Raw genomic sequence first — 144,179 nt, forward strand, 5'->3', positions numbered from 1 at the left:
AGCTGAATAAATATTCTTACATTAGCTTATGGCCCATTAGTATTCTGACAGTGATTATTTTTACTTAAATGTGTCTGCCTCTGAATAAATGGGGAAAGAGTGGAATGATAGCAGGCTTCAAGACGAAATAGACATTCTGCTCAGTAAACCAGGGTTTCTGGCATGGAGCTAGGATTGTGGGTGAAATTGAAATTACACAGAGATTTATTCAAAATGATTTCCCTGCAAAATGATCTACTGAGGCCCTAAACTTACGATTTTCAAACCTTGTTGTGCATCAGAGCCAGGGGCCAACTATAAAGATGCCAGGGTTCTTCCCTAGGTATTCTCAATCAGAATCTCTAGGGATGCGACTCAGGAAACTATATTTTTAACAGTTTTCAAGTATTCACTAACCAGTTTGGAGAATCCTGTTCTAAATGTTCAACAGTCTTATTCTCAGATACCAACGATGATTCAAGTATAAATTAAGCTAGCAGAACAAAATCCACCACCAGAGATAGCTATGTGGACGAGGGCTCAGCAAACGATGGGCCGTAGGCCAAATTCAGCCCACTTCTTTGTGTAGCTCAAGCTTTATGGGAACATAGTCACGCCCATTTGTTTATGAATCATCTATAATTGCTTTTTTGCAGCAAAGCAAAGTTGAGTAGTTGTGACAGAGACTACGGGGCCTGAAAAATCTAAAATATTTACTCTTTGACCCTTATAGAAAAAGTTTGCTGACCCCTGAGGAAAATAGACTCCAGGGATTGAAGAACTGGAAAAGTAGATAAACTAGGGGATTGGCCGGTAAAGCAGTTGACTGTTGACAAATTGTCAGCTCCCTTCCCTGGATTCTAAACTCAGATTTCCCATATAGTAGCAGGCCTTAACCTTCCTGAACTCAGCTTTCTTTACCCGTAAAAACGAGGAATGGAATAAATAAAATTAAAGGACAGGTATTATTATGGTCTTCCTACAAGGCATAAGGAAGAATGAATACAGCATAGCTTGGCCCTCTGGTTGTGCAAAGATGATCTCTAAGCTCTAATCTATCTTTACTTTAAAAAGCTCTCTGGCATCATTATTAAGATTGTAGGTTCTGTTTGGGGTCACATCTAGGACACTGTTTAAAATCTTCTTCACTATCACTTACCAGCAATGTGGCCTTGAGCAAATTCTTTGTGCTTTTTAAGCTTTTCCAGAAAATGGAGAAAGTATTTGCCCTAAGGTGTCATTAAAAAAAAAAAAAAGCATTGCGGTGGAGTCAATTCTGACCCTAAAAAACCCAGTGCCGTCGATGACCCTAGCAACCCTATAAGACAGAGCAGAACTGCCCCATAGGGTTTCCAAAGAGCAGCTGGTGGATTCAAATTGCCAACCTTTTGGTTAGCAGCCAAGCTCTTAACCACTGCGCCACCAGGGCTCCAAGGTATCATGATGAGGGTGGTGAGGTTAAATTAGGCAATGCAGGTAAAATGCTTAACATAGTGCAGGTCTATAATAAATGGTTACTACTAGTACAATAAAACCTGTGAAAGCCGGAACCTGTGTGTGACAGAAACCTGTCAGAGAAGGCGTTCTAGGGCAAAATCATCACAAAGTCATCGGAAAGCAAAAAGAAAGGTTTTACCCAGCATATATTCAAAGGGGATATTCAAAGAGGCAAAAGTAAGAAATGGACAAGCATGCTTCCAGAGCCATGTCTGTCCTAGTCCAAGAAATAATACAGAATCATCAGTATTTATTAGCACCAAAAATGGAAACAATCATTGAAAGCGTCACCTTTTCACAGATTGGTTAAAACCTGCCAAATCGCTGTGAATCTACATTTTGAATTGTCTTTCTTAATAATCATTGGTACAGGTTTCAGGAGAATCTCCGTTGGTCCAACAAATCTTACTATTCACTAAATGATAACAGAAAGAGGTAAGAGTGGAAAGTATGTGAGTCTTTTATGCTCTGTTTATAATTTGTTTATGTGGAAGTTTCCCTAAAAGAAGTTTTCCAAGATTGTCCTAGATATTGTCTTTATACCTTAGGGCCCAGGTGATGTTTCCTTTTGAGTCCTTGTGAGTCCTGTTCCAGCTGGGTCACATTCTTTACTCAGGGACAGGGAATGATGGCACCAACGTTATTTCCTAAATCAAAAGAAAACTCAAAAGTTTTCTACTAGTAGAAAGCGATAGAAAAGTGGTAAGGCTGAACCCTTTCAAAGGTGGAAAACTTGCGAGACCTGGAAAAACAAAGCAGTCCCTCGGAGTTCCGGCTATCAACAGAAACACCGTTGGTTGGCGCTGGACAATTCTTCGGGCAAAACTTTCCAGAGCACTGGAAGCCCTGGTGGCACACTGGTTAAGTGCTACGGCTGCTAACCAAAACGTCGACGGTTCAGATCCACCAGGCACTCCTTGGAAACTCTATGGGGCAGTTCTACCCTGTCCTATAGGGTCGCTATGAGTTGGAATCGACTCGACGGCAGTGGGTTTGGTTTCCAGAGCATTTAGTATCCCTGACCATCCCCTGAACACTAATTGTCAAAAATGTCCCCCAGGTCAATGGGAAAACCAAAACTGCCCCAAATATTTTCGGACATGGGGAGAGAAGTGCTTTTGCCCCCTGGCTGAGAACAACAGACAGTAAGCTCCTCAAGGCCTTGTTTATTTTCCCAGTCCAACAACGTGCCTAGCACATAGGTAGCTACATATATATTCTTCAAATAAATGAAAGAAGGAGAATGAGTGAACATGACAGTAAATATGCTTGCTGTTATGGATTGAATTGTGTCCCCTAAAAATATTTGTTGTAAATCCTAACTGATATGCCTGTGGTTATAATCTCATTTGGGAATGTGTTGTCTTTGTTATGTTAACGAGGCAGGATTAGTGTAGGGTCAATCTCTTTTGAGATATAAAAGAGGTTGAGCAAGCAGAGATGGGGAAAGAGAAATATCAAGCCACCTGAAGACTGACCAGGAGCAGAAGCTGAGAAGAGAAGAGGACCTTCTCCATGGGCCGACAGAGAGTAAGCCTTCCCCTAGAGCCTGCACCCTGAATTTGAACTTCTAGCCTCCTAAACTGTGAGAAAATAAATTTCCGTTTGTTAAACCCATCCACTTGTAATATTTCTGTTATAGCAACGCTAGATAACTAAGACACTTGCAATGTCACCACTGTAGATGCATACCTTTCGTTGTAGATGGTTCTATCCGATTGCTAGTGCAAATAGTTTTGAGAGGAAATACTTTCAGCTGCTATTAGCTAACATTAGGGTGGTTCAATAACAATTGTGGCAAAAAAAAAAAAAAAACCTTGAGGAGTAGTTTACAGGATAGAATGGGGATAGAATAGTGATCAAGTATAAAATAGAAAATGTAAAGCTTTGTACAATCCTGAATTGTTTCTTTGCATAAGTCTGTGTATTGAATTAAGAAGGTATCTCTTACCCACCTCCAACTTCATTTTAAAAGCTATTAAAACCACAAGTTCCTTTTGATCCACCACCATCTTTCTCCTTTTTCTTATAGTAGTAATCCACATTTCATACTTCTCTTTCCTCAATAATTATTTTCTGCCTGAGATAAGTAATCAGAAATTCTCTTTTTTCCTGCCTAGTTTTTTTGAATTAGCTAACTTCTTCTATTTTCATCAAAGCTCCTTCTCCAGCAACTTCAAATACTTTTTCCTCAACCTTACTCCAAAAATATTCTCAAGATCCATTCTTTGGTTTTTTTTCCCAACTCTCTCAAAGCACTTTTTCTGGAGAATATATCTTTCCCGTGGCCTCAATGATGACAAGTTAATTTTATCTCATTATTTAGCATCAAAATCTCCAAACTCACAAAGTTTAATTCTGTAAAAATATTCCATAAAGAACTGACCATTTATAAAAATGAGTCTCTACTCAAATAGCCCTCCTTATTTAACACAATTGTCTGCTTGTCCATCAGAACAAGTAAGTCAGTCATTCACTGGTTATCACATGTAAGCATCTAACAGCACCATGAAATGCAAGGGCAGCCCTACTGCAGAGTGAAATTGCACATCTTACGAAAGATGCAGGATCCCATGAGCTCAGAGTACTGCTGCAACACTAGCAAGGCTACTCACGCATGAGAATCTAGAAGAGTTACTCCAGTTAACAAATAAAGAAGTTAAATTGACAAGGATGGTGGCACAAAAGTGACTTCAAATGAAAATCATTTGAGTATCGAAAACTTAGGAGAGGTCCTTGGGGGGAAAAAAAAATGAAACCCCCAAATATTTTTAGAAAATATTTATAATTCTGCTGTAAAAGCAAAACAGCACAAAGACTCTCATAATAGGCTAATACAGAAATTTGCCAGGTATATTTCAACAACAAAAATTATCCTTTGTTCATTCTAAGAATTAATGACTAGTTGAAATTGCAATATAAATTGTTTTAAATACATGATAAAGTATTATTTTTAGTTTCCTTTTTCAAAATAAATCCCAATTTACTCAGTTTTTTTCTTTTTTTTTTTTTCCTTATTTGCTGTTACACAGTGGTCTTGCTTTGTATGGATTTATTTAAATCCTTTTTCTAATATATATTTACTTTGAATAATAAAGACTGCTTTCAATTATGTCCTCTCTGCAGATAAATTCCAACTCTCTACCTTTGGACCTGAGCAATCTAAGTTTTTCAAATGCCTCAGGGCATTTTTACTTAAAACGTTTCTCTGATAACTCGAATCACCGTAAAAAGGCAAATCTGTCAGTGCCCCTCTGAAAATTGCTTTCTGTTTTCACAACGTCATACATTCCACACAACTCTAATGAAAATGCAGGTGTCATTCCGCCAACTTTTATTTGCTCACCCTTCATTTAATCAGTCTCCAGACCTTGCTGACCTTTCCTTTAAAATGTGTCTTTCATCTGCTCCTTCTTTTCTATTACTTCAGCATCTCCATCAGTGCTGGTCCTTCTCACTCATGTCTGGATGACCACAAAAATCTTATTCGTTTTTTCTCCTATTTTAATTCTACATGAATAACACCTCCCAGATGAATTTTGATAAGATACAGTTCTGCAGCAGTCAAAATATTTTACACACCTCCCTGAAACATGACTTTTTTTTTTCCCATTTCTTAGCCTTTGCATCATTCTTTCTCTGTTGAATTTGCTCCTCTGTGTCTTGTATCTCTCAAATTCCTACCCAAGTCCAGAACTTTTAAGTCTTTATTGATGAGCTCAGGCCTACGTGCTCTCTCCCCAGGAGTACATTTCGCCGGCATCCATTAGAAGAGCTTTATCCCTACGAGTTCCATGAACACAAATGCTCGCTGTTTAGAGCTTGAAGATCCAGAAGCAGGAGACTTGGATGCTTCTTAATTGAGTAATCTTGAGTAAGGCTCTCCGTTGGGTATAATTTTCGGAACAGTTACTATTTACCCAGTTCCAACCATATGCTAAGCATTTTGTTTATTACTAATAGCCATCATTTACTGAGTAATTCTTAGGTGGTGGTGGCTGTTAGCTGCTGTCAAGCTGGCTCTGACTCAGGGTGATAGAACGAAATGTTGCCTGGTCCTGTGCCATCTTCATGATCATGGTATGTTTGAACCCAATTCTAAGGTGCCAGGTCCTAAATACCTTACATGAAGGAATTCACACAGAATCCCTGTAAGGTCGGTAGTCTTAGTAGCCCAATTTTTCAGATGAGAAAGGTAAAGCAGAGAGAAAATTTATGACTTAAATTACAGCTAATAAGTGGCAGAGCCAGGATTCCAACCCAGACCGCTTGGCACCTGTATCTATTCTCTTAACCACCACCCTGTCCTATATCGGAGTGTGCCACTTAATCCTACAAGACGTGTTATTTTCCACACTTTGAAATGAGAAGAATGAAACTCAGGGAGGTTAGGAATTATCTTAGATCACAGATGTTGTAAGTGGTTAATTCTTGATTTTATACCCAGGTCTGCCTGACTCTACTAACCATTACTTTTATTATACTTGTCTTCTTGAGATTAATAGGACTACTTCAAAAGGTTATTGTGGGAATTAAATAGGACCCTGTATGTGAAAGCATTCTATAAATGCGAATACAGTAGACTAAACATTGGGCTGAGCTTCCTGTGGACACATTCCTGTGCTGCCACCAGGCCTATAAGCTGTGGGCAAATGGTCTCCAAACTTTAATCACATGCTCATTTTGGTTTAAAAACTGTAGTAACTTGTGTGTAAATTAAATATATGCATTACTGTATGACTAAATCTTGATTCTATTACTTTTTTAGCTAGGTGGCCTTATTCTACCTCCTTAGTTTATCTGTGCTTCAGCTTCCTAATTTATTAAATAGTGGTACTACTACATATCTCATTGGGTTGTCGTGAGAGTTTTAATTAATATATGTAAAGCATTTAAAAAAATGACTGATACACGACGGCACTGGATCTGGGGTTTGGGTACACAATTAAAGGTATAAAAGTGTCAGATAGTAGTAGTACTCTCTACTATGGAAACCCTGGTGGCATAGTGGTTAAGTGCTATGGCTGCTAAGCAAGAGGTCAGCAGTTCGAATCCGTCAGGCGCTCCTTGGAAACTCTATGGGGTGGTTCTACTCTGTCCTATAGGGTCGCTATGAGTTGGAATCGACGGCACTGGGTTTGATTTTTTTTTTGGTTTACTCTCTACTGTACAACATACACAAAAATAAAATTTAAGGAGCATGAGATAAATATGAGTTAAATAACTGATATATATACACACACACACATATATATGTATATGTGTGTGTGTATATATATATATATAGTTGTTGTTGTTGTGTGCTGTAGTCGATTCCAACTCACAGCAACCCTATAGGACAGAGTAGAACTGCCCCATAAGGTTTCCAAGGAGTGGCTGGTGGATTCGAACTGCTGATCAGATAGATAGATAGACAGACAGACAGATAGAGCGATCTATATCTCTCTCTATATATGTACACATATCTGTATCTATTTGGAAACCCTGATGGCATAGTGGTTAAGAGCTATGGCTGCTAACCAAAAGGCCGGCCGTTCAAATACACCAGGTGCTCCCTGGAAACCCTATGGGGCAGTTCTACTCTGTTCTATAGGGTCGCTATGAGTCAGAATCGACTTGATGGCAACGGGTTTTGTTTTGATTTGTTTTTATATCTATCTGGAAACCCCAGTAGTGTAGTGGTTAAGTGCTATGGCTGCTAACCAAAAGGTCAGCAGTTTGAATCCACCAAGCGCTCCTTGGAAACTCTACGGGGCAGTTCTACTCTGTCCTATAGGGTTGCTATGAGTCGGAATCGACTCGACAGCAGTAGGTTTGGTTTTTTGGTTATATATATGGATACATATATACATACATATAATTACTGCTTAAATAGATTGCTGGTATGAAATTGTTTTGTTTTAACTGAAAATATTAATAATATCATTTATTTTCATGACAGAAATATGACAATGTGCTTCATTGTTTTTGAAAGTATGGCTACAACATTTTGTGATAAAATGATTTGATGGTCCAGTTCTAAATTTATTTTGATGATTTATTTTAACAAATGTCATAGTTTAAAAAGTCTGTTTCACAAAGATACAGAGGTCTATATGGAAAAAATGTTTCCATATATGAGTTATCATATTAGCTTTAATTATTAAACCCTGCCCCTACTTTTGTTTCATCCATCAGTAATTCTAAGATTTATGTTGATATTTTACTAATGTATTTCCATCTGCTATAATGTCACTCATTTTTTGCAATTTAATGACAAGTATTTAATATTTACATATTTTTTACAAATGGTTTCAAAACCTACTGAAACTCTTTGGACGGTTTAAAAAAGATTAGAAAATTCTATTTCAAAGCCTTATTATTATTGAAATGTATGTGTTTTATAGGTAACACACATCAGTCAGTCTCAGAAACACAATCACATAATGATGGATGTATTTTCAAACATACATTTTCAGAAGTCTTTTTCCATAGCATGAGTTTCGCTCAAGAAGATGTTATTTTCTAATTATTGTCAAAACCACTGATGCTACTTCAAAGGGACTAATTAATTGTGTATATTTTGTCAGAAAATATCTTCTACATGGCACAGGACTGGGCAATGTTTTGTTCTGTGATACATACGGTCACCATGAGTCATAGACAACTGCGTAGTAACTAACAATAACAAGATAGCATATCACCAATAGCCATTGTATTATCCCACAAAGTGGCTGACAGAGTCCAAACCAGGAAGGGGACATGCTCTTCTTTTATTTTCTTGTCATTGTCTTGGGCTTGAATTATTAGTATCATGTTAACCTGAAGTTTATTTGCAGGAAACATTTCAAGTCATGGATACATTTTGAGAGGGGTTTTGTTGTGGTAAGGTGCTGTTGGGCTGGTTCTGACTCATAGTGACCTTCTGTACAACAGAACAAAACACTGCCTTGTCCTGCACCATCCTCACAATTGTTATGTTTGAGCCCACTGTTGCAGCTACTGTGTCAATCCATCTCATTGAGGGTCTTCCTCTTTTTCAGTGACCCTCCACTTTACCAAGCACGATGTCCTTCTCCAGGGACTGATCTCTCCTGATAACATGTTCAAAGTATGTGAGATGTAATCTCCCCTTCTTGCTTCTATAGAGCATGCTGGATGTACTTCTTCCAAGACAGATTTGTTCATTCTTTTGACAGTCCATGGTATAGTCAATATTCCTTGCCAACACCACAATTTAAAGGTGTCAAGTCTTCTTTGGTTTCCCTTTTTCATCGTCCAGCTTTCACATACATATGAGGCAATTGAAAACACCATGGCTTGGGTCAGGTGCACCTTAGTCTGTTAAAACCAGGTAATGCAGTATATCAATACATTTCTCCAAGGACATGTAAACTGCAATATGTCACAATAAGTTCAGAGCAAATGAATGAATGAAGGCGCCATCAGCAACCTCTGTGTTGCAGAACTCCCATTTTTCTTACTGGATCCTTGCATACCATGCACGATACAGAACCATCCAATTGATCAAGTGATGAAGCCAGTCTCAATCCCTACATTAAATATTGGTAAAGTTAAGTGTATCTCTATTTTTAAGAAAAAATATAAATAGAAAGAGAAGTTATATTTTCTTCAGGCACCTCTAATATTTTCTTCTTGCACACCCTTAGAATGTATACACCTTTAAAGACCACAGCACTAAGCTGTCTCATGCCAACAGTGCCTCCAAGTGGTCAACAGGGAATAGCAAGATGCTCTTTTTTTCTCCATACTTCCAATTCTTCCCATTAAGGAGATTCAAGCCGTCACAGTTTTCCTCTTCATTCTGTCCTTCACTGTCTTCTTAATTCTACTTCAGTCAATTAACACAGAGACGTATCCTTTTAAACACCATTTTTCTATTGTTTCACTCTTATATGCTCTATGAATGTTCCTCTTCTCTACTCCTTTTTTCCTGTGAGCTAAAAAATGACTCCAATCATAGCTTATAAGCATAAAGATATCATACACCTGCCATCAAGAAGAGAGAAACTATCCATTCTTTACTAGAATAAAACATAGTACCAGTATACTCAACTTCAAAGGCCTTTGCAAATTTTTAGATGTCTCCTTCAGAATTTCTATTTTTCACAGAAATTTCTTTTCGCATCTTGGTCCTCTCCTAATTGTACTGTTGACCTCAAGCATTACTTTCAAGAGACATGTTTCAAACTTTTTCTTATTCAATTTTAATACTTTTCTGTTTTAGGAGGCTCCAGTTCCTGATAAGATGGAGTACTGCATTTTTACACAAATAACGCAGGCCTTATATGTTTGTTAGCCAACTGTTCCCTCCTCCCGCAAGGTATGTTTTAAGTGCACTATGATAATATTTTTTACAACAACATGTAAAAAAAAAACTTGGCTTAGTGGCGCTTATGAAAATACCTAGTGGGGGGCAGGGAGCAGTGAGCGAACAAACACACATTATTTGCATAAAAATATGGTAAGCACGTTTAAATAGTATTGACAAGATTGGGGAAGACCAGAATATGAAGTACCACCAAACCAGCAGTGAGTTTTCCATTTTCCATTCTCTATGAGTCAGAATTAACTTGATGGCAATGGGTTTGTTTGTTTTGGTTTGATGTTCCCAGGCCTGAGCACAATGCAGCCTAAAAAGCTAGAAATGGGCAACAGCACAAACAGAGAGCTTCAGGAAAAGCCCTCTAGATCTGGTTCAAGGAGTGAAAAGACAACTCTAACATTTGGAGAGAGTGCAGAAACCCCCAATTGTTTGTTATTTTTCTTCTCTCTGGTTTTCTCATAGCCCAGTCCCCAAGAAACCCCTGGTTTGCTGTATAAGTCCTAATGAGAGACCACTGGTGGAGGACAGGGGACCCTCCTCTCTGATTGGTGAAGCTGTAATTCCAAAAATGGGATAACCGAAGTCCCAGCGCTCAAGCTGAAGAACCAAAAAGGAAAACCCAGGGAATTAAAAAGAAAAAAATCCAGCGGGATGGTAGAGAGGGAGGAAATTAGGAATGCAATGCCATAAAATTGTTTTTAAATTCTTAGGTTCACCCCCAACCTATGCATGCATGAATTTGATCCTAGAAGAATTTGAGAACTGAACATATAAACAGACCATTGCCCTGGTTGCAGAGTGACCACTGGGTGGTGCAAACATGTGACAAATCCGAGAACTGCAAAACCTTCAAAAACTGAACTGACATTGGAACTGTAGCTCACAGAAGGCAGGTTGGAACTTGTAGCCTCAGCCTAAGCAGATCAACTAACCACTAAAACAAAACAATCAGTGTTTTCAATAGGTTTATATAATAGTCTCATAACATAACATCCAAAATGTGCAGAATATACTCCAGAGTCTCAGCATATAAACAACCAGGAAAACCTCAATTTTTGTAGGAAAAGACAAATAACAGACTTCAAGATGACACATACATTAGAATTATCTGACAAAGACTTAAAGAAGCTATGATACGAATGCTCTAATAAGCAGTCACAAATATTCTTGAAAGAACTGGAAAAATAACAGGATAAATCCAAAGAAATTCACAGGAGCATATCAAAATCCAGCTGCTAAAAAGTAGGGACAAAGAAACAACCTTGAAGGGGGAAAAAAAAGCAGCCAGATAGAAATGACACATTGCCTTTAAAGAAAATCCAAATCCCTTTGAGACGATTCTGACTCATAGTGACCCTATAGTACAGAGTAGAACTGCTCCATGAGGTTTCCAAGATGTGGCTGGTGGATTTGAACCACCAACCTTTTGGTTAGCAACTGAACATTTAACCAGTGCACCACCAGGGCTCCACAGGGGAACAATAATTGAACGATGGAAGATTTCTCACCAGAAACCACAGAAGTAAGAAAGAAACGGAGTTCTTAGACATGACATCTAAAGCAGAACCCATAAAAGAAAAGTATAATTTGGACTTCATCAGAATTTAAAACTTCTGCTCTGTAAGAGACACTATTAAGAAATTGAAAAGGCAAACTATAGACTAAGAAAATATACTTTCATATTACATATCTGACAATGGATTTACATCCAGAATATATATATAAAGGCTCTCTAAACTCAGCAAGAAGGAAACAAAAATATCCAACTAAAAAATGGGTAGAAGACTTAAACAGACAGTTCCCTAAAGAAGATACAAGGATAATAAAAATAAGCATATGAAAAGCTGCCCAACATAATTAGCCATGAAAAACCTAAAACCAAATCCACTGCTGTCAAGTTGATTCTGACTCATAGCAACCCTATAGGACGGAGTAGAACTGCCCCCATAGGTTTTCCAAGGCTGTAAATCTTTATGGAGACAGACTGCCACATCATTCTCCCAGGGACCAGCTGGTGGGTTCAAACTGCTGACCTTTTGTTTAGCAGCGGAGCACTTTAACCACTGCACCCCCAGGGCTCCTTTAATTAGCCATTAAAGAAGCACAAACTACACACCTATTAAAATGATTAAAATAAAAAATACTGGTAATACCAAGTGCTGGAGAGAATGCAAACCAACTAGGGCTCTTACACATTGCTGGTAGGAATGCAAAATGGTACAGTCACCCTGGAAAATACCTCGGAAGTTTTTTATAAAATTAAGCACAAACATATCGTGTTACCAGCAATTCCACTTCTGGGTATTTACCCTTGCAAAATGAAAACTTATTGTTAAGGATTGAATTATGTCCCCCAAAAATACGTGTTGCAAATCCTAACCGGTATACCTATGGTTACAGTCCCATTTGGGAATGGGTTTTCTCTGTTAAGATAATGAGATAGTACTAGTGTGGGGTGGGTCTTAAGTCAATCTCTTTTGAGATGTAAAAGAGCAGAGTAAGCAAGCAAGAAAGTACCCAAAAAAGCAAGAAAGTACAGAGGGGAAGAAATACCAAGCAGGATCTCCAAGGAATTTAGGAAGAGTAGCTGAAAAGAGGCAAGAAGCTTTCCCCACAGCAGACAGAGAGAGACCCTTCTATTAGAGCTGGCACCCTGATTTTGGACTTCCAGCTTCCTAAACTGTGTGAAAATAAATATTTGTTCATCAAGGTCACTCACATGTCGTATTTCTTTTATAGCAGCACTAGGTAACTAAGGTATTTATCTTCCCAAAAAATATGTACATGAATGTTTATAATAATGGCTTAGTGGTTAAGTGTTTGGCTGCTAACTAAAAGGTCAGCAGTTTGAATCCCCCAGCTGCTTCTTGGAAACCCTATGGGGCAGTTCTACTCTGTCCTATGGGGTCATTAGGAGTTGGAATTCACTCGATGGCAATGGGTTGGTTTGGTTTATCCCTAATTGCTAAAAACAACCCAAATGTTCTTCAACAGGCCAGTGGATAAACAAACCATGGTCATTCATACAATAGGATACCTCTCAGCATTAAAGAGGAATAGACTGTTGATACACACGACTTGGATGGCTCTCAAGGGAACTACGCTGAGTAAAAGAAAACGCCAATCTTGAAAGATTCCACTTTTATCTCCAAGCGACAAAATCAAAGTGGTGGATAACGTGTCAGTGGCGGTCAGTGGTGAGGGGTAGGGAGTTGTGGCTATAAAAGGGCATCATGAGGTGGTTTCTTGGAGTGCTGGAACTGTTGAACCTTCTGATTGTGGGAGTAGTTACACAAATGTACACGTGCATTAAAATCTATAGAACTGCATACCCCAAAAAAGTCAATTTTACTGTATGATAATTTAAGAAAACATCAATAAATGGAAAAAAAAATGTTATTCTCTTCTATTTAATTATTCTTTTGGTGACATTGTTAGTTATCCAAATATTTTCATTGCCAGATATTACATTGTTAGAGAAATGAGTCTTTGGCAACTAGCCTGGAAACCTAAATACCGCTTATGACAATATTTTCATGGAAAAAAAAAATGTATCCTGAGTTCCTATCATTATTTGACTAGGAAGGATAAGCTAGATCAGGAAGTCAAAGACGCAAGATTAGGGCCAAGCTAAGACTAACATGCGGATGGGCAAAGAGAGCTGTGTGTGAAAGTTAGTTACAGAAATGGGTCCAAACAAAGTGAGTGGGTATGTGTCCTTCCAAGAAGAAAGGAAAGGAAAAACTTAAGAAGAGAAAAACATCAGGTTTGATGGAGAGTTTGAGCTTTAAATTAATGCTGATTTACCTGAAAGAGACTGAAGAGACTGTTTCAAAAAGGAAGAGACTGATCTTTTCAGTCAATAAACTTTAGTTTGACCATCCTACCACACCCCTCAGTATCTGTAGTTAAAGGGTACTAGATCCAGATGAAATACATTCTAGAAAGAACCTGTTTTATTTTGTACATATCTGACTGGTAGAGAATAAATTACAACCACAGATATACCAATACACATTTCTCTACCTCTCGCAAATATATTACTGTTGTAATCATAAAAAAAGTGAACAATTATGAAGAGCCTGTCATGGTTTCAAAATAGATACATAAATTGACACTTCTCCCTTCAAAAGATGGGGTCTCTAAATCCCTTCATCTTGAATGTTAGCTGGACTTAGTGACCTGCTTTCAATACATAGAACGTAGCAGGAGTGATGTTATGTGGTTATGTGTTGTTTTCTCTCTGTCTCTCCTCTCTCTCTGTCTCCTCTCTCTATCCCTCCTTCCCTCAGATTGCCCTGTCTTGGGGAAGACAGTTGCAGTGCCATCAGGACATTAAGGCAGCCCTGTGGAGAGCCCCAAGTAGAGAGGAACCAAAGGTTTCCATCAACGGCCAGCCCCAATGTGGATGGGCCATGTGGGAGGACTACTTTCAACATGGATCCTTTAGCCCCAGTCGAGCTTTCAGATGACTGAAGGTGCAGCCAACATCTTTTTGCAACCTCATAAGTGACACTAAACTAGCCTAGCCAAGCTGCTGCTGAGTTCCTGACCCACAGAAACTATGGGGGATAATCAATGATTCTTGCTCCTTTAAGCCACTAAATTACACACTATTAGATAGCTAATATGGACCCTACATGCAGCTGACTTCACATTTGTTCTTATTTAATTCTCATAACGTAGAACATCTCATTTTACAGACGAGCAACATGCTGTCCAGAATGATTAAAGAATGTACCAGATAGTCACAGAATTGGTACAGTCAGGCTTGGATTCCAAACCCAAGACATGCCATATAGGTCATGTGACTGGTGTCAGGCACCAGGATGCAGTCATGGAAACTGGTAGGTGGAAGTACTAAACAAGAGCAGCTATTGAACGGGAGAAGGAAAGCTTCATTGCGGTCAGCTAGAAGAATCAGAAAGAGATTCAGTAGCAAATTAATTAGCAATTCTGCAGATCAGGTCAGACTTGAGGCAATGAGAAAATCAAAACTATGTGAGAAAAAGGTAGAACTTTGGAATTGTTTATATTCTTTTAATCTCAAATGAGAGGGGAGCCAAGAACATGGTAGCAATCAGACAAAGTGGAAGAAGAGTCTTGGTCAAAGCTATCCTGAACATTTTCTATTCCTAGTTGCCCTGAGAATAGAACCCCACATTGTGGTAATGATGTTAAAACAAGAAAAGCCGCATGCAAATGAAGTAAACAATGGTTTTAATGGTGCTGATGCTCTCATTTGTCCAATTAGTTCCTTCTTCCCAGTAGGCCTGGGTAGAAATTCAGAGGACTTTCGCCACGGAGAAAAGAATGATACCATAAAAGATCATGGAGAATATGGTTCATGTACTTGGGCTTGGGTACCCAGGAAGATCTTCTAGGTATCACTGATCTGTTTCTTTTTCCCGTCACCCTGGTGGGAGTTAGTGTTAATAGATCTTGCAATTTGTCTTGCCTCGTACATTCTTCCATTATTGCTGAAGGGAAATCGATAAATCAGGACCCCATCCTGCTCAGATGCACACTCCCTCCTGGCCCAATGTAAGGGGTTAGAGCACTACAGGTACCTTGCTGCTTGGGCAGCTCTGCCTGTTTTGGCCATTTATGCAGATACTTAGGCTTCCCAGAGAGGGAGCAGGGCCCAGAGTCAATAGAAGTAGGTGAAAGGAGCAATGACCCCCATCCCAGTTAATTCACACTTACACATATCCATCTACACTCCTATGACAGTTCTTTCTTTACTTCCTCATAAAGCTCCTAATTCCCATGGTACCACACTTAATCTAAGAGATAAGAGTTTGAAGCCTTGGCTAGGAGTTTGAAGCCTTGGCTTAGCAAGACTCTGCCATTCACCAAGTGTGTGACCTTTCCAAGTTGTCCACCTGCACACCTGAGCAGTGACCTTCAAATGAGTGTCCCTCAAACTTGAGACAAGCTCATGGGTCATTTGGGCTTTGGTGAGGCATTCACAATGCGCAGAGCTTCCATCCACATGGAGACACCTACTGCTTATATAGGCTCTGGGTCCAAAGTAGATCTTCTAGCTCCCATCATTAGATCTGCAACTTATCCTTCAGGAAAGAGGACTGGGCAAAGGCAACATCCATCAATTCCTATTTGGAGGGCAATCTGGCAGTGGTACATATCACTCCTGATCACACAATATCATCCACATCTCAGTTACATGGTCACACCCAGCAACCAAGGAGGCTGAGAAATGAGGTCTCTAGCTGGATGGCCAAATGTCTGGCTAAAAATCAGGAGTTCTGTTTTTAAAGGTAAAAGTGGAGAATGGGTATTGGTGGAAACTGTCTGATGCACACACCATACTATTTATTTTGTTATACTGTGAACTTTTTCCTGTGCTGTATCTTTGAAAACATTATTTTAGCACGTACATAGTTTTTGACCATGTAGTTGTATAATAATTTGTATCATCATTTCCTACACTTGGACATGTAAAACGTTCACTTCATCACCTTATACATAATGTTGCAAAGAAGAAACATACTAATTTGATAGACTTCTCTGATTGTCTCCTTAGGGGTAACATCCTAAAAGACCTCTCTGAGGCACCATGACCCAGGTCTTTGATACAAGGACCAAATTAGACTTCCCAAGTGCTGCTCCAGGTCCTCTTGGACAGAAGTGGAGCTTCCATTGTCTGAATGCATTCTACCCCTCCCTCCACCTGCCTTGCTTTGGCCACCTCTCCTTCCAGACCTAGGGCTGGGTACCAGCAGCAAGGCACATGGAGAGAATTTGTTTGTAGCCAGAGGTTTCATTATTGAATATTTTCAGGGGGTTTGCTTTGAGGGTTTGCCTTGAAAATTGAATCCCATGCATCTCCGGCCTGTGGGTGTGTACTATTTTATGGGTACTCGTGAGTTATATTTGCATACTGCTTTACAGTTTGTGGGATATTTGTTGTGGATTGAATTGTTTCCAAAAAAAAAAAAAGTGTTGTAAATCCTAAACCCCTACACTTGTAGATGTAATTCCATTTGGGCATAGTACTTTCTTTGTTATGTTAATAAGACCATACCAGATTAGGTGTGTTTTAAACCAATCACCCTTCAGAAATAAAAACAGCAGATTAGACACAAAGAAGGGAGCACAAATAGAGAAAGATTGATGCCATATGGAGATCACCAAGGAGCCAAAGAAGAGAAGCTGAAAGAGATAAGGATTTTCCCCTAGAGTTGAGAAAGCCTTCCCTGGAACCAAGGCCCTGGGTTCAGAATTCTAGCCTCCTAAACTGTGAGGAAATTAATTTCTGTTTATAAAAGCCACCCACTTGTGGTATTTCTGTTTTAGCAGCACTAAAAGACTAAGTCAATATTCACCCACATGTGACCTCATGGACTGGCTCCAACACTGATTTTTCTGAAACACAAATCTCATCCTACCACCTTCATGGCATCTCAGATTAAAGTCCAAATTCCTTAACATGACTTTATAAATCTCCATGACTACCATATTAGCTTTTACTGCAGAACAAACCTCCCCAAAACTCAGTGGCTTAAAACAACAATGATTTATTTAGCTCATGATTCTATAGGTCACCAGTTTGGACTGGACCCAGTTGAACATTTCTGCTACACTCAACTAGGCTCCATTCTTGCATCCACAATCAACTACAGGTCTGCTAGACTGCTCTGCTTCTGCGGGATAGCTGGTGGTGGTGTGAGGTGACCAGGGAACTGGGCCAAGAGTCTCTCATCATCCAGCAGGTTTCCATGGAGGATTCTTCTTTGCCTTTTTCCTGTCTTCTGATGATCGCCAGCAATCCTTGGTATTCCTTGGCTTGCAGCTGCATCATTCCAATTTTGCTTTCAAGTGGCCTTCTCCCTGGTGCCTATCTCTGTGTTTCTTCACCTTTTTATAAGTAAATCATACATATTGGATTTGTTGTTGTTGTTAGGTGCCATCAAGTCAGTTCTGACTCATAGCAACCCTACGTACAACAGAACGAAACACTGCCCAGTCCCGCACCATCTTCACAATTGTTGTTAAGCCTGAGCCCATTGTTGCAGCCACTATGTCAATCCATCTCGTTGAGGGTGTTCCTCTTTTTTGCTGACACTCTAGTTTTCCAGGCATGATGTCTTTCTCCAGGGATTGGTCCCTGCTGATAACATGTCCAAAATATGGATTAAGGCGCATCTGTTTACTCCATTCCACCACTCGTTTGTCAGTTTGTCAGTTTGTCATACTGCGGCGGCTTTCGTGTTGCTGTGATGCTGGAAGCTAGCAGCAGTATTTCAAATGCCAGCGGTTATCCACAGTAGAAAGGTTTCAGTGGGGATTCCAAACAAAGACAGACTGGGAAGAAGGACTTGGTGACCTACTTCTAAAATAACTGGCCCGAGAAAACCTTATGAATAGCAGTAGAACATTGTCTGATATAGTGCTGGAAGATGAGCCCCTCAGGTTGGAAGGCACTCAAAATAATGACTGGGGAAGAGCTGCCTTCTCAAAGTAGAGTTGACCTTAGTGACATGGATGGAGTAAAGCTTTTGGGACCTACATTTGCTGATGTGGCACAACTCAAAATGAGAAGAAACAGCTGCAAACATCCATTAGTAACTGGAACATGGAATGTGTGAAGTATGAATCTAGGAAAATTGGAAGTTGTCAAAAATGAAATGGAATGCTTGAAGATCGATATCCTAGGCATTTGTGAGCTGCCAGAAGAATGAACAAACCCGTCTAGGAAGAAGTGCAGTCAAAACGCTCCTTAGAAGAAAGGATGGTAAGACTTTGTCTTACGTACTTTGGACATGTTATCAGGAAGGATTATTCCCTGAAGAAGGGCATAATGCTTGGTAGAGGGTCAGTGAAAAGAAGAAGACTCAGAACAAGATGGACTGACACAGTGGTTGCAACAATGGGCTCAAACAAAGCAACAATCGTGAGGATGGTGCAGGACTGGGCACTGTTTCATTCTGCTGTACATAGGGGTTGCTGTGAGTCAGAACCTACTCTATGGCACCTAACAACAACAACAACAACATTTACTCCATTTTAGACCCTATTTCCAAGTAAGGTCACATTCACAAGTACTGGGGGTTAGAACTTCAATCTATCTATTTGGGGGACACGATTCAACCCAAAACACCTGGTATGCCCCTCCCGCTCTTCACCTAACCAGCTCCAACTGGTTCCTCCTGTGATTTCTCTTCCTCCAGGAAGTCTTCCCTTACCTCTAGACAGAGCTACGTGCTCCCCCTCTGTACTTTCTGTGCCTCCTTTTATCATAGCCCTTTCTGTGCTTTGTTATAAATGTCTGTTTCCCTACTCAGTTACCCCATATGACTAGGAGGTATTTCAGAGCTAGGATTTGTTTCTAGTACTTGTGCCATATACCATATACCAAGAGCACAACAGTTTTTGTTTGTCAGCCGACTAACTGCATGTGAATGAAAGAGAATTGAAGTAGGAAAGCCGTTTGCAAATCAACTTGCGTCAGACACACCAGAATGATGGAATCTTCCACTTGGAAGGGATCTTGGATGTTTTCTCATCTCTAGAAAAATCCTTGGGATAACAGCATTAAAAATTGCTTCTCCATTCTTTGCAGGCACAGCCATGTTGTTGTGTGCCGTTGAGTTGACTCCAACTCATAGCAACACTATGGGACAGAGTAGAACTGCCTCATAGGGTTTCTAAGGAAGCAGACCACCGCATCTTTCTCCTGCTCAGTGGCTGGTGGGTTCGGACTGCTGATCTTTTAGCTAGCACCCAAGCGCTTACCCACTGCACCACCAGAGTTCGTAGGCACAGTCATCAGGTTGGGAAATTCACCCCCTCATCATAGCTTGTTCCATTGCTGAACGGTTTTCAGGCTTAGAAATCTCTCTATTGAATCAAACTCAAATCTTCCTCCCTCTGAAGCTTCAAAGATAAAGTTTAATCTCTCTCTCACATGTCAGGCCTCCTCAGCCCAGATCTTGCAACCATCCCTCTTGGCATGTTTCCCACAGCCATTACCATCCTGGTGACCCTGCTCTAGGACAGCCTGTGTCTCTGTCACTCTTGGAAAATGACGTCCAGAACTGGACAGACCATTCTCACTGCGATGGGTAGCTGAGTGTCTAGGTGAGCCAGGGGTCAGGTCTGTGATGGCAGCTGTGAAGCTTAGAGTGCTGGGAATTGTATCTCCCCCTGAAATGGCACATAGCCAAGAGCCAAAACATTAGGGCGGTGTTTCTAAACAGTGTACTTAACTCTACACAACCACCGGTGTAAAGAAAACCCCAACTTAGTCTTTTTTTTCCTGTTTTGATTATTCATATCTTTATAGTTGCTGTGGTTACACAATAGTTAAGCGCTTGGCTACTAACTGAAAGTTTGGCTGTTGGAACCCACACAGTGGCTCTGTGGGAGAAAGACCTGGCGATGTGCTCCCATAAAGATTACAGACAAGAAAACCCTATGGGGCAGTTCTACTCTGTCACATGGGGTTGCTATGAGTCGAAATAGACTTGACAGCACCTAACAACAACAACATCATGATGAAGGCCTCCAAAAGTTCCTATTTGCCAGATTTCAAATAGCTCTGATAAAAAGGAGCAAGAGATGTTGAGGAGTGTTTCATTGTGAAGAGGCTATAAGCTTCGGAATGAAGCAAGTGTGAACTGGACAACAGTAGTTTCAAAATACATTAGGTATGTACATCAGGAAGGGGACTTAACCTTCCTAGGCTGTCCTTAAATCTGCTGCAGTGTTAAAAAGCCAAGATGTCACCTTGGGGACTAAGGTGTGCCTGACCCAAGTCATGGCATTTTCAATCAACTCACATGGCATTTTCAATCAACCTGGACCACGAATAAGGAAGACCAAAGAAGAATCAACGCCTTTGAGTTGTGGTGTTGGCAAAGAATATTGACTATACCATGGACTGCCAAAAGAATAAACAAATTTGTCTTGGAAAAAAAGACAGCCAGAGTATTCCTTAGAAGCAAAAATGCAAAGACTTTATCTCTCTTACTTTGGACATGTTATCATGAGGGACCAGTCCCTGGAGAAGGACATCATGCTTGGTAAAGTAGAGGGTCACTGAAAAAGAAGAAGACCCTCAATGAGATGGATTGACACAGTGGCTGCAACAATGGGCTCAAACATAGCAGCGATTGTGAGGATGGCACAGGACCGAGCGGTGTTTTGTTCTGTTGTACACAGGGTCGGTATGAGTCAGAATTAACTTGATGGCACCTAACAATAGGCAGTCCTCGTTCTCATCACCTTCCCCAGCTACTGTGAAGAGCACATGTGTGTTATCGGAGCTCATATTTGCTTAGAGCTTGTCATGTGTCAGGCAGAGCACTTATACATGATATGCATTTTCTTATGCCCCTACCTGGATGAAGAAGGTCCTATTATTATGCTTATTTTATACAAGAGGAAATGGAGGCTCAGAATGTTATAATCATTTGCCCAAAGTCACAGAGCTAGTAAGTGGCGCTGAGCTGTAAACCCAGGTCTCTCTGGCTCCAAACCATGGGCACACTGTGAACACACGACCCGAGCTAATACCTGCAGCGTGCCCTAAAGGGCAGGAAAATGGGTGGTGCCCTAAAAGGCAGGAAAATGGGTGGCTCTTTTCCCTAAATGGTGACTGATGTTAGCTATTATCTCTCTGGAGCCACAGGACTCACACAAGCCCCCACGCACAACCAGGCTCAGTACAAGCCTCAATCTCCTGGGGTTTGGCAGTGGTGGCCAATTTTGCTGCTATACTGGCACACTTTCCCAGAGAAATATCAGAAAACAGGAAAGAAAACCCACCCTAATGTTGTTTGCTAATAGCCTTAACTTGGTAATAAATAAAGACTGCAAATGGGAAGAAAATGCATAAAATGAAAATAAGCTGAGTGAATCATGGTTCCTAGTATGTACAGTATATAAATATTCATGCTAAATTACCCTTTCCTCTAACTCCATGGTTCTCCTGTGTGCACTTAGGGCTGAGTGGTTTCTGTAGGCCTTAGTTACCGATCCACTCGCGTGAGACTTTGTGAGAGAATGAGGGGTAACTAAGGACTATTAGCACAGGCCTGAATAATGCCTAATCCCACTGGAAGCCCCAGAAGCTCAAGCACCTCTCTGCATTTGGCAAAGGAACAGGAATTCATCTCTTGGTCTTTCGTAGTCAACAGAAAGTGAGCCGAGGGAAAAAAGAGGGGAGAAAAGCCTTAATCTTAGCAACAGCGGGATCTGGTACTTTAGCTGCAGAGCTTAACGGCAAAAACAAAAAGCCTTGTTGCAAAGTTCGAATCAAGGTAACCAGTTTCTGAAAGACTCTATTGTGTGAGTGAGGAGATGGACTGCCTAGGCAGGGAGTGATGAGGGCCAGAGCAGGGAGTCGCCCTGTTTTCCTGCCTGGCAGGAGGACCAGTTCCTTCCTGTGAGGAGAAACGAGGTGCTAAGGGCTGGTACAGGCTGTCACCACAGCAGAGGGGAGGGCCCATAAAGAGAGGTGAGCATGCCTCAGAGGCTCAGCCTGGCTCAGGGGCCAGCATTCCTTCTCAGGTCCTGCTCTGGCCTCCCCGTGACCTTGGGGTTAAACTGCAGTCAAGTCCAACGGCCATGATAACATTTATCTCACTCATCTGTACAACCTCTAGCTGCTTCCCCTAAAAGGCAACATTCTAAATGGGAGCTATTGGAATTTCCTTCCAGTGACACAGAGAGATATGTTGGAATCTTATGCCCCAAGCTTATCCCAGCTTATCCCCACCTAGAAAAGGAAGCAGACAGCAAGTGGTTAGTGTATGTGTATGTGTATGTGTGCTTATACCATGTTAGGTCATTTTCTGCATGCAAAAAGGACCTTTTTATATATAAAAGGGCAATGGCTTTAACGTGTTAAACTGGCTTTTTCCTATGACTCCTGGACGCCAGTTCATGACGTCACCATTTCCTTCAAATAAGGATATGGCTGTTAATGGAAAGGTCAGAGGCTTGAACCTAGCCACCCCACAGGAAAAAGATGTGGCAGTCTGCTTCCATAAAGATTTACAGTTTTGGAAACCCTATGGGGCAGTTCTACTCCATCCTATAGGGTTGCTATGAGTTGAAACTGACTTGATGGCAATGGGTTTGGTTCTTTAGTACATAAAGTTAACATTTTCTAGGTAGAGCTTTGGGTTTTTATTCCAATTAATTCAATACCAGTTGCCATTGAGTTGATTCCAACTCATATAGACCCCTTGTGTTTCCGAGTAGAACTACTCCGTAGCATTTTTGGTTAATAGTCAAGTGCTTCGTAACGATTGTGAGGGCGGTACAGGACTGGGCAGTATTTCGTTTTACTGTACAGAGTGTTCTGTGAGTCAGAACCAACTCGATGGCACCTAACAACAACAGTCAAGTGTTTAGCCATTTGTGCCACCCAGGGAGCCCTAATTTATTTAATAGGCACTTACTAAGTATATACTTTGGGGCAGCTATTAAACTCAGAACTAGTAACACCCACCCAGCTGAGTGTAGAGGTGAAGACGTGGACTCTGTAGTCAGGCTGAATTCAAACCCTGGCTCTTCCACCTGCACCTCTGAGTCTTTAGTTAGAAAGCTTGAACTCTTTTTGCCTCAGTTTCTTTTTCCAAGAAGCAGGGGTAACAAGGCCTCATAGTATGGATATAAGGATTAAATGAGATAGCATATATGCTTCCTAGTAACACAGTGTCTGGCTCACAGGCACTCTATGTCAGTGTTTGCTGTTATTATCAGATGTCAGATGCTACCACTGAGAATCACACCCCAATAGGGAACCTGTGGGCAGACCATGGCATCGAGGTGTGATGAGGTCTTTAATAGCATGTGGATAGAGTTCTGTGGAAGGATAGGCACGAGGGAAGTAGGAGGGAGGACCTGGCAGGGACAGGGGCCTGAGAAGGCAACTTTCCAGATAGAAAGAAGAACAAATGGAAGGGGATGGGGACCTGCCTGACATTTAAGGAAGAGGTGTCGATCCATGGCACTTGAGGGTAGGAAAATTGGGAAGTATTTATACTTTCTGTTGGTGTTGCTTCTGTAAATTAGTTAATCGTTCTAAACAACCCCTGGTTTATTATTATTGGTACATTTATGGATACTTAAAATAATATAAAATATCATAAATAACAATAAAAAAAATTTTTTAAGTGATTTCAAAGAGAGAGAACCATTTCCTAAGCACCCACAGGCTCTTTTCATACACAATTGACTTTTATTTACTCCACATAACCCTACAACAAAGATATTCTTATCCCACCTTAACATACAAAGAAACTGAGACATAGAGAGTGGTCCTAACTCAGTCAGGTTCACTGCATCAGTAAGAGGGGGAGCTAGGATGCAGACCCCACCTTGACTGGTGAACTCTAAGGCTGTGCTTATCCCATTTGCCATGCTGCCTCCCACTGAAGTCTTTTGGCTCTGAGTGCCCTGCCCTGTCCCCTCCTGCCAGTGTCCTCCATGGCCCTCACCTTGAGGACCATGGTGGCATCCACCAGAAGAGTCTCTCTTCCTCCCATCATGCCCTTCCTGGCCTTTCCTCCCTTCCAAGCCACACAACCCCTCACCCAGACAGTAGATGATAGGCAGTGGTCTGATAAGCCTCCTTCTTCATCCAAAATAATTGACCTGTTTCCTATATTTTTCTTAAATCTGTAAGTAAGGCTGGAAATTTACAGAAAACCAGGTAGTGTGATTTGTTTATGCACACACAGAATGTTAAGGGAAGGAAGGATCCGGCAGTTGTTGCTAGGTGCCATTGAGTTGGTGCCAATCCATAGCGACCCTGTGTACAACTAATGAAACACTGCCCAGTCCTCTGCTATCCTCATAATTGTTGCTATGTTTGAGTCCACTGTTTCAGCTACTGTGTCAACCCCTCTCCAGGGACTGGTCCCTCCTGATAACATGTCCAACGTACCTGAGACAAAGTCTCACCATCTTTGCTTCCAAGGAGCAGTCTGGCTGTACTTCTTCCAAGACAGATTAGTTCTTTCTTTAGGCAGTCCATGATATATTCAATGTTCTTTACCAAACCATAATTCAAAGGCATCAATTCTTCTTCGGTCTTCCTTATTCACTGTCCAGCTTTCACATGCACATGAGGCAATTGAAAATACCATGGCTCAGGCCCAGGTAAAATGTCTGTTAATACCAGCATCAGGGACTGGCCTGTTTCTACAGTTCGTGATGGTGACGATCTGTGGTGACGGACACTCACGTCCTTTTCATTCCTATACATCCTGCACATGCTGCATCTTGGCAAGCCCTATTTCCTGCCCCTCCAATAACGCAAAGAACCCTATTATCCCTAGAACTGTTACTCTAGTAAGTTGTAGCTTAAGTGAAATGTTCTTCTTAATAGCATGGTCACACGCTAATGGAAGTGGTGAAGAAAGGATGGTAGGAGCACAGGAATTGCGAAGGGTTAGAAGAAGCATTTTGGGACTCGTCAGAGTAAGAGAAACACAGCCTAATTTTCTTTACATACCAAAGAAGCAAACTCTTCATCACTTCAGCTTGTGTGGGGTAGCATGTACAAGAAAAAAAAAAAAATCAGACATACTGCTGTCGAGTCGATTCTGACTCATAGGCACCATAGAGGACAGAGTACAACTGCCCCATAGGGTTTCCAAGGCTGTTAATCTTTACAGAAGCAGACTGCTGCATCTTTCTCCTGTGGACCAACTGGTGGGTCCAAAGCACTGACCTCTTTTGATTGGTAGCCGAGCACTTTAACCCCTGTGCCACCAGGGCTCCTCACACCATATATACCCCACTGATATTCCACTTAAGGCCTGTTTCATGCCCTTAGCACTAAAACATTGGCCACTCTTTCACACTTGGTCTGGAAAAGAGCAATACTAGTAGTCATAGCTGTTGTTGTTGGGTGCTGTCTGGAGTCAATTTCAACCCAAAGCAACCGCACATGGCAGAACAGAACTGCCCCACAGGATTTTCTTGGCTATAATCTTTACAGAAGCAGTTTACCAGGTCTTTCTCCCACAGAGCCCCTGGGTAGGTTCAAATCACCAGCTGTTTGATTAGCAGCCAAACACTTAACTGTCATTAAATATTAAATGTCAGGCACTCTGCTAAGCCCTAAACGTCATTATATCATTTAATCAGCTCAAAAATCAAACTGTTGTCGAGTTGATTCCAACTCATAGCCTCCCTATAGGACAAAGCAGAACTATGCTATAGGGTTTCCAAGGAGTGGTTGGTGGACTTGAACTACCAACCTTTTGGTTAGTAGCCAAGCTCTTAACCCCTGTGCCACCAGGGCTCCAATCAGCTCAAGCATGCTGCCAATTACTTTGTGTTGAATATCTTCCATCTGTCTTCTACAGCCATTCCCACCTTTTCCACTTTGGGAGGCTGTCCTGGCAGGCTGGTCTGTAGGGATTATATCACCTGCTCCCATGCCCTCTAGCTTCTCCTTGGGTTTGGCCAAAAAGGAGCCTTAGGAAAGCAGGATTTGGGGGAGGAGAGTAAGGTCAGATTCCCTCTTTATAAGGTTATTTCTGGAAGACTAAGTCATGTTTTTTCTGAAAGATTCCTTTTCTAAGCAATTCTTCCCCCCTTCTGGGTTTCTATAAGTTTGCTTTCCCTCTTTCCTACTGCCCTTAGGGTGGTTGTAGCACTGCTGCTACTAACACTGGGTCACCTCACTAGCCTTCGTGGTTTCCTAAGCCATTTTCACACTTTTATAATTTTCCCCTCTGTAAATAAGCTCTCTTTGAATGATCCTGAGTGTGGCATCTATTTCCTGCTGGGATCTTGATACATGGGCACTATTATTATACTCATTTTACATATGAGACAGGGAGCTAAAGCAATTTGTGCAAGACCCCACAGCTAGGCAGTGGCTGAGCTGGAATTCAAAGCCAGATCTGTCTCAATGCAGGGCCAGGCTCTTAATTGCTGTACTGTAGCAGAGATAAGCCATTCTGGCCAATGTAAGCAAGTCGGAAAGCCTGGGACTTGCAACCCTGGGAGCCTCCTCGTGGACTTGTGTAGTGGGCATGACTACCTAGCACAGGTGGTTTGCCTGTGATGCTCACCTGTCTACCTCTTCATCAGGCAGAGGGTTTATGCAAATGAAAGGAGGCTGAAAAATGATCATCTTCATGGAGCCAACTGAGTTGTCCCCTCCTCCTGAAGTCAGCCTGTGTTATCCAGGCAGAAAACATCTGCTGGTTCAAGGAGGCTGTGTGCAGAGAGGCATATATATAGAAAATAGTGTCTAGGGCAGTTAGTTTTAAATTGCCGAATGATCTCTCACATCTAGTGATGGGAACTGCAATGGTAATAGAAATTGGTTATTGGTGCCCTACTTCAAGTGGTGCCCAAGGAACATGCCATTCTTGCCATACCCTAGATACATCTATGGGGCTGTCAGATCTTGCCCACATTCAAACCTAGTTGGATATCCACATTCCAGCACACCAAGGGCCTTTCTCTATTGCCCTAGCTGAACTAAGTTGTTGTTGGTTGCCGTCAAGTCAATTCCAACTCATGGACATCACATGTGTGCAGAGAAGACCTGGTACGTAGGGATTTCAAGGCTGTGATTTTTCAGAAGCTAATCGCCAGGCCTGTCTTCCAAGGTGTCTCTGGGTGGGTTTGAAACAACAGCCTTTTGACTAGTAGACCAGATCTTAACTGTTTGTATCACTCAGGGTCCATAAGAACTGAAGGACAGGAAGTGAGGCAGTGCCTTATTTGAAACAGCAAAACAAATCAGAACAGGTCATGGTTGATTCCTTATTCCAAAAGGGAAGAAAAAAAAAAAAAAAACACACCTAATTCATTCACTAGACACTGGGGGAGTAAGTGGAGGGAAATAAATAATGACGCCACTCGGCTCTGAGCAGGGGCCGACCTCTCTCTGCACAGTGGTTCCTGTCTTCCACCTCCGGAGACTGACTGATCTTTATTTAATGCAGCTGCTCTGAAGCTCCCTCCACAGAGGGAGAGCCTTCTAATCTCAGGCCCCAGACTCATGTGGAGAGAATGTTTTGGCTACAATATTAACTTATATACATTCCCGTTAATGATTTTAGGAGTTCTGGTGGCACAACAATTAAGCACTCGACTGCTAACCAAAAGGTTGCCAATTCCAAACCACCCAGAAATTCTGCAGGGGAAAGACCTGGCAATCTGTTCCCATAAAGATTACAGCCTAGGAAACCCTATGGGGCAGCTCTACTCTGTCAAATGGGGTTGCTACGAGTCAAAATCAACTTGACAGCACCTAACAACAATAGACGATTTTAGTATAAAATAGGAAATGATTTTACTATTGCCCCAGCTCCCACCCTGACCCCTAGGCACCATAAGTGTGCTTTGAATAGTTTGAACTTGCTCCTGGCTCTGTATCCCAACATTGAGACCCACCTCAGGCCTACAGTGACCTTTTAGAAATCCAGGGGTCCCCTTGTGGCTTATAAACCTCAGCAAAATTGCCTAATTAAACTTTTGTCATTGTAAGCTGCCATCAAGTTGCCCCTCCCCCCCCCCCCCCCCCCCGACTCACAGAGACCCACATACAACCAAACAAAATGCTGCCTGGTCCAGTCGAGCCATTGTGATCCTTAGGGTTCTGATTGGCTGATTTTCAGAAGTAGATCATCGGGTCTTTTTTCCCAGTCTGTCTTAGCCTGGAAGCACCACTGAAACCTGTTGAGCATCACAGCAACACGCAAACCTCCACTGACAGACGGGTGGTGGCTAGGCATAAGATACACTGACCGGGAATCGAACACGGATAGCTGACACACGAATGCCCCCATGATCAAACTTGGCTGTCCTAGTTTTTGCTTTTCCATTGCATTAGACGAGAAATAGCTTGGGCCAAACATCTCCCATGAATTCCCCCATCAAGGACGAGCAGTATTAGGAGGCTTAGGGGTAGGCAGGAGGCAAAGGAAAGGGGAGTGTGAAATTTGAACAGGGAATATGTGAAGTCTGACTATTTCCATATTCCAACGTCAAAGCCAAGACTCCTCAGCAATCCCGCTGATCAACACACTCTAATTGCCAACAAAGAATCCGAGAAGAACTCAACAATCCCTTGAAGGCAAACCAGAACCTGCAAACTAGAAGTAGTGACACCACAATTACTGGCAGATGCTGGCCGGGGCTGAAGGGGTGCCTGGGAGATGCTTCTGGGCACCAAACGAGTCAGGGGCTGGCCTGTGGATTAATGAGGTGCTTCTGAGTTTAGTTGTGTCTACGAGAGTTTCTGAAAGAAGCCCCAGCTGAGGCCCCTGGGAAGAGGAGTGGAAAGGCCTTTCTCCAGCAGCAGGGCCCCAAGAAGCAATAGTGCATCGCCATGGCTACCTCACAGCGCCTGCCTCAAAGCCTTTCAGGAATCTCTGCTATTTGCGGAAACTGGGTAGCGTTCCCCAAAGGCTGGCATTCCTACACTCTCTGTGTATCCTCAGCGCCTGCCTCTTTCCATTCTCTTGCTCCAGTTAAAAGGCCAGTGCGGGCTGGTACACTCCGCTCACACTGGGGGGCCTCAAGGCGCTCAGCTAGAACGGCTCCATCAGAGGCCGCCCCAGCAGAGGCAAACCCAGAGCTGTCTTTTGCCACGAATCCCATATATTCACAGATTACAATGTCGAACGTCATTAGCGTACTCTTAAATTCCTAATGGGACTGGGGGAGAAAGCAGACCTTCACTGATGTGACCGATGTGCCAATTAAGGCCTCAAGTCTTCCTTCCTTTGCTTTTCTGTGCTCTGTTTTCCCCACACAATCCCAGGGGGAGGCGAGTGACAAGACAATGTAACGGCTATTGTGTATTTGCCACAAAGAACACTCAGAAACTTTTGTTTCTGGCCAGCAGTGGATGCTAGTCTGCATTTTTTCAAAGACAATGAGGGAAATGTGTGGAATTGGTTTAATAAGGGAATAGTTTCGAAATGATAGAAACTAAAGGTATACTAGCTAGAATTCTTATTAAAAATAGACCCACCTCTCAAAAAAAACAAACAAAAAACCTCCAGAGAGGCAGTCTGTGAGGTTTTGTGTTCAAATGCTCCCAATGCTATCTTTTCATACACATCCATTTGTCTTTTCTTGCCAGTTGGTCTCCCTTAAGAAGCCCTGGTGGCACAATGGTTAAGCATTCGACTGCTAACCAAAAGATTGGTGGTTCTAACCCACTCAGAGGCTCTTTGGGAGAAAGACCTGGTGACCTACTTCCATAAAGATTACATCCTGGAAAGCCCTATGGGGCAGTTCTGTTAACATGGGGTCGCTATGTGTCAAAATTGACTCCATGGCACTTAATAACAACAAGGCAAACCCACTGCCGTCGAGTCGATTCTGACTCATATCGCCCCTATAGGACAGAGTAGAACTGCCACATAGGGTTTCCAAGGAGCAGCTGGTGGATTCGAACTGCCAACCTTTTGGTTAGCAGTTCTTAACCACTGTGCCACCAGGGCCCCAAAACAACAACAACATGTCTCCCTTATTCCAGAAGAGACACCACCTCAGTTTTAGAGTTCTGTCTCCTAAACTGCTCCTTCAGCAATTCCTGTCCAAACAAGAAGTTCTAGTGGGAACTGCAATAATGGTATACCGAACTGCTTAGCCTCAGGGTGGGCATCTGACCCATAATAGACCAATCAGACTTCTCTGGGATTTTCAGAATAGAACTGAAGGAAAAAAGACACTTTTTTTTTTTTTTAGTGAGAAGCTGGGAAAATGACTCCCAAAGCTGAGGGCGAGTGGTTCCAGTCCCAGGCAATGAGGTGGGTCTAAAGGAATGAAGATTACACGCAGAGAAAATCAAAGACATGATAGGAAGAGCCTTGTGGGCACTGAAGTCCTTGGTTTTAGTTCTCTGTGGTAGATCATTACAGTAATGGCCCCCAATAAATCTTGTCTCCTTGTATAAACAACTTTGTATAGTCCTTCCCACACTGAGTCTGGACACAGCCATGTGACTTGCTTTGGCCAATGGGATATCAGTAAATGTGATGCAAGCAGAGGCTTGAAAAGTACTTATGCACTGGAACTTATCCTCTCTCTTGCTGCTTTAGAAGTCAGCCACCATATGAAGAAGCCAAGACTAGCCTGCTGGAGATACATGGCCCAGCCAACAGCCAACACCAACTGCCAGACATACGAGTGAAATCATCATAGACCATCTGGCCTCAGTTGAGCCTTATGAAGGACACCAGAAGAGACCAGCAGAAGAAACACCAAGCTGAGCCCAGCCCAAAGTTGTGACCCACAGTGTTATGAGCAAACAAAGTATTGGTTGTTTTAATCCACTGTTTTGGAGTGGCTCATTATTCAATAATACATAGCTCTCTGAAACCTTTCTGCCACCATGTGAAAAGAGTGACTATAGGCAAAAAAAAACATGTAGAGAAAAAGCCTATCTGTCCCAACCATCCAAGCTGTCCCAGAAATGCAGCTGAGATTACAGATGCAACACTATGTCAAGACGACGCTATTCGGAGCCAAACTGAGTTTTCTAGATGAGCCCACCTCAAGCTGCCAACCCACAAATTCATGAACAAATAACTTACGTCACTTAGTTTTGGGATGGCTTGTTATGTAGCAAAAGCTAACTCACATGACTTCCTAGAGAATACCCCATTCTCCTATGTCATGCCCAAGCTGCTTTCTGTGGCAAGATTATTAAGTGCATTCTTAGTATCAAACAGGTTATCCTGAGACTAAGTAATTCATTCTCTCTTGACTACAAAACCCTGATTGTGTGTAAGGAGGCAATGCACCCAGCTAAATACTCACGCTACCCTCTTCTTTGGCAGGTAGGTATGGTTATGTGACACAGCTGAAGCTATAAAGAAGAACATAAACAATTGATGAGGTGTAGTACATCTCTTCCATTTTCCACTCCCTTTCTGACTAGAACACAGATGTGATGACTGGAGACACAGCAGCCATTTTGAGACTATGAGTAGGAAAAAAAAAGAATCACAGAAATGTCAGGCCTGACATTGTTGAGATGCCAGGGATCATATAACTCTAGAAATGCTGTTATACAAGAAAAACAAAATCTTGTTTAAGCCACTTGTTTAAAGGAGGTTTCTGTTATTTAATGCAGCCAAATACAATCAGAGAAATGAATTGGGTTTCTACCACTTGGGGCCAGAAGAGTCCTAGCCTTTTGTTTGATGAGTCCTGTGGTCACCTCTGCACTCCATACCTTAAGGTACACCAAGCTCCTTTCTCTCTAGCCCATGTGTGACACAAACTTATTTCCCTCTTTTACCTCAAAATACGAGACAGGTGGAGGTTTTTAAAATATACTTTACAAAAACTCAAAGAAAAACATAAGGGAGACAATTACAAGAAACATAAACAGCATAAAATTGCCCAGTTCTCATCCCATTTGACCCTAAGATCTCCAAATAAGCCTATGAGCCCCCACTCTAATCTCTTTCCCTTAAGACATTGGTTCTCAAAGTGTAGTCCCCAAACCAGCAGAATCAGCATCATCTGAGAACTTGCTAGAGATGCAAATTATTGGATCCACCCCAAATCTATTTAATCAGAAACTCTGGAGTAGGGCTGGCAATACGTGTTTTAACAAGTTCTCCAGAGGATGCCAAGGTTTGAGAGCCACTATCCTAAGACAGTCACCCTGGTGGCACAGGTGTTAAAAGCTCGGCTGCTAACCACAAGGTCTGCACTTTGAATCCACCAGCCGCTCTACTCTGTCCTATAGGGTCGCTATGAGTAGGACTTGACTTGACGGCAACAGGTTTTTGGTTTATCCTAATTATTGTTGATGTCAGATGGATTCTGGCTGAAAGCAGAATATATCAGAAAGATGCTTACCTGTGTTTTGACTATGTCAAGGCATTTGACTGTGTGAATTGTAACATATTATGGACAACATTGCAAAGAATGGAAATTCCGGAACACTTTATTGTGCTCATGAGGAACCTGTACATAGACCAAGAGGCAGTTGTTCAGACAGAACAAGGGGATATTGCGTGGTTTAAAGTTAGAAAAGGTGTGTGTCAGGGTTGTATCCTTTCACCATACCTTATTCAATCTGTATGCTGAGAAAATAATCCAAGAAGCTGAACTCCATGAAGAAGAACAGGATTGGAGGAAGACTCATTAACAACCTGTGTCATGTAGATGACACAACCTTGCTTGCACAAAGTGAAGAGGATTTGAAGCACTTACCGATGAAGATCAAAGACCACAGCCTTCAGTATGGATTATACCTCAACATAAAAAAAAAAAAAAAAAAGAAAACAAAAATCCTCACACGTGGACCAATAAGCAACATCATGATAAATGGAGAGGCAGAGCCAAGATGGCGGAATAGACAGACACTTCCAGCGAGCCCTCTTTACAACAAAGACCCGAAAAAACAAATGAAACGAGTATATTTGTGACAAGCTGGGAGCCCTGAGCATCAAAGGCAAGCTTAGACAAAGAACTGAGGGACAGGGTGAGGAAGAGGCCGTTCAGAAGTGGAGAGGAGTTACCGGACCTGCGAGGAGCCCTCAGGCACCATTTCTAGAGCGGTAGCAGCAGCTGGCTGGTACTACTATTTGGCCGCAGTTTCCTCAGGGACAAGCACCCAGCCACACAGCCTACTACTCACACCTCCTGAACCTGAGGAGAAGGGCACTCTCGACAAAAGCTAAGTACATGCATATATTTTACCACGCCCCACCCACCCCCAAGTGAGCTTCAGCATCTGAATCCCTAGGCCTGAGATAGACCCTGGTGAGCACCTGGAGCCATCCTCCCAGCCTTGGGGAAGGAAAAAATTTGCAACTGGAGGGAAAAGATAATTTGCTAGCTCCATTAACCAGAGGAGCTCAGGACAGAAGTGGCTCCTGTCCAGGCATAAACCATCCGTGAACCTTGAGCACCTTTCCCTTATGCATGGACCTTTGTGGGCCTATTTTGGAGGAAAAGGCCCTTGTTGGCAAACTCCAACCATTTCAGCTGGGTGGTGGAGAGGTGGGTGTTTGACGTTTGACACTGCTGTACCTATTAAACAATGTCCTCACCTACCCACATCAGAGACCTAAGGACTGGTAGCTCCCCTCAGGTCACCCAGCCACCCACGACAGGGGTCCAAAGATAACTGGTACCTCCCAGTATTTAAAACCAAAAACGTTTGGCACCCATGGTACCTCTGCAGAACCCACCCCCCAGCACGCTCTAGGGAAGAGAGGTGTGTTTTCCTCAGAGACACTTGGGGGTCGGTTCTAAGCCCCCTGCCTTGTTCAGAGCATGACCCCCTGCTGCAATCAGATACTGGTATATACGCCAATCACCCCGCCCCTCTAAGACTGTAGGACAGACCCTGTACCACACACTTGATGATCAGCTACCTGGACACATGAGCTGAATTCATACAAGAAAATTGAATGGACTCCTAGACTGATATACCTAATAACAGCTCTAGCCAGCTGGGGACAGAACACCAAAGCTCCAAAGGCGAAAATAAGCTAGCTCACTCAAGCAACCCATAGGGGTATACCAAAACAAAACAAAGGAAGCAGCTACGACACAGTAAGCAAGCATAAACTAATACAATAACTTATAGATGGCTCGGAGACAACAGTCAATATCAAGTCATATAAAGAAACAGACCATGATCACCTCAGCAGGCTCTCAAAACAAAGAATCCAGGGATCTTCTAGATGAAAGTGCATTCCTGGAATTACCAGATGCAGAATACAAAAGTTTAATATACAGAAACCTTCAAGATATCAGGAAGGAAATGAGGCAATATGCAGAACAAGCCAAGGAACACACAGATAAAACAGGTGAAGAAATTAGAAAGATTATTCAGAAACATAATGAAAAGCTTAATAAGCTGGAAAAATCCACAGACAGCAATCAGAAATTCAGAAGATTAACAATAAAATTACAGAACTAGACAACTCAATAGAAAGTCAGAGGAACAGAATTGAGCAATTAGAAGCTAGAATTTCTGCACTCGAAGATAAATCACTTGGCACTAATGTATTTGAAGAAAAATCAGATAATAGAATTAAAAAAAATGAAGAAACCTTAAGAATCATGTGGGACTCTATCAAGAGAAATAATCTACGATTGACTGAAGTACCAAAACAGGGAGGGATAACAGAAAATATAGAGAAAATTGTTGCAGATTGGTAGGCAGAAAACTTCCCTAGTATTGCGAAAGATGAGAAGATATCTATCCAAGACGCTCATCGAATTCCACATAAGGTAGATGTTAAAAGAAAGTCACCAAGACATATTAAAATCAAACTTGCCAAAACCAAAGATAAAGAGAGAATTATAAGAGCAGTGAGGGATAAACAAAAAGTCACCTACAAAGGACAGCCAATAAGAATAAGCTCAGCCTACTCGGCAGAAACCATGCAGGCAAGAAGGCAATGGGATGACATATTTAAAAAATTGAAGGAAAAAAATTCCCTGCCAAGAATCATATATCCAGCAAAATTGTCTCTTAAATATGAAGGTGAAATTAGGACATTTCCAGATAAACACAAGTTGAGGGAATTCATAAAAACCAAACCAAAACTACAAGAAATACTAAAGGGAGTTCTTTGGTTAGAAAATCAATAATATCAGGTATCAACCCAAGACTAGAACACTGGGCAGAGCAACCGGAAGTCAACCCAGACAGGGAAATTCAAAAAAACAAAGCAAGATTACAAAAAAAAAAAAAAAAAAAAAAAAACCCAAAACAGGGTAACAGCGTTGTTATTATAAAAAAAAAGACAACATTAAAATAATAAAGAGGGACTAAGAAACGTAATCATACACCTTCCAACTGGAGAGGAAGATACGGCAATACAAAGAAATAAAAGTTAGTTTTAGATTTAGAAAAATCGGGGTAAATAATAAGGTAACCACAAAGGAGACAAACTATCCTACTCATCAAAATAAAATACAAGGGAAAAATACAGACTTAGCAGAAACAAAATCAACAACAACAAATATGAGGAAAGGACAATATATAAAGAAAATCTACTCAGCACATAAAATCAAGTGGGAAAAAGAAACTGTCAACACACAAAAAAAGACATCAAGATGGTAGCACTAAATTCATACCTATCCACAATCACCCTGAATGTAAATGGACTAAATGCACCAATAAAGAGACAGAGAGTGGCAGAATGGATGAAAAAATAAGATCTGCCTATGTGCTGCCTACAAGAGGCACACCTTAGACTTAGAGATGCAAACAAACTAAAACTCAAAGGATTGAAAAAAATATATCAACCAAACAACAATCAAAAAAGAGCAGGAGTGCCAATATTAATTTCTGACAAAATAGACTTTCAAGTTAAATCCATCAGAAAGGATAAGGAAGGACACTATGTAATGATTAAAGGGACAATACACCAAGAAGATATAACCATATTAAATATTCATGCACCCAATGACAGGGCTGCAAGATACATAAAACAAACTCTATCACCACTGAAAAGTGAGATAGACAGCTCCACAAATAGTAGGAGACTTCAACAGACCACTTTTGGTGAAGGACAGGACATCCAGAAAGAAGCTCAATAAAAACATGGACGATCTCAATGCCACAATCAACCAACTTGACCTCGTAGACATATACAGAACACTCCACCCAACAGCAGCCAACTATACTTTCTTTTCTAGTGCACATGGAACATTCTCTAGAATAGACCACATATTAGGTCATAAAGCAAGCCTTAGCAGAATCCAAAACATTGAAATATTACAAAGCATCTTCTCTGACCATAAGGCCATAAAAGTGGGAATCAATAACAGGAAAAGCAGGGAAAAGAAATCAAACACTTGGAAACTGAACAATACCCTGCTCAAAAAAAGACTGGATTATAGAAGACATTAAGGATGGAATAAAGAAATTCAGAGAATCCAATTAGAATGAAAACGCGTCCTATCAGAACCTTTAGGACACAGCAAAAGCTGTGCTCAGAAGCCAATTTATATCAATAAATGCACACATCCAAAAAGAAGAAAGGGCCAAAATCAAAGAATTATCCCTACAGCTTGAGCAAATAGAAAGAGAACAACAAAAGAAACCTACAGGCACCAGAAGAAAACAAATAATAAAAATCAGAGCTGAACTAAATGAAATAGAAAACAGAAAATTGAAAGAATTAACAAGAACAAAACCTGGTTTTTTGAAAAAATCAACAAAATTGATAAACCACTGGCCAAACAGACAAAAGAAAAACAGGAAAGGAAGCAAATAACCTGAATAAGAAATGAGAGGGGCAATATTACAACAGACCCAACTGAAATTAGAAGAATCATATAAGATTACTAGGAAAAACTATACTCAAACAGATTTGAAAACCTAGAAGAAATGAATGAATTCCTAGAAACACACTACCTACCTAAACTAACACAAACAGAGGTAGAACAACTAAATAGACCCATAACAAAAGAAGAGACTGAAAAGGTAATCAAAAAACTCCCAACAAAAAAAATGCCCTGGTCTGGACGGCTTCATTGCAGAGTTCTACCAAACTTTCAGAGAAGAGTTAACATCACTCCTACTAAAGGTATTTCAGAGCATAGAAAAGGACGGAATACTACCAAACTCATTCTATGAAGCCACCATATCCCTGACACCAAAACCAGGTAAAGATACCACAAAAAAAGAAAATTATAGACCTATATCCCTCATGAATGTAGATGCAAAAATCCTCAACAAAATTCTAGCCAATAGAATTCAACAACGTATCAAAAAAATAATTCACCATGACCAAGTGGGATTCATACCAGGTATGCAGGGATGGTTCAACATTAGAAAAACAATTGATGTAATCCACCACATAAATAAAACAAAAGACAAGAATCACATGATTTTATCAATTGATGCAGAAAAGGCATTTGACAAAGTTCAACACTCATTCATGATAAAAACTCTCAGCAAAATAGGAATAGAAGGAAAGTTCCTCAACATAATAAAGGGCATTTATACAAAACCGACAGCCAACATCACCCTAAATGGAGAGAGCTTGAAAACATTCCCATTGACATCAGGAACCAGACAAGGATGCCCTTTATCACCACTCTTATTCAACATTGTGTTGGAGGTCCTAGCTAGAGCAATTAGGCTAGATAAAGAAATAAAGCGCATCCAGACTGGCATGGAAGAAGTCAAAGCATCTCTATTTGCAGATGACATGATCTTATACACAGAAAACCCTAAGGAATCCTCCAGAAAACTACTGAAACTAATAGAAGACTTCAGCAGAGTATCGGGATACAAGATAAACATACAAAAATCAGTTGGATTCCTCTACACCAACAAAAAGAACATTGAAGAGGAATCACCAAATCAATGCCATTTACAGTAGCCCCCAAGAAGATAAAATACTTAGGAATAAATCTTACCAGAGATGTAAAAGACTTATACAAAAGAAAACTACAGCACACTTCTGCAAGAAACCAAAAGAGACTTACATAAGTGGAAAAACATATCTTGCTCTTGGATAGGAAGCCTTAACATTACAAAAATGTCCATTCTACCAAAACCGATCTATACATTTAATGCAATTCTGGTCCAAATCCCAACAACATTCTTTAATGAGTTGGAGAAACAAATCACCAACTTCATATGGAAGGGAAAGAGGCCCCGGATAAATAAGGCATTACTGAAAAAGAAGAACAAAGTGGGAGGCCTTACTTTACCTGATTTTAGAACCTATTATACCGCCACAGTAGTCAAAACAGCCTGGTACTGGTACAACAACAGACACAAGAACCAATGGAACAGAATTGAGGGTCCAGACATAAACCCATCCACATATGAGCAGTTGATATTTGACAAAGGCCCCAAAACAGTTAAATGGGGAAAAGACAGTCTTTTTACAAAGGGTGCTGGCATAACTGGATATCTATCTGCAAAAAAAAGAAACAAGACCCATACCTCACTCCATGCACAAAAACTAACTCAAAATGGATCAAAGACCTAAATATCAAATCTAAAATGATAAAGATCATGGAAGAAAAAATAGGGACAACATTAGGAGCCCTAATACATGGGATAAACAGTATACAAAACATTACAAAGAATGTAGAAGAAAAACTAGATAACTGGGAGCTCCTAAAAATCAAACACCTATGCTCATCCACAGACTTCACCAAAAGACTAAAAAGACTACCTACAGAGTGGGAAAAAGTTTTTAGCTATGACATTTCTGATCAGCGTCTGATCTCTACAATCTACATGATACTGCAAAAACTCAACTGCAAAAAGACAAATAACCCAATTAAAAAATGTGCAAAAGATATGAATAGACACTTCACTAAAGAGGACGTTCAGGTAGCTAACAGATATATGAGGAAATGTTCATGATCATTAGCCATTAGAGAAATGCAGATCAAAACTACAATGAGATTTCATCTCACTCCAACAAGGCTGGCATTAATCCAAAAAACACAAAATAATAAATGTTGGGGAGGCTGTGGAGAGACTGGAACACTTCTACACTGCTGGTGGGAATGTCAAATGGTACAACCACTTTGGAAATCTATTTGGCACTTCCTTTAAAAGCTAGGAATAGAACTACCATACGATTCAGCAATCCCACTTCCTGGAATATATCCTAGAGAAATAAGAGCCTTGACACGAACAGATATATGCACACCCATGTTTACTGCAGCACTGTTTACAATAGCAAAAAGATGGAAGCAACCAAGGTGCCCATCAATGGATGAATGGATAAATAAGTTATGGTATATTCACACAATGGAATGCTACTCATCGATAAAGAACTGTGAGGAATCTGTGAAACATTTCATAACATGGAGGAACCTGGAAGGCATTATGCTGAGTGAAATTCGTCAGTTGCGAAAGGACAAATACTGTATAAGACCACTATTATAAGAACTTGAGAAATAGTTTAAACTGAGAAGAAAACATTCTTTTGTGGTTAAGAGGGGAGGGACGGAGAGAGGGTGGGAGAGGGGTGTTCACTAATTAGTTGGTAGATAAGAACTACTTTAGGTAAAGGGCAAGACAGCACTCAATACAGGGGAGGTCAGCACAATTGGACTAAACCAAAACCAAAGAAGTTTCCTGAATAAACTGAATGCTTCAAAGGCCAGTGTAGCAGGGGCAGGGGTCTGGGGAGTATGGTTTCAGGAGACATCTAAGTCAATTGGCATAATAAAATCTATTAAGAAAACATTCTGCACTGCGCTTTGAAGAGTGGCATCTGGGGTCTTAAACACTAGCAAGCAGTCATCTGAGATGTATCAATTGGTCTCTACCCACCTGGATCAAAGGAGAATGAAGAACAACAAGGACACAAGGTGATTACAAGCCCAAGAGACAGAAAGGCCCACATGAACCAGAGACTACATCATCCTGAGACCAGAAGTAGATGATGCCCGGCTACAACCAATGACTGCCCTGACAGAGAACGCAACAGAGAACCCCTGAGGGAGCAGGAGAGCAGTGGGATGCAGACCCCAAATTCTCATAAGACCAGACTTAATGGTCTGACTGAGACTAGAAGGACCCTGGTGGTCATGGTCCCCAGACCTTCTGTTGGCCCAGGACAGGAACCATTCCCAAAGCCAACTCTTCAGACAGGGATTGGACTGGACAATGGATTGGAGAGGGATACTGGTGAGGAGTGAGCTTCTTGGATCAGGTGGACACTTGAGACTATGTTGGCATCTCCTGCCTAGAGGGGAGATGAGAGGGTGGAGGGGGTTAGAAGCTAGCAAAATGGACACAAAAATAGAGAGTGGAGGGAGAGAGCGGGCTGTCTCATTAGGGGGAAAGTGGGAGTGTGTAGCAAGGTGTATATGGGTTTTAGTGTGAGAGTCTGACTTGATTTGTAAACTTTCACTTAAAGCACAATAAAAATTATTTTAAAAAATCATGATAAATGGAGAAAAGACTGAAGTTGTGAAGGATTTCATTTTAATTGGATTCACAACCAACATCCATTGAAGCAGCAGTCAAAAAATCAAAAGATCATTAGCCATTAGAGAAATGCAAATTAAAACTACGATGAGATTCCATCTCACACCAGCAAGGCTGGCATTAATCCAAAAAACACAAAATAATAAATGTTGGAGAGGCTGCGGAGAGATTGGAACTCTCATACACTGCTGGTGGGAATGTAAAATGGTACAACCACTTTGGAAATCTATCTGGCGTTATCTTAAACAGTTAGAAATAGAACTACCATACAACCCAGAAATCCCACTCCTCGGAATATACCCTAGAGATACAAGAGCCTTCATACAAACAGATATATGCACACCCATGTTTCTTGCAGCTCTGTTTACAATAGCAAAAAGTTGGAAGCAACCAAGGTGTCCATCAACAGATGAATGGGTAAATAAATTGTGGTATATTCACACAATGGAATACTACGCATCGATAAAGAACAGTGACGAATCTCTGAAACATTTCATAACATGGAGGAACCTGGAAGGCATTATGCTGAGCGAAATGAGTCAGAGGCAAAAGGACAAATATTGTATAAGACCACTATTATAAGATCTTGAGAAATAGTAAACCTGAGAAGAACACATACTTTTGTGGTTACGAGGGGGGGAGGGGGGGAGGGAGGGAGGGTGGGAGAGGGTTTTTTTATTGATTAATCAGTAGATAAGAACTGCTTTAGGTGAAGGGAAAGACAACACTCAATACATGGAAGGTCAGCTCAACTGGACTGGACCAAAAGCAAAAAAGTTTCCAGGATAAAATGAATGTTTCAAAGGTCAGCGGAGCAAGTGCGGGGGTCTGGGGAACATGGTTTGCGGGGACTTCTAAGTCAATTGGCAAAATAATTCTATTATGAAATCATTCTGCATCCCACTTTGAAATGTGGCATCTGGGGTCTTAAATGCTAACAAGCGGCCATCTAAGATGCATCAATTGGTCTCAACCCACCTGGAGCAAAGGAAAATGAAGAACACCAAGGCCACACGACAACTAAGAGCCCAAGAGACAGAAAGGGCCACATGAACCAGAGACCTACATCATCCTGAGACCAGAAGAACTAGTTGGTGCCCGGCCACAATCGATGACTGCCCTGACAGGGAGCACAGCAGAGGACCCCTGAGGGAGCAGGAGATCAGTGGGATACAGACCCCAAATTCTCATAAAAAGACCAAACTTAATGGTCTGACTGAGACTAGAGGAATCCCGGCGGCCATGCTCCCCAGACCTTCTGTTGGCACAGGACAGGAACCATCCCCGAAGACAACTCATCAGACATGAAAGGGACTGGTCAGCGGGTGGGAGAGAGACGCTGATGAAGAGTGAGCTAATTATATCAGGTGGACACTTGAAATTGTGTTGGCAACTCTTGTCTGGAGGGGGGATGGGAGGATAAAGAGAGAGGGAAGCCGGCAAAATTGTCAAGAAAGGAGAGACTGAAAGGGCTGACTCAAGAGGGGGAGAGCAAGTGGGAGTAGGGAGTGAGATGTATGTAAACTTATATGTGACAGACTGATTGGATTTGTAAACGTTCACTTGAAGCTTAATAAAAGTTATTAAAAAAAAATCAAAAGACAAGTTGCATTGGGCAAATTTGCTGCAAAAGACTTCTTTAAAATGTGCAAAAGTAAAGATGTCACCTTGAAGACTAAGGCGCGCCTGATCCAAGCTATGGTATTTTCAATCTCATCATATGCGTGTGAAAACTGGACAATGAATAAGGAAGACCGAAGAAGAACTGATGCCTTTGAATTGCGGTATTGGCTAAGAATACTGAATATACTATGCCAAAAGAATGAACAAATCTGTTTTGGAATAAGTACGTCCAGAATGCTCCTTGGAAGCAAGGATGGCGAGATTACATCTCACATAGTTTGGACATGTTATCAGGAGGGATCAATCCCTGGAGAAGGACATAATCCTTGGTAAAGCAGAGGGTCAGCAAAAAAGAGGAAGACCCTCAACAAGATGGATTGACACAGTGGCTGCAACAATGGGCTCAAGCATAACAATGATTGTGAGGATGCCACAGTACTGGGTAGTGTTTTGTTGCATTCTACATGGGGTCTCTATGGGTCGGAACCGACTCAATCGCACCTAACAACAACAACAACAACATGGTAATTATTTGCCAACTCCTGATGGGTAGAGACAATCAAGCCCTCATTCTGTTTCTTCCAGGCAGTGTCGGGTAATAAATAGAGCCTGGATGTTGCAGTTCAAGAGAACCTGGTATCATATTCTGACTCTGCCATATCAGCCATGATATCTTGGGCTAGCCGATTAACCTTGAACTCCTTGGAATCTTAATTGCCTATTGGTAAAATGAAATATTATTTGATAGGGCTGTTTGAAAGATTAAAGAAGATAAGACCTGCGAAGTTCCTACAAAGTGTCTGGCCCAATGCTGTTACTAAACTAAAGTTTGCATTTCAGCTCTGTGGTCACCGGTCACTGCAATGAATGTCTGGAATACGCAGCCACCTTATTTTTTAAAATAAAAAATAAGTTCCCTAAATCCATTTCAAACCTCCCAATACTCTTAGATACTTCCACTTCAGCCAGGTGTTTAGACAAAGAGTCCAGCTTCCTTCATAACTGATTTGCCAGGATTATCAACACCTGTCCATTCTCAGTGGTTGAGATAACCTTTCCTGGTTTAGATGGAGGAACTGTCCACCTCTGGATTATTTCCATCCTCCTCACCCCCACAGGTCTTCCCCCAGGCTACTTCTTTCCGTTGAACTGTAAGACAACACTTTACCATTCCATAAGTACACTAGAAATAGATCACATTCTGATATAATCTTTTGCTCAGAGGGACCAATTCAGAAACATCCAAGTGTGCATCGGATGCCTGATATCATTTTCGTTTTTTTTTTTAAGTTTGTTATTTTAAATAGGGACTGGTTTTTTTTTTTTTTTATATCCATGATTAAATATTCAACTATTATAAAAGAGGATGTTATATAAAGTTATTTTTATGGTTCTTGGATCCTCACAGAGGCAATCACTCTTACTAGCTTTTTTGGTAACTTCTAGAAATATGGAAAAAGGCGTGAATAGACGTGTGTGTGTGTAAAAAAATATCTGCTTCTGAAAGGTCACAGCTTTGAAAACTCTATGGAACAGTTCTCTGCACACATGGAGTTGCCATGAGTTGGAATCGACTCCACAGGCAACTGCAGTGCAGTGAATTCCTTAATATGGCCCTTTTAGCCATAGTCTTTGGGACCCCCACAAAATGATCGGGTGGGACTATGCAATTAAGGTGCTTGGGGCCAACAAAGGATTGGACAGCATTGCTAACAACACAAATAACGTGCATGGCAACTTATAGAGGTGGAACCATGTAAATAAAGTGTATGAAACCCTAATGAGGGAATTGGTCAGTTTTTCCATCCCACTAGGCTTAAAGGAGAGCTAGTTCTAGAGCAAAAGGGGACCTCATGGCCATCATGAAAGAAGAGCTGGGAGTGGAGTGTGTCCTTTGACTCTGGGGTCCCTGTGCTGAAACTCTCCCAGAACTGGTAGATGGAGAGAGAGAGAGAGCTGTGATACCAGAGAGACAATGAGAGATGGTGAGAAGTGGCAGCAGAACCAAGAGACTGGCAGGAGATGTAGCGGTGGGTGCCCACCCACAGAGCAAGAGAGCTAAGTGCCTTTAGGCCGAGGCTTACTGGTGGAGTACAGTGCCTCTGGGCACTTATCAGCAGAGCTAAAAAAGCTTTGTAATACTTGCCTGAGCATAGCAGAGGCAAGGCCTTCCCAAGAGGCCTGAAGGCCCAAGGGCTAGAGGAAGGCCTGCCTACAACTGAGCTAAGAAGAGGCCGTTCTGATGGAAGAGCTGTATCCTGAGCACTCCTGAACCTGAATTGTAATGTGTTACTTCCCTAATAAACTCCATAACTGTGCATATGGTCTGTGAGCTCTGTGTGGCCATTGTAATGAATTACCAAACCCAGCAGAGAAGTAGAGAGTGCCATAGGAGGGACGGCTGGTGTCAGAATTGGTAAAAAGGTTGGAAAGAGGAGATATGTCCGACCTCTGCTTCCTGGGAATCAGCCTTGGGCTGTTGATCTTGTTTCTCCTTCCCGCTTGTGAAGTTAGAGGCAGTAGAGGCGGCCCTCATGCCTTCTTACAGCAACGAAACTCTCATTCTTTGTGTCCTACAAAGTGTGATACGCACACTGTCTGTACCAAGAAAATGGAAACCAGTGGGACAGAGGGAGACTAAAAAAAAAAAAAAAATAGGGACCTAAAAAAAAAAAAACCATTGCCTTCAAGTCGATTCCGACTCATAGCGACCCTATAGTACAGAGTAGAACTACCCCATAGGGTTCCCAAGGAGTGGCTGGCTGGTTCGAACTGCCGACCTTTTGGTTAGCAGCTGAGCAGTTAACCATTGCACCACCAGCAAAGTCCTCTGTAAAGGACGCCTGAGGATGCTGGTGACATTGTTTGCTATACAAAAATCTTACTCTGTATCTGTGGTTACACACGATGGACACTCTTTTGATGTCAGTATCCATGTGTCTGGGTATGTGTGTGCCTCACTCTGTGCCTGAGTATGTCACACGTATCTTTAGGGATCAATCTGTTTATCACACCGGTCTGGCTGCTCATCATTTCTAGGATCAGGCTTCTAGCTGAATTGCCTCTGGAAGGACCTTGTGCTAATGCCTGGCTCCCTCTTCGCTTCTCTGGTGCCTAAGTCTGTGTACCGACCTCCCACTTTTGGGGACTCACCTTTGGCTTGGCTCAAGTCTTAAAGCCCAGTCTCCCTGGCTGGATACCTCCTGCACTTCTAACACCCACCAACAAGTAGCCTTTGGGATCTTGGCCCAGGTCCTTCCCCTATTTTACAGCTGGGAAAAACACTGGCCCCAGGCATAGGTTCAGGGAAACTTCACAAGGAACATAGGCCACAATATGTCCTGGAATTGGGACTCTAGCATTAGCTTGGGCAAAATGGGGCTGACTCTCTAACAGTCCTGGGTTTGAATCCTGTATTCACCGCAAAGGAGCTGTGTTCTTGTAGAGTTTCTTACTTCTGAAGCCTCAGTTTCAGTGTCTGTCAAGTGGACATAATAATACTTGCATTGTACAATATTTACAATTATGAAGAATTATGCAGAATGCCTAGTAGTATATTTTATAGGATAAAGATAATTTTCCAAATTTTAAGTTGCATTTCTATATTTCTCCAAGAGGCTTACCCTCAGGGTTCTGGTTTTCTGTCTTATTTCTGCAAACCTTACTACCACACATAGAGCAGGCTTACGCACAAGGCAGAAAAAGATTATCAAGACGACGTTTTCCTCCAGAGGCTGAAGGTGCAGGGGAAGGGGCAGACATAAGCCAGCTCCAGTAGCACAACGGGCACTTCCTTCCAGGAAGGTGTGGTGAGAAATGCGTAACTACCTGCCCTTGATAATGTAAGGGCAAAGTCAAGGCCAGGATAGGTGCGACTTCTGGGCCAAAGCCAAGGCCAGGATAGGTGCGACTTCTGGGCCAAAGCCAAGTATTGGCTGAAACGGGGAACTTACCTTCCTTGGCATATTTCCTTGATCAGGCTCAGGAACCAGGGAGTTACTGGACACCACCCTAGCTTCTCTTTGGGATTTTCCAAAGACCATAGCCAGTGCTGTAACTATTTCTATTTCTGAACATGCAGATGCACAGAACACAAAATTTCCCCTCCTCTGCACCCAGGCATGTCCTTCCACCTTTTTAACACTCGGACCGCAGCATGACAACTGGATGAATTCTCCAAGAAATAAGGCCCTGAAGACAGCTTGTCAAGCAAACACTTGGCAGCAGGGCAGGGAATCTTTTCTGACTTGTGCAGATAGGGGCTTACAACACAGCATGAAATTTGTTTACCCTTATCTTAGCACACGAGAACAAATTGCCCAGCCCTTGTTATAAATCCAGCAGCCCTGCATCTGTGGGTAAGTTTCCACGTAAATCTCTGACAAACTTCTCCTTGGCTGTTTACTTTTGTTTGCTTCTTTTTCCTGGCCCCAGGCTCACCGGATCATTAGGCTCACTGGAGGACACACCTGCTTTCATCTGCAGAGACAATGGGAGAAAGGGGAAAGTGACCAGTGTCGCTGCTGCCAGTGAAATCCCACCATCCAGGGTGTGCGTCTTCTCGCCCAGCTGAAGTGCGGTGGTTCCATCTGCCAGCAGGATCCAAGGAGCCACTGGGAGATCTTTTCTCAGCAGCCTGGAAAACAGAATTTATCATTTTTCAGGGCCTCTTGTAGACTCGCCCTTTTCAGGATGATTAATTCGAATCCATGATCCTAAGTTGAGGAAGTAGACCGTCCAAGTGGGTTTTAAATGGCACAGCACCAGGAAACGTTTCATTCTGTTATACTTAAGGTCGCCATGAGTTGGAGCCAAATCTATGGCAACTAACAACAAGTCCCAGTGCCAAATGGTATAGTTCAGCAGGGGAAAAGGAAACCCACCATAAAACTAACAGATAAGTTAACCATCAAAGTAAACAACCTTAACCCGGGTACCTAGGCCTCTATGACAACAAAGATGACTGAGGTAAAATACAAAAACGACATGAACAACAACAAAAGCTATGAAGCCCTCATGCTGTGCCAAGTGTAGAGTGCAGTCATCTGATTTTAGCCCTCTAACTGCATGTACTCACAGTAGCCCAGGAAGAAGGTTCTTGGTGAAGCAAAATGTGGCCCTTAAAAAAGTTTTTGTTTTTCCTCCTCCTTCTCTAAGTGGGACATGCTTCACCCTGAGCAGGTAACACTAAGGTTTCAAACAGGGCACTTAGAACTTAGCACATACTGATTTCAGGAACAGACTGATAGAAGATGGTACCATTGGGAAAAAAGAACTTGAATTTTTATATAAGGATAAAACCAAAACCCAAACCCATTGAGTCCATTGCAACTCATGGCAACCCCATGTGTTACAGAGTAGAATTGCTCCATAGGGTTTTCTTGGCTGTTACCTTTATGAGGAAACCCTGGTGTGTAGTGGTTAAGAGCTACAGCTGCTAACCAAAAGGTCAGCAGTTTGAATCCACCAGGCACTCCTTGGAAACTCTATGGGGCAGTTCTACTCTGTTCTATAGGGTCGCTATGAGTCAGAACTGACACAGCAGCACATAACAAGAACAGCAATCTTTATGAAAGCAGACCACCAGGCCCAGCAGACATCTGGGCAGGTTCGAAACACCAACTTTTAGGTTAGCTGTTACTGGTTGATGAGCCGGTTCTGACTCATGGCAACCTAGGGAACTGAAGCACAGAGAGGTTAAGTGATTTGCCCAAGATCACATAGATGTAAGGGATAGAGCTGGCATAAAACAGGTGGTCAGACTTTGAACCTATGCTTCAAATCAGTGCTCTCCAAGCATTAATGTGCACACTAATCAGCTGGTGATCTCGTTAAAATGCAGATTCTGATTCAGCATGTTGGGGGCGAGGCCTGCAATCCTGCACTTCCAGCAAGCCCCCAGATGAAGCCTATGTTGCCAGTCCGAGAACCACGCTCGGCTCAGTCTAATCCCCACACTACTTAGTGTGTATTCCAACACCACTGTGACCTGTCCATAGGGAAGCAACTACAGAAATTGGGAGTAAGCCTCTAGAAATTTTATAACAAATTGACAGGGTTATTTTATATCCATTGAATCTAAAAACAGTTCAAAACAATTTTTTTTACTTCATTCTTCTAATAATTTATATTTACGATAATTTGCAAAAGTATCAGTCCATAAAACATTGGAGATTATAAATAAACCCAAAAGATCTTCCCTGTTGATAAGTTGAAAATCACTCCTCTACATCAGCACAAGGAGCCCTGGTGGTGCGATGGTTAAGCACTTGGCTGTTAACCAAAAGGCTGGTAGTTCGAACCCACTCAGGAGAAAAAAACAAAAAACCAAACCTGTTGCTGTTGAGATGATTCCCATTGAACTGTCCCACAGGGTTTCCAGGGAGTGGCTGGTGGATTAGGACTGCCGACCTTTTGGTTAGCAGCCAAATGCTTAACCACTGTACCACCAGGGCCTGTATATTTTATAAGCAGCAGCTTCTCTGATGACTTCATTGGGAGAAAACCGAGGAAACCAAAAATCCAAACCCGTTGCCATGGAGTCAGTTCTGACTCATAGCGACCCTATAGGACAGAGTAGAACTGCCCCGTAGAGTTTCCAAGGAGCGCCTGGTGGATTCAGACTGCCAACCTTTTTGGTTAGCAGCCGTAGCTCTTAACCACTACACCACCAGAGTTTCCACATTGTGAGAAGAGTGGGCTAAATGATGTAGTCTCAGGGCTATTTCTTAATTATAAAACTGTCCTCTTGATAGAGCAATTACAGCCTAGTAAACTCTATGGGACAGTTCTACTCTGTCACATGGGATCCCTGTGAGTCGAAAATGGACTCTGCAGCACCCAAAAGCAACAACACACCACCGCCAAGTGCTGGCTCCGTGACAGTGGAGGCAATCCAGGGTGTACTTGTGTACCTTCTCACCTCAACTCCCTTTCATATAGGTTCCATTTTTTTATGGTTTTAAGGGAGTTCCTGCTTATCTGCCCCAAGGAATGTAGACCATTCACAAACCACCCCGAGTAAGAGCCTTGAAGTTAGTTCAAACCTGGCTGTGAATTCTGGTTCATCACTCCCCAGTTCTGGAACCTGGGCCGAGTCATTTAACCTCTCCGAGGTTCCATTTCCCCATCTGTAGAAGGGTGATAAAACCCACCCACTGTGTGATAACAAGGATAAAATGACGCAACATTTGTAAAGTGCTTGGCACAACACCTGGAACAATCACCGGTAATCAGTAAAGAATGGACAGAATTATTATACGGAAAAGAAAAATTGCAAGAAAGAAATTCATATCGAACATTCATTGACCCCATGAGCAATTTAGAGAACTAGCTGCAGACAGTCTCCTAAGCACTGGGAAGGCAAGATGCTGACCTTCTATCCAAAAAATTAAATTAACTGCCTTTTCAACTCAGAAGAGCCGGAGCCCAATTTCTCACAAAGTCTACACCTACAGTTAAATTACAGCCCTAACCGATCCTCAGAGTCATGCCCCAAGGCACTGCAAGATGCCTCACCATCAAGCAAAAATGTGACCGTTTTCATTCTGTTCCAGAAACTGAGACAGGTGAGTGAACTAACAGGGCTTAGAAATATTTTCAATAACAATGCCTGCAACAAGGTGGGTTTTATTTAACCTTCAATTAAACAGAAATCCAGTTAAGCAGAGCCCTTCAAGGCTGGAATATCCCTAGCTAATCCCTGTTTCATTCTCCTTGTAAATTGTTTACATAACAACCCAGGAGGCAGGAGCCCCTGGCACTTTGGACAAGGGAAAGAAAAGGGCTGAGAACTGCACTGGTAAGCTTGAGCTATTCCCTGTCAATTTGGGTAGGAATTTGTAAATCCCTAAAGCCCTTTCGATTTGATTCTTCAAGTTGATTCTGACTCATAGAGACCCTATAGGACAGGGTAGAGCTGTCCCATACGGTTTCCAAGGCTGTAATCTTTATGGAAGCAGGCTGCTACATCTTTCTTTCTCGGAGCTGCTGGTAGGTTTGAACCACTGACCTATTGGTTAGCAGCCGAGCACTTAAAACATTGTGCCACCAGGGCTCCTAGGCCAGGGAAATGTGCCTGATAGGAAGGGGATCATTTCTGAACTTGCCAAAATGGAGATATCCTTATGCCCAGGTAGTTGTGTCTAAGTGCCTGGAGGGATATAGTGATTTGATGCAACACTCAAATCCAATTTATCTTAGTTGGCAGGTCCCCAAATTTCTAAAGACTCAGTTCCTTCCACTGTAATACATTCATTTGTTATATTAGGGCTCCCAGGTTGTTTCTTTTTTCCTCTCCCTAATCTATTCTTGGAGCCCTGATGACACAGTAGTTAAGAGCTACCACTGCTAACCAGAAGGTTGGCACTTCCAATCCACCAGCCACTCCTTGGAAATCCTATGCATCGGTTCTACTCTGTCCTATAGGGTTGCTATGAGTCAGAATTGACTTGAAGGCAATCGGGTACAGGGCTATCCTGCTATCTACTGCCGAAAAAATCAGCCACTGAAAACCCTATGGAGCAGCTCTACTTTAAAACACATAGGGCCGCCATGACTCAGAATTTACTGGACCAGCAACTGGTTTGGGTTTGGGTTTGGGCTATCCTTGTATGGAAGGTCCCTGGGCAGTGTAAGCGGTTTGCATTTCCGTCATCCCTGGGTGGTGCAGAGGGTTAAGTGTTTGACTACTGGTCTGAAGGCTGGCAGTTCGAACCCTTCCCAGAAACTCCTGGGAGGACAGGTCTGATGATCTGCTTCTGAAAGTCCACAGCCTTGAAAACCGTATGGAGCACGGTTCTATTCTGCAAGCATGGGGTTGTCATGAGTCAGAATAAACTCAACAGCCACTAACAAGAACTAACCTAAAGGTTGGCTTTTCCAACCCACCCAGAGGTCTGCCGGGCCTGGCAGCCTGCTTTCATTAAGATTATAGCCAAGAAAAACCTATGGTGCAGCTTCACTCTGGAACACATGGGGTTTCCATGAGCTGAAAAGGACTTGATAGCAATGGCTTTGGTTTTTGGTTTTATTCTTACATAGAAAATTCAAGTTATTTTTTCCCAGTGGTACCATCTTCTATCCATCAGACATCAGGATATTATTGCTGATGTCAGATGGATCTTGGCTGAAAGCAGAGAACACCAGAAAGATGTTTACCAGTGTTTTATTGACTACACAAAGGCATTCGACTATGTGGTCATAACAAATTATGAATAACATTGTGAAGAACGGGAATTCCAGAACACTTAATTGTGCTCATGAGGAACCTGTACATAGACCAAGAGGCAGTTCTTCAAAAAGAGCAAAGGGATACTGCATAGTTTAAAATCAGGAAAGGTGTGTGTCAGGGTTGTATCCTTTCACCATGCTTATTCAATCTGTATGCTGAGCAAATAATCCAAGAAGCTGAACTATATGAAGAAAAATGTGGCCTCAGGATTGGTGGAAGACTCATTAACAACCTGTGCTATGCAGATGACACAAGCTTGCTTGCTGAAAGTTAAAAGGACTTGAAGCTCTTGCTGATGAAAATCAAAGACCACAGCCTTCAGTATGGATTGCACCTCAACATAAAGATAACAAAAATCCTCACAACTGGACCAATAAGCAACATCATGATAAATGGAGAAAAGATTGATGTTGTCAAGGATTTCACTTTACCTGGATCCACAATCAATATCCATGGAAAACAGCAGTCAAGAAATCAAATGATGAATTGCATTGGACAAATCTGCCACAAAAAACCTCTTTAAAGTGTTAAAAAGCAAAGATGTCACTTTGAGGACTAAGGTGTGCCTGACCCAAGCAATGGTATTTTCAATCATATGCATGCAAAAGCTGGACAATGAATAAGAAAGATCGAAGAAGAATTGATGCCTTTCAATTACAGTGTTGGCAAAGAATATTGAATATTTCATGGACTGCCAGAAGAACGAACAAGTCTGTCTTGGAAGAAATACAACCAGAGTGGCCCTTGGAAGCAAGGTTGGCAACACTTCGTCTCATGTACTTTGGACATGTTATCAGGAGGGACCAGTCCCTGGAGAAGGATGTTATGCTTGGTAAAGTAGTGGGTCAGTGAAAAAGAGGAAGACTTTCAATGAGATGGATCGACACAGTGGCTGCAACAATGGGCCAAAACACAGCTATTGTGAGGATGGCGCAGGACTGGGCAGTATTTTGTTCTGTTGTACAGAGGGTTGCTATGATTCAGAGCCTACTCACCGGCACCTACCAACACCACCACCATCTTCTATCGATCTGTTTCTGAAATCAGTGTGTGCTAAGTTCCAAGTGCCCCACTTGAAACCCTTGAGTTAGGTGCTCAGGGTGAATCATGTCCCACTTAGAGGAGAAAACCCACTGCCATAAAGTAGATTCTGACTTACAGCGACCTCATAGGGTTTCCAAGGCTGTAAATCTCTATGGAAGCTGACTGCCACATCTTTCCCCTGCAGAGCAGCTGGTGGTTTCAGTTAGCAGTCAGTCGTTTTAACCATTGTGCCACCAGGGCCCTCTTAGAGGAGAAGGAAGAGGAAAAACAAAAACCTTTTCCGGGGCCACATTTTGCCCCACCAAGAAGCTTCTTCCTGTTGTTGTTTGCCATATTATCATCGAAACAAACAGTGGCTGGAATGTGGAAGGCGTTATACACAGGGAGCCTGGAGTCAGACCTGCCTGGATTTACACCCTCTTAGGCCACTGCCACCTTTGTGATGGGGGCAGTCACTTCAGGTGTTTCACATCATAGTACCTGCTCCATGAGGTTGCGAGGAGGGTTAACCAGGTAATGATTACAAGCAGTTACAATAGTACCTGGCACAGAAAAAGCCCCCAATAATCATTAGCTGCCGCTACCTCAGAGATAGGCCTCATCCTTTTCTCATTTATAGCTTTACCCAGAGCAGTTATACCCATGACCCGAACCCATTGCTGTTGAGTCGATTCCCACTCATAGTGACCTACGGGACAGAGGAGAACTGCCCCACAGGGCTTCCAAGGAGGAGCTGATAGATTCAAACTGTCCATCTTTTGGTTAGCAGCCAACTTCTTAACCATTATGCCACCAAGGCTCCAGAGTGGTTATTAAAAAAAAAAAAAACCCATTGCCATTGAGTCAATTCCAACTCATAGTGACCCTATAGGCAGAGTAGAATTGCCCCATAGAGTTTCCAAGGTGTGCTTGGTGGATTAGAACCGCCAGCTTTTGGTTAGAAGCCACTGTTAACCACTATACCAGGTTGGTTATAGCCATTCCAATTTGCAAACACTAAGTAAACATGACTGGAGCCCTGGTGGTGCAGTGGTTAAGCATTTGGCTGCTAACCAAAAGGTTGGCAGTTCAAAACCACCAGCCACTCCTTGAAAACCATATGGGGCAGTTCTACTCTGTCCTGTAGGGTCGCTATGAATCAGAATCAACTGGACGGCAATAGGTTGTGTTGTCATGAGGCATATGTGATGAGATATTTTGGAAACCCTGGTGGCTCAGTGGCTAAAAGCCACGGCTGCTAACCAAAAGGTTGGCAGTTCAAATCCACCAGGCACTCCTTGGAAACCCTATGGGGCAGTTCTACTCTGTCCTGTAGGGTCGCTATGAGTTGGAATCAACTCAACAGCAACGGGTTTGGTTTTTTTGGTTTAAGTAAACATGGCTTATATACTTATACTTTTGGTTCTTTCTCTAAATATCCCTTATCTAGCATCCCTAACTGCTTTTCTGGCCCTTGAGACAAAGGCCTAATTCAATACACTTATAAATCCATTACTTAAAAATGCTTAGTGAATGCCTACTAATTGCTGGTCATGATAGAGACCCAGAGACCCTAGAGGGCAGGGATCGTGTTTTAGTCCTCCTTGTACTGCAAGTGGCAGGATATGCAGGATAAAGTAGGTGTCCAATAACAAAAAGAGGTATTGGAATCCTAACCCCTATACCTATGTATAAGGAGCCCTGGTAACACAATGGTTAAGCACTCGGCGGCTAACCAAAAGATCAGTGCTTTGAAGCCACCAGCTGCTCCATGGGAGAAAAGATCTGGCGATCTGCTCCCATTAAGATTACAGCCTAGAAAACCTTATGGGGAAGTTCAAATATGACATTTAGGGATACTGTGAGTTCAGAAACCCTGGTGGGGTAATGGTTAAGTGTTACAGCTGCTAACCAAAATGTCAGCAGTTGGAATCCACCAGGCACTCTTTGGAAACTCTATGGGTTAGTTCTACTCTGTCCTATAGGGTCACTATGAGTCGGAATGGTTTTTTTTTTTTTTTTTTGGTATGAGTCAGAATAGACTCAAGGGCACAGAACAATGCCTGTGGGTATAATCCTGTTTGGAAATAGGACTTTCTTGCTACCTTAATAAGGCCGTATCAGTACAGGGTGTGCCCTAAATCCAAACACTTCTGAGATGTAAAAAGAGCAAATTAGACTCAGAAGCAACCACATACTGGGGAAGACAGATACCATGTGAGGATCACCAAGAACCAAGGAACACCTGGGGCTACTGACGAGGCAGAAAGCAATATGATCAAGATTTGGTCTTTTAGCCTCCAGGAATATGAGAAAATAAATTTCTGTTCTTTAAAGCTACTCCCTTGTGGTCTCTGTGTTACAGCAGCACTAAGAAACCAAGACACAAAGTAGTGTTAGATCAAAGGTAGTCCTCGCCATACAAAGACAAAGCTGTCCCTCCTGTCCTTTAGTCCTTCACCCGTAAAATTCATTCCAATAATTCACTCAACAACCTGGCCAATACACCCCCAATGCAAAGAACCAACAAAATTCTTTCTTGATGTTTGTCTTTTATAAAACCAAAACCAAACCCATTGCTGTCGAGTCAGTTCTGACTCATAACAATCATACAGGACAAAGTAGAACTGCCCCAAAGGGTTTCCAAGATTGTAAATCTTTACCGAAGCAGACCACCACATCTTTTTCCCTTGGAGCAGCTAGTAGGTTTGAACTGCCAACCTTTCGGTTAGCAGTGGGGTGCTTAACCACTGCGCCACCAGAGTCCCTTGTTCTTCTTTATAGGTCCTGGTTATTTTCCTCTACTCTACGTCTATTATATCTGTAATAGTTTTTTTTTTTTTTTTCCTATTTCTTCTCCTTGACCCTCATTTATAAGTTTCCTTTATCGGCTTCCTCCTGGTTCCACTTGCCGCCTTCAGTTTTTCTGAAACTGAGTATACGCTTGAAACTCAAAATCATTTTTTGAAGACGTGGTTCCCTCGACCCTCTAGAATGAGAATGTCAGGCTAATCCAAAGAAGCATTCATTTACAAAGCACTTATTTGTTGAGTATCTCCTGTGTGAGTAGTATTACACTAGATAACTGGGGTGTTAAGGATTGAATTGTGTCTCCCAAAAATATGTGTATAAATTTGGCTAGGCCATGATTCCCAGTATTATGTGATTGGCTACCATTTTGTCATCTAATGTGATTCTCCTGTGTTGTAAATTCTATCTCTGTGATGTTAATGAGATGGGATTAGTGGCCGTTATGTTAATGGGGCAGAAGTCAATCTACAAGATTAGATTCCCTTTTAAGCCAATCTCTTTGGAGATGTAGAAGAGAGAAGCCAGCAGAGAGACTTGGGGACCTCATACCACTAAGAAAGAAGCACTGGGAGCATAGCATGACCTGTGAACCCAGGGTCCCTGTGCTGAGAAGCTCCTCAACCAGGGGAAGATTGATGACAAGGATCTTCACCAAGTGCCAAAGAGAGAGAAAACCTTCCCCTGGAGCACACATACAAACACAAGGTACCCTGAATTCTAGCCTTCTAAACTGTGAGAAAATAAATTTCTCTTTGTTAAAGCCATCCACTTGTGGCACTGCTGTTATAGCAGCGCTAGGTAACTAGGACACTGGGTGTAACAATGACACATCAAAAGCCAACTCTCCTGGAGAGATAGGCAAAGCAAGTAGGTGGGCAGATAAAATCCCCATTGTGATAAGAGTTATGTAGGAAACAAACAGGGGCTGAGGAAGAGTGGGGTGGATGACAAGCTAGCCAGCAAAGGCTCCTTTAAGGATGTAATTTGAGCATAAAGGATGAAAACGTTTTAGCTTTGTGAAGAGTAGGATGAAAAACATTCCAGGCCCAGGGAACAGTCATGAGCTGGGGCAATCATGAGCTTGGTGTATACAAGAAACCAAGGACTGGTGTGGTTGGGAAATTGTGAGCAACTGGAAAACCGGCAGGTGATGAGGTCAGAAGGTGGAGAAGAGACAGGCTCGTGAATGCCTTCTCATCTACAGACGGTACAAAGAGGAACGTGGGGTATGAAGACAATGGGATTCCACCATGTAGATTACTGTCTGGGCAAGGCGTGTAGCTGGCGGTTTCCACCGTTCCTGTGGCACTGCCTTATGTCTGAAATTTAGCTCTGCAACATACTGGTTGTGTGGCCATGGGTGTGTTGCCTAATCTTCCTATGCCTGTTTCCTCAACTGTGAAGTGAAGACACAAAAATAATACCGACTTCATAGGCAAGGAGTAAATGAGTGAATACATATGAAGCACTTAGAATAGTGCTGGAATACAGTAAGCACTCAATAAATGTTAGCTACTGTTATCTATTTACTTATTTATTCATTCATTTAATTTTTTTGTTACCACCTTTGTGAATTCGCCACTGTCTGGGGTGTGATCTTCAAGCTCGCAGCCTCAGAAACCCAACTCTGTCAGCCCATTCGAAGTGGGGGTTCACATTAACTCAGCCACACAGACTCAGATGCATAAAACCAGACCACCAGCTTACTGATTTACAAAAAAAGAAATGTAATTATCAGGTCAATTTGCTTTTTTTATAGGCAGTCAAATGCCTGTCTGAAGCTTGCTCAATGGGTAGGAAGTTGAGGTCATGTTAATGGTGGGCAGTCTGGCTCCGACTGCCAGTCTCATGCAACTTCATTATACTAGTAATTCCTTCTTCATAGGCCCCAAATTTCAAGTTCCTGCTTCACAAAACCAGTTGTTGCCCAGTTGTGTTATCCATGATGACCCCACGTATATCAGAGTAGAATCATGCTCCACAGGGTTTTCAATGGCTGATTTTTTTTTTGGAAGTAGATTGCCAATCCTTTCTTCCAAGGAACTTCTAGAAGGTGCTGAAGATGCATCTTTCCCGCAGACCTCTCAGACCCTCACTTTGCTTTTCATTGAGATTGACTGACCCTTCTCTGGACAGACATTCATTCTTTAAGTATGTTAATATCTTTAAGACTTGATGAATTCTGCATACCTTCACTTTTATCCTTAATTGTCTTACAATTAGAGGCTATCTTATTTTCTTACTTCCAAGTCTTTAGAGAAGGCAAAGCCATTGCACTCTTGCTCCCAAGAGCAAGAAGTAATATACCTGAAGCTAGAGATGTAAAGTGTAATGGAAATAAGTGCTGTCCAAGAGAAATACCATGTGAACTAAAAATGCAAACCACATACGAAACTTTAAATTTGATAGTAGCAACATTTTAAAAAGATGATATTAATTTTACAAATACATATCATTTAACAGAAACACTGGTGATACAGTGGTTAAGAGTTCAGCTGCTAACCAAAAGGTTGTAAGTACGAAACCACCAGGCACTCCTTGGAAACCCTATGGGGCAATTCTACTCTGTCCTATAGGGTCGCTATGAGTTGGAATCGACTCAACGGCAATTTTTTTTTTAATCATTTAACACAATATATTCAAAATATTGTCATTTCCAGAAATTGAGAAAGCAGGTGTTTTGAGCCCTACACCCCAAATGGAGTCCCGGGGGGTGCAAGCACTCAGTAATGCACTCAGCTGCAAACTGAAACATTGAAGGTTTGAGTCCACCCAGAGGTACCTTGGAAGAAAAGCCTGGCTATCTACTTCTGAAAAATCAGCCACTGAAAACGCTCTGGAGGACAGTTCTACTGACACACGTGGGGTCACCATGCATCGGAGTCAACTTGATGGCACCTGGTAAACACTCCAAATACTGGGTGGATACCCCCCAACCTGTCCTGCAGAAAGCCATGCTGAGCAAATGCTGTCTTGCTCCCTCATGCCGGAGCCCTCCTACCCCGGAAGCATGAGGAATGCCCAGGAAAAGAAAAGGATGTCGGGCCTGCTCTGCTAAAGCTGCTTATTGACAGCCTGGTCATCTCTCTGAGTATCTCACTTTCCCCCTGCTTACACACAAAGTGCAAAATAGGATTCTGAGAATTTGGATTTCTTTTTTAAATCCCCACATTTGGATTTGCAGATATGCCAATATTTGAATTTGCAGAACTGTAATTTAAACCTGTCTCTCTGCTGGAATCGCCTGGTGAAATGCATCTTTCATGAGGCTCCTGCAGAAGCCCAGCTACAAGCTCAGACTCCCGAGCACAAATCAAACTCTGGTTCAACAGCAACAGTGTGATGGCCGGGGCCCCCTAAAATAGCAGGCCCAGGGAGGGACAGACCTTGTAGCTCCCCACTACAGCACCTTCTTCCAGGAAGGCATTCAAAGCGTCTTTACAGAACAACTAAGCTGCAGTATTAATGGATGGGGAGCTGATGGTTCAGGGTGGCCTCACAGCCCCAGGCCCCTTCTCAGAATGAAGTTTTGTCACCTCCACCCACAGGGCAGATGGCTCTGGCCCAGCCTGGCTGAGAGAGACTGCTCTGGTGATCTGAGGAAGAAAGCAAATAAAATACAGAAGCCAGGGGAAAGAGCGCCATGTAGCTCCCCTTCCCTTCCCTCCTTAGTCTGAAGGTCTAGTAATAATTCAGCCAAAGTGTGACTCTTCATGTAGGCTTTAAAACCAAAGAAAGGCAGGCCTAGAAGGTTGAGGAAGCAGCTGCAGGTCAGCACCTCTTAGAAGTCAAGACAGGCCCAGCCCTCGCCTACTGTGAAGAGTCTTATACAAAAAAAAAAAATATATATATATATATGAATGAATGAATTGCCCAAAGCAGGCTTATAACATTTATTGTCACTTACTCGGTGGCCCTGTCTGTGCAGCTGCTGCTGTTATGTCTGTCTTCGCCTGGCAATGGGAGGCCCATTGAGAGAGAGAGGTCTGGACTAAACAAACCACCTGCCTGATTCTCTTTGCTCCCTCCCCGTCACAATCCCCAGCTCCATCCTCATGAAGGGATCTGGTCCAAGGAAGGCAGTGAGCAGGAAAGGAAGGCACCCAGGTAGGGTGGCTCCCTGACTTCCAGTGCTAAAACTGGGCAAGTCCCAGGCAAACAAGTTGTTATGAATTGAATTGTTTCTCCAACCCCCACCTCCCCGTCCCCCCCAACCTGGGAATATGTGTTGGAATTCTAACTCCTATAGTTGTGGATGCAATCCTACGTGGTAATAGGGTTCTCTTTGTTATGTTAATGAGGCCATGTCAGTGTAGGGTGTGTTTTAAACCTAACCACTTTTGAGATATAAAAAGGGCAGATTAGACACAGAGAGAAAAAAGCACAAATGGGGGAAAGACAGATGCCATGTGGAGATCAGCAAAGAACCTGGGAACGCCAGGGTTACAGAAGCTGAGACAAGGATTTTCTCCTAGAGTGGACAGAGAAAGAGCCTTCCCCTAGAGCTGGTGTCCTGAATTCAGACTTCTAGCCTCCTAAACTATGGGAAGATCAATTTCTGTTCACTAAGGCTACCCACTTGTGACATTTTTGATCATTAAGGTTGTAGGTCAACTTGGCTGGACCCTGATTCTCAGTGGTTTGGCAGTTATGACGCAGTTTGGTGGTCATATAATGATGTGATCGCTTCCATGTTGAGATGTGATATAGTGTGATCACCTCTATGATAGGACCTGCTGTGAGTAGCCAATCAGTTCAAAGGGAGTTTCCTTGGGGGTGTGGCCTGTACCCAATGTAGATGGACTTTCTAGTAAGACTTGCAGGCTTTTGCTCGCTCTGAATCCTGAAGCTGGCTCCTGTTCATCTGACTTCTGGTTCTTGGGACTTGAGCTAGCAGCTGATGTGTGGTCTTGCCTGCCGATCTTGGGATTCGTCAGTCTTCACAGCCTGTGAGCCAGAGCCCTGCTGTCTGACCTGCCAGTCTTTGGTTTGCCAGTCCTTGTGGCTACATGAATCAGGAGAAGCATCCAGCCTGACCCACAGACTTGGGACGTTACAGCATCTACAACCACATGAGCCATTTCCTTGACATAAATCTCTCTCTGTATATATATTTTTATGCTTTACTAGTTTTGCTTCTCTAGAGATCCCAGCCTAACACAGCATTTCTGTCGCAGCAGCACTAGATAACTAAACACTAGGACAAGTTGGTCACACTATACCCAGAAGACATACCAACCCACCTGTCCTCAGGTCTGCCCATTTCTGGATGAGCAAATAAGTGTATACGTAGTAAACCTGAGGCAACTTGGCACAGTGTGGAAAAACAGTCTTGGAGCCAGCTAGATTTAGATTTGAATCCAATCTTTCTCATTTACAGTAGGCAAGAGTGATACTGACCTCTCTGGGCCTTTGTAATCTTATTGGGGCTTCAAACAGATTCATTCTGGTTCAACCCCCCTGCTGAGAATTTGCTTTTGTTACCCAGAAATACTGAATCAGAATCTACACTTTAATAAGATGCCCAGGTGATTCTTATGTATACATAAGGATTCATATATATATATATAGTGATTCTTAGAAATCCCTAGGTGATTCTTACATACACATAAAATCACCTGAGGATTCTGTTAAAACATAGATTCTGATTCAGTATATCTGGGGTTACCCATTGCCATCAAGTTGATTCTGACTCATACTGATCCTACAGGGCAGAGTAGAACTACACCACAGAGTTTCCAAGGAGCGCCTGGTAGATTTGAACTGCTGACCTTTTTGGTTAGCCGCCGTAGCACTTAACCACTATGCCACCTGGGTTTCCATATCTGGGGGAGAAATGCAAATTTTCAGCAAGGGGTCGAACTGGAATGAACCGGTTCAAAGCCCTGATTCTTATAGGAGAAATGAACCAACAGGGCTGGTATGGAGATTTAGTAAGATGCCCACAATAAATGGTTATCCTTCCATGCCCCATATTTAAATCATCGCCTGGCTTTTCCAGTCTGTAAATAAAGCCTGACATCTACACTATTGTCGTTAGCTGACTCAACTCATAATGGCTCTCAAAATGGATTGGACTGTTGTGATTCATAGGCTTCTCATTGGCCGATTTTCATAAGTAGCTCATCAGGCCTTTCCCTCCTACTCCATTTTAGTCTGGAAGCTCTGCTGAAGCTTGTTCCGAATCTAGCAATACTCAAACCTCCACTGACAGACAGGTGGTGGCTGTGCTTGAGGTTCATTGACCGGGAATCAATCCTGCGTCTCCAGTATGGAAGATGACAGTTCTACCACTGACCCATCCCTGCCTCACAACATTTACATAGCCTTTATGATTTACAAGGTGCCTCCCATACACTGTTTCATTGGAGGATTCACAAGTGAGGCAAAGATTATCATCAGGCCCACTTCGGAGGCCCCGAGAGGAGACTTCTCCAAGATCACATAGCTGGCAAACAGGACTTCAACCCAGGTCATCTGGCTGATTTCTAATACCTTTCACCTCCTAAAATCACAACAAAACCCCAGTAGTGTGTAACAGGTGCAGGTAAGTCTGAGAGTACGGGAGGTATGGAGGAACCTGTTTTCTGCAAATTTGCTCAGCTGCCTGCTGCCATGACCCAGGGGCCCAGCCCGGGGAACGGGCAGAGTTCCAGATTGCCTAATCAGTAATTCTGCCCTCGTGGTCTTGTTTTGTACATTCTTGGTGTGAACAATTTAAACCGAGCACTTTACCATACCTGCCGAGTCAAGGGCTGATTCTTTGTCAGGTAGAAACATCAATTCTCAACTACTCCCCACTGGTCTGGGCAGGAAAACTGTGAGAGTGACTAACTGGCATTCAACACAACTTGTTTTTATTGAGTGCTTCCTCCAAAGAGGTGTGCAGTATATGACACTTAGGTCACTGTTGGGGGTAGGAAGCTGTAGTATGGCTGAGAATTCAAATCCATCAGTTCTTTATTGAGTGGCTGCTCTTGGGGAAGCTGCCTGCAAGGCACTATCCTTTGCTCACCAGGCTCTGTCTTCCTAGAATGCCTGCTATCCCCACAGCCTGTCCCTCTGTGCAACCTCCTTCCTCTTTCGCCCTTTACATCTTTTTTCCGGGTCTACCAGAAGGACAGCCTTAAAACACCAAAGGCATGCCCACCACCCTACCCGCACCTCCTATCACCGCCCCTCTCCTTCCCTGTCCTCAAGTCCCTTTGGAGGAAGCGCATTGGACAGGAATCGATCCCAGCTCTCCAAACACCCATAATTCCTTCCCACCCCAAGCCTTTGCTCTTGGTGTTCCCCGTGCCTGGAATGCCAAAGCTGGTTCCTTCTCATGCTTTGAGTCTCATCTCAGGTTCCTCTTCCTCAGGAGTCCCTCCCTGACCATCTGATCTGAAGTAGGCATCTCCCTAGAACCTTCTCTGTAGTGCCAAGTCCAGAAAACCATTTGCTGTAAAGTTGATTCCAACTCACAGCAACCCCAAGTGTGTCCGGGTTTTCAATGGCTGATTTTTTTAAAGTAGATCACCAGGCCTTTCATTGGAGGCACCCGTAGGTGACCTGAACCTTCAGTCTTTGGGTTAGCAGGTGAGTACATTAACCGTTTGCACCACTTATGGATTTCTAGTGCCAGTTACACAATCCCATTACCCTATTTTATTTTGTTCATGGCCCTTATCACTCGGAAATTCTTATTTATTCATTCATTTATTTATTACTGGTCTCCTCCCATCCACCCATAAATGCCATAAGAACAGGGACTTTGCTGTATCCACAACTGTATCCCTGGAGCCCAATAAAACTAGGCACTCAAATATTTGCTAAATATTGTAAAATCTGTTTGTCTCTATTTAAAACAAAGTGGTTAAGGGCATGGGCCTCTAAGTGAAACCGACCTGTGTAATCTTCCCATTTACCACCTGGGAGAAGTCACTTAACCTCTCTAAACTTAATTCGCCTTTATAAAATAATCAAGTGCTCACTAAATGGTACCAAAACAAACAAACAAAAACCCACTGCCATCGAGTCGATTCCGACTCATAGCAACCCTCTAGGAAAGAGCAGAACTGCCTCATGGGGTTTCCAAGGAGCAGCTGGTGAATTTGAATTGCCAATCTTTTGGTTGCAGCCAAGTTTTTAACCACTATGCCACCAGGGCTCTACTAAATGGCAGTTATCTTCATTAATTTTAGAGTTGTGTGTTGCCCCCACTAGTCCAAGAACCTTGATGGCAGGCAATTTTTCATTTATCCCTGCATCCATGCACCTGGAAGCCTCCCTTCATGCCCTCAGCATCCTCTACTTTCCCTTCCTGCAGGACATGTCCCGCTGTCCTAAGGAGTCTGTTTACTTCTCTGTCTCCCCTACTAGGCTGAGGTCCACGGGGACATGAATATCTCCAAAACCTAGCGCAGTGCCCATTGTTATCTACTGAACGAGTGAATGCTGTGATTTAGCAGACACCTAGTAGGTCTTTAAGAAATATATTTTAAATCAAATTCTCTCACAAGGAGACATTTTAAATACATGAATTAGAATGGTACGTGATCAAGTGATGAATTACGTATGATTTACAAATGATAAAATGTGTAGTGTAGACACTCTACGGCAGTGGTGGCCAACACAGAAGCTCTCAGGGCTGGCACAGGTTTGAGGTAGAGGAGGTGGGCAGGATGAGAACTGGGAAAAACTGGAATCTACATCTCTGGGCAGGGCTGGGCAACCGCTGCTCAGCTTCAGCTCTTTGTTACCATCCTGGAATGTGGGCCTGAAGTTTTCATATCTTCAGATTTTTCAAGTGAACCTGGGAAACTGGATTTTTATATGAAATTTCCCAAGTCTTCAAATTGTTAGAAATTAAATTTATTAAACACTTATTTGAGACCAACAAAGTATGGTTGGGAACTATTTTGTAACCTCTGCCCAAGTACTCTAGGTGATCAGAGGAAGGCTGCACCCAAAACTCGTTACTGTCAAGTTGATTCTGACTTATAGCTACCTTATTGGGCAGCATAGAACTGCCCCATAGGGTTTCCAAGGCTATAATCTTTATGGATCATGAGGATGGCACAGGACCAAGCAGTGTTTTGTTCTGTTGTACACAGGGTCGCTATGAATCAGAACCGACTTCACAGCACCTAACAACAACAACAATCTTTATGGAAGCAGACAGCTACGTCTTTCTCCTGTGAAGCGGCTGATGGGTTCAAACCACTGATCTTTTGGTTAGCAACTGAGCGCTTTAACCACTGCATCCTAGACTGGCATTAACGGGAGAAGCTTCACACAAGGAAGACTATCGAAAGGCATCATCCCTTGAATTGCTCACTCACTGCCTCATAAAAACTAAAAGAAACAAAAAATCAATGAAGTAATTCTTGATCTTTGGCCAAGGACACCCCTATAGCATCCAGCAAGCATTTATTGAGAACCTACTAAGTGCTTGACACTGGGATACTGAGATGACTAAAAGCCCATTTCCCCTGAGACTTTATAGTTGGTCAGTTCAAGAAACACTGTTGAGACAGTATTACATACCTGAACAGAACTCATCTCTTGATGACATGTAGACAAACAGGAGTCATTTTTTCTCACATTAGATCTTTGCCCCAGAGTGGCTGGCAGCAAACTGCCATACTACTGTGTCCTACTGGTTCTCCCATCCCAACACCATCTAGGAGCAAAGCCACCTGCCACAGCTGACAGTGTCAGAAGTTCATGATTCTGAGAGACACGGGTTGATCCACCACTGACTTTCTCCAAGCCTAACTCTTCTCTGTAAAACGCGTACCTACATGGGCTCACAGGGTAGACACAGACATTAAGGCAATGGCAGCTCCCAGAGCACGTGTAATGACAAGGCCGGGAGGCTCATCTGGTCATATGTGTCTAAAACTGGCCTGAAACTATTTTAATTTTTATGGCAGGTGCACAAAAGGCTCTTTTTGGGTAACTTATGCTGTGATCTTAAACTCGCTGAAGGACTAACTTCCATCAAAGCTCTGCCAATATTGATTGTTCAGGCTGAAAAGAACATAAATAGATTGATTTTTTTTTTTCCCTCAAACTAAAAAGGTTCACAGTAGTGTTAGTATATTCATTTCCACTGGTTGGTATATACACTGAATAAATAACAGCATTACCTGGAAAAACCTAGTCAAATAAAACAGTGATGGAAAACAGGGCAAAGGAGTCTTGAGTTGCATTCTCAATTCCTCCACAAACTAGTTTGGGTGCTTCTAGTTAGTGCCTAAGCTGCCCCCTGTAAACAGAGCTGTCACCCCTAACCTCCGTTATTTAAAACAAACAAAAAAAACCACTTCGATAGCCTACATCTTAGGTAGGAATAGAGGAAACCAGCAAGGGGGAAAAGTCTCTTCTGCTGGAGGTTAACAGGCAATACTTGTCTACTACCACTCCTTCCTTAAATCAGCAGGAAGGAAATATACACCAGGGCCCTCTAATTTGTTTCTAATTTAAGGGCAATTAGGCAGTTCCTACATCCCCCACCTCCGTGAAAAACAATCATTGCTGAACGTTTTCTCTTCTACCCAACGAATTCGTAACTCTCTGGAAACAACGGAGATTATGAAATCCACTATGTGCGAACTTCAAGTGACATTTAATAACTAGATCGTTGATCTTGGAAACCAGCCAGTACCTAAATCTTCGTTGTTTTATAGCCTTTTTCCTTTCTCTGAACATGTTTTTCCTACGCCGAAGTTTCACAGTATTTATCTGGAAACACCTCTAAACTGAAGCACTTCTCAAGCTGTCCCTGAGAGAGTCCTTTTCTTTAACCTTCCGGGCAAGAAATTTGTTCTAAGAACTAGGAAAGAAAAGAAACAAACAAATGTCCGTAGTGACTGTTCATAGGTACTTTGCGAAAGAGGAAGAGGAAAAAGGAGCAAACCCCAAACTCTAATTCACTCTCCCAGCTCTACGCTGGCAAGTGACGTTTGCCTTCCAACTTCTTAAAGCCACAGCTCGGAAAGGTAAGGACTGAGCAAGCAAAGGGACCCCGCAGCCAGCCTTAGAACACGCCGGGTTCGGGGTTCCGACGCAGAACCCGGACCCGCAGCTAACCGGTTCGACCCCCCGCAGCCAAGCTTTTACCAGCGGAATTTAAACCTGCTCCAGGGCGGGGGCGTGGCCCGGGCAGAGCCGCGCGGTCCGGGCGGGCGGGGCGGGAGCAAGGATCCCGGCGGCTCCGCGCCGTGTGGGAAAGACCCGGGCTCGGGGAGCGAGTGACTGTCTCTTTAAATGCCAAGGGCTGCGCTCCCGCCCGGGGAGCTCGGAGCCGGATCTACAATCCTGTCCCTCCCGCTCCGGCGCTTGTTGCTCGCCGGGCCCGAGCGGGAACGGCCTCCGCCGGGCCGCGCGGCTCCCTCCTTCTCCTCGCTCCGAGAGCTGGGAGAGGGGGAGCAGCAGCCCCAGCTGGAGGGAGGAGGCGCGGTTCGAACAGTCATTGCCCCCCTCTTTCGAGTCTTGGGGCGCTACGCAGCCGCGGGGGAAAGACATGCGTCCGTCCCCCCAGTCCATCCTCGCTGCTGCCCGCGTCAGGAAAGGGACTGCGGCGCCTACACCTGCAAACTCGCCGTAGAAGTCTCGGGGTGCGGCGGGGGCCCCTCCCGTTCCCGAGGGCCTCCAGCTCTGCGGGTGAGTTTGCGTAGGTAACCCGAGCCCACGGGTGGGTGGGGGAGGGGCGGACGAGCCGGGAGCCGGAAGCGCCCCAGGTGAGCCAGGTAGGGTGGCTCACCTGGCCGGGCCGCGCTACGGGGATCCTCGCCCTTTCTCCCGGGAATGGAGGAGTGGGAAGCGTGCCAAAGGCTGGCTGGGAACCAGGGGCGAGAGTGGGCCTTAGAAAAGGAGGGTTTAGAGTAAACTTTCTCTTTCCTTCCTCCTTCCTGCCTGCCGGGTTTGGGCAGGTAGGGCGCCAGCGGAAGCGGCTGGAGCTGCTGATGCAATGGGCTTCTGCCCGGGCGAGGGGAAGGGTTGGGGCGGGGGAGACCTGAAACTGCCCGGTTTCTGGTGACCATGACCCTACAGGTGGCGAAACGAGGGGGGAGGCTCGGTATACCTGAGTCTCCCCCTAAGATGGCTCCAGATGCTGGCCTCCAACCTTTCTTCTTGCTCTTAAAAACAAATCGCCTTCTTCGCAGAGGGGCTCCTGCATGGCTTCCTTGCCTTCCTCTCCCAACAGGTGGCCCCAGCCCCTGTCCGGGAACCGGTGCCAATGACCCTAGTGGTGGTTTCGCTTTCACCCTTCTCGGCGGTGTGAACTTACGTCCGCAGCGTGATGGGCAACCAGGTGGAGAAGCTGACCCACCTCAGTTACAAGGAAGTTCCCACGGCCGACCCGACCGGCGTGGACCGGGACGACGGGCCCCGTATTGGGGTCTCCTACATCTTCTCCAACGACGACGAGGACGTGGAGCCGCAGCTGCCGCCCCAGTTACCGGATGGCAGCGGCTTGCCCGATGGCGGGGACGGGCAGCCGCCGCTTCCGCAGCCCTATGACCCGCGACTGCACGAAGTGGAGTGCTCAGTGTTCTACCGCGACGAGTGCATCTACCAGAAGAGTTTCGCGCCGGGCTCGGCAGCGCTGAGCACCTACACGCCAGAAAACCTGCTCAACAAGTGCAAGCCTGGCGACCTGGTGGAATTCGTGTCGCAGGCGCAGTATCCGCACTGGGCCGTGTATGTGGGCAACTTCCAGGTGGTGCACCTGCACCGTCTGGAAGTGAGCAACAGCTTCCTGACGGACGCGAGCCAGGGCCGGCGTGGCCGCGTGGTCAATGAGCTGTACCGCTACAAGCCGCTGAGTCCCAGCGTGGTGGTGCGCAACGCGCTGGCGCACGTGGGCGCCAAGGAGCGCGAGCTGAGCTGGCGCAACTCAGAGAGCTTTGCTGCCTGGTGCCGCTACGGCAAGCGCGAGTTCAAGATAGGCGGCGAGTTGCGCATCGGCAAGCAGCCCTACCGTCTGCAGATCCAGCTCTCGGCGCAGCGCAGCCACACGCTCGAGTTCCAGAGCCTGGAGGACCTGATCATGGAGAAACGGCGCAACGACCAGATCGGGCGCGCAGCGGTGCTGCAGGAGCTTGCCTTGCACCTGCACCCAGCCGAGCCAGACGAGGGCGACAGCGACGCGGCGCGGACTACGCCGCTCCCCGGGTGCCCCCCTGCGCCGGCCTCCGAGGCAGAGGACAGAGGTAGTGGCAGGGAGGTAGTGGCGCACTGATGGGCGAGGGGAGTGCAGAGCTACGAGAGGAAACTGTTTGCAGCAGCCTTTGCCGCCTCTCTCACTTCCTCCTCTGCCGCCTCCTGCGCCCGAGTTGGGTTCCTATCCATCTTCCGTTGCCGTCGAGTCGATTCCGACTCATAGCGATCCTATAGCGGGCCTTCTGAAAACGGAGAATGGGCGAATTGTGCAGCCAGCCGAGCCTTGAGCTTGCCCCCTTGGACTGGGAAGGAGGAGGAGGGCGGAGGACTATGTTTGGCTGGAGGCATTTTCTTTCCACCCCCTCAATCTGCCTGCCTTTCCTGTGGGGCAGACTGTGGACTTGCCTAGCAGTTAATCCCTGCTGAACCTGGGTCCAAAATCGACCCTTCTTATCTACGAGAGGGTGGAGAAAACTTCTATTGCAGACCCCTGCCTGCCTTTGCTGCCTGCGTGCTTCCCTCTTGCCCTGGGCTTCCAGGGTGCCTAGTACAAAGACCAGAGCGATTTGGCGGTGGCGCCCTGCACAGAGAGCTGCTTATCCGCCTCCCCCGTGGAGCTGTGTGGGGGATCTGGGAGGCTGAGGTGATTTATTTTATGGGATTCCTGGGATGCAGGGCTGACGAAGCCATGACTGGGTCTGGGAGCAGCAGACTAAAACCAAGCTGCCGGCTATTAAGTGTAACAAATAGTTGAGTAAACTCGGGCTGCAAACAAAGGTTTTGCTAACTCCCTCCCCCAACCCCAAGGCTCTCCTTTTCTGTAGCTGGCTCTTAGCTGGGTCGCCTGCTCCGCCCACCCCGCCCCTCCCCAGGTTACAAGTAAATCATTGTCAGGGCCGGCCAGGGGAAGGATTCAATTAGGCGTTTGGTCTGCCGCCTTTGTTCCTGCCTTCTGTTGTAGACACTTATAGCTGCGTTATTTGTTATCAAAGGAGGGACTAGCCCTTTGTGCCACTGATCTAATTAAACCTGCTCAGTAGGTTCCTTCGCCAGTCGCAGATGGGGTTGTCTGCTGTCGCCCCATAAAGTATCCACTGCAGAAACAGGCACCCCGGGCTACCCTTTGAGGAATCGGTTAATCTCTGCCTCCAGCCCCAACCCCCTTCCTGAACACTGAATCAAAGTCTAAAGCTTAAGGTTTTGTTGATGGTCCTGTGATCCCTGCTGCCCCTTCTCTGCCCTGTTCCCCGTTCCCATTTTTGTTTTGCTGGTGGTGAAATCTTAGGCTGGAGGCTTAGACCAGTGGTCAAATTCTTATTTTGCTAGCCACACCTGGTGCAGTTTAATTCCATATGCAAAGTCCTCTTATCCTGCAGCATTCTCCTCGTTCGGAATGCTTTCTCCACTAAGAGGAGTGACCTCAGTCACAAATAAATGTCCCCTGGTACAGTCAGCCCCAAAAGCACCGATTGGTGATTGTGGCATGTTAGCAGCAGGCTGAGCTGCCGGTAAAGCTTCTGCTTGCTTTACTATGAAGCTTTAAAAATTTTTTATAACCTGTCCCGTATATTTATGTGAGCTCTTTCATGATGGGCACCCTGGATTCCAGAATGCTTCTCTGCTTCCATTGGCATTGAGTAAAGATGGAGTCTTTTTCTCTCTCTCTCTCTCTCAGGAGTCTTTACAGGCTACTCTGTACAAGTCATTGTGTGTGACCTAATTCCGAAAGTTAGAATAGTATCATCCTTGAGTGTTCCACACCCGAAGCCATCCTTAGACTCCCTCCCTGGAGAGTCCTGAATCAAGGCTTGAAGGATTTTCTTGTATGCTTGCTTTTACTTTTTTTCAAACCTGGAAGTTAAGGCCATAGTTTTTAGGGTAGACCTTCATAAAAAAAAAGACCTTCATAGCACCTCAAAATGAAATCTTTTCTTCACAAGGGCATTAGCCATGCTCACCGTTTTCACAGTTATCACCAGACAGGCCCTATGGCTTTTGTTGTTTTTAAGATCAACCCACTTTCAAGTTCTGGTCTAGGACTTTTGAGGAAAACCAATCTCTTGTTGGAAGTGTAGATTCTTTGGTCTATCTAGTTCCAAAGAATTTAATAATCTCACAGTTTCATGGTTATATTCTCTGGCTCATGGAAAAAGGGCAAGATAAACATGGGTAAAGATATTTAGAAGAACCTGCTATACCTAACAGTCTCTGGGGGGTGCAGACAGTTCAAGTGCTCAGCTGCTAACTGAAAGTTTGGGGTTTTGAGTCTCCTCAGCAGTGCCTCAGAAGAAAGGCCTGGAAAACTCAGCCATTGAAAACCCTACAGAGCATAGTTCTGCGTTCTACCCTGATACACATGAGGTATTCATGCGTTGGATTTGGCGGGACAGCACCTGCTTTGGGACTTTGGGTTTTTGTTGTTACTGTATCTCACCAATTTGCATGTTCTTTTATGCTTAACGTAATAGTGAAATGAAAAGTAACGGCCAGTGTGCCCACAGGAGGAGGGAAGAGCAGAACAGTATGGTCCACAGCGCTGGGCTAGCTGCTGGCTGGCCGGAACACCCCACCCTCTCCACCTCTTTCTCCTCCAAATGGAGAGTCAGTGTCTGGTCACGCTGAGGTCTATTGTTGTTAGGTACCAACGAGTCGTTTTTGACTCTCAGCTACTCCCACGTGACAGAGTAGAACTGCCCCATGGTGTTTTTTCTAGCCTGTAATCTTTAGGCAGATCACCAGGTCTTTTCTCCCACAGAGCTGCTGGTGGGTTTGAACCACCAACCTTTCGGTTAGCAGCCGAGCACTTAACTGTTGTGCCTCCAAGGCTCCTTACACTGAGGTATAGTAGTGGGTACCTGTTATCATAAGTGAGCTGCTCTTTTTGAGAGGTCTCAGCGAAGAAGAGCTGGTAGAAGTGTGCACCCATAGTTACAGCATACAACTGCTAGGGAAGAGGTTTTTGGTACCAGAGCTGGAAAACGAACTACAGTAAGAAATAGAGTCACGCGCCAGATGCTGCTCGCCCATGTGCCTCGAGCATTTTCACTGGGTACCAGGGATGTGAAATAAGTAACACTTAGTGACGGACTCCACTGGAAATTTTCTTAGGATTGCAATGCCCTAGCGCGACAACAAACCAGCCAAGGTGCCAAGAAAGGGGGCATCGGATCAACTCTTGGCTCTCTCAAGATGGCGGTGTTGTGGATAAGTGACTTTTTAATGCCCTGGCAATGGCCACATCTGGCACTTTTTAAAAAAAAAAGTATATTTAATAGTTTTTGTTTTCTCTTTAGGAATAAAACTTTAGAGCTGTTTTGTAGTGTGAATCACTGATGCTCTTTGAAAGAAAGAAATATCGATTCTCACATTCTTCAGAGGCCCTGGCAGTTAAAGAAAGCGGAAACCCCACTGGAACATATGCTAAACGAAACCAGACAAATTCTATTTTCTTACCTGAGCAAATATTTTATTGAGACTGCTTATGAACGTCAAAGGAGCCCACGAGTTCAGCTACACAACTTTTTGTATCGAAAGAAGTCATATTTTCTGTAGGTTTTGTTCCACGTTTAATTTAAAATGACTTTGTAGCACTAACAGTTAGCAGAAGACTTTACTCTGGACCTTTAAAGAAATTTTTAGTTTTTATGGAAGAAAAAATGATACTTCAGTGGTTAAACTTCTCCTGTCTTTGGTGCTTCTGAGCCCACTCGCACCACCAGACGGTACCACTACCACACGGAAGCATATTTTTGGAAGCAAAACTTTAATTTTATATGACATACGTTATGGAGAGCTAAGAAAATTTAAGGACTACTTGTTTTCTATTTTTAAAGAAAATGGAATTCACTGTGTCAAAGACTCAATATTATGTGCTTGTCTAGCCTTGTTTTTAATAAATTAAAATGTAGTGTGATCATTATCGAATGGGTTCCTTTGGAAAGTTACATTTTGTGAATTTCTAAAAGAAATCAGGGTAACTGTAAACTTGACTGGTTTGTTCAACTTTACGTTGTGTCGTTTTGTTCTTGTCTGTAATGCTTTGACCTATGGAGAGTTTCTTTGACTCACAGGATAAATGCCACTTAACATTTATTTCACCATGAATTGCCCAAACTATTTTTGTTGAAGGTTGTATGTCAGATCAATGTTACGTTCTTAGTCCACTTCTTAAGGAGGAAGTTCTGATTGAAGATTGTATCATTTCCTTCAAAATGAAGGGCCGTGCTTAGTTAAATAAAATATTGATATCTTTTAAACTATTTCTTCTTCACTGTATGCCTTACTAAAATAAAACCTGTCGGATCCTTTTGGAAAACTTATGAGGGTTTCCAATAAACCACAAAGTTAACTAAATTTAAATTTTTCTACCTTTTTCTGCCATTTTGGGGTCCAAATTCAAGCTATTCAATGTATTTTGCTTTCTCTGAAAATACTAGTTGTGTATCCTCTTTGCATTACTTGGTAAACATTTTGACAAATTAGTTTAGTGGCTGAAAACCCTCCCTTAATTTACTGTCTAAGAATCACCCATTGCTTCCGGGCTGTCTGTGTTCATGAAAAACACCGTGAATATAAATTTTCAGTACGCTTTGATTTTCAGGACTTAACGCAGAAATTGCTGGAGATCACACTCACATTTTGAAATCTACGCAGGAATTTTGGTATCAAGATGAGTAAGCCCTGTCGCATCTTGGGTCGTTGCAGAGTTCCACACAAGTGGGGACCTGCTCACTACTTCATTACAGCAAGTGGGTGAACGTGACATGTGGCGCTGTTGGCGTGATTTGGGATGCACGTGCCACCGACTGGTAAAGGAATAGACGTGGCTCCTGGGACTGGGGCATGGGAGATCACCTGCGCTCCCCAGGCCTGTGCCTGAAGCCACTATTATCCTGTGTGGTTTGAAAGCCTGGGCTTTGTCCACAGGCTTCTGTGAGAATTTTAACTGGGAAGAGAGTTGAGTGCTACAGGTTAAGGGGGCCCAGGTGGGAATGAGACCATTTGCCCCTAGAGTGAGAGTCTTAATTTATCCTGGTTCTCACTGCACGCCCAAATAGGAGAGGGGAGCCTAGTGGAGACTGTGCATTTAATTCTTGGGTGAATTGGGTGGGAACTGCTGTTCCTGTTTCCTCTAAGTGGACTGAGCTTGCTTAATGTAGGGAAATGACATGTTGGAAAGCGTTTTTAAAAACCTCCAAAATGTACAGGCAGAGAATATGTGCTGAAGGGCTTTTATTTCCTTTCGCTGAATTTACCGGTATAACTGCTGCTTATTAAACAAATACAGCAATTGTATCTGCAGAGGAGGTGCAAAAATGGCTAGTGTCTGCCTTTGCAGTCAGCACAGGTGCTGAGCCCTAGCCTAGGCGCTGGAACGTGAAGAAGTCAAAACAAAACAAGAACGCTTTAGAGATAGCCCTGCCTCTGAGCTTGTTTCTGGAGCCCTGGTGGCACAGTGGTTAAGGACTTAGCTTTGAACTGAAACGGCGGCAGTTCAAACCTACCCGCTGCGCTTCGGGAGAATGACCTGGTGATCCGCTCCCGTAAAGATTACAGCCGAGAAAGCCCTAGGAGGCAGTTTTACTTTGTCCTGTAGGGTTGCTATGAGTCAGAACCAGAAGACTGTGGATCAGATCCGTGGGTTTGGAGCTTGTTTCTCTGGGGAGATTAATTTCGCTCTTACATATTGGACAGATTATAGTAAAATGCTGATGTTTAGTAGGTGTTGAAGTAACGCAGATGCGTGTAGGTTTAATTGGTTTTTGAAAACCGGTCCGATGGGAATGTGAAGTGTGTACTCCCATCGGAGAAATCAAATAAACAAGCATGAAGTTACAAACGATCCTGGAGAAAAGGTGTAACTAATATCCACTAAGCACTTAATTGGGCGCCTCCTCAATTTCCAGCCCCTAACATACGTAGACAAGCCACATCCACGGTTTCTGTCCTCACCGTAACGGCCGTTCTAATGGGTAATACAGGTAACTATTTACAAAAAAGGAATTCACAGGCGATGCTGAATTCTGGTTGTCATAGGTGCTATGAAGGACGTGTACGGGGCTTGGGGGAGAGAGGACTTCTGTATCCAGTGAGCCATAGAAGCCTTCCCTGAAAAAGTAGCATTTATGCTGAGACTTGAAGAGACTGAAGAAAAAGCCAGGTGCTGTGGAGAGGGCAATGATTAGATTAATTAAGGCAGGAAGGGTGAGGAGTGTGTGACTCAATAGCATTGTGAACCTTGAACCTAAAAACCAAACCTGTTGCCATCGAGTCGATTCCAACTCATAGTGACCCTATAGAACAGCACAGAACTGCCCCATAGGGTTTCCAAGGCTGTAATCTTTATGGAAGCAGATTGCCACATCTTTTCTCCCTCAGAGCGGTTGGTGGGTTCAAACCATCGACCTTTCGGTTAGCAGCTGAGTGCTTAATCGCTGCGTCACCAAGGTGCCTTCTAAAACTGATTGGTATCCACTAAATTGATTTTACAACTTACTAAATGGGAGATCAGAGTTTCCAAAACACTCCTTGAGAGTCCTGAAGTGTGCCCAGGTTTCCTCCCCCTGGATGGCAGGGCCGTTGGCTCTCCTTTCTTTCACATCTCATCATAACTATTATGTTCCTTTGCTGTTTTATCCCACCTTGTTATTACAACACCTTGTTTATTTCCTTTATAACAATTTTCCAAAATTATAATTGCCTAATTACTTGCTTTCTTGTACTTTAATTGTATGTCTCTCGCCCCACTAGAATATCAGTTTCACAAGGCCAAGGGACTTGTTAGCTTTGAGCACCACTGTATACCTAGTGCTTAACACAGTACCTGGGACCTCGTAAGTGCTCAGTAGATGCTTACGAATGAATGAAGGGATGGCTATGTTTTACACTCGGAGACTTTATTTTCCCTCTCAAACAATCCAGCACATTCCAAATGCCCTGCTGGTTTGATCATAGAAGATGTTCCCAACTGATCTTGGGAGACCAGATCCTAGGCACGGGGTGCCCTCTCTTACTTACCAAAGATTGCCAAATCCCCTAAGAATGAGATGGGCAAATAGCAGAGCTGTCAGACCTGAAGATGCCCTAAGACACAGAGGCCTCCCCAAAATTTTGGTTTAGGATAGGATGGAGTTAGCACTGAGAAATACTGAATTTTCCTTTTCTTCCATCTTGGAAACTGGGGGCTTGAATTGTGAATTCACTTGTTTAAAGGAAATCACATCAGGGATAAATCTTGCCAATCTGAGTATAGAAACAGCTGTGTACCTATTACACATCCATCCAGTAGCCCTGGTGGCGCAACAGTTAAGCACTTAGCTGCTAATCAAAAGGTTGGTGGTTCTAACCCACCCAGCAGCTCTGTGGGAGAAAGACCTAATGATATGGTCCAGTGAAGACTAAAACCAAAGAAGCAAATCCGTTGCCATTGAGTCAATTCCGACTCATAGCAACCCTATAGACAGAGTAGAACTGCCCCATAGGGTTACAAGGTTGTAATCTTTGCAGAAGCAGCCTGCCATATCTTTTTCCCATAGAGCAGCTGGTGGGTTTGAAACACTGACCTTTTGGTTAGCAGCTAAGTGCATAACCACTGCACCACCAAGGTCCTCCATAAAGATTACAGCCTAGAAAACCCTATGAGGCAATTCTATTCCGTCATATGGAGTCACTGTGAGTTGAAAACTGACTCGGCACCCAACAGCAACACGTCCATCCAGCCTGCTACCATCTAAACCCTGGGATTATGCAGATGAATAAAACAGTGTTGGCCTGAGATGTTGCCTAGTCTGACTTTGCGAGGGTTTAAAGGACGCATGAAAACCTGTACCTATTTTTGAATTAGTAGTGAAGAAAATTTTTATGACGAGAATAAATGTATTAAATCCTACTGTATGCCTGGATTTGAGCTGGTGCTTTTACTCAAATTAATTCATGTGTGAAATCCTATTCTCAATTTTCAAGTGAAAAACTGAGATGTAGGGATATCTCATGACTCACCCTGACGCCAGGGAGTTAGTAAAGGAGAAGATCATTCTGGAGTCTAGAACTTCTAACTCCAAATCCCCTGTTTTCTTTAGGGAAAATCTTTCAACTTGATAACAGCTACATGTTGTTGTTTTGGGTGCTGTTGAGTCCATTCCAACTCATAGGGACCACACGTGACAGAGTAGAACTGCTTCATAGGGCTGTCTAGGCTGTAATCTGTGTGAGAACAGATCATCAGGTCTTTCTCCCAAGGAGCTCCTGGGGTGGGGGGGAAGGGTCAAACCACCAGCATCTTGGTTAGCAGCCTAGCTCTTAAACTGTTGCACCACTGGGACTCCATGTTTGAGCAATGTGCATTCTGATAAATTAACTTACTTAATTGCGAAGGATTCTCACTATTTGAGAGATGACAAAATTTAAAGAGAGAGGTTTTAGATGGCACTCTTGTGGTTACAAAGCCCTAAGTGGGACAGTGTTTTTCACACTGCAGTTCACGACCCCTTATGGGGTCAAGAAATCAATGAGTATGTCGTAATCATTTTTTTCTTGCTTACTTTGGACATTATCAGGAGGGACCAGTCCCTGGAGAAGGACATCATGCTTGGTAAAGTAGAGGGTCAGTGAAAAAGAAAAAGACCCTTATTATGGATTGAATCTTGTCCCCCAGAAATATGTGTTGTAAATTCTAACCACTGTGCTTGTAGATGTAATCCCACTTGGGAATAGGGTTTTCTTTATTATGTTAATTAAATCATATCAGTGTAGGATGTTTCTTAAGCCAGTCACCTTCAAGATACAAAATGAGCAGATTAGGCCCAGAGAAGCAAGCAGAGATGAGGGAAGATAGATGTTATGTCTCATGAAGAACAACAAGGAATCAAGGAACAGAAGCAGAAAAGAGACAAGGACCTTCCCCTAGAACTGACACAGCGAGAGCCTTCTCCTAGAGCCAGCACCCAAAATTCAGACTTCTAGCCTCCTAAACTGTAAGAAAATAAAACTCTATTTGTTAAAGCCACTCACTTGTGCTATTTCTGTTATAGCAGCACTAGATAACCAAGACAATGCTCAACAAGATGGATAGACACAGTGGCTGCAACAGTGGGCTCAAACATCATGAAGATGGCCCAGAACTGGGCAATATTCTGTTAATCAAAAGGCTGCCATGAGTTGCAGCTAATTTGATGGCATCTAACAACATAACAACAAACCACTTTTTTTTTGTAATGAAATAGAAAAAGAAAACGTCAGAGTGTATCACAACTATCTTTAGCAAGGATCATACTGGATAAAACTTTTGTTATGTTTTTACTTCAGCATATGTAGTAAGGGTAAGTTTTTGTTTTTTTTTTAAATGAATTTTTTGTTTCCTTTACAAACACTGTGGAGTCCTGGGACAGGATGTAGAATGTATCCTGTGGGCTGAGGTTAGAAAGACAGGGAGTTACTGCCCTAAAAGGTAAGCCCCACGAGAGCAGGGATTTCCACCTGTTTTGTTTCCCTCTAAATCCCCAACACTTGTCACACGCTCAATACACATTTGCTGCTTAACAAGGCGGCTAGGGGCCATGTCATATGGGCCTTTGGGTTCCACGGCAAAGAGTTTGAATCTTATTCTGAGATGAAAGGCATTGAAAGGTGTTAAGCCAAAGGTGTGACATAATCTGATTTGTGATTTTTAAAAGCTCACTCTGGTTCCTGTGTGGAGAATGGATTTGGAGGGGGGAAAGGGAAAAATGATTACGGGGAACTTTTTTATATTAATTTTTTCATTGTTGAGAATATATACTGCAAAGCATAACACCAATTCAACTGTCTCTGTGTTTACAATTCAGTGACATATTCTTCCAGTCGTGCAACCATTCTCACCTTCCTTTTTTAGTTCCTCCTCCATTAACATAAACTCACTGCCCCCTAAGCTTCCTGTCTTATCTTTTGGGTTGCTATTGTCCCTTCGATCTATGGGAGGTTTTTTAGGTAGCTTTGAAATAGATGATGATACCTTGGAATAGGATAATGACAGGCAAATAGAGTTATTTGAGGTGCATTCTCTAGGTAGGCTTGCTGATAGATTGTGGCATAGGAGCGAGGGACTCAGAATGAAGAGGATTCAAGAATCAAGAATTTTTTTTTTAATTATGCTTTAAGTGAAAGTTTACAAATCAAGTCAGTCTCTCATACAAAAATTTATACACACCTTGCTATATACTCCTGATTGCCCCTAACGAGACAGCACACTCCTTCCTCCCGCTCTCTCTTTTCATGAACATTCGGCCAGCTTCTGACCCCCTCCACGCTCCCATCTCATCTCCAGACAGGAGATGCCAACATAGTGTCATGTGTCTACTTGATCCAATAAGCTCACTCTTCACCAGTATCATTTTCTTTCCCATTGTCCAGTCCAATCCCTGTCAGAAGAGTTGGCTTTGGGAATGGTTCCTGTCTTGGGCTAACAGAAGATCTGGGGACCATGACCACTGGGGTCCTTCTAGTCTCATTCAGACCATTAAGTCTAGTCTTTTTATGAGAATTTGGGGTCTGCATCCCACTGCTCTCCTGCTCACTTAGGGGTTCTCTGTTGTGTTCCCTGTCAGAGCAGTCATCGGTTGTAGCTGGACACCATCTAGTTCTTCTGGTCTCAGGCTGATGTAGTCTCTGGTTTATGTGGCCCTTTCTGTCTGCTGGGCTCATAATTACCTTGTGTCTTTGGTGTTCTTCATTCTGCTTTGCTCCAGGTGGGTTGAGACCAATTGATGCATCTTAGATGGCCTCTTGCTAGCATTTAAGACTCCAGAAGCCACTCTCCAAAGTGGGATGCAGAATGTTATCTTAATAGATTTTATTATGCCAATTCATTTAGATGTCCTCTGAAACCATGGTCCCCAAACCTCCGCCCCTGCTACACTGGCCTTCTAAGCATTCAGTTTATTCAGGAAACTTCTTTGCTTTTGGTTTAGTCCAGTTGTGCTGACCTCTTCTGTATTGTGTGTAGTCTTTCTCCTCCCCTAAAATGTTTATCTACTATCTAATTAGTGAAAACCCCTCTCCCTCAATCCCTCCCCACCTCTTAACCAACAAAGAATATTTTTTTTTTTGCTGTTTAAACTGTTTCTCAAGTTCTTATAATGGTGGTCTTATACAATATTTGTCTTTTTGCAACTGACTAATTTCACTCAGCATAATGCCTTTCAGATTTCTCCATCTGATGAAATGTTTCACAGATTCATCACTGTTGTTTATCAATGCGTAGTATTCCATTATGTGAATATACCATAATTTATTTATCCATTCATCCATTGATGGTACCTTGGTTGCTTCCATCTTTTTGCTATTGTAAACAGTGCTACAGTGAACATGGGTGTGCATATATCTGTTCATGTAAAGGCTCTTATTTCTCTAGGATATAGTCCAAGGAGTGGGATTGCTGGAATGTATGGTAGCTCTACTTCTAGCTTTTTAAGGAGGTGCCAAATAGATTTCCAAAGTGGTTGTACCGTTTTACATTCCCACCGGCAGTGTATAAGTGTTCCAGTCTCTCCACAACCTCTCCAACGTTTATTATTTTGTGGTTTTTGGATTAATTAATGCCAGCCTTGTTGGAGTGAGATGGAATCTCTTTGTAGCTTTGATTTGCATTTGTCTAATGGCTAATGATCGTGAGCATTTACTCACGTATCTGTTAGCTACCTGAATGTCTTCTTTAGTGAAGTGCCTGTTCATATCTTTTGCCCATTTTTTAATTGGGTTATTTGTCTTGTTGTAGTTGAGTTTTTACAGTATCATATAGATTTTAGAGATCAGGCACTGATTGGAAATGTCATAGCTAAAACCTTTTTCCCAGTCCGTAGGTAATCTTTTTACTCTTTTGGTGAAGTCTTTGGATGAGCATAGGTGTTTGATTTTTAGGAGCTCCCAGTTATCTGGTTTCTCTTCTGCATTGTTAGTAATGTTTTGTATACTGTTTATACCATGTATTAGGGATCCTAGCATTGTCCCTATTTTTTCTTCCATGATCTTTATCGTTTTAGATTTTATATTTATGTCTGTGATCCATTTTGAGTTAGTTTTTGTGCATGGAGTGAGGTATGGGTCTTGTTGCATTTTTTTTGCAGATAGATAATCCGGTTATGCCAGCACCATTTGTTAAAAAGACTGTCTTTTCCCCATTTAACTGACTTTGGGCCTTTGTCAAATATCAGCTGCCCATATGTGGATGGATTTATGTCTGGATTCTCAATTCTGTTCCATTGGTCTGTGTATCTATTGTTGTACCAGTACCAGGCTGTTTTGACTACTGTGGCGGTATAATAGGTTCTAAAATCAGGTAGAGTGAGGCATCCCACTTTGTTCTTCCTTTTCAGTAATGCTTTACTTATTTGGGGGCTCTTTCCCTTCCATATGAAGTTGGTGATTTGTTTCTCCACCTCATTAAAAAATGTCGTTGGAATTTGGATCGGAATTGCATTGTATCTATAGATAGCTTTTGGTAGAATAGACATTTTATAATGTTAAGTCTGCCTATCCATAAGCAAGGTATGTTTTTCCACTTATATAGGTCTCTTTTGGTTTCTTACGGTCGTGTCTTGTAGTTTTCTTCCTACAGGTCTTTAACATCCCTGGTAAGATTTATTCCTAAGTATTTTATCTTCTTGGGGGCTATTGTAAATGGTATTGAATTGGTGATTTCCTCTTCGATGTTCTTTTTGTTGGTGTAGAGGAATCCAACTGATTTTTGTATGTTTTATCTTATATCCCGATACTCTGCTGAACTCTTCTATTAGTTTCAATAGTTTTCTTGTGGATTCCTTACGGTTTTCTGTGTAAGATCATGTCATCTACAAATAAAGATACTTTGACTTCTTCATTACCAATCTGGATGCCCAGTGTTTCTTTATCTAGCCTAATTGTCCTGGCTAGGACCTCCAGCACAATGTTGAGTAAGAGTGGTGATAAAGGGCATCCTTGTCTGGTTCCTGATCTCAAGGGGAATGCTTTCAGACTCTCTCCATTTAGGATGATGTTGGCTATTGGCTTTGGATAAATTCTATTTATTATGTTGAAGAATTTTCCTGCTATTCCTATTTTGCTGAGAATTTTTATAATTAATGGGTGTTGAACTTTGTCAGATGCCTTTTCTGCATCATTTGATGAAATCATGTGATTCTTGTCTTTTGTTTTATTTATGTGGTGGATTGCATTAATTGTTTTTCTAATGTTGAACCATCCCTGGGTACCTGGTATGAATCCCACCTGGTCATGGTGAATTATTTTTTTGATATGTTGTTGAATTCTATTGGCTAGAATTTTGTTGAGGATTTTTGCATCTATGTTCATAAGGGATATAGGTCTATAATTTTCTTTTTTTGTGGTGTCTTTACCTGATTTTGGTATCAGGGATATGCTGGCTTCATAGAGTGAGTTTGGGAGTATTCTGTCCTTTTCTATGCTGTGAAATACCTTTAGTAGTAGTGGTGTTAACTCTTCTCTGAAAGTCTGGTAGAACTCTGCAGTGAAGCCATCCTGGCCAGGGCTTTTTTTTGGTTGGGAGTTTTTTGATTACCTTTTCAATCTCTTCTTTTGTTATGGGTCTATTTAGTTGTTCTACCTCTGTTCATGTTAGTTTAGGTAGGTAGTATGTTTCTAGGACTTCATCCATTTCTCCTAAACCCAACCCAGTGCTGTCGAGTCAATTCTGACTCATAGCGACCCTGTAGGACAGAGTAGAACTGCTCCATAGAGTTTCCACTAGATTTTCAAATTTGTTAGGGTACAATTTTTTCGTAGTAATCTGATATGATTCTTTTAATTTCGGTTGCGTCTGTTGTAATATAGCCCATCTCATTTCTTATTCAGGTTATTTGTTTCCTCTTCTGTTTTTCTTTTCTCAGTTTGGCCAGTGGTTTGTCAATTTTGTTAATTTTTTCAAAGAACCATCCTTTGGTCTTGTTAATTCTTTCAATTGGTTTTCTGTTTCATTTAATTCTGCTCTAATTTTTATTATTTGCTTTCTTCTGGTGCCTGAGGGTTTCTTTTGTTGCTCTCTTTCTATTTGTTCAAGTTGTACAGATAATTTTTTTTATTTTGGCCCTTTCTTTTTGTATGTGTGCATTTATTGATATAAATTGACCCCTGAGCACCGCTTTTGCTGTGTCCCAAAGGTTCTGATAGGAAGTGTTTTCATTCTCATTGGATTCTCTGAATTTCTTTATTCCATCCTTAATGTCTTCTATAACCCAGTCTTTTTTGAGCAGGGTATTGTTCAGTTTCCAAGTGTTTGGTTTCTTTTTCCTGCTTTTTCTATTATTGATTTCCACTTTTATGGCCTTGTGGTCAGAGAAAATGCTTTGTAATATTTCAGTGTTTTGGATTCTGCTAAGGCTTGCTTTATGACCTAATATGTGGTCTATTCTAGAGAATGTTCCATATGCACTAGAAAAGAAAGTATAGTTGGCTGCTGTTGGGTGGAGTGTTCTGTATGTGTCTATGAGGTCAAGTTGGTTGATTATGGCATTTAGATCTTCCGTGACTTTATTGAGCTTGTTTCTGGTTGTTCTGTCCTTCACCGAAAGTGGTGTATTGAAGTCTCCTACCATAACTGTGGAGCTATCTATCTCATTTTTCAATGCTGTTAGAATTTGTTTTATGTATCTTGCAGCCCTGTCACTGGGTACATAAACATTTAATATGGTTATATCCTCCTGGTCTATTGCCCCTTTAATTATTATATAGTGTCCTTCCTTATCCTTTGTGGAGGATTTAACTTCAAAGTCTATTTTGTCAGAAATTAATATTGCCACTTTTGTTCTTTTTTGATTGTTGTTTGCTTTATATATATTTTTTCCATCCTTTGAGTTTTAGTTTGTTTGTGTCTCTAAATCTAAGGTGTGTCTCTTGTAGGCGGCATATAGATGGATTGTGTTTTTTTAATCTATCATGCCACTCCCTGACTCTTTACTGGTGCATTCAGTCCATTTACATTCAGTGTAATTATGAATCGGTGTGAGTTTAGTGCTGTCATTTTTTGTGTGTTGTTTTCTTTTTCCCACTTAATTTTGTCTTTTCCTCTCATTCATTTTTGTTGATTTTATTTCTGCTGAGCTTTTTTTTTTTCTTTTGTTTTATTTTGATAAGTAGGATAGTTAGTCTCCTTTGTGGTTACCTTAATACTTACCCCTATTTTTCTAAGTTTAAACATAACCTTTATTCCTTTATATTGCCTTGTCTTCCTCTCCATTTGAAAGATATATGACTATATTTCTTAGTCCCTCTTTATTGTTTTAATGTTGTCTTCTTTTACATAATAACATTGCTGTTTCACTGTTTTGAGTGTTTTTTTATCTTGATTTATTTTTGTAATTGCTCTGTCCAGTGTTCTAGTCTTGGGTTGATACTTGATATTACTGAGTTTCTACCCAAAAAACTCCCTTTAGCATTTCTTGTATTTTTGGTTTGGTTCTTATGAATTCTCTAAACTTCTGCTTATCTGGAAATGTCCTAATTTCACCTTCATATGTGAGAGACAGTTTTTGCTGGATATATGATCCTTGTCTGGCAATTTTTTTTCTTCAGTGCTTTATATATGTCATCCCATTGCCTTCTTGCCTGCATGGTTTGTGCTAAGTAGTCCGAGCTTATTCTTATTGACTCTCGTTTGTAGGTGACTTTTCATTTATCCCTAGCTGCTCTTAAAATTCTCTCTTTATCTTTGGTTTTGGCAAGTTTGATTATAATATGTCTTGGTGACTTTCTTTTAAAATCTACCTTATGTGGAGTTCAATGAGCATCTTGGATACGTATCTTCTCATCTTTCACGATATCAGGGAAGTTTTCTGCCAACAAATCTTCAACTATTTTCTCTATTTTCTGTTATCCCTCCTTGTTCTGGTACTCCAATCACTTGTAGGTTATTTCTCTTGATAGAGTCCCACATGATTCTTAAGGTTTCTTCATTTTTTTAATTCTTTTATCTGATTTTTCTTCAAATATATTAGTGCCAAGAGCTTTATCTTCAAGTTCACAAATTCTGCCTTCCACTTGCTCAATTCTGCTCCTCTGACTTTCTGTTGCGATGTCTAATTCTGTAATTTTATTGTAAATCTTCTGAATTTCTGACTGCTGTCTCTATGGATTCTTGTAGCTTATTAAATTTTTTGTTATTTTCTTCAGTAACCTTTTTAATTTCTTCACCTGTTTTTATCTGTGTGTTTCTTGGCTTGTTCTGCATATTGCCTGATGTCTTTCCTGATGTCTTTAAGGGTTCTGTATGTTAATCTTTTGTATTCTCCATCCAGTAATTCCAGGAATGCACTTTCATATAGAAGATCCCTTGATTCTTTATTTTGAGAGCTTGTTGAAGCGATCATGGTCTGTTTCTTTATCTGATTTGATACTGTCTTTTCTCTCCAAGCCATCTATAAGTTATTGTATTAGTTTTTTTTTTATGTTTGTTTACTGTATCCTAGCTTCTTACTTTGTTTTGTTTTGATATGCCCAAATGGGTTGCTTGAGTGAGCTAGCTTGATTGTTTTTGCCTTTGAAGTCCTGACACCCTATCACCAGGTGGTTAGAGCTGTTATCAGATATATCAGTCTAGGAGTCCATTCACTTTTCTTGTATGGATTCATCTCGGGTGTCCAGGTAGCTAGTCATCAAGTGTGTGGTACAGTCTCTGTCCTGCAGTCTTAGAGGGGCAGGGGTGATTGGTGCAGGTACCAGTATGTGATTGCTGCAGGGGGTCACACTCTGAACAAGGCAGGGGGCTGAGAATCATCCCCCAAGTGACTCTGAGGAAAGCATGTCCCTCTTCCCTAGAGCATACAGGGGGGTGGGTTCTGCAGACAGACCATGGGCACCCAGTGCTTTGGGTTTTAAGGACCGGGAGGTACCAGTTATCCTTGGACCCCTGTCATGGGTGGCTGGGTGACCTTAGTGGAGCCACCAGTCCTTAGGCCCCTGATGTAGGTAGGTGAAGACCCTGTTTAATAAGCAAAGCGGTGTCAATCATCAAACACTGACCTCATTGCCACACAGCTGAAACAGTTGCCGTCTGCCAACAAGGGCCTATTCTCCTGAAATAGGCCCACACAGGTCCATGCAGGGGGGAATGGTATTCAAAGTCCATGGACCATTTATGCCTGGATGGGAGCCACTTCTGTCCTGAGCTCTCTGGCTTAGTGGAGCTGGCAAATTATCTTTTCCCCCAGCTGCAAATTTATTACTTCTCCAAGGCGAGATAATGGCTCTGGGTGCTCAACAGGGCCTATCTCAGGCCCAGGGAAATCCAGAAGTAACTGAGAGTAATAGACAGTGTGCCTATGGGATGTGGTAAGGGGCAAGAGGATATTCTGGCCACCTTGGTCATCACCAGCAGTAACAACAATGTGCATTTGTAATATGCATTTCCAAAGCACATTTCACAGGTATTACATTTGATCTTTGGCCCCTCTCTTTAAGGTATAATTACTCTCCTCTCCTTTAACTAACGGGTTTAGAAATTGAGCTTCAGCAAAGGGGAAATAAAATATTTATGGAACACATACTGTATGTCAGAATCCACGCTCAGAGTCTGGCAAATGGCATTTCATTTAATCCTCAGCACAGCCTGGGAGGTTGCCACTGTGATCGCCATTTTACAGATGAAGTGGTGACTTGCCAAAAATCAGTTGAGCTGCTAAACGGACAAACCATGATTCAATCCACAGTTATTTGATTCCTGGTCCCATGGCACTTTCCACCACCCTACAGTCATTTCTAGCAGTTACAGCCATCCTTATCCCCGAAGTCTTCTCTTCATATTTCTGCTGTGCTGCTGAAAGATTGCAGTGGTGGAACATGAGACTTAGATCTTCTTCAGTGGCTCCTATGCTAGCTACTACAAAAGATGAGTTTATGAGGGCAGCAGAGAGAGAGGACAGAGACCTAGGGGAAGACAGGAGCCAGTTGGCAAAGAACTTTTTTTTTCTTTAAATTTTTTTATTTGAACTTCATTTCAAACTTGCATGAATAAGAAGAGTGTGAAGAGCCTGTGTCTACCCTTTATGCAGACCCCTTGGTGTTAACATTTGATTCCTTTTGTAAAGTACAAGTTGGATCAATGTTTTTAGTGTCATTCCTGCTCAAGGACTCTGCCTGCCTGGCAGCCTTTTTGTTCCTCATTTGAACAGTCCTACAACCTGGTACTCCAATCCAGCCTTTCCTACCGATGATCTCAACTTCCATTTTGCATTGTTGCCCAGGATTTCCTTCTTTCTCACATCGTGGTGAGAAGTCTGGCGCTGCCCCCAGTCTGTTTGAATTCAGATAACTGCCCCAACCACTTATTAGCTGTTGAAACTTTTGGAGATCCAGCTTCCTCATCTGAAAAATGGGCGTGGAAGTAGCATCATCTCCTAACCAAGTGTGAAGGTTATGTGCAATCGTGTGAGGAAGAGGTTAACCACAGTACCAAGCACAGAGTAGATCCCCCTAGAAATGCCTACTCACATTGGAAAGGACTCATTTTCAGCCTATAGTCATTTCTACAGATGTACCAGTTGTTAAAATATCAAAACACCTCCATTGTTCTCAGTGCTGTGAAATTGGCTCCAGCTCATTTTGACCTTGTGTATAACAGAAAGAAATATTGCCCAGTCTGGTGCCATATTCGTTATGGTTGGTATGTTTCTGTCTATTATGCCAATCCTTCTCATCGAGGGTTCCCCCTCATTTCACTGACCTTCTACCTTATCAGACATGATGTCCTTTTCTAGAGAGTAGTCTTTCCTGATGACGTGTCCAAAGTGAGCAAGCCAAAGTCTTGTCATCCTTGCTTCTAAAAAGCATTCTGATTGTATTTCTTCTGAGGCAGATTTGTTTGTTCTTTTGGCAGTCCATGGTATATTCAATATTCTTTGCCAACACCACAGTTCAAACATATCCGTTCTTCTTCTGTCTTCCTTTTTCACTATCCACCTTTCACATGCATATGAGAAGATTGAAAAGACCATGGGTTGAGTCGGGCCGACCTTAGTCATACCAGTTGGTATATAGCTACCCTCCCCACCACCATAGCCTGCCCGTCTTCCTGGCCACCTGGCATTTCCTTTAGGACCTCTGTGGGTACCCACACAAACTAACTTAACAGATACCCTCTTGCAGCTCTAGGTAAAGCATTTTGATTGGTTGATCACTGATGGAAAATATTAATATCCTGGCTGAACATTAGCTCATCAAAACATTCAAACCCATTACTATCGAGCGACCCTATAGGACAGAGTAGAACTACCCTATGGGGTTTCCAAGGAGCAGCTGGTGGATTCGAACTGTTAAGCTTTTGGTTAGCAGCCATAGTTCTCAACCACTACACTCCTGAATATTATCTAAGTGCCTGTAAATACTATCGCCTCCATTTACCAATGAGGAAGGAAGGAAGTCCGTGGAGGGAACTGCCCAAGGTCACACAGCTAATAATGACTTAAACCTGGGACTGTTCAATTTCCAAAACCACTTCCAATCTCCTTGTTTACAAGTCTGGCCCAGCCACTGGTGACCTTGTGACTTGTGTCCTCTCAAAGGGGGAACAGACCAAGTATAAAAGGACCCAGCTGGTCCCCTACCTATCCAGGCATAGGAAAGTGCCTTTGTAGGGAAATTTTCCCTGTCTCTTTGTCTGGGGCAAATAATGAAGTCCAGTAGTCAATTTTAGGCGAGAGATCAAACTCAACTCATTAATGATTCACAAAGTTGATAACTCTACTCTGCTCTTAAATTGTTAAACCAGTCGAGACAAGCCAGAACTACAGAGCTGGTAAAACAAACTTTTTTCAGAATAACTTTTTGAAACAGAAGTATATAAATATTTTTACAGAGAAAACGTGGGCCAATGAAAGCAAAGCCATGCAGGGAAAGGAACTTGGCCTTGGGAGTGGAATAGACTCCGCTTATGAGCTTTTGCTATTGGGCAAGTCAATCAGTAATCTCGGTTTCATCATTTGGGAAATGGGAGTAACAGTAAGTTCCTTGAAGAGTTCATTTGGAGTCAGATACAATGGGTGAAAAGGCCTGAGCTCAGTGCCTAGCGCCAGGAGTGAGAATCAAAATATTTACTGACCTGGACTACAGGACACTGAACAAATCAGGGTCACTGTGAGCAGCATTCCAGAGGCCCCAGTGAGCCAGGAGTTAACTCTTAACTTGCTGAATCATGGGGGCAAGGGTTCGACTATTTACCAACCAGTATGGAAATGGAAATAGCTGCTATGCCCAAGTGGCCTGACAGTGAACAGCCCGGCCTGGCAGCTGGAAGGCGCTCAAACGTCATAAGGGCTATTCTTCATTATGTGAGAAACGAGGGAAGAATAAGAGAGAGCTGACTTATAGTGACCCTATATATAGGACAGAGTAGAATGGCCCCATAGGACTTCCAAGGAGTGGCTGGTGGATTCAAACTGCCGACATTTTGGTTAGCAGCCAAATGCTTAACCACCGTGCCACCAGGGCCCTAATTATTTGGGAGCTGATTCCCTTCCAATGGAGTCCCTGGGTAGTGTGAATGGTGTAAGCGCTTGGCTGCTAAAAACCAAAAGGTTGGAGGTTTGAGTCTACCCTCACGTGCCTCAGAAGAAAGGCCTGGTTATCTACTTCCAAAAAATCAGCCATTGAAAACCCTGCGGAGCACAGTCCTACTCTGACACACACAGGGTCGCTATGAGTTGGAATCAACTCTGTGGCAATTGGTTAGTTTTCCATTGTCAATAATACAGAAAGGTATAAAGGGAAAGTAAAAGCCCCTCTCCCTTCTGCTTTCCATCCTCACTCCCCAAAGATAACCATTAGTAAAAGCCTTGCTTCTTTCCTTCACATAACTTGTTCACATAACTTGTGAGGGCCTATATGCTCTACTGCTTCTTGGCTAGAAGAGTCTGGAGCATAGTAGGCACTCAAAAAAAAAAAAAAATGTGTTTGTTATCCTTCCTTCCTCCCTCCCTCCCTCCCTCCTTTCCTTTCTTATTTTTTTCCTTCCATACAAATGAAATCCTAATTAAAAAATGGCTAATATTTTTCATGTGCTTGCTAAGTGCCTGAGAATATTTTAAACATCTTGTATGGACTATAGAGCCCTGGTGGCGCACTGGTTAAGAGCTTGGCTGCAAACCAAAATGTCAGCAGTTCAAATCCACCAGCCAGTCTTTGGAAACCTTATGGGGCAGGTCTACTCTGTCCTATAGGGTTGCTGTGAGTCAGAATTGATTCAATGACAATGAATTTGTTTTTTTGGTTTTGTATGGACTATATTATTTAATCCTCATGACAGCTCTGTGAAATAGGTACTGCCTGTATTTCCATTTTCCAGATGGAGAAACTGAGGCCCAGAGAAGTTATAACACTTGCCTAAAAGCACATAGTAAGTGGCAGAGACAGAATGAGAACCCAGGCAGTCAATATACATCTATTTTATTTTGTTTCATGCTTGCATGGAATCTCTTAATAAGAGTGAATCATGATTCATTTAATTTATTGTTGGACATTGAAGTCCAGATTTTCTTGCTCTAACAGTTATGACTGCATTGAGCATGGTATATTTGTCTTTGACGTTCTCAGTTTTATTTGATGTCTACTTTGTGGCAGGCACTATAGGATGCTGTAACCCTCACAGCCACTCCATGAAGCTAGGAATCATCCATTTTGCACATAAGGATATTGAGACTCAAAGATGTTAAGTAACTTGGTCAAGGTCCCGGAGTTAGTGAGTGGTAGAGGGTGGAATTGAACTCAGGTTGTCTGACTCCAGAGCCTGTAACACCACTGTCTGTATGGAACATACAAGGCTGTGTGTGAAAGGCCCCACAAGGAATTCTCATGTCTACAGGAATCTTCTCCTTCTAATGCCATTACTTCTTTATGTTGTCTCTTGTGTGTTAATCTTACTGAGACTCAATTTCCTTCCCTGTAAAACAGGTATAATAATACCTACTTTATAAAATTATTATAAAAATTAACAAAACTAACAAGGTAAAAGCATCTAGAATAATCCCTAACATTACAGAGCTATTTTGTGCCAGGCGTTGTTCTAAGAGCTTCACATGTATTACCTCATTCAGTTGTCTTGGCAACTGGATGGAGCACATACTATTACTATCACCATTTTAGAGACAGGGAACACTGAGGCCCAGAGAGTTCACGTAACCTGTTCAGAGTCACACAGAGATTGAGGATCTATATTCTCTACTGCTTCTTGGCTAGAAGATCCTGGGGCAGGCACTCGGAAAAAAAATGTGTTCATTATTCTTTTTGTTTCTTTATTTTGAGATGAGTTACAAATGATTATTTACCCTAGAGCAGGGGTTGGCAATAAGGACCCCTGGTGACACAATGGTTAGAGAACTTAGCTGCTGACAGAAAGGTTGGCAGTTCAAACCCACCAGTTGCTCTGCAATCTGCTTCCATAAAGGTTTACACCCTTAGAAACTATGGGGCAGTTCTACTCTGTCCTATAGGATTGCTATGAGTTGGAATTGACTCCATGGCAGTGAGTTTGGTTTTGGTTTAGGGGTTTGCAAACTTTTTCTGAAATGGACCACACAGTAAATATTTTAGGCCTTACAGATCATATGGTCTTTGTTGCAACCATCCAACTCACCTATTGTTGCATGAAAGCAGTCATAAACAATACATAAATGAATAGGGGTGACTGCATGCCAGTAAAGCAATATTTATAAGAATTGGCAGCAGCTGGATTTGGTCTGCTGGCCTATAGTTTGTTTGCCTTTACCCCAGAGTCTTTCAGTATCAAAAGAACCTAAGTACCTTCATCTGGCCCTGGGAAGCTGTGGTAGATTTGATTATTCTTCATTCCCTCCCTCTGCCCTGTAATCTTGTAGTGCAGTAAAGTGGGCCAAGTATAATTTCCCAGCCCATTGATGTTGGCTCATCCAAATTACATACTCTGGCCAATAGACTGTTAGTAAATGTGATGTGAGACTCAAATGTGCTCGCACTCTTTGGCTTGACTCTCTCCCATGATGCTCCATAAATAAAGGATACTTGAGGCAACCGCTGGTCCAAGGGGAATGTGGAGGAGGCATGTGGCATGGGCCTAAACTCAACCTGCTGACTTGGGTCTAAAGTCCACCCAAGGCCAGCCAATTGCTGCTAACTCTCAGATCTATAGGTGAGCAATAAAAGTTTATTAATTTTAAGTTACTGAGTTTCAGGGTGATTTGTTACCCAGCATTAGCTGACCCATGTGGAAGAATAGACCCACCCTTAGAGCTGTCCTTTTTGTGGGAGATGTTCATAATCTGTCTATGGCTACCTGACTTTCATTTCAAGAGTTGAATCAAGATATAAGGGAACATCATCCCAGTGGGTTCCTCTCCTGCTGCCTCCACCTGCCTCCAGTAGCCGTGGAGACCCGAGAATATTGAAACAAAGCAGAGATAGCAGTGGAGAAAGCATGTCTCAGAGTTCTAAGTTGTGAGTTCAAGTCTAGATCCTGCTTCTGTGAGCTTAGGTAAGGGATTGATCTGTTTCCCTATCTGTAAAAAAGGCCCAGGAATCCTAGTCTTTCAAGGTTAAGGCAGGAGTTAAATAGCAAGATGCTCATTTGGAACAAAGTAGGTTCTTTATAACCATTTTCTAGTGAAGTCAGTGAAGCCAGAAGTGGCTCGTCATATACTAAGAAAGCCATGTAAGCCTTACATGGGACATTCAAGAGCTCTACTGAGGTTGGAAGATATGCAATATGACTGCCCATAGCAAGCTCTCAATCAGTATTTGTTCACTGTTCAAGAGTCTTAGAACGAGTAGTTGTTTTATCTTTCCTCTCAGTTTAATTCTCTGTAGTATTTTTTTTTTTTTTTTTTTAGTATCTGGTGTTATCTACAAATAGGTAATTTTGCTTCTTTCTTTTCTGTCTGGATGCCTGTTATTTCTTTTTTCTTGTTTAATTGCCCTGATAGAACCTCCAGCACAATATTGAATAGAAGTGGCAATAATGGACATTGTTGTCTTGCTCCTGATAGTGGGAGGAAAGCTTTCAGTCTTTCACCAATAAGTATGATGTTAGCTATGGGTTTTTCATAGATACCCTTTATCAGGTTGAGGAAATTCCCTTCTAGTCGTAGTTTGTTGAGTGTTTTTATTATAAAAAGATGTAGGATTTTGTTTTTTATTTTTCTGCAGCTGTTGAGATGACCATGTGGTATTGAACTTTTTTTTTTTAATATCATAAAAAAAAAGTTCAATACCACATATGAGGTTAAATCCACTCGATGGCACTGGGTTTTGGTTACTGGGGTATACTACATTGATTTTTATATTTTGAAATAACCTTGCATTCCTGGGATAAATCCTACTTACTCATCATATATAATCCTTTTTACATGTTAGTGGATTCAGTTTGCTAGTGTGAGGAATTTTTGTCTATATTCATAAGGAACATTGCTTTGTAGTTTTATTGTGACATCTTTGTCAGATTTTGATATCAGGATGATACTGGCTTCACAGAATGAGTTGAGAAGTGTTCCTTTCTGTTCTAGTTTTTGGAAGAATGCTTGAAGGATTCATGTTAATTTTTCTTTGAATGTTTTGTAGAATTCATGTGTGAAGCAATGTGGTCCTGGACTTTTTTTGGTGGGAATTTTTTATATTATTATTATTGCTAATTAAATCCCTTTATTTGTTATAGATCTATTCAGATTTTCTATATATTCTTATGTCAATTTCAGTAGTTTGTGTCTTTAAAGAAATTGTCCATTTCATCTGAATTATCTAATTTGTTGGCATACAGTTGTCCAAGTATTCCTTTAAAATCCTTTTTATTTTTGTAAGGTCAGTAGTAATGTCCTCTCTTTTATGCCTGGTTTTAGTTATTTGAGTCTTCTCTCTTTTTTTTATTGGTAGTTTTGCTAAAGATTTGTCAATTTTGTTGATCTTTTCAAAGAGTTGGCTTTTGGTTGTATTGATTTTCTCTGTTCTTTTTCTCGACTCTTTTTATCCCATTTATTTTCACTTTAATTTTTATTATTTCTTTCTGCTTATTTTGAGTTTGTTTTCCTCTTTTTCTAGTTACTTAAGGTAGAATATTAGATTATTGAGATCTTTCTTAATGTTATTTTTCATATAGCCTTTTATAGCTATAAATTTTCCTCACAGCACTGCTTTAGCTGTATCTTATTAGTTTGGTTTGTTATGTATTCATTTTAATTTATCTCAAATTATTTTCTGATTTCTTTTAAGATATATTTTTTAACCCATTGGCTATTTAGGAATGTGCTGTTTAATTTCAACATATTTGTATTATTGGATTGAAATGAGTCCCCCCAAAAGATATTTATAGGTCCTTGAGTCATGCCAGAGGGGAGAGATCAGGACCTTCTCAGGTCTTTCCTTGGCATGCACACAGCCCTGCACATTTGCGTTGGCTTCTATATTCTTGGGATTATGTTTAGCTTTTCCAAGCCCCCTGTGGTCATCCTATTCTGCAGTTTTGTTTTGTGTTAAGTTTTTTGGTCAGCTTCTTTTTAGCCCCAACTGGTAACGCCGCCTTAAAAACCGAAAAAAGCAAACCCATTGCCATCAAGTCAATTCCAACTCATAGGAACCCTATAGGACAGACAGAACTGTCCTATAGAGTTTCCAAGGAGCACCTGGTGGATCCAAACTGCCAACATTTTGGTTAGCAGCTGTGGCACTTTACCACTACACCACCAAGGTTTCCAATGCTGCCTTAGGCAACTGTAATGTTATATAGTTGCTGGTGGTTGTATTAGACAAAAGCCCTGTGGAACTCTTCACACGAAGTGAGCTCTGAGTCAGGTCAAAAAAGACAGCCCTGGAGAATGGAGCATGAGCTGCCATACAAGTCAAATAGTGACAATTCTCTGGGGATGGAGTCCTGGGGAGCCCCAAACCCATTTAGCTCCTTCCAGGGACTGCTAAGTGGCTATTTTCACAACTACTATAGTAGTGAGGCTGTTAGCTTTCAATGCCAACACAGAGCTGGGAAAGGGGGGATGGGATAGGTCAAGTTAAAATGCACAAGACTCACTGTTCTTACCAAGATTCAGATTTTTTTTCTTGACTAAATACTCCTTGGGTTGTTTAAGCCTTTGGTTAATTTCCAGAGTTCTGAAAAAGTTGATTTTGACAGTTTTGCCAGTGTTCTCAATGCTTTTATGAAGAAGTGGATTTTCAGAAGTCCATTCCAGTACAATTATATATTATTTTTCTATAGCTATGTAACAAACTACCACAAACTTCTTGCTGTTGTTGTTAGGTGCCGTTCGGTTGGTTCTGACTCATAGTGACCCTATGTACAACAGAACAAAACACTGCCTGGTCCTGCACCATCGTCACAATCTTTGCTATATCTGAACCCATTGTTGTAGGCACTGTGTCAGTTCATCTCATTGAGAGTCTTCCTCTTTTTCACTGACCTTCTACTTTACCAAGCATGATATCCTCCAGGAACCAGTCCTCCCTGATAACATGTCCAAAGTATGTGAGATGAAGTCTCGCCATCCTCACTTCAAAGGAGTATTCTGACTGTACTTCTTCGAAGACAGATTTGTTCGTTCTTCTGGTAGTTCATGGTATATTCAATATTCTTTGCCAACACCATAATTCAAAGGGATCCATCCTTCTTTGGTCTTTCTTATTTATTATCCAGGTTTTGCATGCATGTATGGTGATTGAGAATACCAAATTTAGCACCTATTTATTTTCTCACAGTGTTTGTTGGTCTGAAGTCTGGACACAATGTAATTGGATTCTCTGCTCAGGGTTTTACAAAGCTGAAATCAAGATATTGACTGGGCTGCATTCTCATCTGGAATCCAGGGTCTTCTTCCAAACGCATTCAGTTTGTTGGCAGATTTCATTTCCTTGTTGTTGTGAGACTGAGGTCCCATTTTCTTGCTGGCTGTTGGTTGCGGGTGGTGGTGGGGGGTCGGGGATGCAGTGCTCTCAGCTCCTAGAGGCTGCCCTCAGGTCCTAGGCAGCATTACCTGCAACTTACTTCTTCAAAGCCAGCAGGAGAATCTTTCTCCAGCCTGTTAAGATGGAGTTTTCCATAGTGTAACCTAATCACCATGTATCTATCCTACCATGTTCACATGTCCTGTCCACACTCAAGGGGAGGGGATTATTTAGGGAATATACATCATGGGATGGGAATCTTGGGGGCCATGTTAAAGTTATGCCTACCATAGGCTTAACTGGAACCCTGGTGGCACAGTGGTTAAGCGTTCGGCTGCTAACCAAAGGGTTGGCACTTTGAATCCACCAGCCACTCCCTGGAAACCCTGTGGGGCAGCTCTACTCTGTCCTATAGAGTCACTGTGAGTCAGAATTGACTCGAAAGCAGTGGGTTCGTTTGTTTGTTTTGGTTTTATAGGCTTGATTGTGGATCTTCAGGCATATAGGTATAAGAGGCATCATTTCCACCTATCTTTTACTTGTATAGCACTGTTTTATATAGCATATTCATGTAGGCCAATTTAACATGATCCTCTCAAAAGTCTCCTGAGATGGGGGGCAGGTGATTCTAAGCCCATTTAGAGATGTAAACCAAAACCTCAGAGCTGTTACATGGCATGCTCCTGGGAACACAGCCAACGTGAAGAGGTGAAACGATTCCTCTGGCTGTACGTGGAGCGCCTTGTGCCCTGCCCCACACCTGTCCATCACATTAAAGGTCAGTCCTTTCTGAGTTTTGTTTGTTACATAGCACTGAGGACGTTAGTACCTGAGTCCTCTTTGAGGGACTCTGTCCCTGGAATGGTCTCTCCCTGGGCTTCTGCATCTCCCGCCCATGTGTGTGAGGAGAGTCCCTGAGCATGGAAAATAGTATTAACCAGGAGTTGCGATAAAATGGAGTTTTCAGGGGTGAATTGCAATTTAAATAGCTGAAAAATTCCATTTACTTCCAGCAATGTGTTCTGAATGCTCCCTCTGGCCCAGCTCAAAGGGAGCAGACCATCGTCTCCTGCAGAAAGTGAATGGAATTTTTATTATTGTCTTCAAAGTGCCTTGAAATCAGCAGTCTCGAGGCTGGCAACGGGGCCTTGGTGAAGACACCATCAGAAAGAACAGCAGAAGGTTGTGAAAGTAGTCAGCCACAGGCCAAACTCACTCTCATTTTAATTTAACGTTTCTGCCAGAGGTAGAAGGAATTAACCATTTCAGACCAGCCTTCCCACCCCCCTATGCTTAAGCTCCTGGTCCAATGTGTCCATCATCTGAAAGATAGTGGGTTTTCTGTAGTTCCAATTCAAACCTTTCGGCTGTTTTTCTGTGGCTTTCTATGGAAATGCAAACGGCTGCTCGAGGCCTTCATCACTCAATGAGGACTCATAGTGGCCCTATAGGACAGAGTAGAATAGCCCCATAGGGTTTCCAAGACTGTATTGGTAGGCAGTTCGAATCCGCCAGGTGCTCCTTGGAAACTCTATGGGGCAGTTCTCCTCTGTCCTATAGGGTCGCTATGAGCCGGAATCAACTCGACGGCACTGGGTTTTTCTTTAATCTTTACAAAAGCAGACTGCCGCGTCTTTCTCCCGCAGAGCAGCTGGTGTGGATTTGAACTACCAAACTTGCTGTTAGCAGCAGAGCACCTTAACCACTGCATCACCAGGGCTGTCTCCTCAGTGAATCACATGTATCCAAATCCCTGCCTCAGGCTCTGCTTTGAGGGCACTGACCTAAAACAGACCCCAAGGACAGGAGCAGTGCCAGAGATAGTCAGAGCAAGGTTCCTTTATCCCATAATATTATACCTGTGTGTGTGTATGTCTCACCACTTTTGCATCTAGCAAGGTAATCATGATGACAGTGACAATGATAGTAAAGGAATAACTTTGATGGGTGTTCTTATACTTCTCTGATTCCTCAATTATTTGAACAAGTTTATTTCCGGGCAGCTCCTTCTAAGCAACAAACATGTCTTAGGTTCCCACTTGAGAAAGAGTACATGAGAAAGCTGCTCAGGCAGCAAGGTGACCTCTGTTATTAAATCAACACAATAGGGCAGACTGACTCTGCCCTACCTATAACCGTCAGCAAGGAAGGTTTAACAGCTACCTCACCACGTCGTCCTCGAAGAGGTAAAAGCTCTCACAGCAGGGGGATTTGCTAAGCCTCCCTAAGCCAGGGTGACCTAGGGATTGGCCAGGAGCTGGAGGCTTAAAGAGTTCACCTCTGGGTTTGTTGTGATTGTTTCTTTTCTGTATTTTTTTGCAATTTAATGTTTCTCAGTCTGTGAAAGTTAGAATTCTCTTGTCTTCATTCTCACCATTACTGTCGTCCTGATACCTTCCATGACTCATTAATCCAAAAAAAAAAAAAGTTGCCATCAAGTTGATTCTCACTCATGGCAACCCCACTTGTGCCAAAGTAGACTGCATATTCCATGGGGTTTTCAGTGACAGATTTTTTGGAGGCAGATCTCCAGGGCTTTCTTCCAAAATGCCCCTGGGGGGACTTGAATAGTCAGCCTTTCAGTTAGTAGCCCAGCATTTAACCATTTGTATCACCCAGCAATTCCACACTTAGTGGTAAAACCAGTTAAAGATGGCGTTTAATACAAAGAACAAGGGACTGCAGGCAGGCCACTTGTGTCTGTCCTGACCCCGCCCTCCCAAACTCAGTCTGTCTCCCTACTCAACACCCACCCACTACTCTAGGCTTCAGGGCTGTATTGTGATCCTAAGATACTGTCTACTCTCTCATGTCACAGGGTAAAAGAAGGTTGCCAGAAGGAGGGGCCGTGAGTTAACTAAAGATATTGAAAATTGTTTTTTGTAAAATGAGTCAGGTGCCAAAAGGTACTAGACCCATGTGCACTATGATGATCTATATTAAAGCTCCCTAGTTACCAAATTTTTATTAAAAAAAATTTTTTTTGATGGCATGTGTTTTCAATATTGGAATGCATGCTTGCTAATTGAGTGTGTTTACATTTTTGTTTGGTAATATAGATTTTGAGAAATATGACCTGGTAATACTATCCACCAATGAGGCTAGTGGCACTGTGGTACTACCGATCTGTGGTATGACTGTATAACAATGGGAACTAGAGAGAGAATTTTTTTGTAGATGCTATTAGGTTACCTGGGGAACCTCTGGTTTTCTAAATATGACACAGAAAAACCAAAACAAACCCATCAGGGCTCCATAACTATCACACAGGAAAGCCATAATTATGCTTGCAAGCCTTATCTCACAGAAATAAAGGAAAAAAGGGCAGAAGTTTATAAAACTAACACATCTGGGAAGCATCAACTAATAAAATGCTCAACCTACTCAACAACAAAGCTCCAACTCCAGTCTGCTGAGCTTCACACATTTCAAAAGGGACCCACGTTGATGCTAAATGCATTAGAACCAGGAAAATGGACTACCTACGAGATCTCAAGGCAACAAAAGTGGCTCACATACAGTTACACCAACGATGATGTAAGGGTTTAATGTGAACCATAATAACCCAAAAGCAGTTGCTGTGGGGTCGACTCCAGTTCATGGCGACCTTCAGAGTAGAACTGTACTCCACCGGGTTTTCAATGACTGACTTTTCAGAAGTAGATCGCCAGGTCTCTCTTCCATGGTACCTCTGGTGGAGTCGGACCTCCAACCTTTCAGTTAGTAGATGAGTGCATCAATTGTTTGTACTACCTAGGGACTCCTGTAATGCATCTAAGGTGGGCTTACTGCAGCAGCCTAACCAGAAATGCTCAGCACTGGTAAACAGTGCCTTATGTTGCAGGAAAATGCGCAGGGGTACTCTGTTGAGAATTTTACACACGGCACCTTACCATATCACTTTCACTCGAGCTATTTCGGTCTTGCTTTCTCATGCACTTCTTAAGATTGCAATAGCTTTTGATGTATCGATCTTCTGGTTCTTACTGATGTCCTGAGGGTACCAGAGAAGGAGATGCTTCTGTCACTTCAACTAGGACAGGAATCTTAGTTGGGAATTCATTGATCCCGGGAATGTTCTATGCATAGTATTCAGGAACCTTCTGCTATTTATGTGAAATCTATCTTTATGTCTGTGTAGGCATTATTTTTTCCTGGGAAAAATTTCCATATCTCTCAGCAGATTCTCATAGTGGCTCACGAACCCCAAAATGTTAAGAACCATTGACCTGACATGTTTTTGGAATCATCTGGCAAATGACACATGGTGTATTTTAAGCAAAGATCAGCGGGCGAAATAAAAACCTCCCTTTCTCCATGGCTTAGGTGACTCTCACCCCTTGCCCAAAGGTCAATGAAGGAACACTGGTAGGTGAGGCTGCATTGTAGCCGAGACTCTGATCCCTGTTCGCCTTCTGGATCTGTGTAGTCTCCACAATAGTAGCCATGAAGTGGTTGTAGAGGAACTTCCCACATGTACCACCCCCGCATCCGTACGCACTGATGGAGCTAGGAAGGCAGGTGTTGGAGGGTTACACTGGACGTCTGAGTATACCACTAATACCTGCCTTCCTGGTTGTACCTGTATGCTTTCACATATTTCCTGATGCTCACAAATACACCAACAAATGTTTACCCAGAGTTTGCAAAACCAGAGAGTGAGCCCTTCTTAAAGAATGACACATTAGCAAGGGTCTGAGTGCCCTACATGTTCATTTTGACAAGTCCTGTAATGCCTCAGCCACTGTTTCTTCATCTGTTCAATCCAGGTGAGTAATGCTTACCCAACCTACCTTTTAAGAATGTAGTAGTTAAATAATACAGTCGTTGAAAAGCACTAAGAAAACCAAAAAAAAAAAGGGAGAAGCCTAAAAGGCCATTGAAACCTAGGTATTATGGTCTTGATGGAAAGAAACTGTTCTGGAAAAACAACTTGACCAAAATAGCAGGGTAGACTCCTTCCCAGAAGAGAAAATTAACAAGTAAGCGGGTACTTGTTGAAAGTGGGCTTGGAGGCAGCCAGAGTTGAAATCTTTTCTAGGCTGCTGTAAGACTTTGAAGATAATTGTATGGGTCTGATATGCTAGGGGGTCAACTTGTGGGGTGAGCTTGGACTAGACTTAGGCTCTCGTGATTACTATCAATGCCCTACAGACCTTTTGTATTTAGCCCGTGTTTTTTTACCCCAGCCTGGCAACTCTGAGGACTGGGAACCCCTGGCCTTGAAGCTCACTGGGGGCAACCTCTCTCTACATTAACACTGTTGGCATGTAGCTACTTCAAGTGTTAGTAACTTGCACACGCAGCTTAGAAAGTGATATCTTTAATAATGGTAATAAGTTGGTTAGGGATAGGTTGGACCTGGTTGATACAATCAGGAAATAGCTTTGCTTTTCTCCCTATTGCCTTCATACTCACTTTGTTGAATTTGCCTTCCCTTTCCCCTGATGACAGACCAGGAAGACCTTATAGCTTCCTGGTCAATTTCAAGTATTAAAAAGTCCAACCCAATCTAAATCAAAATTTAATCTCACATCCAATTTAAAGCTACTTCCCTCTGCTCGGCTCCGGCTTGTCTAGATGTTTAGTAGAGGCATAGAGGGTGCTTATTTGGTTCATTTATTTTCCTTGCTTGACTTCCTACCTATTGCTGGTGGATTGTCCAAGGTTAGGGTAGCGAGATTGGTAAGGGATCAGGTGGCAGATACTGTCTGTGTGCTTTCTTGGTTGTTGAAGGCCTTCAAAATGGTAAGATCAAAATGTTGACTCTTTCATGTGGGTCCTTCAAGACTCTGACTTGGTAATGTATCAGGCTAACCTCATAAGACTTGATGGGCTCCTGAGTCTGTGTGCTGAGCATTTAGGTGATATTACACATGGTTTCATGGCTTTCCAGCACATTCGCACAAGCCTCTTCCTAGAGGCTGTTGATTCTTGCTCTTACTCCCTTAATAGGCTATCTGTTTCAGAGTAATTTATACATTTAACTTCAGAGCCAGTGGTGAGAAAAGGGCAAAAGAGGGAGCTCCCACTTGGTGCCAGCCTTGGCACAGAAGGCAGGAAAGGATAATAGGTATAGATCAAGGCATCTAGAAGAGGTGGCAAACCAAAAAACCAAAACCCGTTGCCATCGAGTCAATTCCAACTCATAGTGAAGAGGTGGCAACGGGCAGCAAAATCCAGAAAGGCAATCTACCAAGACCCTTTCAGTTGTAACTTATAAAAGCACACCCCAAAGTACCTTGAGGGAAAAGGGTAATTGATCTGGAAAGGCCAGAGCTGGACCCACCTCAGGGATGACTGGGCCCAAGGATTGGAACTTCATTGGGTGTTCTCTCTATCCATAGCTCTGATTCTTCATGCATGCTGGCTTCTGCTCTTGGATTGGCTATCTCCACATGGCAGGAAGCATGGCTACAAGCAGCTTCTCCTTATAGTTGCATGACCAGAGAAGAAAGAGAACATTTCCCTGCCAGCTACAATGGGACAATACCCGGGAAGGATTCTGACTGGCTGGGCATGACAATGACTACAGTGAAGGAGTTTAGGCCTGTGCAGTTGTGAGCAGAAAAAGAAGAATGCTTTTCCTTTAGTCATTGGCCACTCAAGCCCAAAAGAGACTCCAGGAAAGGAGAACTGATGATGCTGACTCGTCAGCTTATTTTAGCTAGGCTACTTGCAAACCCAGGATTCTTTTCTTCTTAACATTAACCAAGAGGGATCACAGAAGGGCTGTAACCCACACAATTATGAGCAAAATAAATGATTCTTGCTTTAACGCTTCTCTCTCTGGAATCCTGCCACCACCATGTGATCAGACCCATGGAAACTTGCTGGAGGATGAGAGACACGTGGCCCTGTGGCATACCATGTCCCAGATGATATGTCCATCCTGTGGCTATCGAGGTGGGGTCTGTGACTATAAAAAAGAAATAAGTCACAAAGAGAAGGTGACTGTGGGGACGGTGAGCTGGGTAGTCACCCAGTGTGAGCTTCCCATGTATTCTTATGAACAACTGAGTGTAGGTGTCAAGGTGCAGCTGCAGTACAGGTACCAGAGGCAGGCTTGAGGGAGAGGCTAAGGAAGAACTCTAGGGAAGGAAACTCATGTTGACTATACATCACATGTGCTACATAGCATTATATGGACATCTTATTTAGTCTTCACTTTAAAGGCTCTACGGTACCTTAAGCTTGACATTGTAGCCTCGTTTTTTTAAAAAAGAATAAGTGGTTTAATGATTTGCCCAAGATCCAGGTTAGTAAAGAGTAGAGTCAGGACTTCGATTCAGGGCTGTCTGGCTCTGATGCCTACGCTCTTTGCTCTGGACAGGATCCTTCAGTGCTGCAGGGCCTGAGGATGGAGGGATGATACCCAAGTATAAAGACTGAACGTGAAGTAGATGCTTCTTCCCAGAAATGAGGTGGGGCCCTGTTTATGCTACGGGTCACCTGGTCAGGGCAGACTCAAACTACAGGCTGATGTGTTGTTGAATTACAACTGCGTTTTTCATCAGACAAACTCAAATAGAGGGACATCTACAAAATACTAAACCTGTACTCCTCAAAACCATCAAGATCATGAAAAACAAAGACCAAGATACTGTCACAGACCAGAGAAGACTGAGAAGACATGACGACTAAGTGCGATGTGGAATCCTGGATGGGATCCTGGAACAGAACGACGGTATTAGTAGAAAACTGGTGAAATGCAAATAAAGCCTGGAGTTTAGTGAAGAGTAATGCACCAGTGTGGGTTTCTTAGTTGTGCCAAACATACCATGGTAACGTAAGGTCTTGACAATAGGGGAAACCAGACGTGTGCTTAAAATTATTCTAAATAATTAAAATTATTCTAAAATAAGAAGTTTATTAAACAAAACTGATTTGTTTTCTTTTTCTGAATAAAAATACAATCAGTCACAGAGCCTGCAGGTGGGGACTTACTGTCGACTGTGGCTAAGGAGCCACAGAGATTCCCGACACAGGGAATGACGCACTTCATTATGGGTCAGAAGCTAAAGGAATAAAACCCTAAAATGAAATCTCAGTGAGGTGAGATGATTGGTAATGGTTAATCGTTACCTCAAATTTCAAATTCCACACAGGCGAACTTTTCCTCTTTGGATGCCCTGCTAACTCACTTCAGTGTAACACTTGAGTCAACAATTTAGGGTTCTACCCTAAGCAGTTTTCAAAAATGTGCAGCCCTTGAAGAAGTTGTCCCAGCTCCCCCTGGGTACTTCTTGTGTCAGCTTCCATCCATGGCTTCTCTTAGTTTTCCCTTGATTTGGAAACAGCACAGGCCAGAGAGAGATGTGGTAATTTCTAAAGGTGCCTGGTCTCAAATGCACCACTTAGATGATTTAATAAAAATGAAGAGTGCCTCCCAAGCCTTCACAGATGATAAAACTGTACAACCCTTTGAGTCTATTATGGCTCCTATCTCCTACCAAGGATGTTAGATTTTTCATATGTGCTCCTTAGCCAGCAACAGAAAAAGGATTAAAAAGAGAAACTAGCGTGGGAGACTTAGCTTTGACTAAATGAGAGGAAGGTGAAACACTGCGGGTGTTCCAACTGATCCTTCTCTTTCCAGCATACATCTGAGGGTTTCACATAAGGTTGATAGACTCACAGATTTCAGAGTTGAAAATAGGGCAACCAACAGTTGCCTGGGACTGAGGAGTTTCTTGGGATGAGGGGCTTTCAGAGCTAAAACTGGGACAGTTGCAAACACATTGGGATGATTGGTCAACCTAATTGGGAGAGACCCTAAGGTGATCTTCTCAGACAAAAAAAAAAAAACTCCCAAACCAGTTGTTGTCAAGTCAGTTCTGACTCATGGTGACTGCATGTGTTTCAGAGTAAAGCTGGAACACAGGGAATGATCAAATCTTCAGTCAGTTCAGTTTGGTATTTAAACTCATGGGTTAGAATTCTAGGTATTATATTTCTCTGCTTTAGGCTAAATGTCTAAAATAGTGCTTTCATAAAAAGTATTTCGGGGGCTTGATACCTATATTTGACCAGATAATTTAAATATATTGCTTCTAAAATGGAAGGCAATTCTTAAAGAATCTTTGATTTGTTCATTTGTCCATTCTTACATTCATTCACTCTTTCTTTAGACAATGACCAGTGCCTACTATGAGTCATCCACCATGCTGGTCCTTGAGAAGGCACATGTACTAATAGGACATACTCTTTCTTCTCCAAGACAATAGCAGCAGGATAGCACAGCAGTTTTGGGTATACATCTTGGGACCATACTTCCTGGATTAATTTCAGCTCTGCCACCCACCAGTTACATGATCTTCAGCAAGGTAATTAACCTCTCTGAACTCATGTATAAAATGGGATTAATAGTTAATAGCTGTACCTACCTCATAAGATTGCTATGAAAATTAAATTGATTAATACACTCAGAGTCCATACTCTACCTGCCTGGAACCTACTAAACATTCTGTAAGTGTTTGCTTATTAATATTACATGCCAAAATTAGATCTAGAGTGAGACAGATCTTGTTCAAGTATGGAATCCTAGCTTTTCTCATCTACAAGAACCTACTGTATTTAATAATAGAGGTATTCAGTACAGTGTATAGAATACAGTAGATATTTGATAGATATAAATGGTAATCATTTTTATTGTCCGTTTAGTTGCTCACTGAAGTAATTCCCAGGATAGTGGGGTTATATATAATATTTAGGAGTGTTGTCAGGAACTCTAGGTCCTGCTCTGCATGACTCCATCTGGGGCCAAAAAGACAGACCAAGTTGAGGAGAATGAAAAGCAATTTTATTGGTTGGCCAAGCAAGGAGACAGTTGGGGCTGAGTGCCTTCCAAAACTGCTCACAGACAGCTTGGTTAGGCTAGTTTATACAGGCAAGATCAGTTACAAAATTCAAGATGGCCTGCCCACGAGCACAGAGCATTCCAAAATGAGTAAGCATTTTTCTAGGGCCTGGGTTTGATTCCCTGCACAGAAGGAAGTTAGCCATGTTTGTTCATTAGCATGTCAGCTCTCCACCCAGGGGTGGAGAACTTACCATGAATGAGGCAGTTAATGAGCTGAAGGTTATCTGAAGTACCAAGGCAGAGGGCAAGACCTGTTTCAGCTGGTTCTGTCTAGCCCTAGCCGATGGCTGTTTCTTTTCAAGGAAGTTCTGAGGACAAAAACAACTTCAGGAAATGGGCTGGGTGAGGGGGCTCTCCTGAGGAAACAATGATTTTAAGGAAATGGTTCTGGCCCTGGCTTAAAGGGAGCCCTGGGGGCACAGTGGTTAAGCACGTGACTACTAACCAAAAGGTCAGTGGTTCAAACCTACCAGACGATCTGCGGCAGAAAGATTTGGCAGTCTGCTTCTGTAAGGATTACAACCTTGGAAACCCTATGGGGCCGTTATATTTTGTTCTATAAGGTTGATGTGAGTCAGAATCTACTTGACAGCAATGGATTCTTATAAAATATGTATTAAATTAAGATCAGAAAAGTCAGGTATTACTCATGATCTCTTCCTCAATGCCACCAGGCCAGTTAACCACTTTGCTTGTTATGGAGGGACAAAGCAGAAGAATAGCAAGGCTGAGAAGGGGTTCAAAATCACTGCAATGTAAAATTCTGCACCAAACGCCTTTCAGTCTTTTTAGGAAGCATGGTATGGGGGGCATACCCATGAGTCACCCATGGTATAATCCCCTTTGCTTCAAGTGTGGGTGGAACCTGGGACTTGAAAGTAGTCACTTTCCGTCACTCTCCAAGACGCCTCCAGCTCTGATGATGGCAAAAGTATAGTTGTTAGATGCTGTTGAGTCAATTTCTACTCACAGCGACCCCATGTGACAGAGTAGAACCGCCCCATAGGGTTTTTTTTTTTTTTTTTGGCTGTAATCTTTACAGGAGCAGATCACCAGGCCTTTCTCCTACAGAGCTGCTGGGTGGGTTTGAACCCCCAACCTCTTGATTAACGACTGGGAGCCTACCCATTTGTGCCACCAGGGCTCCTGCAAAGGTACAGGTGGGGACTCAATCCCTGCTTAGCCAAGTGTTGTTGATCTCTGATCATCTCCCCCCAGTCCCTAGAGATACACAGACTTGCAGAGTTTTTGATCTGGAGAAACCCTAAAGAGCATCCAGGTCATTTCCATCATTTGATGGAGGAAGAAACCATGACTGAGAGGAGTCACACGACCACTCAGCTCCATGCTCTTTCCACCACATTGCCTTGGACCCTTCCTTATTTGCAGCCCACATATGCTCGAGGAAAGAGACGGGTAAATGTTCAAGGAATGCAAACTTATGCTAGTGTTTGAATATTAAAATTTAATAATGTAATTTTAGCCTAAAACAAAACTGAATTGAAAACGTACATCTGCTGCTGCAAAAAAATTAAATAACGCATATGGTGCCCCAGTACACATGATTCTGAATAATTTGCCCAGTGGCTTTATTCTTGCAAGCAGGGCTAGCTAAGGCAGCCTGGGCAGGAAGGGAGGAGGGCTTTGTGGAGCCTCTTTTGTACTGGGGTGTTTATGTCTCCCCATTCCATCTGCTTTCATATGGCCCTAAACTTTCCTGTTCTCTTATGGGCACTCTTTTTTACATGAAAACTGATGTCTCCTGTGTCCACCATGTGACCAACCACACTGATTGGGTTGTGTGCTGTAGAGAACACAGCACTTGGTGTCTCATGGCTCTCAGCCCCTGTCTCAGGCCCACCATTGCTTGCCTGTGTGAGCTTTGGCAAGTCACCGCGTCTTTCTGAGCCTCTACTGCGTTTTTACGTTAGTGGACTTCATACCTGCTTCGCAGAGCTGTTCTGACAAATGAACAGGGTACTGTTTGTACAAACTCCTAGTGCTACATCTTATACATCAAAGACTCAATAATTGTTTATGTTCCTGCTTTTGTCCACCCAAAGAGAATACTCACAGACAGTGTATTCCAATCATTAACAAACACATGCATGTTTGTTCTTGGAAACGTTTGTTTGAGCAAAACTTATACAGAAAAACAAACAAAACCAATAAGTAAAATAAAGAATGATTAAAGTAAGGATGGGACCACCCAGGCCCCTCACCCTCCTCCACAATATTTACATATCAACCGAGAAAAATCAGGCCCAATTCCTTACATTGCTTCTTTGCAGGGCAACTGCCTGGGTAGTCTTAAAGTCTTACTTTATATTAAAAAAAATAATATTGTGTTGCTTTTTTTATAAAAGGAATAAGGATACTACTATATTATGAAATATAATATTAGTCATCTATATACATTATATATATGAAAATAAAATGTCACAAAGTTATTCCATTTTTTTTGAGCAAAAACTAGCTTTTATTTTTATAAACAGTGGGATCATGCAGTCAGTAGCATTTGATAACATCTTCACATTCCCCATCTGAACAATGTACCTTAAACACCTTTGTATATTAGTAATCTTCTATTATTTTTAATGTCTATATAGTTTTTTGTTGTATGAATGAACCATACTTTATTTAACTCTTCATTATTGATGGACATTTAACTTATAGTCAGCTCTGGAATGATTTTATTCTTAATAAAAGCCAGTGCTTACATGAGGCATCCTGAATCTTTGTACATCTCCCTGCTCTTGCCACCGTGGTGATTATTAAGCTGTGGATGGATGGACTCAAACTGAATAGCTGGGACGGTGGGAGATGAAAGGGACAGCCCATTCACAGAGGTCTGTCCCCAGTATTAGAGGGAGTGAGGAAAGGATTTGTAAATATATCTGGAGAGATTTCTTATGCCCGTGCCATACCGTCCATAGCACGGTATTCCACAGTAATTGGGAGAGCATGAACATAATAATTTGAATTCAGAACAAGGTATGAATGAGCGATTGAGGATTCTGGGGAGGATTTTGATTGAAGGAAAACTGTCTGAGGAAGCATGGAGAAAGTAGAGGCTGAAAAGAGAGACCTTCTCCATAACTGAGCATACAGGGGAGCCTAGCCAGAAAGTGTTACAGAAAATCAAAGATCGACTTAAGGAAGCAACCATGTTATGACTGTTGGTGCCTTTGTCTTTTACTGAGGTTTCGGGGAAAGGGCTGGAGGCTCCGGGTCAGGGTTTTGGTCCTGGAGCTTCAACTGATTTTGCTGCACGACCTTAAGCAAGTCACTTCCTGTCTCTGGGCTGAGCTTTCTAAATCTGCAAAATAAGGAGGCTGGGTTAGAAAATGAATAAGGTTACCCATCGATTCTATTGCAAAAATAGTAATAATCATCATCCTGGATTTTCTAAGATTTCCCAGAGAGAAAATGAACAACTTAATGAATAAGAGGTTACAAAGCAGCCAGGAGGCTAAATGTCCAGGAGCCAGGACTTCACCCCAGTCTATTAAGCATCTCTTCTTGCCTCTATTGTATTCCTATCACTCAGGCTGTCCTGTCTAGGTTGTCAATTTACTATTCAGTTCACCAGACTAATTTTGCTGAAAAGCAAATGGAAAATATCCATGTCATCGGATACACTCTTGCTTTGATAGATGAGGCTGAAGTTCCAGAGAGAGGGCTAGGCAGGAAAATCCGGCTCTTTCAAACTAATTACTGCAGATCTGATTTATTTTCCTCCTTAATGCTGTTTGTGTTGTTTTTATTCAAAATATAAAATTGCTCCCTGAGTTGGGAGATTAATGGCTTTCTTCCACTTTAGCAAGAGATCATTTGCAAGCCCAGGTTATAAATAGGAGATTAGAATCCATGACTCATTGTTTTTTTTCCCTTTTCATACAGGATGTCCCCTGAGATTAACTCTACTGATTTTTTTTTTTTAAGTTAGAGACATTAAGGCCTAATTATTGGCTGGCTGTTATGTTGGAGGTTTTTGTTTTTAGGAAAATGTAATGTGTTCGTTTGGTGTCTTCGTCCTGGAAAATGTTATAGTTCACTAAACTAGAAATGTTAAACCTCATTGAGCAAAAGCTTGATTGGCTGCATTTTCAATTGAGCGATTCAATTATTTGTTTAACAAATATATGTTTATTGGATGCTTATTCTGTATAGGAGCTCTGGTGGCATAGTGGTTAAGCGGTTGGCTGCTAATCAAAAGGTGGGCAGTTCAAATCCACCAGCCGCTCCTTGGAAACCCTATGGGACAGTTCTACTCTGTTCTATAGGGTCACTGTGAGTTGGAATTGACTGGGTGGTAATGGGTTTAGTTTTATTTATTTATTTAAATTTTGTGTAAGGGGAGCGCACATTCAGTTTCTCGGGTGCAGCAGGGCTCTGCTACTGAGAGTGGGAGGAATACGGAGGTAGGGAATTGCTTCCCAAGTCAATTTATTGCAAGCTTGGAGTTTATTCATTTGTTTATTCACTCACTTCTGTCCAACAGGAAGCCCTGGAGATTCAGTGGTTAAGTGCTCAGCTGTTAACCAAAAGATTGGCAGTTCGAATCCACCAGCCACTCCAAGGGAGAAAGATGTGGCAGTCTGCTTCCTAAAGAATTACAGCCTTGGAAACTCTACTGGGCAACTCTACTCTGTCCCGTAGGATTGCTATGAGTACGAATTGACTCGATGGCGATGGGTTTTTGGGTCCATCCAACATGTGCTACAGTTGTAGCAGATTCTGCTGGGGTTTTATACAAGTATGGTGCGTTTGGCATTCATTCATTTGTTTAGAAACAAAAACAACAAAAAACCACACGCCCCTACTTAAAGTGTTCCCCTCAGACTAGAACATTAGGTGTGGACAGAGAGCAGTAAACAATTATGAAGGGCTTTGCTGCTGTTCAGCTGCTGTCAAGTTGATTCCAACTCATTGTGACCCCAAGTGTGCAGAGTGGAACTGCTCTATAGGGTTTTCGAGGCTGTGACCTTTTGGAAGCAGATTGCCAGGACTTACTTCTGAGGCACCTCAGCATGGATTTGAACCACCAACCTTTCAGTTGGTAGCCCAGCATTTAACCATATGTGCCACCAAGGGCTTTGAATGACATGCCTAAGAAGCCTTGACTTAATATCTGAGTTTTGTTTTTTTTCTTTATCTGCACTTTATGCTACTTCCTAGCTGTTTAACTTGGGGCAAGTTACTTAACCTGTCTGTGCCTCAGTTTCCTTATGCATTAAATGATATATCTATCAGTATCCAGTCAAGAAAATCGAATCCATGGCGGATATTCCCAGCAGAGAGAGATTAAGTGCAGGTAAAAAGTTAGAATCTTTTGGAAGAGGTGGTAGAGGTGGAGGACAAAAAAGGGTGAAGGCAGGGGCTCAGAGATGAGGAAGCTGATAGCACTCTTTGGCGGAAGCCCAGACTACAGGCACTGCTGATCTGCTGGAGGTGCTACGGCAGCTACTGCTCCAGGACATTCTGAAGTTGGAAGGCAGGAACTGCACTTCGGCTGGCACTGCTACCTCTGGACAAGGAACAACCAGAAGCAAAGTAAAAAAAAAAAAAAAAAAAAAGATGCAAAACAAACTTCTCCTTTACCCAGCTTTCCAGACCCTCTCCAGTGCCACCCAATGGCAGAGCCCAACCAGAAGCCAGCTGACAAAGGAGTCTGGGAAATGTAGTCTGCAGACTTCCATCACCACCACCACCCCCCCACCTGCCACGGGATAAAGGAGAACATAGGCCAAAACCAAACCTGTTGCCTTCAATTTGATTTAATTCAGTTCGATTCAGACTCATGACAACCTCGTGCGTTACAGAGCAGAACTGAGCTGCATAGGGTTTTCTTGGCTATAATCTTCACAGGAGATCTCTAGACCTTATGCAGTGCCATTGGGTGGTTTGAACCACCAACCTTTTGGTTGATAGCTGACGGCAAACCATTTGCACCAACCCAAGGACCTATAAGGAGCGTATGGGAAGGCAGGAATGGAGCCAAGATCTAACAGACAAAAAACCAGCACAACCAACAAGAATAATAATATTTTCCTCAGATGGTTCCTGGGAGCTAATGATTTTAAAGTAGATAAAATAGGAGAAAATACTGAAGTTGGGGTTGCCAAGGATTTCATATTACTTGGATCCACAATCAACGCCCATGGAAACAGCGGTCAAGAAATCAAATGATACATTGCATTGGGCAAATCTGCTACAAAAACCTCTTTAAAGTGTTAAAAAGCAAAGAAGTTACTTTGAGGACTAAGGTGTGCCTGACCCAAGCCATGGTATTTTCAGTTGCCTCACATGCATGAGAAAGCTGGACGATGAATAAGGAAGAATGAAAAAGAATTGACGCATTTGAATTTTGGCATTGGTAAAGAATATTGAATATACCATGGACTGCCAGAAGGATGAACAAATCTGTCTTGGAAGAAGTACAGTCAGAATGCTCCTTAGAAGCAAGGATAGAGAGACTTCATCTTATGTACTTTGGACGTGTTATCAGGAGGGAAAATCCCTGGAGAAGGACATCATGCTTGGTAAAGTAGAGGATCAGCAAAAAAGAGGAAGGCCATCAATGAGATAGATTGACATAGTGGCTGCAACAATGGGCTCAAATATAGCAACAATTGCAAAGATGGCACAAGACTGGGCAGCGTTTTGTTCTATTGTACATAGGGTTGGTATGAGTCAGAAATGACGGTACCTAACAACAACGATAACAACAAAGCTCTTTAGAACAATGCCTGGTACCTAGTATGCAGTTGATGTTAGCTATTGTAACTATTATCTGGTGACTCTAGCGAATAAGGAAGGGATGTGTAATCAGAGCAGTTGCAAAATCAGATTTACATTTTAGAAAGCTCAGCTGGAGGCCATGAAGGAGTATGAACATTATGGGTCCTACCAGAGGCAGCTACCACGTGTCTGTCAGTTTGTCATACTGTGGTAGCTTGTGTGTTGCTGTGATGCTGGAATTTATGACACCAATATTTCAAATGCTAGTAGGGTCACCCATGGTAAATAGGTTTCACTGGATCTTCCAGACTAATACAGACTAGGAAGAAGGACCTGGCAGTCTACTTCTGAAAGAACTGGCCAGTGAAAACCTTATGAATAGCAGCGGAACATTGTCTGATATAGTGCAGGAAGATGAGCCCCTTAGGTTGGAAGGCACTCAAAATACGAATGGGGAAGAGCTGCCTCCTCAAAGTAAAGTCGACCTTAATGATGTGGATAAAGTAAAGATTTTGGGACCTTCATTTGTTGATGTGGCATAACTCAAAATGAGAAGAAACAGCTGCAAACATCCATTAATAGGAACATGGAATGTATGAAGTATGAGCCTAGGAAAATTGGAAGTTATCAAAAATGAAATGGAACACATAAAAATTGATATCCTAGGCATTAGTGAGCTAAAATGGACTGGTATTGGCCATTTTGAATTGGAAAATCATATGGTCTACTATATCAAGAATGACAACTTGAAGAGCAATGGCTTTGCATTCGCCGTAAAAAAGAACATTTCAAAACTACGATGAGATTCCATCTCACTCCAACAAGGCTGGCATTAATCCAAAAAACACAAAATAATAAATGTTGGAGAGGCTGCGGAGAGATTGGAACTCTCATACACTGCTGGTGGGAGTGTAAAATGGTACAACCACTTTGGAAATCTATCTGGTGTTATCTTAAACAGTTAGAAATAGAACTACCATACAACCCAGAAATCCCACTCCTCGGAATATACCCTAGAGAAATAAGAGCCTTCACACGAACAGCTATATGCACACCCATGTTTATTGCAGCTCTGTTTACAATAGAAAAAAGCTGGAAGCAACCAAGGTGTCCGTCAACGGATGAATGGTTCAATAAATTGTGGTATATTCACACAATGGAATACTACGCATCGATAAAGAACAGTGACGAATCTCTGAAACATTTCATAACATGGAGGAACCTGGAAGGCATTATGCTGAGCGAAATTAGTTAGAGGCAAAAGGACAAATATTGTATAAGACCATTATTATAAGATCTTGAGAAATAGTATAAACTGAGAAGAACACATACTTTTGCGGTTACGGGGAGGGGAGGGAGGGAGGGTGGGAGAGGGTTTTTTACTGATTAATTAGTAGATAAGAACTGCTTTAGGTGAAGGGAAGGACAACACTCAATACATGGAAGGTCAGCTCAACTGGACTGGACCAAAAGCAAAGAAGTTTCCAGGATAAAATTAATGCTTCAAAGGTCAGTGGAGCAAGGGCGGGGGTTTGGGGACCATGGTTTAAGGGGACTTCTAAGTCAATTGGCAAAATAATTCTATTATGAAAACACTCTGCATCCCACTTTGAAATGTGGCGTCTGGGGTCTTAAAGTCTAACAAGCGGCCATCTAAGATGCATCAATTGGTCTCAACCCACCTGGATCAAAGGAGAATGAAGAACACCAAGGTCACACGATAACTAAGAGCCCAAGAGACAGAAAGGGCCATATGAACCAGAGACCTACCTACATCATCCTGAGACCAGAGGAACTAGTTGGTGCCCGGCCACAATCGATGACTGCCCTGACAGGGAGCACAACAGAGAACCCCTGAGGGAGCAGGAGATCAGTGGGATGCAGACCCTAAATTCTCACAAAAAGACCATACTTAATGGTCTGACTGAGACTAGAGGAATCCCGGCGGTCACGGTCCCCAAACCTTCTGTTGGCCCAGGACAGGAACCATTCCCGAAGACAACTCATCAGGCATGAAAGGGACTGGACAGTGGGTAGGAGAGAGATGCTGATGAAGAGTGAGCTATTTATATCAGGTGGGCACTTGAGACTGTGTTGGCATCTCCTGTCTGGAGGGGCGATGGGAGGATAGAGAGAGTTGGAAACTGGCAAAATTGTCACGAAAAGAGAGACTGGAAGGGCTGACTCATTAGGGGGAGAGCAAGTGGGAGTACGGAGTAAGGTGTGTATAAACTTATATGTGACAGTCTGACTTGATTTGTAAACGTTCACTTGAAGCTCAATAAAAGTTAATAAAAAAAAAAGAACATTTCAAGATCTATCTGGAAGTAGATAGGACAGTATCTGTCAGTGATAGGATAGTATCCATATGCCTACAAGAAAGACCAGTTAATACGACTATTATTCAAATTTACACACCAACCACTAATGCTAAGGATGAAAAAAAATATTTTTACCAACTTCTGCAGTCCGAAATTGATCAAACATACAATCAAGATGCATTGATAATTACTAGTGATTGGAAGCCGAAAATTGGAAACAGAAGAAGGATTGATAGTTGGAAAACATGGCGTTGGGGACAGAAATGGTGCTGGAGATCACATGATAGAATTTTCTGAGACTAAAAACTTCTTCACTGCAAATACCTTTATTCAATAACATAAACTGGAACTAAACATGTGGACCTCACCAGATGGAATACACGGGAGTCAAATCAACTACATCTGTGGAAGGAGATGATGGAGAAGCTCAATATCATCAGTCAAAACAAGGCCGGGGCCAACTGTGGAACAGACCATCAATTGCTCATTTGCAAATAAAATTTGAAGCTGAAGAAAATTAGAGCAAGTCCACAGGAGTGAAAATATGACCTTGAGAATATTCCACCTAAATTTAGAGACCATTTCAGGAATAGATTTGATGCACTGAACACTAATGATGGAAGACAAGACAAGTTTTGGAATGACATCAAGGACATCATACATGAAGAAAGCAAAAGGTCATTAAAAAGCGAGGAAAGAAAGAAAAGATCAAAAAAAGTATCAGAAGAGACTGAAACTTGCTCTTGAGCTTTGAGTAGCTAAAGTGAACAGATGAAATAAAAGAGCTGAAAAGAAGATTTCAAAGGGTGGCTGGAAAAGACAAAGTAAAGTATTATAATGACATGTGCAAAGATCTGGAGTTAGAAAACCAAAAGGGAAGAACATACTCGGCATTTCTCAAGCTGAAAGAACTGAAGAAAAAATTTAAGCCTTGAGTTGCAATACTGAAGTATTCTCCAGGGAAAATAGTGAATGATGCAGGAAGCATCAAAAGAAGATGGAAGGAACATACAGAGTCACTGTACCAAAAAGAATTGGTAGGCATTCAACCATTTTAGGAGGTAGGATGTGATCAAGAGATGATGGTACTTAAGGGGCAAGTCCAAGCTGCACTTAAGTCATTGGCAAAAAACAAGGTTCCAGGAATTGACAGAATACCAATTGAGATGTTCCAACAAATGCAGCGCTGGAGGTACTCACTCATCTATGTCAAGAATTCAGAAGACAGCTATCTGGCCAACCGTCTGGAACAGATCCACATCTATGCCCATTCCAATGAAAGCTGATCCAACAGACTGTAGCAATTATCAAACAATATCATTAATATCACACACAAGTAAAATTTTGCTGAAGATCATTCAAAAGCTGTTGCAGCAGTACATTGACATGGAACTGGCCAGAAATTCAAGCCAGATTCAGAAGGGGACGTGGAAAGAGGGATATCATTGCTGATGTCAGATGGATCCTGGCTGAAAGCAGAGAATACCAGAAAGTTATTTACCTGTGTTTTATTGACTATGCAAAAGCATTCGACTGTGTGGATCATAATAAATTATGGATAATATTGCGAAGAATGGGAATTCCAGAACACTTAATTGTGCTTATGCAGTACCTGTACATAGACCAAGAGGCAGTCATTCAAACAGAACAGGGGATACTGCGTGGTTTAAAGTCTGGAAAGATGTGCATCATGGTTGTGTCCTTTTGCCATACTTATTCAATCTGTATGCTGAGCAAATAATCCAAGAAGCTGGACTATATGAAGAAGAATGCAGCATCAGGATTGGAGGAGGACTCATTAACAACCTGCAATATGCAGATGACACAATCTTGCTTGTGGAAAGTAAAGAGGACTTGAAACATTTATTGATGAAGATCAAAGACTACAGCCTTCAGTACGCTTTGCACCTCAACATAAAGAAAACAAAAATCCTCACAACTGGATCAATAAGCAACATCATGATAAACGGAGAAAAGATTGAAGTTGTCAAGGATTTCATTTTACTTGGATCCACAATCAACAGCCACGGAAGCAGCAGCCAAGAAATCATATGATGTATTTATTGCATTAGCAAATGTGCTGCAAAAGATCTCTTTAAAGTGTTGAAGAGCAAAGTTGTCACTTTGAGGACTAAAGTGCTCCTGACCTAAGCCATTGGTGATTTCAATCACTTCCTATGCATGTGAAAACTGGACAATGAATAAAGAAAAATGAAGACGGATTGCTGCCTTTGAATTATGATATTGTCAAAGAATACTGAATATACCATGGACTGCCAGAAGTACGAAAAAATCTGCCTTGGAAGAAGTACAGCCAGAATTCTCCTTTGAAGCAAGGATGGCAAGTCTTCGTCTCACATACTTTGGACATGTTATCAGGAGGGACCAACCCCAGGAGAAGAACACCATGCTTGGTAAAGTTGAGGTTCAGCAAAAAAGAGGAAGACCCTCAGTGAGTGGCTGCAACAATGGGCTCAAGCGTAATGATGATTGTGAAGATGGTTCGGAACCAGGCAGTATTTCATTCTGTTGTACATAAGGTCACTAGCAACCAGGAGCAATGACAACCGAACAAGAAACTGAAATATCTGTGCAATGGGGATGAAGAAGAGGGCCTGTCTACCACACTTCCCATAGTGAGGTTGATCAATTTCCTACATCCATGTCACTGGGATGCTTGTTAGAGGGGTAGGCCCCTGGGCCCCACACCAGCCCTATTGAATTAGAATCTCTTGGGGTAGGAATAAGGCATCTGTCCTGCTGACAAGTTCCTCATGTGAGGGTCCTGCAAGGACCTGTCTGAGAAATGTTTGTTCTGGTACCATCCTGCCAGGGCCCTCACCTATTAGCCAGACCCTGACTTGATATTTCCCTGTGAGGCAAAAGTAGTCTCCCCCTCCTTTACTCCTTATTCCTTCCTCTGAGCACTGCTCATGTGTTATGTTGTTGTTGTTGCTCATGTATTATGCTTATCTGTATACCTGTGTGCCATCCCACTACACTTTCTTCCCTTTGTGATGACACACACACAAAACAAACAGTTGCTATCAAGTCAATCCTGACTCACAGTGACCCCATGTGTGTCAGAGCAGAACTGTGCTCCATAGGGTTTTCGTGGCTAATTTTTCAGAAGAAGATTGCCAGGCCTTTCTTCTGAGGCACTTATGGGTGGACTGGAACTGCCACCTTTTAGTCAGCAGCCGAGCATGTTAACCAGGGACTCCAAGTCACTGTCAATGAAATTTCCCAAATTCCCAAGATGCATGGAAATGTCTTCAAGTTCCTGAGTGTGTTGTGCCTTCTCTTACTTCTAAGCATTTGGTCCCCATTTAACTAATCGCTCCATTTCTCTGTTTTGTTCAGTCTTAATCATCTTCCAAACCAATTCAAACACATTTCTTCTGGGAACTCTTCCCGACATCTCTGCGCTTCCCCTTATTCAAGTACTTCCTTTAAGTCGTAGCTTTCTTTTTGTTTATCTGTGTCTTCTGTCTCTCACACTTACCTCTGCACTCCTGAAGGGAGGGAACTGAGTCTGAATCGTCTTGGTACCCCAGATTCTGGACTGTGAAGTAAATATCCACTGAATTAGATATTTGCATAGTTGAGCAGCTAACAGCATTCCCTGTGCCCTGGCACATGAGCTTGGTCTTGTGTTCTGGGAAAAGTGAGGAATAAACTTTTCCATCCAGACCAGGGTGCCAGCTTAATGACACCTGCTACATTTGGGCCGTATGTCCTAGGGACGAGTGAGCCTTGTCTCTGCCACTCTTGGGTGAGTGTTCCTGTTTGAAGAGGGTCTTGGGGACGGGCGTATACCCCCACTAGGGCTCGATGCCCTTTGCTGCCCTAGGTACCTTGGCCCCAGGAGGAGGTAATGTGGCTTTCCCAGTCCCCCAATCATTGCTGAGAACATGCTTCTCTGCCCTTCTATCTGAAAAACAGAGACTTCTCTCCAGCACACCCAGTCGTTTGTTTTCTGGGATTTGCAGCAGAATTAATTAGCTTGGAAAAGCGCCGGGGCAATGCTAAGTATTATTAATAACAGTTCCTTCCTGCAGGGGAAGGCTCCTGGCTCCCTTGCAGCTCTTAAGAATGGACCCTGTTCTTTCCACTTTGACTCTAACAAGATCTGTGCCCTGGGATTCTGCCACCCAGCCACTCCCAGCCCAGGGCTGTTGCCAGGCGCTCACTCATACCATAATGGCTGGTTCCAGGCTCCTACCCACCCCACAATGGAGAAAGAGAAAGGACCCGGGTCAGAGGCAGAGGGAGCAGGAAGCAGAGGGGGGCACCTGCCTCCGGGTGAAAGTCCAAGAGGGAACCAGTGTTGTCGCTAGAGAGGTGCAGGGAATGCAGACCACACCGGCTCACATTGTCAGAGGGAGTGACACCACACCGTCCAGAGATATGTCCAAGACCAAACTATGCAGGGCCTGAGATGCCCCAGAAAGCCCGGGCCCCCTTCGGCGCTGCTTTCCCCTGCCGCTGCTCCAGACGTTGGCCGGGATGACTCAGCAGCCTGGAGGCGCTGCTCCAGCTACTGCCGTGGCCTGGGCGCCCCGGAGCCCGCCTGTTAGCCCGCCGCCAACCGGTATGCGGGCCCTGGGCCTGCTCAGCTTCTTTTCGTGTGGTCTATTCATCTTGAAATTTGGGGGGGGAGCGCAACTTAGAGATTGCCCGTGGGCACTCGTCACCCACCCTATGCCCCTGACCCAGGTATATCTTCTTACCTAGAGAAGAAAGCCTAAGGAATGCAAAGGGAAAGCAGAAGTTACGGGCATTCAGCACGTGTCATGTCCCAGGAACAAATTTTGGTGCTTGGTGACACCTAATTGGGTCATTATCACGGCCCCATCATCACGGCTGTCCCACCGCAGAGGCGTAGGGAGGGTAATGTGCACCCAGGGGCAGTCTCTAAGTCATGCCCCTACCCCTAATTCGAGCACCCAGGGGCAATCTCTAAGTTTAGTCCCTCCCTCCCCCCGCCCCACCTCGCAAATTTCAGGATGAATAGACATCGATAACGGTGATGTCAGCAGAAACGCTTTCTGCCCGTTATCCGATCTGCCTCAGTCAGGAGCCTTTTATATTTGTGGCGCCTCGGAATGTCACTCTGTGCCTTGTCTGGCTCCCCCTTGCCTTGCTGCTCGCGGCAAAGTGCGGCAAAGTGCCCTCCTCTGCACTCCCTCCACCCCCCCTTGCTATGCCTCTGTCCTACTGCAGAGGTGGAAAAAAAAAAAAAAAAGGATACTCACAAAAAAAAGCAAAATGTGTATGGACACACTTCTAATAACTATCGGGATTGACACCCAGCTCAGCCTGACTTTGAAATCACTAGTGCTCAGCCAACAGGTAATCCTCACGGGAAACCTCAATACCTGCTCTCCCCAAGGACCTGCTGGCCTAGAGCTGCTCTATTGCATGTCCTGCACCACCAGGATCTGTCCACACCCCCTACCCCTCTGTAAGTCCCCTCTGGGGCTCCCATCTATTATCTGACATCTTCTTTGGGATTGGTAGTTGGACACAATGGGTCTAATAGTCCATGCCTAACTAATTCAGAGTCCTCCTCCTGTTTGTTAAGTGTCCACTGGGATCTCCTCCTTGTCTGTATTCCTGAAGCAAATGGAAAACAATTAGAGCTAGTGGCTAAGAGACTTAACCTTGGAGTTAGTGTGTACTGAAATCAAATACCAGCTCTGTTATTTCATATCTTTGTGCATCCTATGCCTCAGTTGCTTCATCTCTAAATTGGAAGTAAAGATAATATTTAACTCCAGACTAGAATTCTCACTGTCCTTCACCTTGACAACTTGTGTTAGACATTAGCTTCTGTGGAAGCCTTCCTTGACCCCTGATTTAGAGTGAAGGGCTTCTCTTTTGTGCTCTGATAATACCATGTGTGCTTGCTGTGTTGTTACACTCACCACATCATAAGTACCTACTGCACTTGAGGAGTCACTATTGCACGGTTAACGTGCTTGGCCACTAACCAGAGTTTGGAGGTTCAGGTCCACCCAGAGGCACCACAGAAAAAAGACCTGGCAATCTACTTCCAAAAACATCAGCCACTGAAAGCCTGAGGAGCACAGTTCTGCTCTGACACACATGGGGTCACCCTGCATCAGAACTGACTTGATGGCAACTGGTTACTGCACTTGACTATGAGCTTTTTAAGAACAGGGGCCACGTATTAGTCACCTCTGGCTTCCCAGTAACCAGCATGGATACTGATATAAGGTAAGCCTTTAAGGTTTGTTGAAAAAGTGAATGAATAAAGGAAGGGAGGGAGGGAGGGAGGGAGGGAGGGAGGGAGGGAGGGAGGAAGGAAGGAAGGAAGGAAGGAAGGAAGGAAGGAAGGAAGGAAGGAAGGAAGGAAGGAATCTTTGAGTTGAGTTTTGAGAAGTGAATAGCTGCTTGCCAAGCAGATAAGGAGGTAGGGTGTTGAAGGACGGGAAGTCTAAACAGAAGGGGCTATGTGAGCAGAGGCTTGGGGACACAAAGCATTTGGGCGTACTAAGGGAAAGTGAGAGCCTCTGGGGATGGCTGGGACATAGGGTGTCAGTCAGGGAGGGACAACAGCTTGGAGTAAAGTCCTTTCTGCTTTTCGAATTAACACTTCTGAAACATTCAGGCTCCACTGAGGCTTGAAGGAACAAAATATTGGTTCAACTCGAAGGATGTTTGTTGTTTTGGTTTGTTCTAGTTGAGCTTCTTCAGATCATGCATTGATTTGGTCACACTCTGAAACCATCCAAGAAGCACATTTGTAGGAAACAGAAACAAAATTCTTTTGACTCAAATTGCTGTTCAGGAAAAAGGCCCTATCTCCTTAATTCTAAGAAACACTCAAAAAATACATTTTGCTATTTCCAGAGTGGTCATCCGTCATGTAAAACTTGGTCTATGTTGCATATGGTGGAGTGATATTATTTTTCTTCTATACATTTTTGGGGCTCTTAGGTTGTGAACGTCATCCTCCCTGGAAGTACCAGGAGGCAACCTCTGCTTTTCCTTCCACTCTTCCCTAAGGAAGGAAGAAACATTTGTCTGATTGATGGAGGCAAGAATTTGACTTCTGTTAATTCGCAGTTTTTCAAACTGGGGTTGTGACCAATTATTATTATTGGTAGATGCCACTGAGTCGATTTTTTGACTCCTAGAAACCCAATGTGACAGAGTGGAGCTGCTCCATAGGGTTTTGTGGGCCATAATCTTTATCAGAGCAGATCGCCATGTCTTTCTCCCATGGAGCTGCTGGGTGGGTTTGAATGGCCAACATTTTGGTTAGCAGCCAAGTGCTTAACCATTGAGCAACTAGGGCAACTTTATGAACAACTAGGGGTCATTAAATTAATAAAGATCAAGAGATAATGAAAATAAAATACAGAAAGCATTGTAAATATTGTTTCTGGAAATTCTTACTGTGTGTTTATGTATATGTGTGAGTTGGGTTACAACGTAAAACATATCTCTTACTGTGAGTCTTGTTTAAAATTTTTAAAACCCCTGAATAAGTGCGTGTTCCCTGACTGGGACAGATGGTTAGAGGCTAATGTTCCTCCGTGGTCTGCCTGTCTTCACTTTCTCAGGCCTCTTGGTTTGCCTATTTGGTGTGAGTTTACACCTCAACATAGTGAGGAATTGAATCCAGGACTTCTTCTAGAGGCAGGTCTAGAAGTCCAGAGGCCCATGCTCTTTCTGGCCCTCTGTTAGGGTCAGTGGGTTGGAACCAGGCTGAGCTTCTCCGTGATGCAGCCTGAGGAGTAAGTCTTGGCTTGGCAGGACAGCTGCCAACAATTGAGTAGTTCGTACACCCAGGAATCACCCAGACAGCCGTGGGATCTGAGGTGGGCTGAAATGCAGCCTTCACTTCGTGTGTCGAGCTGTTTACCCATGAGGCTGCTTTTGCCCAGAAAGGGCATCTTTCTTCATTGCATACAAAGTTTTTTTCAAGTTTTTTAGTGGTGGCTTGCTGCTTTGCAGCCTCCACCCAAGGCAGGGTTGAGGTCTGCACTTAAGGAAAAGTGTGCAAATCATCTTTCCTTTGGCAGCAGATCCAAGTAGCAGTTCTCCAATCCAGCTTCATCCGAGATGAAGTTGATATTGTATTTTATTTCCTAGCCGACACTGGTATCTATTCTCAATGGGTTCCAAATGAAGAATATGAAGACGTGTAATTATAACCTCTGAGAAACCACAACATCTTTGTGTACACACATCTTTGTGTACCTCTCCCAACCACCTTCTGGAAGCCTGTTATTAAATCAGTGTGTGTCTCACAATGGGTGGTATCTTAAAGACATGGTATTTGAACCGGGTTCAGGTTCCCATATTGTTGTGGGTTGTTCCAGTTTGGACTTGCCTTTTCCTACTGTTTTCGACTGGTACTTAGAGCTGGTGCCTCTGTGTTTGGTCTTTCCTGTTTGTTTCCCTCAAACCCATTAATTCCCCTCTTTCTGCTCCTTTCCTTCCTCCCTTCCCCTTCCTTGGTTCCTCTCTTCTTTCCTCTAGTATTTATTGAGTATCAACTTTGGTTAATCCACATCCTTATTCCGTGGGCATGTCCATGCTGTGGGTTACACTGTTCTCTGTAATACACGCTCAGAAATAACAAAAAAATGAAGGCAAAAAGAACTCTTAAGCGACCCTAGTCTTTTGAGTCTAATCCATGCCTCTTTCCATTTTATAGAGTTAACTTGTTATAACTGTGAAAAGGAGATGAGCTTAGAAGCAGATACATGTGTGTTCAGATCTGTTTTTTATCACTATACGTTGGTTTACCTTTCTGCATGTCAGTTCCTTAATCTGTAAATTGGGAATAAATTGTAAAGTCTCATCAGAGATTGGTTTAGTTTTCTTTTCCAATTCATCCTGCCAGTTTCCAAAAGAAGCTACCCAAAGAAATTACCTGGCACTTTCCTAACAGGGAGTGATAGAATGTCACATTTGAGCTGATCTTTGATGCAGTGATTAAGAGCTTGGCTGCTAACCAAAAGGTAGGCAGTTGGAACCCACCACCTGCTCCTTGGAAACCCTATAAGGCAGTTCTATTCTGTCCAATAGAGCCGCTATGAGTCAGAACTGACTTGACAGCAATGGGTTTGGTTTTGGTTTTAGGGTCTCTGTTGAGTATGCAGGTGTATGTCGTATGGCCCCACCAAAGGGAAAAGTGGTTAAAAAATAATACGTCCACTTAAGTCATTCTGTGTGGACTGAAGCCAGCTCCTTCTTATAGTGTGCAGAGCTTGGGGAGGGAATGGGCCAGTTTGGTCAAGGCACTCAGATGATATTCTGAATAAGAAGAGCTGATACCCCCCAACCCCAATTCCTTCTCCAAAGATTCCAGGTTAGGAAGAGTTACTTAGTGGACAAGGCCTAGGTGGCAAAGGCAGTGGGTGACTGATACTAACTTTATGTCAACAGGGTAGGCAGAACTGGGACCAGTGGGCCATCCCTGACACTGACAGAAAATGTGAAGGAGCACCATGCTTGAAGGTCTGTGGGGTCGTGGATGCTGGAACTAGCTCCACCTGAGTCTGGCTTGTATGTGGGAACTGGCTGTACATGAGCTGAAAGAACTCATAGCTGAGCAGTAATGTCTGAGGTTCAGGCCCAGCTAACTCTCAAGGAATCATTGTCCTTGGGGCAAGAACTCTGACTGTTCTGGGAGCTGGAAACTCTGATCCAGGCCTCCATTTTAGACTTAGCTTGCCCCCAGATCTTACAATCAGTGCTTTTTCCTTTCCTCTCTCTCTCTCTGCCATCACAGATGTCATGCCCAGATAGATGCTGTGAAGTGCTGACTCTGGATTCCTCTCCAACTTCCTTTCAGATAATAGTAACAACAATAGCAAAAACTACAATGTTAATAGCTAACATGTTAAGACAACTTACTATGTGCCACTATGTGTTCTAAGTGCTTTATATGTTGTTACCATTGAGTTGCTCCAACTCATGGCAAACTTAGAACTAAACGTTGTTTAGTCCTGCCATCTTCATAACCACTGGTGTGTTTAAATGCATTGTTGTGGCTGTTGTATCAATCCATCTCACTGAAGGTTTCCCTCATTTTCGTTGGCCCTCTTCTTTACCAAACATGATGTCCATTTCTAGTGATTGGTCTTTCCTGATGACATCTCCAGAGTAAGTGAGTTCAAGCCTTGCCATCCTGGGTTCTAAGGAGCATTCTTGTTGTACTTCTTCTAAAACAGATTTGTTCGTTCTTCTGGCAGTCCATGTTTATTCAATATTCTTCACTAATACCACAATTCAAATGCATCAATTCTCCTGCCTTCTTTTTTCATTGTCCAGCTTTCACAAACACATGAGGTGATTAAAATGACTATGTTTTTATGCGTATTAACTGATTTAATCCTCATAAAATCCTTTTGGGATAGGTTCTATTGATACTCCCATTTTTCAGTTAAAGGAACTGAGATGAAAGGATGTGGAGCAGGGCTCAGATGGGTCATCCTGCTGTGCAGATATGATGAGAGGTATAACCATCTAAGTCTCAGTACCCACACGCCCCTGCCCAGTGTGAAGTCCCTTCCTGCCAGGGTGGTCTGTGGTATGACAAGAGAAACACTTGAATCCACAGACATTTAGTTTATTCTTTACATTGACTGTGCAGAGGACATGGTAGTTGGCAGTACCCGAGATATTCCTCCATACGTAACTCAATTCCTCCCCTCCCAAACTTCTCCCCCGAACTTCCCCAAGGAGGATCTTGCTAGGTCACATTTGCATGTGATTTTTCCCGTTATAACCTCGTGATATTGAGGTAGAGGTTACCAAGGTAACCAGGAGTGGCACATACACAGTCAGTCTTTATGGCAACTTGAGCTCTACTTAACTGAATTAGGTGTTCTTGGCTTACTCCATTCTTGTGATAGGGAGAACACAAAATTTGCTTACGTTCTGTAGTTTTCTTCTTGCTGTTTTGTGTTTCTCACCCTATCTTGTTGACCTTCAAACTTTTTCCAGAATTTACTAACAACTCAATTTTTCTGCTTTTTAAATTTGAAAGCTTCCTAACCTTCAATAAAATAGATGACTCCTTTGATCCATCCTTGCTTTCAACATTAAGCACTTGGATATTCCTGACCCGAATGGAGAATGATGGTACCATCATATCTGGACTGAAATGAGGAAGAGTCAGTTCCATAGAAGAAGGTAGACCAGATATTTGTACTTCCTCCTGAAGCAGAGATCTCTGAACTGTATCCTCTGAGAAGCAATTTGAGGATATTATCTACAACTCAACTAGCAAAGAGGGATTTTTCCTGATGATTAAAAGTGACAATGTTTTTAATGTCCCTGGGTTCTTCTGTGTTCTGTTGTGTCACCCTTTCCTTTAATATCTAAATAAACTAGATCAGGTCCCTATTCTGTGTAAGTGAGGGAAGTCCAGCTTCCTTCCAAGGATTTCTGATGAAGGCAGCACTTACAGTCTCCCGTGAACTCTTAACGCTGATTTTAAATTCTAGCTTCCATCATCTCTTCAGAAACCCTGGTGGCGTAGTAGTTAAGTGCTATGGCTGCTAACCAAAAGATTGGCAGTTCAAATCCACCAGGCGCTCCTTGGAAATTCTGTGGGGCAGTTCTACTCTGTCCTGTAGGGTCGCTATGAGTCGGAATTGACTTGACGGCAATGGGTTATGGATTTTTATCATCTCTTAATTTTTTGTCTTCTTTTCCACTCACTCAAGTACCTTATTATATGGCTATTGTTGTCTTTAATGATTTAATCAAAAACAAAAATAATTTTTTTTTTTTTTTTGGATTGCTGGGAAGAACAAAACATATTTGATAAAATGAGAATCAAATCTCACACTTTCTAAATTTCCTTGGCCATTCCAATGATTTTATAACCTAGTTCTTAGGTTCTAAACTGTAAACTATTCTACAGCCTAATTCTTAGGTCCCAGAGTCCCTGGGGGGTACAAATGGTTGATGTGCTCACCTGTTAACCAAAAAGTCGGAGGTTTGAGTCTACCAAGAAGTGTCACGAAAGAAAGGTCTGGTGATGTACTTGTGAAAAATAAGCCATTGAAAAGCCAGTGGAGTACAGTTCTACTCTAACACACATAAAGTCGCCATGATTTCCAGTTGACTTGACTGGCAACTAGTTTATTTTAGGCCCCAGCCTCATACTATTTCCTGGAATCTGGTCCCTCCCTAGAGGTATTTGCTCCTATTTCTTTTTTTCCCCTAATTTCAAGGGCTCAGTCCTCCAGTCACCTGCACTGGGGGTTGGTGGGGGTGCGGTAGGGTGGTGAGATGAAGACTCCCATTGCTTTATTTTTCACAGCCCTTTATCTCACCTTTGTTTCAACGTCTTCCTCCCAGATCATGCCTGCACCTTGACTTTCCTAAACAAAAAGTACACTGGAGTGTCTTCCTAAATTAATGAGCCATTCATTACATAGATTCACTTCTAGCAAGGCAGAATCTTTGGGGGAAAAATTAGCCCTCCTGTCCTCCATTCTTAAATATGATCCAAGATCCCTGTCTGCCTGTTGGTAGGGTCTGCTGGTAGAAGAGAAAGGGAAAGAATGAAAAGAATTTAATCTCTGATACCTGAGTAAACCCTAGAGGCCGTGGACTTTGAGCTTTTTATTTCTGTCCCAGGTAGAGGGTTTCCCTCATTTTCTGTAGCAAACACGCTGTCCATTTCTAGTGATTGATCTTTCTAGATGACATGTCCAAAGTAAGCTCACCATCCTCGCTTCTAAAGAGCATTCTGGTTGTATTTCTTCTAAGACTGATTTGTTCATTCTTCTGGAAGACTACAGTATTCAATATTCTTCACCAACACCACAGTTCAAATGTGTCAATTCTTCTTCTGTCTTCCTTTTTCATTGTCCCGGTTTCGCATGCACATGAGGTGATTGAAATGACCATGTCTTTATATATTTTAACTGATTAAATCCTCATATAACTCTTTTCGGGATAGGTTCTACTGACATCCCCAATTTTCAGTTAAAGGAACTGAGACGGAGGGACCTGGAGTCAATGATTGCGGTGAGTCAATAAATGTGGGTCCTCCATGCGGGTCCCCCCCTCCCAGGAAACATGGGCAAAAATAGAAAGTCAGGAGGCCTGGTGCACCCCTAAGGATAGAGCCCCTTTGTGCTGCCAGAAAATTTCAGGGGAAACTTGGACACTCTTTGCAACTGCCTGTGGTATCTGGCACCAAGCTGACACTTACTGCAAAAAGCTCGCCCGCGGCCCTTAGTGTCAGCATTTCTTTGACGTGTATGGTGGGGTAATTTACGCTCCTTTCCAACTACTCTGCCTTCTAAATTCCCGGCGCATCCTCTCCGTTTTTTGGAAACCATCACTTCAGTGGAAGAGTTGGGTCATTTGTCACCATCACCCAGACTCAGCATGTTGTAAGGACAGCAGGAACCCTGTGCTCAGCCAAGGAAGGTGGGAAGCGGGAGGCCAGTCCTGACTCACCTTAGTATGGGTGCTCACGGAGAGGCAGGTCTGGTTGGTACAGCTTTTTTTTAAACGAGGTTCTTATTTTTATTAAAGTTAACCATGAACATGTTGTGAAGAGTCAAATAATCTTACAAGGCTTATTAAAACAAACAACACTGTCTTCCACCCCTCCCCTTTCCCCATCCCCCAGAGGCAACAACTGAAACATTTCTGCCATTCTTTTGAGTATATGCTTCCAGGTCTCTAGGTACTGCTGTTGAGTTTTTCAGTTTTAGGTTTTATTTGTTATCTGCTATTTTTTTATGGAATATGAGGATTTATATGAGGATTTAGTTCTTTTTCCCTTTCCCTTCTCAAGCCCTCGCTACTGATATGTACAATTTCCTGTGACCTCCCTGTGTAAGCAGCCCTGATGGCGCAATGGTTAAGTGCTTGGCTGCTAACCCAGATGCTGGCAATTCAAACCCACCAGCCGCTCTGCGGCAGAAAGATGCGGCTGTCTGCTTCCGTAAAGATTACAACCCTAGAAATCCTACAGGGCAGTTCTGCTCTGTCCTAGAGGGCTGCTACGAGTCAGAATTGATTCGATGGCAATGAATTTGGTTTGGTTTTTGGTCCTCCCAATAGGTTTTATCTAATTATGGTGAAATACTTATTCAGCATTTCCAGTATTCTGAATATGTAGATGGTATTTACAGATAAGCCGCATAGTGTATTAGAGTTGCATTTCTGTCCTTGAACAGGTTTTTGTTTTCCCTGAAGTTAATTGCTTTCCCTTGTTTGATTCCTTTGTTTCTTTTGCTGTATACTCTCATGAAGCAATCCCCAAAGTCTCCCTAGTTGCCCAAATGTCCTCTCATTTTATTCTGATACCTCAGTGGTCCTCTCAATTTCATCTTCTTAAAGAAATCCTTCCAGAGCCTTGTCTACACCAGGGCATAGCTGTCCTTCTGTCTCTCCTTCACCGTTATCGTGGGCCTTCCCGCTGTCTAGTGTTAGAGCCCTGTCTCCTTGCTCCCTTTCAATCTCTTGTTTGGTTCCCTTTTGCGAGCAGGACTCAGTCTCTAGGAAATTTCTGAGAAAAGGGTGCATGGAAGTTAATATTTTAGACATGTTGTGTGTCTGCAAACATCTTCATTCTGCACTCACCCTTAATTTAGACTTAGGCAGTGTCTAGGATACTAGGAATCATCTCGTTTTCTAAGACTTCCAAAGGCTTTCCTTCCGGCCTCTCATTAAAGCTGCTGTGAGGTTCAAGGCCATTTTGACTGTTGATCCGTTGCTTCCTACTTTTCTTAGAAAATTTGTGGGATTTTTCCTTCGTTCCCCCTCGCCCCTTGAGCTTTCTTTTTTTTTTTTTTTTTACCAGAGAGGTTTTCAAAGCAATATGGTGTACGATTTTTCTCCCTAACTAATTGTGTGCAACCTGTAGAACAAATAAGAGAAACAGCATGGACAGTAAAACCAACAAGGGTATATAGCCAGTGGCTCTTTCACCTGCTAAATAAGTAAGGTCTTTACCCCTCTGGGCCTCACTTGACTCAAATGTCAAAGTAGCTTCCTGAAGAATAGGAGATCAAAAAAAATCAAACCCATTGCTGTGAAGTCCAACTCATAGCAACCCTATAGGACAGAGTAGAACGGCCACAGAGTTTCCAAGGAGTGCCTGGTGGATTTGAACTGCCAAACTTTTGGTTAGCAGCAGTAGCTCTTAACCACTGCTCCACCAGGGCTTCCTATATGAGATCGGGTATATAAATTATCTGGCTTGCAGTAAATATATAATAAAATTTAATTCTTAGTTCTCTTTGAACTCGGAGATGAATGTGTTTTATAATTAAAACATCAAATAAAGCACTTGAACTTAGACTATGGGTGGCCTTGCTTATTATCTCCATGTGCAGCTTAGCAGCCTCTTTCTCAGCATCCAGCTGAGTGACAGCTCTGTCTGCCAGAATGATCCTGAAGCAAAAGATGGTGGAGCTCCCGTTCCCCAGCCCCCGGCCTTTTGTTTAGCAGGGATGCCCTGGTTTCTTGGCATTTTCTGTTTGCTTTTGTTTTCATAGCTCGTTTGTTTTTATTCCTGTTCTTGGTGTGGGTATCTGGGTAATACGAGACATAACATGCACATAAATCCACTGTTGCCATAAACCCTGGTGGCTTAGCTCCTTGGTTTAACAGTGGCTGTAAGAAGTGAAGAATGAATTACAGTTGGGTGGCTAAGTGGTATGCACTACAAGTTTATGACTTCACATTTAATTTTGAGAGTGTGACATTCTAGCAAACTTTCTTGAGAAGACTTGTAAACAAGAGCTGGCCAACTTTTCCAGTCTCATTTTCACGCTCTGTTGCTCACCAATCATTTCACTCCCAATTCTTCTACAGTTAACACACAAACACACACACACACACATGCAAATACGTAGCCATTTCTCAAAGTTTGGTCCCTAGATCACTAACATCAAAAGGCTCATGTCCGCATTTTAAAAATGGAGATCCCTGGCTCCTACCTACCAGAAAGAGTTAAACTTTTGTACCATGGACCCCTTTGGACCTTTGGACTCTCACCTCATAACATTTTTATTGTTGTTAGTTGCCATTGTCAAAAAAAAAAAATTAATAACAGACATCTTGCTTTGATTTTAAGGTTTTCTCACCCGCGAAACCAAATATTTATTGTAAAGAAATTTCTGACTAAAACTAATCCTGCCAGCAGCTTTTCTTTTACCCAAAGTTGCTAGTCTTATTTTCTTGATCAAAGCCAGGCTTACCAAATTTGAATTTCAAAAGATGTGGCTGGGTGTAGGGCTAGAGACCATCCTGGGATCTGATATCAGTTGATCTCAGTAAAAGTTGGAGGGCAGGGTTCAATCAGTCATGATAAGATTAGCCAATGGTTACCTTCTGTGTCTCTCCCTCCTCTTCTCTTTATAAGCCTCATTGTACCTAGCTGACTTTGAGCCATGTGCTTTTTCGGGAATCAGAATTGTCTCTCTATGCATATAGAATAACTGCTCAGAATAAAACTTACGTTTCAATTTCACTGAGTTTTTGAGACAGATGGGGTTAACTGTGCCTGTGGCTGAACAAAAGCTTTTAAAAGATTATCACCTAGAAGCTGGGTAAACAAGAACCACACCCTATAGTGTGACACAAAGGATTAACTGGGCTGGTGGAACAAAAGAGCTTTAAAAAAAAGATTTAAAAAAAAGATTACCATCTAGAAATCGAGTAAACGAGAACCCACCCTGTCAACATGAGATAGGATTGGGGCAGCCCGTGAATTATCATCTCCTTCTTAGTGTCTTTCTAGTCCCCTACTCCTTTGCAGGCTTCCTATGTGCAGAGGAGCAGAGCATGACTGCTGTCTGACCTTCCTTAGCCCTCCGAAGATGGCAATGTAGTGCCGAAGATCAAATACGTGTGTGTGCTATATCCCAGAATAAGTGATGCCAAGGGCTGCCAAGAGGACTCCATCTTGAATATCAGTGGGTTCCATCTTAGATTCCAGATGTGCGGGCAACCTAATTAATATACACCGCCATTCTGAGAAGTATCCATCCCTTGAAAGAAGCCCATTAAATATTCATTACTCTGTTGTTGCCACCGAACCCATGTAAGCCCTAGTTTTGCTTCCCTTTTCGAGTCAGTCTTTTGGAGATGCTTAGATCCCCCCTGACTCCTTTTGCTTGACTCAAGCAAAATAAAGCTTGCTGAAGATAAAGTTTGTCTTTCGCGTGTATTTCTTACTTGGGAAGAGACAAGGACCCTTTGTGTCAGATTGGCAATTGGTAACATTTTGGCTATTTTTAACACTGCTAAGTTGATATGACTCGTGGTGACCCCATGTGTGCAGAGTACAACTGCTCTAAGGCACACCTCGTCGTATTGTGCTTGGCTTTATTGTACTTCACATATTGCATTTTTTACGAATTGAAGGTTTGTGGCAACTCTACCTTGAGTAAGTTTGTTGGTGCCATTTATCCAATAGCATGTGCTTATTTCATGTCTCTGTCACATTTTAGTCATTCTCACAATATTTCAAGCTTTTCATTATTATTATGTCTGTTATGGTGATCTGTGATCAGTGATCTTTAATGTTACTATCATAATTGTTTTGGGGCACCAAAAACCATGCCCATGTAAAATGGTGAACCTAATCAATACATGTCATATGTGTTCTGACTGCTTCACCAGCTGGGTGTTTTCCTATCTCTCTCCCTCTCCTCAGGTCTCCCTATTCCCTGAGACACAATAATACTGAAATTAGGCCAATTAATAATCTACAATGTCCTCTAAGTGTTCAAACAAAAGGAAGTGTCACGCCTCTCTTACTTTAAATCAAAAGCTAGAAAAGATTAAGTTTAGTGAGGAAGGCATGTCGTAAGCCAAGATAGGCTGAAAGCTAGGCCTTTTGCACCAAACAGCTAAGTTGTGAATGCAAAGGAAAAGTTCTTGAAGGAAATTAAAGTGCTACTCCAGTGAACTCATGAATGATAAGAAAGTAAAATGGCCTTATTGCCGGTATGGAAAAACTTTTAGTTATCTGGATAGATCAAACCAGCTGAAACATTCCCTTAAGCCAAAACCTAATCCAGAGCAAGGCCCTAACTCTCTTCAATTCTATGAAGGCTGCGAGAGGTGAGGAAACCACGGAAGAAAAGTTTGAAACTAGCAGAGATTTAAAGTGTTGAAAAGCAAAGATGTCACTTTAAGGACTAAGGTGTGCCTGACCCAAGCCATTGGTATTTTCAATTGCCTTATATGCATGTGAAAGCTGGACAACGAATAAGGAAGACCAAAGAAGAATTGATGCCTTTGAATTATAGTGTTGGTGAAGAATATTGAATATACCAAAACAACAAACAAATCTGTCTTGAAAGAAGTACAGCCAGAATACTCCTTAGAAACGATGATGGCAAGACTTTGTCTCATGTACTTTGGACATGGTATCAAGAGAGACCAATCCTTAGAGAAGGACATCATGCTTGGTAAATTTGAGGGCCGGTGAAAAAGAGGAAGACCCTCCATGGGTGGGATGGATTGGTACAGTGGTTGCAACAATGGGCTCAAGCATAGCAAAGATTGTGAGGATGGCACAGGACTGAGCAGTGTTTCATTCTGTTGTACGTCGGGTCACTATAAGTCAGAATCAACTAAATGGCACCTAACAACAACAACAGCAAAGGTTGGCTCATGAGGTTTAAGGAAAGAAGCTGTCTCCATAACATAAAATACAAGGTGAATCAACAAGTGCTCACGTAGAAGATGCAGCAAGTCATCCAGAAGATCTAGCTAAGCTGTTGGATGAAGGTAGCTACACTAAACAACAGATTTTCAATGTAGATGAAACAGCTTTATATTGGAAGAAGATGCCATCTAGGACTTGCATAGCTAGAGAGAAGTCTATGCTTGGCTTCAAAGCTTCAAAGGCCAGGCCGACTCTCTTGTTAGGAGCTAAGCAGCTGGTGCCTTTAGGGCCCTTAAGAGTTATGCTAAATCTACTCTTGCTTGTGCTTTATAAATGGAACAATAAAGCCTGGACGATAGCATATCTGTTTACGACATGGTTTACTGACTATTTTAAGCCCACTGTTGAGGCATACTGCTCAGAAAAAAATATTACTGCTCATTGGCAATGCCCCTGGTCACTCAAGAGCTCTGATGGAGCTGTACAAGGAGATTAATGTTGTTTTCATGCCTGCTAACAACACCCATTCTGCAGCCCATGGACCAAGGAGTAATTGTGACTTACAAGTCTTATTATTTAAGAAATACATTTTGTAAGGCTATAGCTGCCATAGATAGTGATTCCTTTGATGGATCTGGGTAAAATTAATTGGAAACCTCCAACAGATTCACCATTTTAGATGCCTTTAACAATATTCATATAAAAATTAACAGGAGTTTGGGAGAAGTTGATTCCAACCCTCATGGATAACTTTGAAGGATTCAAGACTTTAGTGAAAGAAGTAACTACAGATGTGGTGGAAATAACAAGAGGAAGAGAATTAGAAGTGGAACTTTTAGATGTGACTGAAATCCTGCAATCTCATGATAAAACTTTAATAGATGAGGATTTGTTTCTTATGGATAAGCAAAGAAAGTGGTTTCTTGAGATGGAGTCCACTCCTGGATTAAGACGCTGTGAACATTGTTGAAATGACAACAAAGGATTTAGAATATTACATAAACTTAGTTGATAAAGCAGTAGCAGGGTTTGAGAGGACTGACTCCGATTTTGAAGGAAATTCTACTGTGGGTAAAATCCTATCAAACAGCATCCCATGCTATAGAGAAATCTTTCGTGAAAAGAGTCAAACGATGTGGCCAACTTCATTGTTGTCTTAGGAAATCACCACAGCCACCCCAACCCTCAGCAACCACCACCCCGATCAGTCAGCAGCTATTAACACCGTGGCAAGATCCCCTACGAGGAAAAAGCTTAAGGCTCAGATGACGGTTAACATTTTTTAGCAATAAAGTGTTTTTTAAATTAAGGTATGTACATTTTTTTAGACATAGTACTATTATGCACTTAATAGACTATAAAAAAAAAACTTAATAGACTATAGTATAGTGTAAATATAACTTTTATGTACACTGGGAAACCAAACAATTTGTGTGATTCGCTTTATTGCGGTGGTCTGGAACCAAACCTGCAATATCTCCAAGGTATACCTGTATAGGGTTTTCTGGGCTGTAATCTTAACAGAAGCAGCTAGCCAGGCTTTTTTTCCTGTGGTGGTTGTTAAAGTAGACATGATAGGAACGTTGTGAGAAAGGGACCAAGTCACCTAGAGCTGGTAAGAGCCATGACATGAACTCTGCAAAAAATCAAATTGGAACTGCGGAAATCCAATCTCTAAACCTTCAGAAAAATAACTGGTCTGAGAATAAGGATACACACGTTAGGGGTAGATGACTCTGTGCGGGGATGATGGGTGGGTGAGTCAGAACCACCAATTTAAATGCATGCAAGTAAATACATGGGCTCATACATGAAACCAACTATGCAGTTTCAATCTCTATGTATAAATTTTCTGATGGAGTAATATATATGCTTCTTTATCAACATAAAAAATAACATGATTAATAACTATTGTTTCAACATAAACATTATTTTGAGATACTTGCAACGACAGTAATGAGACATCAAATATCTGTGACTTCTATTGGTGACATGTCAGCTACTCCTACTTTGTTGCCCACATTCAAAATGCTAAATTTCAGTTAGAGGTTGCTGAAAATAAGATGTAAATTGTTTTCTAGCTAAGTTCAGGGACTTCCTAAATTCTAACCGTGTAAATAAAAGGGGCCTTGGTGGCATAGTAGTCAAAGCGCTTGGCTGATAACCAAAAGGTCGACAGTTCAAACTCACCAGCTGCTCTGAGGGAGAAAGTCTGCTTCTGTAAAGATTTATGGCCTTGGAAACCTTATGGGGCAGTTCTACTCTGTTGTATAGGGTCTCTATGAGTTGGAATCAATAGCTCTGGGTTTGGGTTTTGGGTAGAGACAAAACAAAACAGCAAAAAATAAAAACACTGCTCTGAACTCATTAAATGAGCATCTCAGGAGCAAGGCCTAAGCCTTTGCATTTTAACAAGCCTCCAGAACTACTGAGAAACTACTAGCCTATGCAGCAGTTCCCAAGTAGGCAGTCCTTCTAAGCCTCTGTGCATTTGCGAGGCTTTCCCCAGGCTTGGAGCTTTCTTCCCTAAGGCTAGTGAATTCGGCTTCCTCAGTTCTTGCCAAGCCTTCCCTAACCGGTTTCTTTATTCCCTACACCCTACCCTCAGGCAGATTTAGTGGTTCTCTTATCATGCTTCTGTAGCACTTCTGGAAAGTACACAAGGCTGTGTATAAGATATAACCCTGGTTTGGCTCTCTTTCCAGCCCATCATGGAAAGGGAGGGTAGAATAATGTGTTAAAAAATGTTAATATCAGCAGGAAAAACCCAAAGTGCACGTGAAGTGCACTTGAAGTCCTGGACAATATATTTCACATTCCTACTGATATACTGGAGCTCGGTGGTGCAGCGGTTAAGAGTAATGGCTGCTAACCAAAAGGTTGTCAGTTTGAATCCACCAACCATTCCTTGGAAACCCTATAGGGCCGTTTTACTCTGTCCTATAGGGTTTCTATCAGAGGGAATCAACTCAGTGGTGATGAGCTTTTTTTTTTTTAACTGATATGCTTATTCAATCTGTATGCCGAGCAAATAATCCGAAAAACTGGGCTAGGTGAAGAAGAAAACAGCATCAGGATTGGCGGAAGACTTTTAACAACCTGCGATATGCAGATGACACAACCATGCTTGCGGAAAGTGAAGAGGACTTGAAGCACTTACTGATGAAGATCAAAAACTACAGCCTACAGTATGGATTACACATTAACATAAAGAAAACAAAAATCCTCACAACTGGACCAATAAGCAACATCATGATACCCACTGCCGCCAAGTTGATTCTGACTCATACCAATCCTATAGGACAGAGTAGAACTGACCTATAGAGTTTCTAAGGTTGTAAATCTTTACGGAAGTAGACTGCCACAAGTCTGCAAGAAGTAGACTGGTGGGTTTGAAGTGCTGACCTTTTGGTTAGCAGCTGAGCACTTTAATCATTGTGCCACCAGGGCTCCTATCATCATTATAAACAGAGAAAATATTGAAGTTGTCAAGGATTTCATTTTACTTGGATCCACAATCAATGCCCACGGAAGCAGCAGTCAAGAAATCCAACTTATTGCATTGAGCAAATCTGCTGCAAAAGACCTCTTTAAAGGGTTAAAAAGCAAAGATGTGACTTTGAGAACTAAGGTAAGCCTGACCCAAGCCATGATATTTTCAGTTGCGTCATATGCATGTGAAAGCTGGACAGTGAATAAGGAAGACAGAAGAAGAATCGACACATTTGAATTTTGGTGTTGGGGAAGAATATCGATATACCATGAACTGCCAGAAGAAGGAGCAAATCTGTCTTGGAAGAAGTATAACCAGAGTGCTCCTTAGAAGTGGGGATGGCAAGCCGTTGTCTCACCTACTTTGGACATGCTATGAGTAGGGACCAGTCCCTGGAGAAGAACATCACGCTTGGTAAAGCAGAGGGTCAATGAAAAAGAGGAAGTCCCTCAATGAGACAGATTGGCAACGGTAGCTGCGACAATGGGCTCAAGGATAGCAATGATTGTGAGGATGGCATAGGATGGGGCAACGTTTCATTCTGTTGTACATGGGGTTGCTGTGAGTTGGAACTGACTCGATATGATGCAACCAATAAAGAATTCACAGAATGATGGGGGATTTGGGAGTGTCTCTTTTAGATAATGTATCTAGTCTCTCTGAGCTTTATTTAATGAGTTTGAGGATTTAGTCCTAGGACCTTAAAGCACGTTCTTCGGCCACTTTCATGTCTGTAGAGCATGATCCTTGGACATTTCTCACTCTTCTCCTTTCATCTCAAAATGACACCCTTATCCTTTAACAAGGAGCCCTGGTGGTGCAATGGTTAAGCACTCAGCTGCTAAGAGAAAGTGCCCGCAGTTTGAAACCACCAGCGGCTCCATGGGAGAAAAGACCTGGCAATCTGCTCCCATAAAGATTAAAAAAAAAAAAAAAATGCCTAGGAAACCCTATGGGGCAGTTCTACTCTGTCATATGGGGTCGCTATGAGTCAGAATTGATTTAATGGCACACAACAGTAACTGAAGCCATTTAACGCCGTAATTCTCCCTGTCCCATGCTCTCTACGCCCCTTCATTGTTAGATATTCTCTCACTTGTTTGGTTCTGTAGTAGGTAGGGGCAAAGAGGGGGGCTTCAGGATTGAAAGACAGAGGAGGGGAAGGAGGTCAGGGGGCTGCACAGAGCTTTAGCTTCCAAGGGGATTATTTTTAAGAAAATATATCAGATCTTTATTCCACTTTATGGCTGACTCATCTTCCGAACCTCATTATGCTAAAGAAGGGCTGTCTCCTCCAGTTTGATCTACATTGTCAGTCACCAGGCTCCAGGAAAGAAGGGAGTGGGAGGAAGAGGCGGAGGAGAAAACTCACTAGATTATCTAACCTATCCTATTAGACTGAATTCTTCAGCAGCATGGCCCTCTGTTTAAAAAAAACCAGAAGCCAAACCCAGTGCCGTCGAGTCGAATCCGACTCATAAAAAGCAAATGATTATTTTTTCTCCTGTTGGGCAAATTAGCTTCTTCGAGCTGCAATTTTCGGATCCAATTATAATAATAAGCCAGTCGCTGTGGAGTCAATTCCGACACATGACGACCCCGCGTGTGTCAGAGCAGAACTGTGCTCCACAGGGTTCTCTACGGCTGAATGTTGGAAGTAGATCACCAGGCGTTTCTTTTGAAGTACCTCTGGGTGGACTCAAACCTTCAACCTTTTGGTTAGCAGCTGAGTGTTTAAAAGTCTGCACAACCCAGGGACTCCTACCTATGTTTTGTTGTTGTTATTGCCATGGAGTCTGTAATCTTTACAGGAGCAGTTAACCAGGTCTTTCTCCCATGGAGACGCTGGGCGTGTTTGAAATGCCAACATTTCTGTTAGCAGCTGAGCACTTAACCATTGGGCCGCCAGGGATTAGGAATATATTATATAAAGCATTTCAGTCAGTATCATATACAGAGTAAGAACTCAATAAAGGATAACTTTATTATTGTTATTTGTCTTTTGTTCTCAATGTCTAGCAGAGTGCTGGCATATAATAAAACCAAACCAAACCTATTGCCATAGAGTTGATTCTGACTCATAGAGACCCTTGAGGACAAAGTAGAATTGCCCCATAGGATTTCTAAGAAGTGCCTGGTAGATTTGAACTGCTGACCTTTTGGTTAGTAGCCATAGCTCTTAACCACTATGCCAGCAGCATTTCTAGCAGATAATACATGCTCAGTAAATTCATATAGACCTGAGGTGCAACAAAGAGATAAAAAAAATTCTGTGACTCAGAAAACCTAGGTCCAAGTCCTACCTCCTCCTTTAACTGAAAGGATGGAATTATCTAATTTGAAAAGCAGTGGTTCCCAAGTTTCAGAGTCAGCTGGGACCTTAATCATCACCATCATCATGTAATACAGCAATAGTGTTTCAATTGTCCACCCTAGAATTTCACAAGAAAATCTCTACTTTAGTCTTTGAATGTGATTTTCATCATCAGGTTGAGAATTACTGGTGTAAATTCCTTTTATCTATATCCCTCAAAGATTATGTTTTAAAACAGCACAAGAAATTATGCAAATGGTTACAAGAAAATAGAACATGGAAGCTTTCCAATACCCTTAATGTTTATGTCACGAGGGCATCTTTCATTCCTGTGGTCCCTGCCCCTCCAATCATTCAATAAATATAGCAGCCCGATATATGCCAGGAACTGTGGGAGAACCAAGGATCTCAGAGGCAACAACACACCTCCTTGTGCTTGGGAGGAGCTCAGAAGCTAAGGCAGAAGAGAAGACAAGAAAGCCAGCGATCTCAAGACAATCATCCTTGTCAGTTTACGCAGAATACATATTGTAGTGGTACCCAGGAAAGTTGACAAACTCAGTCTTGGGTGTTGTTTTAGGCTGGGTTTTGCTCCAGAGAAGCAAAACCAGTGAAGTGTACATGTGTATGTACATATATATAGGGAAAGAGAGAGATTTACCCTAAAGAAATGGCTCACAGGGTTGTAGAGGCTGGCAAGTCCCAAGTCCATGGGTCAGGCATTAGGCTGGAGGCTTCTCCTGACTCACGTAGCTGCAGGGGCTGAGGAACCCAAAATTGGCAGATAACGTGGCAGGCTGCTGGCTCAAGTCCCAAGAACTGAAGGTCAGATGATGACAAGCCAGATGCAGGATCCAGATCAAGCAAATTTTGCCAGAATGACCATGTATATATATGTGTATATTGAATGCAGGCCACACCCTTGAGGAAACCCCTTACAACTGATTGGCCACATCAGGTTACATTATGGAGGATGACTACATCATTACATAACTGCCAAACTACATCATTACATAACTGCCAAGCCTCCGAGAATCATGGCCCAGCCAAGTTGACACACAACCTTAACCATCACAGGTGTCCAGGAGCAACTTCCTGAAGGCAGTGATATCGAACTGCCTCTCTCTTCCAAATACAAAGGGAAGTCTTCCTTGAAACACCCCCTGACCTAAAGAAGGCTTCCTAAGAGCAAACACACCAAGCTGAACCACGGTCTGCAGATCGATTAAACATCCAAAACTCCCCTCTGTGAAACGGCAAAATATAATTAAAGCTCCAATGCTATTAAATTAGAGAAAAGGCTGCTTTTTTTTTTCACCCCTAAATAGCAGCTGAATCGAATTCTTAAGCATCGACCAAGTGCTTGCTGTGTACTCAAGTCAAATGGCGCTTCGGCTTCCAAAGAAGTGGGAGTTTGCTCTGAGGTTGCCAGTTCCGTCACCAGACAGCTTGGGGTGGGCGCAGGCAGGAGTCTTTTGTGTGATTGCATCATTAAAATTTCCCTAGTGTGGACAGGAAGGTTATTAACTCACCAATGAGAAATACTTAAATGCTGTTAAAAAGTTTGGACTCTCTCATAATTCTCCTTAATGGTGCAAAAATCAGCTCAGGACTCCAACTCTGAGACTGAGTTTCAAAGAACCCTGTGTTGGATGTCTCCAATTACCTAATTACCATATTTATTGACAGACTCTGTTTTCTAATCCCTGATAATTTTGTCAGATACATTTATGTGCCATTCCTTTTGCCATGGGTACATTGCTGGGCTTGATGCAACTTGAGTTGGAGAGCCTTTTGGTTACGGACGATAGAAGGAGCTCTGGGGCAGAAATGGCCCTGCAAGGTAACATCTACCAGAGTCAGACAGCGAGGGAAACCGGGGCTGGCTTCCAAGTGATAATGACTGGTATCAGAGACACCATATTGTAATAGTAATGGACGTAAATTAAGCTGCACAAATAACCTGGCCTCTCTTCTGCTAATAGGACCTAAGCCAAGAGCCACCTACAGACCCACAGAGGAGTGATCCTTCATTCTTCCCTTAATTGAAGTGTAGTAACAAAAGGGATTTTGTCCTCAAGAAGAAAGAGAAGACAAACAGTAATCGCATTTCAGTATCCTGTGGTCCTATCCAAGGGGAAGAATGGCCGTGACTCTGAAGACTGTAAAAGAACTGTAGCTTGGCTGATGGATTCCAAATTTGTTCTATACGGTTCAGTCGGCAGAGCATTTTTGTTTCTGTTTTTTTTTTTTTTTTTTTTTAGGAGGTTGGGCACTATTAAAAAAAACAGTATTTCATTTTATTTCAAATATTCTTTTTGTCATCTGATTATCTGAAAAATAATTCTGGTGAACTAAAATGAGCATAGCTTGATTTAGCAACCTCCTATTTTCTTTTGCTTCTGATGTTCTTTAGGTAAAGATAAAAGAAAGTATGTGTGTGTATAAGATAGGAAATCAATTTTTGAAAATGTTCTGTCTTTTCATGATCAAATACAATTTCTGGAAAGACTTTGTGTTTACATACTGGCTATGGCTGGGCAGTTTTAGTATCTACTTTGAAATGAAGATATTCTCAGCAACTTTTGCTCTAAATTATTGCAATATTTTCTTACAATCCTTTTTCTTCCTCTCTAGGTTAAAGACTGCCTCCTTCTAATGGCTGGGTGGTTTTAATATAGACTTTTAAATTAAGATATTCTTAGCCACTTTCTCTGTAAAGTTCTGCAATATGTTCGTGCATTTTTTTCTTCTTCCTCTTCTGGGTTAGAGACTATCTCTTTTATATGTACTGTACTTTTTCAAGAGACCCAGTTGTCATAATCCCAGATAGGGGCTGCGTTTAGCACTTAACCAGCCTTGGCAAGGAGGCTTTTTGCTTGCAACGTGCAAATAGAGATTTGTTCCCTGGACTACATTGTAATAATATGATAAATGACATTCCTGATAGGTAAAAACCCAGAAAAAAAATGGAGCTGGAGGGCTTCTTGATGGGTCCCATTACAACAGTAAGCCAGCAGATAAATGATAATGATGTCATGAACCAGAGAAGCTAAATCGGAAGCTTTTGTGATTAGAAGACCAAGGAAGGAAGGAAACCACATTTACGGTACATAAATAAAGGTCAGAAACTATGCTCAGTGCTTTCCCAAAGATATTCTTATTTATTCCAACACAAATTCTGCATGGTAGGCGTTATTATCCCAATTACACATTCATTCATTTATTGATTCATTACTTTTTTCACACACAGGGTTACACACACACTAACTTGCTTATTTATTTATTTTTATTAATATTTTACTGTTTCGAAGGTGAAAGTTTGCACAGCATGTTAGGTTCCCATTTAACAATTTATACACAAATTATTCAGGGATGATGGTTACTTTTGCACAATGTATCATCATTGTCATTCATTCTGTTCTGGTTGTACCATCCAGTACTCTAGTTTCCCTGTCCCCTTACCTCCTCATCTTTGCTTTAGAGTCATTTTTGACCATTGGACTCATACAGATGATTTTTTAAAGGAGCTCATTACTCACAGGCGATATTCTTTATTTTTCAAGCCAATCTGTTATTTAGCTAAAAGGTAACCTCAAGGGATAATTTCAGTTTAAGGTCTAAAGAGTATCTCAGGGCAATAGCCTCAGGTGCCCTCTAGTCTCAACCAGTCCAGTAAGTCTGGACTTCTTAAGAATTTGAGGCTCTGTTCTGCAATTTTTTCCCCATTTTGACAGGGTCCCTCTGTTGTGGCCTGATCAGAACAGTTGGTAGTTGTAGCTGGGCACCGTCTAGTTTTTCTGGTCTCAGGGTAGATGACGTTATGGTTCTAGTTTGCTTATTTACTAGATCCCTGCTACAGGGCAGACACCGCTAGACTCTGTTGTGCAAGATAAGCCAACCCTGTCTTTGAGATGCTTACAGTTTAGCGGGGTGAGTGGAGAAGAAGGTGGAAGTCAGCAAACAGGTAAAACCTAAAAAGGCAAATGCCACTACAGAGCAGTGAGCTGAGAGCAACACCTGGAGTCACTGAGAGATCAAGGGACTTTCGCTCCCCTCCATTCCTTAGATAGAAACTACAGAGAACAAGGGCCCTTGTCTAAGAATTTAATTGAGTCCTTGCTGGAGAAGCAGACTCACTGATTTTCCTCCAGTAATGAAGGAAGCAGCCATTTTTTTTTTTTTTTAATGAAGGAAGCAGCCATTGCCATAGGCTCTGTTCTTTTTTCCTGCAAGCTCAAAGAGGCACAATTTGGAAGGAGGGAAGCTTGAATAAAGGGAATAACTTCTACTCTGAAAGATAATGTAATTTATAGATGCTGTAAGTAGAGATGGATTTTCAAATTGTGAAGCACTTTCAAAATTAGTTTCTTTCTACTTATGGTTTAGATTATACTTTCTCCAAACTTGTCCTTAGAAGGGTGTATATTGGGTGTTTTTTGCAATAACTGTGTCTGCAGTCTCACTAGTGGGAGATTTGAAGGGTCTAAGAATGCTTGCCACCACTTGCCTGTCACTTAGTAGTACTGTGGTAACTTGAGTGTTGCTACGATGTTGGAAGCTATGCCACTGGTATTTCAAATACCAGCAGGGGTCACCCAAGGTGGACAGGTTTCAGCAGAGCTTCCAGATTAAGATAGCCTGGGAAGGAAGGCCTGGTGATCTACTTCTAAATATTAGCCAATGGAAACGATATGGATCACAACAGAATATTGTCTGATATAGTGCTGGAAGATGAGCCCCCTAGGTTGGAAGGCACTATGCAAAAGCTGCAAAAATGGACTCAAACATACCAGCGGTCATGAAGATGGCACAGGACTGGGCAACATTTGTTCTGTTATATATAACGTTGCCTTGAGTCAGAGCCAACTCGATGATAATTTAACAGCAACAAAAAAGAATGCTTGGACCATGCTGGGGAAATCTTCTCCCCTATTCTATGAGCTGTCAATGAAGATTATACAATGGTCAGTAGAGATGTGGCATTTTAACCTAGATGTCTGACTCTTGAGTCTTGCTTGTGACTCCATGTTTGTTTCTCTGTCCACTGATTCCTTGGCTTTCATACAACTATCACATCTTTAAAGGAGATCCAAAACATAGATAGTGTATGTAGACAGGTGGAGTGACTACTCCAATGGCCTGTAGCTGGCATCTTGTGGGTCATAGGCCAAGATGGCATGTGGAGAACAGATATTCACATGGCAGATCCACCATGCATTATGTTCTAGGTTGTTCATTGCTGAAGATCACCCAACCAAGGGTAAATAAAGACTAGCGAAGACTGAAATCAAGTTTGTGCTCTGCTTGCCCAACTGGTGTGGGCTGCATTGGCATATAAAACGGAGAGT

At 42.6% G+C, this 144,179-nt stretch overlaps 1 protein-coding gene and 1 long non-coding RNA gene across 2 annotated transcripts; one reads left to right on the forward strand and one right to left on the reverse strand.

Annotated features, from left to right (window-relative positions):
• Positions 1 to 14,865: 14,865 nt before the first annotated feature.
• On the reverse strand, positions 14,866 to 67,620 carry LOC126058861 (uncharacterized). Its single transcript, XR_007513319.1, has 3 exons — positions 67,484 to 67,620; positions 46,298 to 46,980; positions 14,866 to 15,218 (listed from the first exon to the last, which is right to left on the reverse strand). It is a non-coding gene; the product is annotated as an uncharacterized LOC126058861 (long non-coding RNA).
• An 82-nt stretch (positions 67,621 to 67,702) lies between these two features.
• Positions 67,703 to 83,278, forward strand: LRATD2 (LRAT domain containing 2). Its single transcript, XM_049854194.1, has one exon. The coding sequence runs from the start codon at positions 67,703 to 67,705 to the stop codon at positions 68,642 to 68,644; it is 942 nt and encodes a 313-aa protein (XP_049710151.1). The 3' UTR covers positions 68,645 to 83,278.
• The last annotated feature ends 60,901 nt before the right edge of the window (positions 83,279 to 144,179 follow it).

The sequence above is a fragment of the Elephas maximus genome, chromosome 15 (assembly GCF_024166365.1).
Source record: "Elephas maximus indicus isolate mEleMax1 chromosome 15, mEleMax1 primary haplotype, whole genome shotgun sequence".
Lineage (NCBI taxonomy): Eukaryota > Metazoa > Chordata > Mammalia > Proboscidea > Elephantidae > Elephas > Elephas maximus.

What these genes read in the sequence shown, in the direction of transcription:
- LRATD2 (XM_049854194.1), top strand. Translation starts at nt 67,703, where the DNA reads ATGGGCAACCAGGTGGAGAAGCTGACCCACCTCAGTTACAAGGAAGTT.